The sequence below is a fragment of the Rattus rattus genome, chromosome 2 (assembly GCF_011064425.1).
Source record: "Rattus rattus isolate New Zealand chromosome 2, Rrattus_CSIRO_v1, whole genome shotgun sequence".
In the NCBI taxonomy this organism is placed as follows: Eukaryota; Metazoa; Chordata; class Mammalia; order Rodentia; family Muridae; genus Rattus; species Rattus rattus.
Window position 1 is genome coordinate 165,027,161 of NC_046155.1, and position 138,697 is coordinate 165,165,857.

General features: G+C 50.7%; 8 protein-coding genes across 17 annotated transcripts; 7 read left to right on the plus strand and 1 right to left on the minus strand.

Moving 5' to 3' along the window:
- Positions 1–20,890: 20,890 nt before the first annotated feature.
- On the minus strand, positions 20,891–35,575 carry Fam187b (family with sequence similarity 187 member B). 2 transcript variants are annotated; one of them, XM_032896153.1, is made up of 2 exons: positions 35,280–35,575; positions 20,891–21,667 (listed from the first exon to the last, which is right to left on the minus strand). In XM_032896153.1, exons 1-2 carry the CDS (start codon positions 35,474–35,476, stop codon positions 21,280–21,282), a joined length of 585 nt encoding a protein of 194 aa, XP_032752044.1. In that variant the 5' UTR covers positions 35,477–35,575; the 3' UTR covers positions 20,891–21,279. The 2 variants fall into 2 exon arrangements, with proteins under 2 accessions (XP_032752044.1, XP_032752043.1); XM_032896152.1 differs by lacking the exon at positions 35,280–35,575 and adding an exon at positions 28,471–29,186.
- Positions 35,576–39,162: 3,587 nt separating this feature from the next.
- On the plus strand, positions 39,163–54,924 carry Lsr (lipolysis stimulated lipoprotein receptor). 3 transcript variants are annotated; one of them, XM_032893902.1, is made up of 10 exons: positions 39,163–39,551; positions 40,394–40,738; positions 46,544–46,663; positions 49,629–49,685; positions 50,252–50,398; positions 53,358–53,519; positions 53,640–53,699; positions 53,788–53,919; positions 54,082–54,710; positions 54,798–54,924. In XM_032893902.1, the coding sequence occupies exons 1-10, from the start codon at positions 39,458–39,460 to the stop codon at positions 54,831–54,833; spliced, it is 1,782 nt and encodes a 593-aa protein (XP_032749793.1). In that variant the 5' UTR covers positions 39,163–39,457; the 3' UTR covers positions 54,834–54,924. The 3 variants fall into 3 exon arrangements, with proteins under 3 accessions (XP_032749793.1, XP_032749794.1, XP_032749795.1); XM_032893903.1 differs by lacking the exon at positions 49,629–49,685 and having other exon boundaries at positions 39,242–39,551; XM_032893904.1 differs by lacking the exons at positions 49,629–49,685; positions 50,252–50,398 and having other exon boundaries at positions 39,242–39,551.
- A 470-nt stretch (positions 54,925–55,394) lies between these two features.
- Positions 55,395–66,492, plus strand: Usf2 (upstream transcription factor 2, c-fos interacting). Its single transcript, XM_032893905.1, has 10 exons — positions 55,395–56,014; positions 56,282–56,328; positions 56,443–56,561; positions 56,710–56,910; positions 57,215–57,365; positions 57,462–57,549; positions 57,875–57,933; positions 65,420–65,514; positions 65,599–65,727; positions 65,808–66,492. Exons 1-10 carry the CDS (start codon positions 55,953–55,955, stop codon positions 65,895–65,897), a joined length of 1,041 nt encoding a protein of 346 aa, XP_032749796.1. The 5' UTR covers positions 55,395–55,952; the 3' UTR covers positions 65,898–66,492.
- Positions 66,493–68,244: 1,752 nt separating this feature from the next.
- On the plus strand, positions 68,245–70,127 carry Hamp (hepcidin antimicrobial peptide). Of its 2 annotated transcripts, none has more exons than XM_032893906.1 (3): positions 68,245–68,430; positions 69,759–69,821; positions 69,907–70,127. In XM_032893906.1, exons 1-3 carry the CDS (start codon positions 68,344–68,346, stop codon positions 70,009–70,011), a joined length of 255 nt encoding a protein of 84 aa, XP_032749797.1. In that variant the 5' UTR covers positions 68,245–68,343; the 3' UTR covers positions 70,012–70,127. The 2 variants fall into 2 exon arrangements, with proteins under 2 accessions (XP_032749797.1, XP_032749799.1); XM_032893908.1 differs by having other exon boundaries at positions 69,759–69,818; positions 69,907–70,079.
- Positions 70,128–77,681: 7,554 nt separating this feature from the next.
- Mag (myelin associated glycoprotein) lies at positions 77,682–93,296 on the plus strand. 6 transcript variants are annotated; one of them, XM_032893913.1, is made up of 12 exons: positions 77,682–77,769; positions 79,700–79,762; positions 80,382–80,454; positions 80,594–80,962; positions 82,923–83,219; positions 83,587–83,844; positions 85,071–85,331; positions 90,339–90,626; positions 91,206–91,302; positions 91,605–91,704; positions 91,940–91,984; positions 92,635–93,150. In XM_032893913.1, the coding sequence occupies exons 3-11, from the start codon at positions 80,409–80,411 to the stop codon at positions 91,970–91,972; spliced, it is 1,749 nt and encodes a 582-aa protein (XP_032749804.1). In that variant the 5' UTR covers positions 77,682–77,769; positions 79,700–79,762; positions 80,382–80,408; the 3' UTR covers positions 91,973–91,984; positions 92,635–93,150. The 6 variants fall into 6 exon arrangements, with proteins under 6 accessions (XP_032749804.1, XP_032749800.1, XP_032749801.1 ...); XM_032893914.1 differs by lacking the exon at positions 77,682–77,769 and adding an exon at positions 77,776–78,293 and having other exon boundaries at positions 92,635–93,296; XM_032893909.1 differs by lacking the exon at positions 91,940–91,984 and having other exon boundaries at positions 92,635–93,294.
- Positions 93,297–109,279: 15,983 nt separating this feature from the next.
- On the plus strand, positions 109,280–124,405 carry Cd22 (CD22 molecule). Its single transcript, XM_032895169.1, has 15 exons — positions 109,280–109,339; positions 109,687–109,728; positions 109,925–110,027; positions 112,712–113,104; positions 114,112–114,411; positions 116,813–117,082; positions 117,209–117,472; positions 119,377–119,634; positions 119,855–120,118; positions 120,200–120,463; positions 121,661–121,757; positions 121,862–121,937; positions 122,776–122,894; positions 123,235–123,319; positions 124,115–124,405. Exons 1-15 carry the CDS (start codon positions 109,280–109,282, stop codon positions 124,244–124,246), a joined length of 2,727 nt encoding a protein of 908 aa, XP_032751060.1. The 3' UTR covers positions 124,247–124,405.
- Positions 124,406–129,403: 4,998 nt separating this feature from the next.
- On the plus strand, positions 129,404–130,387 carry Ffar1 (free fatty acid receptor 1). The gene has a single exon (XM_032896154.1). It carries the CDS (start codon positions 129,485–129,487, stop codon positions 130,385–130,387), a length of 903 nt encoding a protein of 300 aa, XP_032752045.1. The 5' UTR covers positions 129,404–129,484.
- Positions 130,388–134,748: 4,361 nt separating this feature from the next.
- Positions 134,749–136,701, plus strand: Ffar3 (free fatty acid receptor 3). The gene is made up of 2 exons (XM_032896155.1): positions 134,749–134,915; positions 135,144–136,701. Exon 2 carries the CDS (start codon positions 135,155–135,157, stop codon positions 136,112–136,114), a length of 960 nt encoding a protein of 319 aa, XP_032752046.1. The 5' UTR covers positions 134,749–134,915; positions 135,144–135,154; the 3' UTR covers positions 136,115–136,701.
- Positions 136,702–138,697: the final 1,996 nt, after the last annotated feature.

The following is a 138,697-nucleotide window of genomic DNA, read 5'->3' on the forward strand; positions in this document are numbered from 1 at the left end:
TCATTGTTATAGTCCACCCAGAATCCTGCAGCAGACTAGTGTCTGCATGAGCTCAGTGAGCCTGCACCACAGCCTGTGTAAGTGAAAGAGACAGACAGAGGGCACGTGCGTGTGCGTGTGCGTGTGCTCGTGCTGACCCCCTTCTGCCTTTTGGGTCTAACGAGGTGTGTATACTTACTATCAAAAACAACTTCTAAAGGCTGTTATAGAAAGGAGGAGGGCTGGCAAGATGGCTCAGTGGGGAAAAGTGCTTGCTGACAAGCCTGTGGACCTGAGTTCAATCCCTGGGTCCCACACCATGGAAAGAGATGGCCTAACTCCCTCATGTCATCCTCTGACCTCCACAGGAGCACAGTGGCACACGTGCGCATGCACACACAGAATAAATATAACGAAACAATAAATACAGTTAGGGGGCAGGAAACCAAGGGACAAAGGGCAAGAAGTCACATGGGAAGCAGCATGGGGTTGGGAGTTTGGTGCTCAATTCTGAGCTTCTGGGTTCCCAGCCCCAGACTCTGCCAGACTCTGGGGTGACGGCTCTGACAACAGCGGGTCCCACACAGTAACTCCCAAGAGAGTAAGAAAAGTAGGAAGGGAGTGCATGGGGAAAGGGCGTGGCTCTGAGGAAGGGCTGGGGGAAGCAGGACAGAGCCAGGCTAAGTTGGAGGGGGTCCTCCCAGACAGAGGGAAGAGCTACCACAGAAGCACAGAGGCCAGAAGGAGCTGGGTGAGTGTGAACCAAAAAGAGGAAGTGGGGATGAGGTGGGCAGGGAGAGGAAGAGAGAGTGGGGGAGGGGAGGGGGGGAGGGGAGAGTGGGGAAGGGAGGAGAGGAGGACTTACAAAGGAGGTTCTCCCAGTAGCTCAGCTACCTCCAGGAGAGATGCACACTTGTGATCCCAGTACATGAGATGCTAAGGGAGGGGCAGTGTGAGTTTGACCCCAGCCTGGGCTGCATGGTGAGACCCTGTAGAAAGGAAAGGACAAAGAGAAGGGAGGAGGAAGGGAGGGAAAGGAGGGTAGAGGATGAAAAACACCCCCTCTCCTCCTTCCTGTCCTCACAGATGGCTGTGTCTGCCCCTCACCACTTCCCCTTTAGCTCCTCTTTACACCCAGTTCCTGAGCCCCTTCTGAGCAGTCAGGGGACTTTGCACAGTCCCAGCCTATGTCATTCACCATTCTAGCCATCTATCATCTACCCATTTATCATCTATCCATCCATCATCTATCTACCTATCCATCAACCATCCATCCACCCACCATCATCCATCCATCATCTATTTATTACCCATCCATCATTTCTCCATTTATCATCCATCCATCTACCTACCCGTTATCCATCCATTCACCCATCCATCATCTATTTATCACCCATCCATCACCCATCTACCATCTATCCATTTATCATCCATCTATCATCTATCCATCCATCCATCTATCCATCCATCCATCTATCCATCATCTATCCATCATCCATCCACCATCCATCCATCACTCATCCATCTATCCATCATCTATTCATTTATCATCCATCCATCATCCATGCATCCACCATCCATCTATCCATCATCAATTTATCATTCATCCATCATACATCCATCTATCATCTATCATCAATCTACCTATCCATCAACCATCCACCCTCTCATCCATCATCCATCATCTACCCTTTATCATCCATCCATCTACCCACCCATCATCCATCTATCATTTATCCATCCACTCATCCAACATCCATCCATCCACCCATCACCTATCCATTTATCATCCATCCATCTACCTACCCATTATCCATCCATCCTTCATCCATCTATCCATCCACTCATCCATCACCCATCCATCCGTGATCCATCCGTGATCCATCCATCATCCATCCATTCATCCATCCATCCATCCATCCGTTATGTGTCTATCCATTTACCCATGCCACCTATCATGTTTTCCCATTGATCACACCCTACTGATTTTCCACAGGTCTTCTGCCCCATCCTTTCTACTTTGCAGATAATTTCTGTGATTGTGTGGCATTTTGGAAATTTAGGAATTTTTCAGAAGGTATAAAAATGCTAGGGCCCCGAGAGGGTTGTTGATTGTTGTTGGTCACTCAGGGGGGGGTGCTTGCAGTTTGTTAGTAGTTGTGCTCAAAGGAGAAACAAGAAGGAAAGGAATTAGATTTGGGAGCCTCTCTCCTTTCCTCTCTAGCCTCTTTTCTCTCCTATCTAGTGTTACGGGGTTAGAAGGATGGGGAAGGATGGTTAGAAAGAGTGGAAGAAAAAAGAACCAACAAAGTGGAAAAGATCAGCTATAAGTAAGGGGTTGAAAGGGTAGAAAAGGGATGAGAAGGGTAGAAGAACCACCCACAAAGTAGCAAAATGCCAGCTACACCCATCCATCCATCTATTCTTCATCTATCCATTCATCATCCATCCATCTATCCACCCACCCATTCATTTATCATCCATCCATCATCCATCCATCATCCAATCATCATCTATCATCATCGTCTGTCATTCATCATTCATCATCCATCTGTCATTCATCCATCCATTCTTCATCTATCCATTCATCCTCCATTCATCTATCTATCCATCCATTCATTCATTTATCATCCATCATCCATCCATTCCATCATCATCTATCATCTATGCATTCATCATCCATCTGTCATTCATCCATCCATCCATCCATCCATCCATCCATCCATCCACCTGTTATGTGTCTATCCATTTATCCATGCCACCCACTATGTTTTCCCATGGATCACTCTGCTACTGATTTTCCACAGGTCTTTTGCCCCATCCTTTCTACTTCCTGTGATGCCTCTCTGAGAAGGCTTTGCCATCCACTTCAGCCACATAGTGCCATGTTCCTGCCAGCTCTTCATGTTCAAACAGGACACAGCCTGTGCGGTCTCTATGAGACATCTGCCTGCCTCATTCATTCATTCTCCCAGCCTCTCCTCAACTTGATCTGTGTAACCTGGACACAACCAACCCCTCTCTCCAGACCTCGAATGAGCATGTTGTTCAAGTGAGGCCAATGGGAGACATAACTGCAGGAAAGATCTTCTCCTGGAAAGTGAACTTCTCCTTTTGATGCTAAAGTAATGTTGGGATTGCTGGAGGCCATGTTTGCCTCTAGGAGAGAATATGCAAGTGCAGAGAATCAATATTAAAGAGAAGAGAGAACTGGGAGGGCAGAGGGGAGGGAAGGAGAGGGTTCAGTGAGTCACATAAGCACTTGGATTCAGCCATTCCTGAAACCTGTGCTCCCTAGAGTTGTCCATAAAAACCAATAAATTCTCTTCTGTGCTGGGGTCTCTTACATCACTTCTGATAGAAATCCTGATTCCTGATAAAGCCTCAGAGATCTGCAGAAACTGTAGCTGAGGTACTCTAGCCTGGAGGGATATGGGCAGAGGTTTCCTTCTCTCAGAAACCACTCTTAGCCCAGGGACCACAGCTCTCCGAGACCTGAGCATTTGACTTTCACTCAGCCTGGGGCTGCAAGTCAGAACTGAAGTGCAAGGTCGCAGGTGAAGCATGCAGAAGCAGCCAGGAGGTATGGAGTAGAGAGCTCAGGGCTTTGCATCTTTCATGAGCAAATCCATTTTCTTTAATTTTTCTTTCCAGGGACAGCCCTAACCTTATTAGCATGCTTATTAATTCTGGCAACTATCCAGGAAAGGTAACCTCCATCCCTCTGTGGTCCACCCCACCCCACACACCCCTGCCTCTTTAGTGGTGATTGATCCTGGAAAAGGTTGGGGTTCATGCAGGCCAAGAAGATGCAAAGAGAATCCTGCTGGAGCTCATGGGTCAGAGGCTTTCGGGGAGAAATGTTTTTGTTTTTAAAAAGTAATGTGGCCTGGGCTAGGGAGTGGGTGGTGCTGGAGAGATGGCTCAGCCCTTAAGAGCACTGGCTGCTCTTCCAGAGGTACAAATTTGGTTCCTAGCACCCACATGGTGGCTCACAACCATCTGTAACTCCAGTTCCAGGGGATATGACACTTTCTGGCCTCTGTGGGCACCAGGCATGCATGTGGTATGCACATACACAGTTAAAATAAATCTTTTTTTAAAAAACTAATACAAGAGATCCAGCTGTAGTGATACACATCTGTGATCCTAGCACTTTCACGTTCAGGACAAGTTCAGGGCCAGCCTGGGCAACTTAGGAATATTCTTTCTCAAAAGAAAACGTAAACACATGGCTGAAAGTGGTAGAGCCCCTGCCTAGAATCCCCCAGTGAGGGGCTGGGGGTGTGGCTCAGTGGTAGAACATCTGCCTAGCACCCACCAGACCCTGGATTCTATCTGCAGTAGGAAAAAAAAATCTCCTCTTTCCCTCCCTTCCTCCTTTCCTTGCTCCCCACCTCCTAGCAACCAAGTGGGAATCAATAGCAGCTATGGAGCTCTCTCCAGCTCCTCCTCTACCTCAGACTGACATCTTTTCTTTGTTCCCATGTGTGGGAGGTGAAAGGATGGTAATAACATTCTTCTGATTTTAGCAGAGGAAAAAAAAAACACTAATATTTACCCCTCTGAGACTACACGCCAATTTCAATATTATTCTCAGGGCAAGAGATTATGAAGGAAGACAACTGTTCCCAAACACAGCTTTGTGAAATGCAGTTTCACTCCACAAGATGAGTTGAGCTCTCTGAAGCTCCCTTGGCCTTCAAAGAACATGGTTGAATGGGAAGTAGGCAGATGCGTTTGTGGAGGCCAGAGGAGGAAACTGAGTATTCTCTATCACTCTCTGCCTTACTCCCTTGAGGCAGGATCTCATTGAACTTGGAGCAAGGATAGAGGTCTGACAGCTCCAGACATCTTGTCTCTGCCCCATCATTTTGCATAGTGATTTTCTCTAAACTGAAACATTTCATATTGGAAGAAAACTGCTTATGACTCGGGAAGGAAACAACTTAAAAGTCTTAGGAAGTTCCTGAATGTGAGCAGGTACAAAAGTGCTCTCCCTACTCCACAGATAATAAGCAATAGGAATGCAGAAGAGAGGAGACTCTCTGACCTGTTAAGTTCCCTGTGAATCACAAAGGGAGCCCCAGGATAGTAGCTTTTGTAGTCATCATCACCCCATGTGGTGAGCTTGGTGATGCGGCTGCTTCTGCAGTTCAACCAACTCCCTACTTCACCAAGTTGGACTTTAGTGTGACAACTACTTTGGTCTGTGTTGGTATAGTGGTTTGAATAGGAATGGCTCCCATAGACTCATGTGTTTGAATGCTTGGCCCACAGGGAGTGGCTCTATTAAGAGATGTGGCCTTGCCTGAGTAGGCGTGGTCTTGTTGGAGGAAATATGTCACTACGGAGGTGGGCTTTGAGGTCTCCTATTCTCAAGTTCCACTCAGAGTGGCAAAAGTTCCACCCAGTGTGGCAACCCACCTTCTACTGTCTGTGCATTCAGACGTAGAACTCTCAGGTACCTCTCCAGCACCCTGTCTGTCTGTGTGCCCACCATGCTTCCCACCATGATGATAATGGACGAATTCTCTGAACTGTAAGTCAGCCCCAGTTAAATGTTTTCCTTTGTAAGAGTTGGCTTGGTCATGGTGTCTCTTCACAGTAATGAACACTAAGCCAGTTGGGTTCCTTATCTGAGATGAGTAGATGTTTGTTGAGGTCTCCCCCTTAATTACCTACCATGGAGAACAAAATCCAATAAACTGAGCACTTAGAAGGAGGGAAGATGGTAATCAATCACTCACTCAATCAATCAATCAATCAGCATGGTTGTAGTATTTTGCATCCGTGCAAAACAATGACTTGGAACCATTGCAAATGTTTTGCCACTATCATGAACAACACAACATGTCAAAGAGACGGAGTCCATGAGGATGCTTCTCAATTAGTGCGCCCACCAGTGGGGAGCTTCCTCGCCTGATGAGACTACCTGTATGGTAAATAAAAAGCTGCTTAGTTCTTTGGAATTTGTTCCTCCCTCACGTACACACAAGAGTTTCTCACATGATACAGGCAGGTGGGTGATGCCCATGAAGTGTGGATAAACTAGTATAATGAAGGAAATTAAATATGTGGCTCCGATCAGTGACCTCTCTGAGGATGCTCCTAGCTGGCCACATTGAGGATCCTTCCTGCCCTCTAAGCCCAGTCATAGTTGTGAATGATAAAGGGGACCCCATATAGAAGGGAACTGTAAATGTTTTGTTTTCCCTAGCACTGTCCCAGTTTGCTTTCTATTACTGTGATAAACACCATGACCAAAGGAACTTGGAGAGGAAATAAATTTCACCTCACAGATTATAGTCCACCACTGAGAGAAATCACGGCTGCAACCTGGAGGCAGGAACTGATGCAGAGGCCATGAAGAAGTACTGCTTACCAGCTCAATTTGCCTTATAAAATCTAGGACCACTTGCCTAAGGGATGATGCTGCCCACAGTGGACTGAGCCCTCCGACATCAACCATTAATCAAGAAAATGCCCATAGACTTGTATACAGGCCAATCTGATGGAGGCATTTTCTCAAGTGAGGTTCCTCTTCCCAGTGACTCTAGCTTGTTCAAGCTGACGAGAAAACAGCCAGGTAAAGCACCAACCACAAAATCTAAGCCTGATTGCTGCTATGGCAGCTTGTAGTCAACCCTGATGATTCTACAGTAAAGTTATAAGAATAACAGGACCTCTGGTGTGCACCAGGGTTGCAGAGTATCTTGGATGAAACATAAGATAGGTTTAGAACAGGTGGAGATGTTATCATTATAGGGTTTAGATTATGTAAATGTTTGCTAAGGCCAGAACTCAGGCCGTTTTTTTATTGTTTTATTTTTGTGGCCCTAGGGATTAAACACAGGGCTTTGCACATATTAGGCAAGGACTTAGTCACTGAGCAACACCCCCAGCCCCTCACTAGGGGATTCTAGGCAGGGGCTCAACCACTGAGCCACACCCCCAGTCCCTCACTGGGGGATCCTTGGCAGGGGCTCTACCACTAAGCCACACCCCCAGCCCCTCACTGGGGGATCCTTGGCAGGGGCTCTACCACTGAGCCACACCCTCTGAGTCCAACTCTGTCCTTGAACATTACAAAGATAATTAATAGGAAAACATAGTATGGTCACCTTTGACAAGCCACTGCCAGCCCACTAGCCTGGTAGAGCACAGCTGCGGACACTTTGGTTTGTGTCAACTCATTTCTCCTCCCATCTAACTTGAGAGGTACGTGCGGGTCTTCCACAGATGCAGACGCTGTGCCCCAGCAGGGTACATGGGAAGGGCTGGGCAGTAAATGGAAACCTGCCTTCGGAAACAGGAAGTTAACAAAGAAAGGCTTTGTGGGTAACAGATGAATCACACACCAAAGGCGTAAACATCTTGCTATAAAAATCACTCACTGCAGAAGCCAGGCCTGTTGCTGGCCTGTGGGGGAAGGAAGGGGTGGTTAGGGAAAAGATGGAGTGGCATGCCCTGTGATAAGGACAGAAGGCCGAGGTCATGAGGCCTGGAACCTGCAGGGCCCCTATTTGTGCTTGGCCTCACTCCTCAAGCACCCATATCTTCCTTATGATGGCTGAAGCCAAGGGCATCAAAATCAGAGGTAAGGCCCGAGGCTTCGCACCAGCCTGGGAGCTCAAAAACACGGCCTCTTAAGACCTATTCAGCCAGGTAGAGCCTGGCCAAGGATTCCCGTAGCCCTCCAGAGCAGGCTGAAAAGCCTCAACTCCCCAGCTCCAGGGACCATCCACGAGGCCTGTGCCCACACATGTCCCTCATTCTCTCCTCACACACAGGACAGAATGAGCACTAACCTTCCTTCACACCCAGAAACACAGATAAAGAGAGACGATGCTACCAAAAGCCTTTTTACACCAGGGACCCCTCCATGTATCCTGTCCCTGAGGACCACCCAGCATCCGACCCTCCATTGTAAGGACTGCTGACTCATTCGTTTCTCATGCCCTCTCTTGACCTCGGGCCACATGGAACCTGGCATGGGTAAGGGAAATGGTGGTACAATCCTAAGGGCACCAGACACCGAGGATGGACTGCACGGTCGCCTGGTCACTGTGTGTGCCTGGCCTCCATCTATCAGAAGGGCTATCAGTGCTGTTTGCTACAAAGTCCACCAAAGCCAGGTGAACTGCCTCATGGGAACCTCACCTGGATTTTTTATCATGGGAGTCCCTTAAGTACCAGCTGCTGTGACAAACAGCGTGCTGGCCGCAGTAACAGAAGTAAAATGGGCAGAGCATTTTGTACTATTCTGGAGGTTCAGGCATGGGGAGCTGAGGGGGAGGGGTGGGATTCTTTTGAGCTGGAACATGGGTGACTACCCTGGGCAACATAATTAAACCCTATTTGAACAACTACAGAACAAGGAACAATCTAGGTGTGGGAAATATACACCAGATATTCCAACACTTCAGAGTCTGAAGTGGGGCATTCTGAGTTCAAGGCTAACCTGGGCTAACATAGTGGGGCCCTGGCTCAAGTGGGGGAGGGGGAAGGAGGAGAGAGGGAGAGGGGAGGGGGAAGGAGGGAGGAGGGAGGGAGGAAGGAGAGAGAGAGAGAGAGGGGAGGAGAGGAGAGAGGGGAGAGAAGAGAAGAGAGAGGGAGAGAGGAGAGAGGGAGGGAGAGGGGGGGGAGGGAGAGAGAGGGAGGGAGGAGGGGGAAGGAGGGAGAAAGAGGGGGGAGGGAGAGAGAGAGAATATGAGAATTAAAAAGAAGCAAAAGAGGAGGGAAAACCATAAAGAGATAGAAGGGCAATACTTTACCAACAAAGAGGAAGAGGTTGAGATGGGAGGAAAGCTGGAGGTAAATGACAGAAAACAAGAAAGCCTGGCATGGGTAGAATTTACCCAGAGAATTCTGGGGGAAAAGACATCAGTCATGGAGTTGATGGCCATTTGACAACCAGAGGCTTTTTGCTGGTCAACGGTCTCTATGATTTCTGTTTCACCAACCCTTGGCAGCATGGCTATGAGGAAGCAACCCCGCCTCTCTGAGACTCAGTTTCCCCACTGGAAAACGGAGACCACAGTCTGCACATCTGCAGGGTGGCTGGAGAATTTGAGACGTGCAGCCAAAGTCGATCTTACCTCTGTGGAGCAGCAGGCGGCTTTCCACAGGGAGATGCCACTGCGTCCACCCTGCTCTCGCTTGGCAGACAAATCAAAAGGCTATAAATAGACATGTCTCGCTTCTCATAAACGCGTTAAATATGACTTGGCATCCTGCCCAGGCTTCCTGTCAGGGCAGTGGGCAAGGACTGTTCTCTGCAGGGGTCTGCTGGGCGTCAAGGTCACTTGCAGTGGAGAGGGCGGGGACTGGCGATGTCCCTCCCAGACACAGGCTGCTACCAACCCTCTGAGCCCTGACCACAGCCTTGCCCAGTGACTCAGGCTGGGCCACTGGCCCGGTTGCCTGGACTCACCTCTCTGGCTCAGCCTACATTAGGTCAGGCTGTCTGCAAATGAGTCCTGGGACTCCGCTCAGGCATTGGGGGAGGGGAAAGAAACAGGAAGCAGCACAGTGGTCTAGGAGAGCCTGGGATGTCCTGGGATCCCCTGCCCATCTGACTCCAGGAAGATCTCAGAAGTGAAGCTCGCCCCTGACACCCTGACATGCAGAAGTGTGTTCGGGACATGGCGCTGTCAGGTCCCCGGTGCCTGGGTTCAAGTCTCAGATGCCTCCGTTTCCCCACCTGTGAAAAGCAGAAAATAACAGTACCTTCCTAACAGGGCAAAGTGATTCCTGGCTCTCAGCATAGAGTCAGAGCAGAGGATCTGCCCTGGATGGGGGAGGGGTATGCCGCTACTATTTGTTTTGTTTGAATTTTGAGACAGTGTCTTACAGTGGAGCTCCTTGCTGGCCTGGAAATCGTTATGTAGCTCAGGCTGGTCTCAAACTCACGAGGTCCACCTGAGTGCTGAGATTAAAGGCATGCACCACCATGTCCTGTGTAATTGTCGTTGTGTTTATAAAAAGACAAAGGGAGAGGGAATATGTTTGGTGGATATGTGGTAAGGTGTGGGGTAAGGAGGTGCCTCAGTGGGCCCACGCTGACGGTATAGTATAGAATAGAGTTTATTCAGGACATGGGGAGGGGAACTGAGAGGGTAGTAGAGATAGACAGAAAGATAGATGATAGATAGATAGATAGATAGATAGATAGATAGATAGATAGATAGATAGATAGATAGAAGACAGAGCAGAGCAGAGAAGTAGGAAAGTAGAAGCCGGCCATGAGCACGTGGAGAGAGAGGGGGAAAGGGAATGGGGAGAGAAGGAAAGGGGGTGAGAGGAGAGAGTGGAAGCAAAAAGGCAAGAGCAAGAGAGAGCGGAGGGGGTGAGCAGCCCCCTTTATAGTGAGTCAGGCACACCTGGCTGCTGCCAGGTACCTGTGGGGTGGAGCTTAGACAAAATGCTAACATTCGTTATTTATTTTTATTTTTCTGTAGGTGTGCATGTACATCTGCTTGTCTGTATGTGCGCCACATGCGAACAATGTCAGAGCACCCCGGGAAAGGATGTTGGATCTCCTGGAACTGGGGTTCTAGAAGGTTCGAGCTGCCCTGTGGGTGCTGGGAACCAAACCCAGGTCTTTGGCAAGAGCATCAAGTGCTCTTAACTGCTGAGCCAACTCTCCAGCCGTTATTTTGAGACAGGGTCAGACTGTAACCTAGGTTGACCTTGGCCTTGCAATCCTGACTCTCTTGGATGCTGGGAATATAGGTATGTGCCAGTCTGCTTGAATTAATATGACTGGGTTTTTTTGTTTGCTTGTTTTTTTGTTTTTGTTTGCTTTTGTTTTTTTTGTTTTGTTTTGTTTTGTTGTTTGTTTGTTTTTAGCTAGAACTGTATGGCACTCAAAAGCAAGGACTATATCAAAGATAAAATGAGGGTGTGTTTGTAATTTCAGTGGTTGTAGGTATAGGCAGGAGGGTCAGGGGCTCAAACTGTCATCCTAGGCTACGTGGCATTCCAGGCTGGGCTATCTATGACTGTCTCTGAAGCAGGAAACAAATGAAGCTAAGATTCTAAAGCCACCAAACTAGGTTCATTACCCAGACCCAATACTTCCAACTAGTGCACCCTTAGATGTGGATTTAGTTTCTCCACGCTTCTATTAATCATCCGTAAAATGAGAATGCTGGTTATTTATGATGTGTTATGAAAATTAATACTCTAGTTAGCCTTCACTGTCAACACAGCCTAGACTTGTCTGAAAGGATCAGATTGACCTGTGGCCATGTCTATAGGGGTCTGTCTTGATTGCTAATTGATGTGGGAGGAGCAGCCCACTATGGGCGGCACCATCCCTAGGCATAAACAAGATCTAGCTGAGCATGATGAGCCTGAGAGCAAGCCAGCAGTGTTCCTCTGTGGTTTTAGCTTCAAGCTCCTGTTTTGAGTTCCTACCTTGACTTCCCTCAATGGTGAACTGTAACCTACATACAAGTGTAGGCCAAATGAGAGTTTCCTCTCCTGAGCTGGTTTTAGTCAGCGTTTTGTTACAGCAACATAAAGGAAACCGAAACACTCTGTACTTAAAACAGTACTCAGCACACAGTACCCAGACATGGTTATGGACGCTGTTGGTCATACTGATCTAAAGGTTCACTCTATTTCTGTTGAGACCATGATTTAGCTGAGCCGAGGAAGAAGTGTCTGATTAACACCTAAGACATGCAGGAAAACGTAGACGCAGATAGCTCTGGAGATCTGAACATCTGGATCTAACTGTGCCTGATTTCTCTGAGCCCGTCTTAGCCTAAGCTGTTTTGCCTGGATTTCTGTTCCATGTAGCACATGCATCCTGGCCCACACAGAAAGCTACCGAGGGGCTCTGCACGTAAGCGAGGACCATACAGAAGGCAGGAGGGGCAGGGAAGGGAGCCAGGTCAAGAACAACAGGCTGGTGTGGGGCAGAGTGACTGTGTTGGGGGGTCCCAGCTGGGTCAACTACTTCCCTATAGAGAGTGCCTGAAGAACGCACACCACTCCCCCAGGGGTAGAGCCTCACCATGTGACACTCACCATTTGCCCATCACAAGCTGGAGTCCATTCCCTAGCCCTTGCATCTGACTTTGTAAGCTGTCTGGCCAGCAGACAGCGGTGAGAGACAGAGCAGGGGACTGAAGCTCAAGCTCTGGGGGACTTTGCAACTTCTGACTATTCTCTTGGCCACTTGCCCCGATCTTGTGAATAGAACCAGGCTAGCCTGTTGGAGAAGTTGGGGGGTGGGGCTGGATGCTTCCGACATGGGTGCCCATGCATCCTCCTGAAGCACAGCCACCCAGAGATGATGATGTAGATAGATGTGAAGGAGCTGGGCCAGGCCCTAAGAAGTGCCCAGCTGTGGGACCCTGTGACATATATACCTAAGGAAAACAACTTAATGGCAGACGGATTTATTACAGTTCAGGTTTGAGAGCTCTAGGTTTGTGGCTGGCTGGCCTGGTGGCTTTCAGACCCATGAAAAGCACAGCATAATGGGGGTTGGGGGGGAGCTGATTAGTTTGTGGCAATCAGGAAAGGGAAAGAAGGGGGTCAGAGTGAAGATTAGGGAGGGGAGGAGAAGGGAGAGAAGAGGAGAGGAGAGGGAGGAGAGGAGAGGGGAGGAGGGAGGGGAGGGAGGGGAGGAGAGGGAGGAGAGGGGAGGGAGAGAAAAGGAGGGAAGGAGAATAGAGTAATTTGAATCTCCCAAGGACACTCTTCTAAGCAAACTACTTCCTCAGACCAGACCCCACTCTCTAGTTTCCTCCATTTTCCAAGAATGTCACCTAGAAATCACAGCTGGGAAGATGAAAGTTCCTGCCAGGCCAGTGTGATGGCCTGAGTTTGAATCCCTGGGACCCATGTTAAAAAGCTGGATTTCGCTGCCCACGCCTGTAGCCCTAGCGTTGGTGGGCAGAGACTAGTGCGTCCCAAAAGCTCACCTGCCAGGCAATGAGACTGAAACAATGAGTTTCTGGTTCCACCATCAATCCTGCCTCAAGGCAATATGGAGGAAGAGTGATGGAGAAAACCCCCAAATCCTGCTCTGGCCTCTGCCTCATGCAGAAGGCTGTGCACGCCCACATGCTCACAATTTATGACATCAGCCACGGATGAATCCACTCATCCGCTCAGGCCCTCATGACCCAGCCGCCTCCCTAGGGTTGCATCTGAAAGCTGGAGACAAGGCCTTCTTGGGGATACTTCAGGTCTAATGCAAACTAGCAGGGGGGCCCAGCCTGCAGCCTGCACCGTGGTGGGGAAGCACTGTGCTGTTATTTGAAGGGGCTGAATCTGGGCCGGTCTCTTATGTGATAGTAGGTAATTATTACATCTGGCTCATTCCAGTTTTGTCAGATGTTAGAAATATCTGATGCCGGGTGGTGGTGGTGCACACCTTTAATCCCAGCACCCTGGGAGAGGCAGAGACAGGGGAATCTCTGTTTGAGTTTGAGGCTAGTCTGGTCTACACAGCAGGTTCCAGAACACAAAGATACCCATCTCAAGATATATATTATACACGTGCACACTCTGATGTGTCTGGAGCCCACTTATAATATATATATTATACACGTGCACTCTCTGATGTGTCTGGAGCCCACTTATAATATATATAATATATATATTATACACGTGCACACTCTGATGTGTCTGGAGCCCACTTATAATATATATAATATATATATTATACCCGTGCACACTCTGATGTGTCTGGAGCCCACTTATAATATATATAATATATATATTATACCCGTGCACACTCTGATGTGTCTGGAGCCCACTTATAATATATATATAATATATATTATATACGTGCACACTCTGATGTGTCTGGAGCCCACTTATAATATATATAATATATATATTATACCCGTGCACACTCTGATGTGTCTGGAGCCCACTTATAATATATATAATATATATATTATACACATGCACACTCTGATGTGTCTGGAGCCCACTTATAATATATATAATATATATATTATACACGTGCACACTCTGATGTGTCTGGAGCCCACTTAGGTGAGCTCCTAACAGTGGAAACATTAGACTGCTGCCAGTGCTGCTAGTCTGACTATCCCCCACCACTCAAACTCCACTAAGTAACACCCAGCTCCCCTTACCCTCCCATACCCTCCCCAACATACAAACTAGAAGTTGAGAATAGAAAAAAAATAACAACAAAAAAAAACAAAAACAAAAACAAAAAAAACAGCCAAAGCCAGGTGGTGGTGGTGCCTGCCTATAATGTCAGCACTTGGGAGGCAGAGGCAGGTGAATCTCTGTAAATTCAAGGCTAACCTGGTCTACAAAGTGAGTTCCAGGACAGCCAGGGCTACACAGAGAAACCCTGTCTTGGAAAAAAAAAAAAAAAAAAAAAAAAAAAGAAGTCTTGCCTACAAGGCCATGCATCTGATAAATGTTAAAATAAACACGGAACTGGAAATTTTCTCAACTAAGAGTTGGCACTGCTCTGGCACAGGTCTTGAGTGTGGTTCCCAGCACCCACATGGAACTGCTTACCGCTGCCTGTAATTCCATTTCCAAGGGATTAGATGCCCTCTTCTGGCCTGTGGAGGTACTGCAAGCACACCATACACAAATTCCTGAAGCTACAAGCACATACACATAGCAGCAGACGAATCTTTAAAATAAAATAGTGGGGTCGGAGAGATGACTCAGTGGTTAAGAACACTGGCTGCTCTTGCAGAGGATCTGGGTTCAACTCTCAGCACCCGCATGGCAGCTCCCAACCAGTCCCAGGAGATCCAGTGCCCTCGGCTAGCCTCTTTGAACACTGTATGCACACGGTACACAGGCATACATTCGTATACACGAATGAAAATGAAATAGAGTGCAGTGTTTGCACACACCCTCAGTCCCAGCCCTGGGGAGGCACAGGCAAGTGGAGCATTGTGAGTTTGGGGCTAGCCTAATCTACATATTGAGTTCTGGGTCACCTAGGGCTGCATAGTAAGATCCTGTTTCAGAAAATAGAATAAGGAATCTCAAAAGAAACTTTAAAAACAAAAATAACCATGAGGCTGGAAAGATGGCTGAGCAATTGCAAGGTCCATATTGCCAAGGACCTGAGTTCGGTTCCTGGAACTCAAGCTGGGCTTCTCACAGCTACCTGTAACTCCTCCACCAGAGGGATCCAATAACTCTGGTGCCTGCGGGCACCTGCACTCACATGCACACGTGTAGGCTTAGATTTTTCTTTCTTTTTTTTTTTTTCCTTTTTCTTTTTTTTGGAGCTGGGGACCGAACACAGGGCCTTGCGCTTGCTAGGCAAGCGCTCTACCACTGAGCTAAATCCCCAACCCCAGCTTAGATTTTTCAAAACCCACTTTAATAAGGGTTCTCAAATGCTTCGATCCCTCCTCCTAGTCCACCGTCCAAAGGTAGGGGAAGAAAAGATGGTAAGCAGAACCAGGGGAAATGGACCAGTGTAGAAGTCGTTCTTTGGGGCGATTCCGATCTCCACTGTCAGGATTCCAGGAGTTCAGTTCAGTAGTGTCAGGATACCGAACTTGAATCAGCAGCGGTGGCACAATCCAGCAGAAACCTCCAGGCCGCTGCCAAATCAGCAGGAGTCAGTGGAAGCCACCAAAACCAGCCAGGATGCCAGGAGAAGTTTCCCGCTGTGCTTCTCTCCATGAAGTGAAGGTCATTGAAGACCAATGAAGAGCTGCACCACTAGCCATGCAAGTGCACCGTCATTGTCTGTCCAGTCCTATTTATGTCCTCTCCAAACATCACATGTCCTCCCTCAGGTCTAGCCTCAGCAAAACACCATGTGAGTCTGCATCACATGACATGACCAAAAAATTCCACTTCATACAGAGAGAGAGAGAGAGAGAGAGAGAGAGAGAGAGAGAGAATAAAAAATAAAAATTTAAAAACACAGTAAACAGGATGTGAAGGGCAGCAATGAAGCCACACATGGATTTTTGTTGAGAAAAAGACAAAGCTACAGAGGGACAGAAAACTCTGGTTGATGCACAGGATCCTCCTAGTTACTCTGAATGGGGAGCAAGGACCCCGTGTTGGGGCTTATCCCCGTTCTCTGTGCTCAGACATGCATGCCATTGTAGGATGATGCCTTACACCTTCCAAGATCCTGAACTTCAATCCCAGGCCCCACCCTGGAGATGCTGTGTTAGGTTGCACTGAGCCCCCCCACCCCCTTCACCCCCTGTGGCCTTGAAACTTTTATTTTCTTGGCTGTATGCCACCACCTTGTGGACAAGTCTGGGTTGCCCTGCTGGAGAGACTACACTGAAAGCTCAGTGAATGGCCTCCTAGATGAGGAAGCCCCGCCAAGCTCAGCAAAAGCCAGACTGTGACGGCTAACTTGATTGGATAAAAACCTCCTAGGAGATCAGCGGGCCCACCTCTGAGTGTGTCTGTGAGGATATTTTCAGGGACAGACTGTGAAAGGTCTGACCTAACCCATGGTTTAACCAATGGAGAGACTCAACGTTTAAGAAGAGGGAGCTCCCCACCAGATTTCTGTCCTAGAACATGTGACCTCAACACCCCACTAGGAGGACCTTAGCAACTGGTCACATAGCAGAGAGCCCATAGTTCTCCATGCTAATGAGGTATGTAGACTGGCCCTGTGGGTTTGGCCAATAAACTTCCCTTCCCAGACATTCCTTTCTGCAAAAGATATTTAATCTCTGGTCCTCCCTGAGTAAGTCATATGCATCCATTTTCCACCGTGAATAGACAGTTTGGACAAGCTGGGGTTGTCGCTCTCATCCAGAGCCACCTCGAAGGGCAAGCAAACCTTTGTTACCCATCCAGGATGGCCTGGCACTCACCCTGAGCTAAGCCGGATTCTCACCCCCACCCCCACCCCCACCCCCACCCCCACTCATCTGAGGCCTGTGGGTCTATTCTCAACTCCTAGTGGTTCCCAGCAGCATCAAGGTGCCCACCTAGGCTGGGCTCCCATCTTTGACTGCATTCTGCCTCCCCTGAACGGTGCTGGTGTGCCATGAGTCAGTGTCCCGATGGCATCGAGGAAGGATGTACCCTCCAGTTTCATTTCCCCTCCCCAAGTGACATCTCAGCTCTGCAGTGGGGGCAGAACGTGGACCCACAGTAGTGTGACTGTGAAGGAGATGAACACTGTGAGTTGAGGATGTGTGTTTGAGGGGTGTGACACACCGTTCTGAGTGTCCACCTCCTCTCTAGTCTGTTATTGTATGTTTACTGAGACCCTTATCTCCCAGCTCTTTTGAAAGTCAGGCATACCACAGGGACATAGCAAATTTCTGACCTAGAATTGTTTAGCTAATTAGGGAAAAATATTAATTTTATGAAAGTATTTAAGAGGAAGGAGCAGGTATCAGTCAGCATGCACCAGGCTAGGCTGTTGTGACAAACATCTCCCATGTCTTAGTGGCTTACAATCACACCAGGTTATTTCCTGGGTGCCACATCTGCTGTGGCTTGGCTGCAATTCCGGTGCATGATTAGCCTTTATCTCCAGCACTGGGGGCCTCTGCACAGAGAGCAAGAGAACCCTGGGCTCTCAGGTTCTCTCCTCTCCTCTTCTCTCTCTCTCTCTCTCTCTCTCTCTCTCTCTCTCTCTCTCTCTCTCTCTCTCTCTCTCTCTCCCCCTATTAATTTTAGTCTGAAAGTGTCTTGTGTTAACCCTTCTGTACCATAATGAGCTCAGAAATCGCCACCTTATCCTATGCTGAGGAAGTAGAGAGCCAGGGAAAACTGGGAGCTCCCCGACTGATTGTTCTAAAAAATAGCTATGTGGTGGGAAGACTCCATGTTGTTGGAAGGACTCATTTCTTGCTGTCTATAACTGAGAGATCAGGCTGATTGCTGGCTGTCGACTAGAAGCCGTGGCAAAATCCCAGAGGCCATTTACAGAAGTTTCTATGGTCCATAGCTCTGCAGTTCCTTGTCACACAGTTGATGAAGGAGTTGGCCTCCTTACTGTGACAAAATGCCGGAGATTATCAAGTTAACGGGAGAGGAAGTTTACTTGTGACTAACAGTTCCTAAGACCTGGGTGCAGGGTTGGTTGGTTCAGCTGCTTCTGGGCCAACCTAGCAGGGCAGCAAGGCAAGGGCACGTGACACAGGAAGTTGCTTACTTCCTAGCAGCTGAGAAGCGAAAGGATGGAAAAGCACCAACAGCCCTTCAAAGTCACAGCCCTTTCCCTCTGAAGGTCCCTCTGTCTCCCAGTGATGCCACGGGCTCCATGCCAGGTTTTACCAGGTGACACTATGGGGGGACATGGATTGAAACCACGGCAGCTGTACATGACATCAGGCCATCAGACGCTCTGCAAAAGTCTGAGACAGACTTGTGTGATGCCACCTCATCGTGACAATGACGGCCCAACAGCTTTGTCAGAAAGTCAGAAGCAAGGGCCCCGGAAAGACAGTTCAGCAGTTATGAGCATTAGCTGCTCTTCCACAGGGTATAGGTTTGATTCCTAGTCCCCACACGTCTGATCATAACCATCTATACTGCAGTCCCACGGAAGCCTGTGGCTGCTTCTGGTGCGCAGACATACATGCAGATAAAACATGTAAAAAGTAATGCCAACTCTAAAGTCAGAAGCAGGGGCCTCATCTCTGTAACTCAATGCCTGACGAAAAGCAACTTCAGGAAAGATTCATGTTGTCTCCCTGTGGAGACAGTCCATGGTGGTGGGAAAGGCACAGGGTGGGCAGCATGGGGCAGCTGGTCACATTGCATCTGCAGTTGGGAAGCAGAGAGATCAGTGCTGTGCCACTCTGCTTGTTTTCCCCTTTTAGGTCATCTGGGAACCCAGCCTCTGGAGGGGCAGCCACCCACCACTAGAGTTAGGTTTCGCCGGAAATCTCTTCACAGGCTCACACAGAGGTGCATCTCTTGAGTGGTTCTAAATCCATTAAGTTGACAGCCGGGTGGGAGGTCACAGAGGTCCCATTGGTGCTAAGATCTTCCACTTTGGTTAGGCACCTTCAGTGCTGTGTAGACAGGCCACTGACTCGACGAAGAGGTTTCAGTTGGTTGTCCCTGTTCCTTCTCATGCTGCCACAGACAGTGGGGTCTACTGCGGATAGAGGACACCTGGGGGTTCCTGCTGGGGAGGATGCTGTGTGTGTGTGTGTGCAGGTGTGTACACTCAGGTGTGTAAATGTGTGAATACAGGTGTGCGCAGATGTGTACATACAGATGTGTGCATGGGTGTGTGTTCAGATGTGTGCAGATGTGTACAGATGTGTATGCAGGTGTGTATATACAGGTGTGTACAGGTGTGTGTGTGCAGGTGTATGTGTATGAGTGTGTGTTCCTGTGTGTGTTATATGTGTACAGTAGGACAGTGTCCTGTTCTCTCTCTCTCTCTCTCTCTCTCTCTCTCTCTCTCTCTCTCTCTCTCTCCCACCTTATTCCCTTGAGACTGAACCCAGAGTTTGGCAGCCAAAACCCCATACCCTCCTGTGTAGCCTGAGCCCAGCTCTGAGGTTACAGGCATGCAATGGCCACACCTACCTTATTTTACATAGAACCAAACCAAGTCCTCATGATCTTACCCACTGAGCCATCTCCCTAGGCCCTGAGATCTCTTTCGAGTGGCCCATCCATTACCCACTTTCCCCCAAGCTCACTGTGTGACCTGGGCCTTAGTGTGCCTTCTGCGCCTTCATGTTCCCAGCTATAAAACAAGAGGCAGCTGACAGTAACAGTCACTAGCGGTGGCTTGAGGGGACTTGATGTTTATGGGAAAGTTTATGTCTTGGCACGGGAAGAGAGCCAAAAATGTTGACTATTTTTATCATTGTTGTTCTCGGCGTCTGCTTCCACAGCCAGTCCCAACTCACTCCAGAGAACCTTCTCTCATTCCGCAGGAACCTTTGAGTCTGTGGTGTGTCACCTGAAGCCTTGTGGTCCATGTGGGGAGCTTTACCCTGTTTTCCTGGGCCTACATTCTGCCCTAGGAGTCCTTCCTATGTTCCCTGTCAAGACTTCACCATGCAAATCTAGGTCAACAAGTCTTAAGAGGCATTAATATTTCATGTCCTGCTCTTGTGTTCTGCTAAACCGTGTGTGTGGTTTCTGGGAACAGTCAGGTCCAGCCGTTCCTGCTGATCAGCTGAGCAGGGCCCAGCGTCTTGTCCCAGAGCAACACTGGAGGCTCTTCCCTCACAAGAATCCTGAACAATAGCATGTGTCTAAGCTAAAGGGATGATGTGTGAGTGTGAGTGTGTGTGTGTGTGTGTGTGTGTGTGTGTGTGTTGTGTATGTGAGAGAGAGAGAGACAGACAGACAGACAGACAGACACACACACACACACACACACACACACACACACACACTGTGGCTATATCTGTGACTTAGTAGAGGAAGATGTCCTAAGGGACAAGCAGGGAAAAGCACCAGGGATCCAGTGCAGACCGAAAGGGGAAAGGGTGGTACTCAGAGATACCCATATGTGTCCTCCATCTTGTTGAATGGAGAGGGTTGAATGACGAGGACACAATATACAATGGAGACACCCGTTGGGATGTTATTAATATCCCTTTCCAGTTGACGTGTTCCTTTTGGGTGGGGGGGAAGGAAGACCCAGACTCAGGAAACTTGGAAAGTTCCATGGTTCACAAGACCCTTCCCATGGCTGCACAAACAGCAACCATTCTCTGGGGAAGAGCAGACTCTTCGGTGGAGCTGTCTACAAGTTGTACAGAAAGTCTAAGAGGGCAGCTTTCATGCGAGACATCACCTATGCGGGATCCTATGACATCACCTATGCCGGGCCCTCATGAGTGACATCATTCATGCTGGACCTTTGGGTGATGCAGTTGCTTTAGAGTCACTCTCGCTCACATAAGCACCCCCCCATTCTCCTGTAAGGAACCCCAATAAACTCACTAGTTCACCAAACCAGTTTTACATAGTCACTTCTTTAGTCTGTCATTAGTGTCTGATCTGGGATGAATAGATGGTTGTTCACACCTCCTCAGAGAAAGTCACACCACAGAGCGCTGCGAAGGTTCCCTCCCTCCCTTTCTCCTTCTGGGGAACCCAAGAATTCCAAATCTCCAATGACTAGACAGACTCCCCTCAGTTTTCCTATCTGTACAATGACGTTATCAATAGATTAGCCGAGTAGGGAATACAACAAGGAGTGAAGTGGCCCCTGGATTTCAACCTGGTCTGTGTTGGCTCACACACCTCCAGGGCCTCGCATGGTGGGTGCTGCTTATGGGTGGCTAGAGCTAAGGACGGGACAGTGGAGAGATACCAGGTCCCCTTGGCTACAGAAGGCTCAGTTTATTTCACCAGGAGGACCTGATTCCTCTTCTCGCCGCAGGCAGGACGGAAGACCACCTTACAGAGAAACCCTCCGACGGCCAGCACAGAAACAATCAGCAGCAGTAACTTCAATCCCCTAAGAACGGAGTCCGCCTTGCCTGGCTGGATCCTGGACCTCCAAGGTCCCAGGGCTTTGGCTTGTCTCTCAGCCTCCAGCTGACATGTAGAGGGTGTGGGGTTGAACTGGGCTATGAGCTCCTGTGCCACAAAACATCTGTAAGTGGCTGGCTGGAAGACCTTGAGGTGCTGGCCACCGCTGTGTAGGTCCATGACAGTGTTGATCTCCTGGCCAGAGAGCTGGTCCTGCCATGTCAGAGGGTTGTCGTTGACTTCCCAGTGGACGGGCCTGCATGGGAGGAACACAGGGTCAAAGTTGTTCCCTCCACGGAACACTATAAAAGTTACCAGCGGGGTGCTCAGGAAGTACGGCCTGGGAAGTGTCTAGACCTCTACCTCTGACTAGCTGGGTGGCCTGAGCCAAGGACACTAGTTTCTCACGGAGAACATCACGATTTACCCACAAGGCCCAGGCTAGCTAGACCTAGGTCTTGAGATGGAAGATTGTCCACCCAAAACTCCATGCATTTCCCAGAACCTCAGGATGGAAGCTCATTTTGAAACTGGGTTACTGTCAACGTGTTGCAATGACATCATATGGGGGGGGAGTGGCCTTGAGGTCCAGTATGTCCGGTGACCTTTTAGAGCCAAGACAGATAAAGATACCCAGGGATGAAAGCCAAGAAAAGATAGAAGGGGGATGAGCAATGAAGCTTCCCAGCCCAGAAATGTCAGAGAGCCTCTGGTTCTCACAAAAGCTAGGAAAAAAAATCAGCGATGGACTCTCCCCAGCCTCTGAGCTTGTGAGGAGTAGCCGCTCCCCCTACCAACCCCCGACAGCTTGCTTCTGACTTCCAGACTCCAATGTGACGAGAAAATACAATTATTCAGTATTCTCGTCTTTGCCGTTGTAACATTACTTGTTTTTGAGACAATGTTTTGTGTTACTATGTAGCCTTGGCTGGCCTGGAACTCACAGGGATCCACCTGCCTCAGGCTCCCAGTGCTGGGATTAAAGGCGTACACCACCATGTTGAGCCACCACCATGCTCAGCCAGTTCTATCGTCTTAAGCTGTAGTACTCTGTGCTGGCACATGAATCCAACTCAGGGTCAGTCTGAGTTCTCATTGCAGGCCAACACACCAGAGAAAACCAATTAAGGAAGCCAGGAAACAGAGAGGAATGGGAAGGAGGTAGAGACAAGTCTGTCTCTCTCTGGCACACCCCACTGACCTACTTCCTTCAGTTTAGTCCTCACTTTTTCTCCCTTCTCTCAGAAGCGCCATTCAACTCTGACTCTATCAAGGAATTAATCTCAGGACCCAATCACTCTCCTAAAACCTGTCAGTCGGTAACCAAGCCCTGAACACATGGGCTCTTGGCAGGGGGGAACCCTTCATATCTAAACAGTAACAATTCACATTCATCCTCTAACAGTCCGTACTCACCTTAAAGCCAAATGCATTCATTTAATCCATACCCGAGAGTCCCCAACAATTATGTGTTCATGTATGTGTGCATGTATGTGCATGTACATGCATACATGCACGCATACATGAATGTGAGGCCAGGGGTCCATGTCTGGTATCTTCCTCAATCACTATTTACCTTTCTTTTCCTTTAAGGCTTTATTCATTAACTCAGCCATTTATTACATTTATTACGTTTATGTGTGGGAGTGTTTTGTCCCCATCTATGTGTATGCACCACACGTGTGCCTGGTTTCCACGGATGCCAGGTCTTTAGATGCTCTGGAACTGGAACTTTGAGTAGCCACATGGGTGCTGGGAACTGAACCTGGGTCTTCTGAGAAAGCAGCAAGTGCTTCCCACCCCCACCCCCCCAGAGCTGGGGACCGAACCCAGGGCCTTCTACCACTGAGCTAAGTCCCCAACCCCGCAGCAAGTGCTCTTAACTGCTGGGCTATCACAGGTGTATGTCTGTGTTTGCACGTGCGGAGTGCAGATGACTGAAGAGCAAGGTCCCTCTGGAGTTGGAGTTATGGGTAGTGGTAAGCCACCAGACATGGCTACTGAGAGTCAAACTCAAGTCTGAGAGAATGGTAAGCGCTCTTTACTACTGAGCCATTCCTCCAGATCCTTAACCTCATTTCTTTTGATAGGGTCTCTCCAAATTCTGCTAGGCTGGCCAGTAAATGAGCCTCAAGGATCCACCTGTCTCTGCCCTAACCCCTTCCAGAGCCATTGTTACAGATGGAGGCTCTCAGCCTGGCGGGTGTTGGGGATCTGATCTCAAACCCCAATACTTGTCCGGCAGGCATGCTTTGGGTAGGCGTGGCCCTAATATGGAGCGTTCAGAATGCAAGGCAGACTCAATCAAGCCCTGAAAGGTGAAGGAGCCAACGGAGGCCAATTGTGGAGGGCTGTTAGTGCTGCAGCAGCAACACTAATGAAAGAAAGAAAAACTTACTCTGCTGAGACTCCCCTCCCCAACATAACTGACAGGAGCCGGCAACCTGACCGTGTCATCACCGGGACACAGACAATTTTCCACACTTGTAGAGACCTGAGCACACCTGACTGGAACTTTTAGCAATTTTTGCTCATTTCTTCCTTCTCCAACCAGATCTGATGAGTCCACCTTCATTGGTCCTAGTTCCACCTGATTTGCATATGCACACTCAGTGGTGCCCTGGGATCTCTCTGAAATTGGCCTCCCTGCAGTTTTAGGAACTGCATGAGTTAACAGAGGAGGGAGGGGGAAAAAATTGTCCCTCCTAGATTCCTCAGAGTGCTGGAGGCAGGGAAGTCTCTCCAAAACTCTAGCAGTGGCTGCAGACAGACAGACTATTGCCTACTTCTGCTTCCAAGACCGCCAGACTCCTTCAGGCTACCGAACTGAATTTGTGCCTTCAGTGGCTTCCCATCCTCCAAGATCCACTACTTCTGAGACCAGCGCACTGTTCTTTGAGACCTGCAAGTTCTCTGAACCTTGTGTGGGCTCCTCTGACCTTTGCTGGATGTTTCGACTGGCCATCTCTGTCTACATTCTGACATTGACGGAGAACACCACAGTTATACTCAATTAATCTTGAACCACAAACCCCATACACCCATGTCTTCCTTCCCGCTCTGGTCTATCCTGGACCGCTGTTTTACTCCCAGCACCTTCCACCAGATCCTTCAGAATCTCAAGGGCCCTGAGAAGTTAGCCACACTTCTTGTGTGAGCAACCCAGCTTTCTATGGCTTTAGGGCTTGAGCTCCACAGAGTGTGTGTGTCGCCAACACTGACGGTCGTGATGCTCTTTCTCAACGTATGCTTTACAGGGCCATCACGCACTCAGAGGTCCTCTGGCACTGACTACCGTGGTTCAGATTGATGGGTTTGTGGAGTTCAGATCACCTTTATCTTCCAACTGCCTCTCTGGAGGCCATCCCAGGGTGGATAGTGGTGTGTGTGTGTGTGTGTGTGTGTGTGTGTGTGTGTGTGTGTGTGTGTCCTGAAATTGCTTGTGCAGACAAACCTTCCTGGAAACCGACTCTCCACAGTTCCTGCTTTGCGGGGTCACACCGTTTGGGCATTGTTAAGGCTGTGCTGAGGGGAGGACCCACAGAGGACATGGGGAAGGACCTTGGGACTTGTGTGTCACCTCACTGTTGGGCTTTTATTCTTTAGGGCTACATAATAGCTGTCCACACTCTACCTCAAAGCAAGGTCACAGAGAATCACGGGAAACCCTTCCTCCTGCTCTATCATGTAATGATACCCTCGCTCGGTCCTCTGATCTACACCTTGAGGGGTCAAAGTTCAATAAAATGGTTGGTGGCCAAAGACTCAAGTTAGGGAGAAGGAACACCTCATGCACATCTTGGCCTTGGGGGAGGATGATGCTTTTAGGCAATATCTAATTATTATGGTTTTGATCAACCTGAAGGGATGGCTCGGTGGGTAAGAACACTGGCTGTTCTTCCAGAGACCCTCGGTTTGGTTCCCAACATCCACACGGCAGCTCACAAGCATCTGTAACTCCACTTCTAAGGGATCCAATGTCCTCTCTGGCCTTTTTAGGCATCACAAACACACACATGGTGCACATACATACATGCAGACAAAATAATCATACATATCAGATAAAAAAATCTTTAAAAAAAAAAAAAGGTATAACAGCCTACTGGGAAATCACTACGGCCTAACAGTTTGCTGCATTTCAGCGATATCTACTCTTGCTCTCTATAGAAGGGGCATCAGGGTTAGAGACGGTTCAGTGGTTAAGAACACTGGGTGCTTTAGTCCCTAGGAGCTCTGGTGGGGATTGGTAGGTTGATATTGTTCTTCCTATGGGGTTGCAAACCCCTTCAGCCCCTTCAGTCTTTTCTCTAACTCCTCCATTGGGTCCTCAAGCTCAGTCCAATGGTCGGCTGCAACCATCCTCATCTGTAACAGTAGGGCTCTGCAGAGCCTCTCAGGAGACACCCATATCTGGCTCCTGTCAGCCAGCACTTCTTGGCACCGCAAACCACCAACCAATGAGTACACATGGAGGGACCCGTGACTCCAGTCACACAGGTAGCAGAGGATGACATTGTCCATCATAGCAGAGGATGACATTGGAGGAAAAGCCTTTGGTCCTGTGAAGACTCGTTTCCCCAGTGCCAGGGCATTGAGGTTGGAGTGGGGAGGATGGAGCAAGAGCATCCTCATAGAAGCAGGGGGAGAGAGAAGAGGGTATGGGAGAGGGGGGAAAGGGGATAACATTTGAAATGTAAATATATAAAATATCTGAGAAACATAAAATAAAATAAAGAACCCTGGGTGCTCTTTCAGAGAACTGAGATTAGAGCCCCAACACCCATGTAGCAGCTCAAAACCATCCATAACTCCAGTTCCAGGAGACCTGACACTCTTCTGGCTCCCAAGGGTGACACACGCACGCACACACGCACACACGCACACATGCACACATGCACACACACACACGCACACACTTTAAATATTGCTACTAATCCTGAATATTTAAGTATCACAAAATACATTAATAAACAACAGAAATGTTCCTCTTTGTCACCTAGGACATATTTTAACATCATTTTATAGAATAGGTGAGATTGCTTTTCTTCGTGTTTACAATGACCTTGTTTGTTCTAATAAAATGATTAATAACTTTAGCATTTCTTTTCCTTTTCATGTGTATGTGCGTCATGTTTGCGTATCCGTGTGTAAGTGTTCACCTGTGTGCAGGTGCATGCACATATGTGTTTGCGTGTGTGCCCAAAATTGATGTCTGAAATCTTTCTCAATTTTTCTCCTGCTTTGTTCATTGAAGCAGGGTAGAGTAAAATCCAGAATTCATCGATACGAGAACTCTCTCTAACTAGGGATAACCAGGCTACTCTTTCTCCAAGGACTCCCTGTCTCTAATTTCCAAGGCTTAAAGAACAGGTGAGCCATGACATTCATGTGGGTTCCAAGGACTCGAACTCTTGTCTTATAGATTGCACAGAGAATGTTTTAACTATTGAGATATCCTCCCACCTCCAGCTTGGGCCGTCTAAAAAAAAATGTAAAACATTAGTCTTAGGAGATATGAACTTGTGAGGCAGAGGTAGATCATCTCTAGGAGTCTGAGGCTAGCCTGGTCTATATTAGTTCCAGGACAGCAACATAGGGAGACCCTGTCTCAAAAAGAAAGCAAACCAACTAAACAGACAAACAAACTATTCACTTTGGGGACCAGAGAGATGATTCAGCGGTTTGGAACACTTCTGCTCTTGCAGAGCACCCAAATTTGGTTCCCAGCATCCATGTGAGGGGGGTTAGTATTACCTAATTCGAGCTCCAGAGGACCTGACCTCTGCCGGTACCTTCAACTAATGTACACATAACCACAAGCATACAGACACATACATGCAGTTAAAAAGAATAGGAAAGAATTAGTAAATTTAAAATGTTCGCACTGCTTTTAAAACATTCACAAAAAGGGTTGGGGATTTGGCTCAGTGGTAGAGCACTTGCCTAGCAACCGCAAGGCCCTGGGTTCAGTCCCCAGCTCCGAAAAAAAAAGGAAAAAAAAAACATTCACAAAATATCAGCCCACAAAACTCCTAGTTCTCCTCGCTCTTAGTGATGCTACACTTCACCACAGACGATTTCATAAGTAATGTTCCGTTTAAAATGCTTTCAGCAGAGAGTGGCCCTACAGATTCCTCTATGTGAATATTACGAGCTGAGTTAAGCAGAAAAGCAGGACTTAACTGGGAGCCCTCAATGAGACAATGGGAGCCTTGGCAGAAGCCGGCCCCATGAGTGATGTCAATCCTGTTCACATTCCAGAGAAAAATCTCACCAATTTATTTGGAAGGCCATGTTGCCAGTGAGCAACATGGTCCCCTGAATCTCTGAAGAATCTTATCATTTCAAACAATCCATAGAGAAATTAGTAAATATGAGTCTTAAGAAAGCAAAACAAGGGCTGGAGAGATGGTTCAGTGGTTAAGAGCACTGGCTGCTCTTCCAGAGGTCCTGAGTTCAGTTCCCAGCAACCACATAGTGGCTCACAACCATCTGTAATGGGATCTGATGCCCTCTTCTGGTGTGTCTGAAGACAGTGCAGTGTACTCACATACAAGAAAAAGAAAGAAAAAAGAAAGAAAGAAAGAAAAGAAAGAAAGAAAGAAAGAAAAAAGAAAGACAGACAGACAGAGAGAAAGGGGGGAGAGAGAAAGGGAGGAGGGAAGGAAGGAAGGAAGGAAGAAGAGAGAGAGAGAGAGAGAGAGAGAGAGAGGGAGAGGGAGAGAGAAAGGGAGGAGGGAAGGAAGAAAGAAAGAAAGAAAGAAAGAAAGAAAGAAAGAAAGAAAGAAAGAAAGAAAGAAAGGAAGGAAGGAAGGAAGAGAAAGAAAGAAAGAAAGAAAACAAAACAAAAACCCTCTTCCCATAGAATCAGTATCCTTTTGGACATACATTCTTGCTGTTATGTTTCAGATTAAAGACATGTATCTGGCATCCCTGGCCTTGTCTTTGCTTTCAATGGGCTGACCTACCAAGATGCCCCTACTAGCCTGGCACAGATTCACCATGAAGAACCCTGGGGACAAGGGACCAGGAGCATGGCTGGTGTAAAGGTCCCATCACCTGTAGATGGTTGCGAAGGGACAGGTGAGCAGTGCCGATTCAGACCCCTCCGTGAACCTGAAGTTATCAAAGATGATGTAGTGTCCACCCATCAGATCGCCTCCGCAGTTCTCATAGCAGGTTTCCACCTGCATCTCAGGCCTTACTCGGGCATAGAACACGTCCACACCTCCAAGGTAGAGCCCGCAGGGGACAGGTTCCTCCAAGGGCTCCTTGATGTAGCAGTAACCCAGGCGTTTTCGCTCTCCCAGACTGTCACATTTGCTGCATCTCTGCCAAGGTCCCCACTGGGTATACACTATCTCTCTGTGGCCCAGATTCAGTGTCTGATTCATTAGGGGCTTCTGCTCCAGGTTTATATGGGTGGCATGCAGCCTGTTGATGTCCTGGAAATCAATCTTGTAACTGGTCACTTGGTTTCCATTCTCGTCCCGGCATTGGTAGAGGCCCGTGTTGGACGGTAACGGGTTTTGGATATGGATCCCACCGTCTGGTCTCTTTCTTATATTGGGAACACTGGACGGGTCGATGGGCTTACCATCTTTACCGGGCCCAGAAATTAACCAGTGTGCACCGGAAACACTGCATTCCAAGACAACGTCATTGCTGGAGAGGAGGGCCAGGACACATTCCTTGGCCTTGGGGCAGCTTACAGGGATGTGGGGCCCCAACACTGGGAGAGCAAAGCTGAGCAGTATCCACAGGATGGTAAACATGGTGGACTGGGAAGATGGCTGTGCCTTGGCCACCAGCCTGCACATTGTGAGGTCACTCATGAACTCAAGCCTCTCAGTCTTTGGCAGTGAGGGGAACCGAGAGGCTATGAGGCCACCAACTCCCTCCCTTTGTGACAAGTTGAGATGTAGTTTGCCTAGTCTGGTCTTTATCACCTGTTTTCCCGAGAGATGAGTTTCAGGCCCAGGCGCTGGTACCACACATGTGAACATTAGGCAACTGTTCCTACATGGGTAGACTGTGTCCCGACAGTCTCACTGTGTACGTAGCCCAGGCTGGCCCGGAACTCAGAGATCTGCCTGGCTCTGCCTCCTGAGGATGGGATTAAAGGTGCGTGCCATCACACTCTACTTTTTAAAAATCATCGTGTGTGTGTGTGTGTGTGTGTGAGAGAGAGAGAGAGAGAGAGAGAGAGAGAGAGAGAGAGAGAGAGAGAGAGAGAGAGAGAGAGAGAGAGAAGAGAGAGGTGTCCTGTGGTCTTGTGTATGTACAGGAACCTGGAGAAAAGGATGTCAGATTCCCTGGAACTGGAGTTACGGTTACAAACCTCTATGTGGTTGCTGGGAACCGACCTTGGGTCTTCTGGAAAAGCATCCAGTGCTCTTCGCCACTGAGCCTTTTTTTTTTGTCTTTTTTTTTTTTGTCTTTTTGATGTTTTTGTTTTTCTTTATATGTGTAGGTGTTTTACCTACACCTATGTCTATACACCACATGTGTGCCTTAGGAAGCCAAAAGAAAACATTGCATTTCCTGGAGTCACAGAACCAAACTCAGGACCTCTGGAAAAGCAGCCAGTGCTCTTAACCACTGAGCCACCTCTCCAGCCTGACATACTCAAACTTCTTAACCCTGGGGATGGATCCGTGACAGAATTCTTGCTGGTCATGGTTCTGACTTCCTCTATCTCTCTGACCACCCACTCATCTTAACTTGTGCCCTGTTTTCCAGAGCATTCCAGCCAAGCAGAGGGGTGCCTGCTTCAGAACCTTCACATGGATCGGTCCCTAACTCTTCCCCATCTGCAAAATTCATCTTAAATAAACACTGTTCACAATTTCCTCCACCCCCAATCCTTTTGTAAACATCTTGTCAGACTGGCCTCAGTGTCACCTATCAACTTTGAGGTGACCCAGACATGATTTCCTTTGGTGTCTCCTGTGCACAGGTGTTTGGTGACTATCGAGGGCCAGCCATCACTCAAATAAACAAGGCACCTGCCCCCTTTGCAACACACAAGGTCACACACTACCAGCTACGTCAGCTGTGAGTGAATTTTTAGAAGGCTGCTAGGCTGATGAATGTGGACTAACTTCTCCTAAGGAAAATGGACCCTGGTCATTCTCAGGACCTCAGCTGGTCCATATAGAACTGTGCTTTTATAGAGATTTTTGTTGAAAGCTACCTGATTTTTTTTCCATTTATTTACTTTGGATTCTGTTGTTTTTATATGTATTCACTTATTTGTGTGTGTGTGTGTGTGTGTGTGTGTGTGTGTGTGTGTGTGTGTGTGTGTGTGTGGTGTGTGTTGTATGACAAAACTTTTCCTGGGGAGTCACCACATACACACATGTCCTCTCATCCCAGATAGGGAACATACAACCCTAGGGCAGATGCCACCAAGTTGCTTACTTAGGATTGGGGTTATTTACAGTAGCTGAAACAGCTCAAAGGCAGCTGCATCACCAAAGCCCACCCCAGGATAAGTGACAGGTCACAAAGGCAGACTTATCAGGTTGGAGGGTGTCCTTTCCAGTGCCTCAGTTGACCTAAACCTCTTCCAGGCTGCTCACCTGGTTTCCAGGTCCAGTCTCAGAATCTTCTTTGCAGCTTTTATTCTTTACTCTGGCAGGGAGGGGCCTAGAGAATCTAGTCAGTTTCAGGGACTTCCTGAAGCTGTTTTGAGTGGCTTAGCTTCCTGCTTAAGGAGTTTCCCTGCAGGATGGAATGTTTCGATCTTGGGGGTGGGGGCTGTTGCACACAGTTTCTTGTTGTGTATGTATGCCTGCACAAGCATGTGTATGATTCCAGGCATACATATGGTGACTGTGTGGGGGGTCAGAGGACAATTTGTCAAAGACATTTCTCTTTCTCCACTATATTCTCTTTGGGGACCAAACTGGGGTCACTGGATTTGGTGGCAAGTGCTTTTTCTCACTGAATCACCTGGAAGGTCTTGCTTTGGTTTTTGAGACAAGAGTCTCACTGTGTAGGCCTAACTGGTCTGGAACTCTCTGTGTAGACCAGGCTGGCCTCAGAGTCAAAGAAATACACTTGCCTCTGCATTCCAAGTGCTGGGATTAATTTAAAACAATTTAAAAGGAGATACTAGTGTTGCTCCTAATGACATAAAACGATGATGAATGGAGCTGGGAATCATGGTGTGTATATCATTTCAATACTTAGGGGGCAGAAGCAGGAAGATCCTGAGTTCAAAGCAAGTCTAGGCTTCACAATGCATGGGGGTAGCTTGGTGGTAGAATGTTCTCCTAGAATGCATAAAGCCTTGAGTTCCATAGCCACAGAAAAGAACGCAAAGACAACAACATACTACAGCTACACACAGGTGTCTTTTCTATTCTAAGTAAAGGTGTCAGTTTCTATGGCTGTGAAGAGACGCCATGGCCACAGCAACTCTTTTTTTTTTTTCCTTCTTTTTTTTTTTCGGAGCTGGGGACCGAACCCAGGGCCTTGCGCTTGCTAGGCAAGCGCTCTACCACTGAGCTAAATCCCCAACCCCAGCCACAGCAACTCTTATGAAGGGAAGTATTAGTTGGGGCTCACAGAGTTTCAGAAGTTTAGTCCGTTGCCGTCATGGCAGGAAGCATGTCGGAATGTAGGCCAACACGGTGCAGGAGAAGCCGCTGATCACAGGCAGCAGGAAGAGAGAGCAATTCTGGGCTTGGCACAGGCTTTTGAGAACCCCAAAGCCCATCCCTGCCAGTGATACCTTCCTCCAACAAGGCTACACCTCTGAATCCTTCCCTGGGGACCAAGCATTCAGATGTATGCGGCTATGGAGGGCCATTCTCATTCAAACCACCACAGTAGGCGAGAGCCAAAATCTTCTTGATACTTTGATGGAATGGATAAATTCACGGGGGGGGGTGTTCAACAACACTATCACAAGAAAGAAAACTTATTTATAACTAAAGAAATTAACTCGGTAATTTAAAATTTACAGAGAGAGAGAGAGGCAGACAGACAGACAGAGACAGCCTGCCATGGGCCTGGAGAAGTAGCTAAGGATTCTATATCCAGATCTACAAAAAGAGACAATATGTCACAACTAGCTGCTCTCTACTTCCTGTTCCAAGATATGAGGTGAGGAGAGTCTGCTGTGAGGAGATCCCACTACCATGGCGCCTACCCCACACCACATCTGCACTTTCATGATGGACTGTATCCCCACACACTATTGCAATGTGACCAGGAAGCCTCCTGCTCCTGCCAACATACCTCATTGCCTGCTATCTTGTCTTCTCACAACCATCAACAGTGTCCTTCTGAAACTCAAAAGCTTGGGAGCCCCAACACCATGTTCTCAGCACCAGAGAGATTTATTTGACCCAGAAGGACAGAGGTCAAGGAATAAGAGACAAAGACCGAGGAGATGGGGAGGAGACAAGGGAGAGTGGGCAGGGGTATTTGTCCTGGAGTGGGACAAAGGACTGCCTCTGGATAAAGAGACAGACGTGGCACATTTTTAATTAATTAACTAATTAATTGGCGGTTTATACTTTTTTTTTTAAAGATTTGTTTATTATATACATAGCATTCTGTGCTGCATATATGCCTGTAGGCCAGAAGAGGGCACCAGATCCCATTACAGATGGTTGTGAGCCACCATATGGTGGTTGGGAATTGAACTCAGAACCTCTGGAAGAGCAATCAGTGTTCTTAACCTCTGAGCCATCTCTCCAGCCCAAATTGGCAGTTTATAAAGATACAAAGGGAAACCGCGTGTTAGGATGAGGTGTTTAATTTTAACTGGGCATGCTAATTAGGGCAGTCAAATGGGGCTTTGGATTGCTAGACTTCAGTACTTTGCTATCTGGACCTTGGTGGTGAGCCTCTGGAGAAGGAAGTGGCCACATAAAAGGGAACAGACCGTGGTGGCCAGCTTTACGAATGTACGCTAACATGTTTTAGCCAGGCAGAGAAGAGAAGGGCAAAGCCTGCCAGCCATGTTTGCCATGCTCAAGCCGGTCAGAATCCCTTCAGAATTGGCCCCTAGAATCACACTGTGTCTGTTACCTTTCTGATGCTGTTATAAGACACTGTGACCGAGGCAATTTACAGAATGAAGAGTTTATTTGGGCTTATGGTCCCAGAGGACTAGCAATCTATCACGGAGAGGAGGCATAACAGCGAGCAGCAGGCAGGGCTGTGAGAACAGGAAGCCGAGAGACGAGGTTTTTCAGCCCCATTCCAAAGCAGATAACAAACTGGGCGTGGCATGAAGCCTTAAACTCTAAGCCTGCCCCCAGTGACGTACTTCCTCCAGCAAGACTGCCTCTCCCTGTAATTTGTCCACACAGCGCCACCAACTGGGACCAAGTGTTCACACACCTAAGCCTGTTGGGGATATTTCTCATCCAACCCCATCAGAATGAAAATAAAGAAACACGCAAGCCACGGAATAAACACCCACTAGGAAGGGGGAGGGGCCTCCCATTAACTTTCACATACCTAAGTCGGTATATACAGTCAACATGTTCATTATAAAGGAGCCATTTAGGGCAGTGGTTCTCCAACTGTTGGTCCTAACCATTGGAAAACACATTATTTCCAATGGTCCTAGGAGCTGAGACACAACTCACTGGCAAAAAAAAAAAAAATGCTAGTTATAAAGTAGCAATGAAAATAACTTTATGGTTGGGGGTCACAACATGAGGAACTAACTGTATTAAAGGGTCACAAGGATGGGCAAGTTGAGAACCACTAATAGAGGTGACTAAGCGATCAAGAGCACTAGCTGCTCTTCCAGAGGACCCAAGTTCGATTCCCAGCACCTGCAGGAGGGGTCACAACCTCTGTAACTCCAGGTCCAGGCAATCCATTGCCCTCTTCTGGCCCCTGTGAGCACTGCACATTGTACACAGACACATGAAGGTAAAACACCCACGCACATGAAAGACAAATACATAAATCTCAAATAAAAAATAAACTGTGTGATTCTTTCGAGAATTAAAAGGAACAATTAAAAAGAACTAAAATATCCACGGTTATAAAAACCAAGGATATTCAGCAGGGAACATCTGATGAGCTATCTTCAAGAAAGTTTTCTCAGCTCCGAAAAAAAGAACCAAAAAAAAAAAAAAAAAAAGTTTTCTAAGTCTAGGTTTTGGGGCTGTTTTTTGTTTTGTTAGTTTGGTTTTGGCTTTATTCTTTCCACAGGGTCTCACTATGTAGCAGACTCGTCTACATTCTTACCAATAGTTTTTGCAATCAATACCTACAACTGTTGCTATTTTTTGTCCTAAAGTTATTATGTCATATCACGACCCTTTGCCATCCACAGGCAGAGAAACCAACAAATACATGCTGGGTGTGGTGGTGCGCAATCTTAATTCCAGCATCCAGGAGGTAGAGGGAGGCAGATCTCTTGTGAGTTCAGCCTGGTGAATAGCAAGTTCCAGGCCAGCCAAGGCTACACAGTAAAGATCCTGTCTCAAAAACTAAAAAGGAGGAGAAAAGTCCCAGACGTCATGACATTGGAGCAAGGACAGAGAACAAACCACACCCATCAGGGTCCAGCAGCAGGACCTCCAATCAGTGTTTACATCAGCTGAGCTCGGGCCTGAGGCTCCGGGCTGCCTGTGTGGGCGGGAACTATGTCTTTCTCAGTCACGCCCTTTCTCTGCATCGTTTGCCCAGATCCCAGCTCAGACGCTATTTCTGGTGTGGAAACATCTAAGCAAATCGATCCCTCTAGACTCTGACCATAAAAGCTTCTGGGTTGGGAGGAAGAGTTTGCTTTACTATCGGAGACCCCTAGCACCAGATAGCCTGGGAGACTGGGCTTGGGTGAGGGCCAAAAGAAAGGCTGTTAGCATCCTGCTCCTGTTTGTTACCTGTAAATGGAAGCCAAGGGACACTTGAGTGGAGCATGGTTGTTGGGCTTGTCCAGCTGATATAGGTCAAAGACGAAGTACGGCTGCTTGGTTTCTGTGGCGGTATCACAGGGCACCTGACAGGCTTGTATCTGGAGTTCAGGCCGCAGGCGGTTATCTGTCACCTTCTCCTCTCTCATGTAGAGCCAGCAAGGCATGGGCTTTTCTAGGGGTTCCTCCACATAGCAGTATCCTAGACGTTTGCGCTCACCGGGCTTTTGGCAACGGTTACAATGTTGCCAAGGATCCCAACGGGTAAAAACCAGTACCTTGCCTCCCAGGTTCATGCTCTCATTTCCCATGGGCTTTTGGCCCAGGTCTTTGTGTGTGATGTGCAACAGCGCTATGTCCTGGAAGTCAATCTCATATTCTACTACACGGGCCTTGTGATCATCCAGGCAGCGGTAGAGCCCTGTCTGGGAAGGCTTAGGGTTAGACAACTGCAGGTCGCTCCCAGACAGTACCTTCACATCAGGCATGGAGTTGACCAGGGACAGTTTGTCCTCTAAAGATGAAGAAAAATACCAAAGTGCTTTGGGGTAGTTACACTGTAGGATCACGTCATTGCCTGAGAGCAGGGCATACTGACACACATTCTTATAGGGACAGCTGATTAGTTTCTGGGCCCACAGCATGGGAAGAGAAAGACCAACCAGCCACAGAGTGACCAGCATGGCTGACTCAACTACACAAGGAACTTCAGAACCTTCTTGGGCACTGTGATGTCACCCACAGAACTTGGGCACCACCAGCCCTGTGAACCGGGGTTCAGCGAGTTTCCAGACATATACATCAAACATAACAACTTGGGCTGGAGAGATGGCTCAGCGGTTGAGCACACTGGCTTCTTTTCCTGGAGACCTGGGACTGACTCCTTGCACCCACATGGCAGCTCACAACTGTAATTCCAATCCCTCTTCTGCTTCTGCGGGCACCAGATACACACGTGATACACAGGCCTTTATGCAGGCAAACCAATGACTATAAAATAGAAACGGAATGAAATGTGCATATGTGTGTGTTACCTATATAACTTACATGTCCCCAGGAAGTAGAATTATTCACCCTCCACATATCCGGTACTCAGACAATGGTGTGCTTTGGTACAGACATCCACTAAAGTTCACACTTTGGGGTCCCAGATGGTGGTGCTAATTTTGCTGGCACTAGAAACCTTAATGTTGATCTCACTGAACAAGAGTAAAGACCGCTACCCAAACTCTTTGATCAAATCATGCAAGTTTTATTTTCTGTCAGATGGGCTCTCTCTCTAAAGTGGAGTTTGAGAAAAATAGCATCAAACACAGGAGGGGGTGGAGTTTCCGTGAGCTCCAAATCTTCAGGGCCAGAGGGTTTTTTAAGGGTTTTTGGTTATGTAGGACCTCAGAGGAACATTTCAAAATCATTTGGCAGAGCCTCTCCTCAGAGTGGAGGTCAGGGTATAAAGTGTAGGACGTGTGCAGGAAATGTGTCGAATGCAAGTTTTATAGAAATAAGGAATGACCTTGGAACAAGATGGCTCTTACTCTTAAGATGGAGTCATGCTGGTTCATCAGTGGGACGTGGGACCCAGTTAGCACTACTACGGCAGTGTCCTTAGGTCTACATTGTCCCTGTCCTCTTCCTGCCTGCCTCTCTGTGCCCTGGCCTCGATGAAGCAAGCAGTGGACTTGGTTCTGTGCCTCTCAAACCATGCAATGCAAGCCCCAAGTGACACAGCCCGCCAGCTGTGCCCAGAAACCTTTGAAACCATGAGCCCCCCAAAAAAGATTTAAACAAACAGCACCCCTGTTTCTCACCAGTATTTGTCACAGAGAAGGAAAATACCTGACATGGGAATGGGACAAGGGCTTCACGTCCATCCAAAGGGGGAAGGAGAGGTGCTGGTCTCCACTGTTTGTGAAGTCCAGTGGGAAGCAGTGACAAAGGCCTTCTCTCCTGGAGTTAGTAAAGACTTTTCAATCATCAACAAATCGGCCCCTCGGTATCGCTGGGACGTACTGACTGGGACAGCCTAGATTTCATCATCTAAGAAGCCCACTCTGGAATCTTAGCTTCAAAACCCCGTTCTTTTCTCACGCTCATGCCCAGCACTGGGTAGTAGAGAGTGCTCCCCCTCAAGTGTCCCACAGATGCCATCTGAAACAAGACTATTTGCAGTGGGGGGAGGAGGGGGGAGGGGTGGTCCTGTTTCGCATGCTGGCTATTAAATGTTCTGGACTGGGAGGGGGAACCCTCTTCACTTGCTTATATGCTACTCACTGTAGTTGATGGGATAGCCCCACCTAACTACAGAAGGGCCAGGAAATGGAGAGGTGGAATGTTTGCTAAGCAATGTTGTCTTTGGGAGGGGACAAGCTAGGTGATGAAAATCTGATTAGTAGAATATCAGATGACAGTAAATGATTTGGAAGGAGGGCAGTGGGCGAGAGAGGTTGGGGATATAGGCTGAGACTACTCTCGGGCTTTATGTGGAAGACTTTATCTTTGGAGACACGGTCAAAATGCTGAGTGAATTGGGGTGATTAGGGTGGGCTCTAATCCAACACATTCTTTCTTTCCTATGTTGGAGATGATGGCCAAGTTTTGGGTCTCGGTAACATATTGATAATAACGACATCTACAGAACACAAAGTAACACATGCCACTCACTGGTACAGGGTTACAAGCAGTAAAAACGACAGCGGTGGCAATTTCCTGGTCTTAAACCGTGATTTTAAGCCACTCGGGAACAGGGTAGAATTTTCTGAGACGCCTTTGCCTTTGAAAGCCGCCCTAAGGGAAATGATAGCAGGAGTCAGAAGCCGGAAGGGAATTCCGGTAGCTAAACCAGCCATATGTGAAAGGACCAGCCAGACCCGTAGGGCTGAATTCAACTAAGCAAAGTTGGTTGGGGAAGGTCAATGAGGCCAATGTTTGTTTGTTTGTTTGTTTGTTTGTTTTGCTTGGGAGGGACTACAGCAAAGTTTTGAGCGGAAGGATGTGACCTGACACCTTTGTACAAAACAGAAGAAAATGGTAGGTTCCCAACTCACCAGGCAGTGGCCAGTTCATAATTTCCCAGCATGAGTTTCCCCTCTGCGCCACCAGGGAGCAGCAGTGCTGCGCTAAGAAGGATGAGAACTATTGGCGGTGCCCGGAGTGCAGGTGACGGCCTGGGAACCTTTGAACCGAAACAGGTCTATTTGTCTGCAGCCTTGGCTCAGAGCCTTTAAGCATCAGAACTTCCGGAAGCCTGACCAAGAGTGAGGGATACCCGAGGGGGAGGTGGAAAAGGAACAAGTTGAGGAAATGAGGGAAGTAAGGAAACTACCGAAGTACGACTGGAACTTTTTAAAAGGCGCTGTCCCCATGAGCGTCCCCTAGGGGGCCAGAGCTTCTCTTCTAGTGCGACCTCATTGATTCCTCGAATCATTCAAATGGGGAGCCCAAAAAGACCGCAGCACCTCCCCCACCAGGACGAGAGTGGGAAGGCAGGCGGCGTCACCAACATTCCCTTGCCAGCGGGACCTGGCTCTGCCTGGCACCTCCCCGCAAGGCGCACCTAGGCGGGTCCATCAGCGCCGGGGACAGGGGTGTGGACCAGCAGCGAACAGGTGCGCACAGGTCCCGGCCCCTCTCGGCAGGTGGAATACGCCCAGAGGGTCTCTGTCCTCAGGGAGTTCGGTCCTTTCAACTTTGGCCAGAGCAGCAGGTGGCTGCACAGGTCGCTTATGGTGAGGGCGCCCTCCTGGCAAAGCGGTCACTTGGTTCAGGCCCTGGAGGCAGGAGCGCACCTGAGTCAGCCCACTTCCGGGGAGGGAGGCTCGCAAGGCCCGCCCCCGCCGCCCACCCCCAAGCCCAGCCCCGGGGCTCCCACCCTTGTGTACCTGGGCGGTTCCATTCCCGGGAGTGCGCAGGGGGGTAGAATGACCCAGAGAGCCACCGCTCACCAGGTCAGTTGTCCCCGGGAAGCCGAAGGCATGAGCTTCGTCCAAGTTCTTTTTATGGGTTAGAACTCCTCCAGAGCGGGGAAAAAGAACTTGGAGTAGGGGCGGGACGGAGCACGCACCCTTCTCCGCCTTGGTTCTCGCCGCGCCCCCTACTCTCGGGATACTTGGGAGGGGACGCGCGGGCACCGTCCCTGCTAGACGGCCGCGATGGCGCCGGCGGCCGGCGCGTGTGCTGGGGCGCCTGACTCCCACCCAGCTACCGTGGTCTTCGTGTGTCTCTTTCTCATCATTTTCTGCCCAGGTAAGGATTGGGGTCCCCGGTGCTGTGGGACGGCGGGAGGGCGATCCTGGAGGTGGATAGAGGGCTGCTGTTCTCACCGACCCTGGAGGACCCGGCACGAAGTCGGGGATGGTTGGTACAGGCGTGCAGATTCGAGATCCCCAGAACCTGCCTGGTTGGGGAGACCCCTGTGTGCCCGAGGAAGGGAGTTTCTTGTGGCGCCCAGCCCGCTCCTCAGCCTTTGTTGGAGATAACAGGAAGTGAAACTCTAGGGATCTTAAGCCTGAGAGCTGTACAGAGAAGGGGACCCTTTGTGGGCAGGAGCAAGGGTCTCCCGATCATGAGATAGGCTAGCCATTGGGACCTTGGACGCACCCCAAGATTTCTAAGTGTTGGGGTAACGGGGAGAAGTCATTCGAGGGCTGAATCAGGCGAAGAGCTCGAGAAACCGTGCCCTGGCTTGGAGTGGGTGTGGAATTGGGGACTTCCCACCCCACCTACCTCCCGGGTATCTGTAGGGTGGACTTTTGAACCTTAAATCATCTTCCGCCGGCCGGTGCTCACCTAGGTTGTTGAGTGCCGGCTTGGGTGGGGGCCGAGGGGTCCCATCTACGTTTGGCTGTGCATTTTGAAGAGTCTCTGGGTAGGAGGCTGCGGGCACTATATTCCAGGGACCTAGCCCGTATGGCTACATATTTACCACTTTTCAGCCCCGTAGGTGTATGAAGTGGACATGATTATCTGCCTCACCAGGCTCGGGGATTAAGGAACAATATGCTGTGCTGTCTAAGTGGTGTGGTTCATCGCTGTCGTGGTGCCTCCCTGGGCTTGGTTATCCCTGCTGACTATATTCTTCTTCTCAGACCCTGCCAGTGCCATCCAGGTGACTGTGTCTGACCCCTACCACGTAGTGATCCTGTTCCAGCCAGTGACCCTGCCCTGCACCTATCAGATGAGCAACACTCTCACAGTCCCCATCGTGATCTGGAAGTACAAGTCATTCTGCCGGGACCGTGTTGCCGATGCCTTCTCTCCTGCCAGTGTGGACAACCAGCTAAATGCCCAGTTGGCAGCTGGCAACCCCGGCTACAACCCCTATGTGGAGTGCCAGGACAGTGTACGCACTGTCAGGGTGGTGGCCACCAAACAGGGCAATGCGGTGACCCTGGGAGACTACTACCAAGGCAGGAGGATCACCATAACAGGAAGTATGTGGGGCAGGGTGGGAGGAGGCTCTGTGGGGGCTGGGGGCGGGAGTGTTTGAGGGTCCTGTCTTAAACGGGCTAAAGAAGGAAAGGATCCTTCCAGTTACCCACCTATCCAACCACCTGTCCACCCACACATCCATCCATCTATCCTTCCATCTCATTATCCCACAATAAAGCCTGGACTATATACCAAGTTTGTTCCAGGCTCTGGGAACATGGACAGAAATAAGGGCATCAGATCACCCTCTTATAGAGTTTAGGGTGCTATAAGGGAGACAGACTAAACACACAGTGTCAAAAGCTTGCAGGTAAAACAACGAATACTAGTAGAGATTAAAGTAGGGGTTTCCTTTGTAATACTAAAGTGCCAGCAGTAAGAAGTAATACTTTAGCCAGCTGTGGTAGCACATCTGTAATCCTGGCACTTGGGAGCCTGAGATAGAAGGATCTTGAGTTTCAAGACCAGCTGCATGAGTGAGACCCAAGGCCTGCTTTGTGTTTGCCTGGAGTGGGTCAGCTCAGGTAGACGGCACAGTAATTGAATACTCCATTCCATTATTGTTGTGTTTTCAGAGGTCCCTAGAGACAAGTGTCTTGCTGGAAGTTACACAGTTGATAGCAGCTGAGTTTGAACTCCACTACTGCCTAGTCTCCAATCATTCATTCACTCATTATTTTTGTTCTCTGATGGCGCTAGAGATGGATGGAACCCAGGGCTTGGCATATGGTAGACAGACCTAGGTGGCTAGCTCTACCACTGAGCCACGCCCCCGGCCCCTCACTGGGGGATTCTAGGCAGGGGCTCTACCACTGAGCCACGCCCCCAGGCCCTCCCTGGGGGATTCTAGGCAGGGGCTCTACCACTGAGCCACGCCCCCAGCCCCTCACTGGGGGATTCTAGGCAGGGGCTCTGCCACTGAGCCACACCCCCAGCTCCTCACTGGAGGATTCTAGGCAGGGGCTCTACCACTGAGCCACGCCCCCAGCCCCTCACTGGTGATTCTAGGCTGGTGCTCTACCACTGAGTTATATCTACAGCCACTGACTTGGTGTTTGCCAAGGATCTATTGTGTCCCAGGTGCTCTTAGAAGCCCTAGGAAAAGGGTGGTGAGCAGTAGCCCAGATCCTGTCTCTGCCCCAGATTGCCTTCTAGAAGTGAGACTGGCGGTGAGAAGGCTCAGGAAGAGTGAGCACACCAAGCATGGTGGTGCACACCTCTGATCCTAGCATAGGGCAGGGGGAGGTAGATAAGGAGTTAAAAGCACCCTCAGCTAGGTAGCAAGTTGGAGGCCAGCCTGGCTACATGTTCCTTGGCTCAGGGTTTTTTCAGTTTTTGTTTTTGAAGGTTGAGAGATTTCAGATAGTTTTATGAGCTATGAAGAAAGTAGCTTGTGGTGATGTGTGGAATGACTGGGGTACACCATCTTTGCCAGCGTGATTTGAAGAATCCCTGGGCGGAGGAGAGACAGAAGACAGCAGTGGGCCAGGGGTGCAGGCTTCCTCTGTAAATGGAGGCGTCCGTTTGCCTTCCAGGGTTGGTTTTAATTGTGTGGGAGCTCAGGAAGCGGGTGACTCCTGACTATAGAATGTCCCCTCTGTCCCTGGCAGGACACAGGTGAAAAACAGGGTCCCAAGGGATCAGACTTGCCTTGAATCCCCATGGAAGCTCAGCCCTAAGCTTCCGCTGCTGTGAAGCTGGGGAGAGGAGGGGCTTCTTGGGAACTCCCACGGGGCCTAATAACCATCAGGACACCATACATACAGAGACATCCTTGAAGGCTGGCTGGAACTGGGTGTGCTCTGAGGGACGCAAAACTCAGTAATGTCTGTCAGGATATATCCTGGGGAGACCTCATAGCCCAGAGCCCTCAAAGATTGGTTGTCTCCAGCTGGCTTACCTCAGTAATGGTAGGTAAGCAGCTATCTTTTCTGAAGTCCCAGTAGCCATGAGAGCCTCCCTCCTCTTCAGCATTGAGGACAAAGTATTTAAGAGGCACTGAAGGCCACCTGGCCTCCTACTTTTTAAGAGCGAAAGTAAATGTAACCTGTCCCCAGCTACTTAGGAGGCTGAGATGGGGTGTGCACATGTCGTGGGTAGCAGAAGTTCAAGGTTGAAGGCCACTCTGGGCCACTTAGTGAGACCTTGTCTCTGGTAGTAAAAAAGGATTGGGATACATCCGGGTGGTACAGCCGTACCTGTCTAGTATAGGATAAGGACGTAGGTTATCCTCAGGAAATGCAAAAGAAAAGAGTGATAGAAAAAACAGATGCCCATCTCCCAGGGCCTCCCTTCCACTTCTCTTGCTTTGGGAGCTGTGGGGTATTATAGTGGAGGGCCTAGTGTTAACTTCCTCGGGTTGCTTGGAGCCATGTTTCCCCCAGTACCCCTCTTCCACGCTGTCTGAACAGATCCTGAGGGCATCTGAAATCATGGGGCATCCCTGTGCTGTGTGTGAATAAGGAGCCCAGGCCCTGTTCCCACTGGAGACCAGTATCATGATCTCTTACCTCACACATGGAATCATTGCCTAGCCCCTGTGACCTCGGGGGCCAGCAGGGACCAGGAACAGGGTGTGCCCCACAGGAAGGAGGTAGGCCCAGGCCTTAGGAGTGATCAAAAGAAGCCGGAAAGCCTTCTTTTCATGGGTTCTGCAAACATCTGATGAGCCAAGTACAATACAGCAAGGCCCAGATTTGGTTCTGGAGGCCCCTGGTTTTAATGTCTGGCCTATGTAATCATTTCCCATGGCAGGGGGTTCCTGTTCACGCCTTCGGCTTTGGAAGAGGTTTACTGTACAGCACATGGGTCAGGAAGGAGTAATCAAAACCATGGCCCATGGGAGATAGAACAGTTGGGTAGGCACCACAGGCAATGAGCCTCCCTACCCGCTAACCCCATGGATCCTGGGTCCTTGTGGTATCTCCGAGAGCATTAACCATGGGAGCTCTAATTCACAACACCTGACACCCACTGTTGGACTGTAGACACCTAAGTGGGAATTCATGAGTTCAGAGAGCAGTGAAGAGAAAAGAGTATTTAGGGCAGTGTTAAGTTTCTGAGTCTTTGAGGGTTCTGTGCGGAACACAGCTGCTATCAATGAGGGCTAGAAGCCTGACCTTGGAGAGGGAGTCAGTCTTCAAGGTTACCCCGGGCAGCCTTCCCAGAGCTGCGCAGCCCCTGCTTGGACGCCTGGCACTTGCTGTCACTCCTAGGGCATGTCCTTTATACTGCTTCTCACCATCTGAGGGGCAGTTTTAACTGGTCTGAGGTGCTGTAAGGACAAACTTTTCCTCCAGAAAGCTTCTAGATTCTTCTCAGGGCTTCTGAACTGTCTGATTACTGAAGAACTCTGGGAGCCTTTGTGTCTCCAGGAGTTCACTCTGCAGCCCGGGCTGGTATCGAACTCACGATCTTGTACTTCAGCCTCCCGAGCCTCCTCTGCCATCAAATCTCGCTCAAGCTTTTGTTTTTATAGTTAGCAAAGGTAACGTTGAGTTCCAGGCCAGCCAGTCTCAAAAGAGGAAGTCGGTCAATAAAGAACTGAACATAGCTTTTATGAAAAGTAGAATGCCAAAACTAAGAAAGAAGTATTTAAATGAAGTGGCAGCTTTTTTATTTATTTATTTTTTTACGTGTCTCTGTGGCCTAGCTCAGAGAAGCAAGATTTTCCAAGCAGCTTTGGTCAGCCGTGAGATTACTTGTCACATGGAAAACTCCTTTGACATTCCTGAGAGATTAAGGGGAAGGCTGGTTGGGTGTGAGTGCTGTAAAATAAGTGTGACCCGGTGTCCCCTGGAAGGACCAGGGAACTCCAGGGGACGCCCCTGGCCACCCTGTGAGAATCTCCACTTTCTGAGGAAGGTTAGTTACACTCCTCCTGGAATGTTCGATGCACTTCTTCTCTGTTCTTTTGTTTGTTACGGCATAGGGGTTGGGGTGGTCTCACTGTGTAGTCCAGGCTGGCTTCAAACTCCGTCCCTCTGCCTTAACCTCCCCAGAGCTGGAGACATATGCCACCATACCCCCAGCCATGTTGAATGCTGCGTGAGTAGATCGGGTGTTTATTTGATAACCCATGGTTAGAATTCTGGGACGAGCAGTACAGGCTAAGGAGAGGGGTAGCCTTCCATAGAGTCAGAGGTAGCTGAGGCTTACTCCATTATTCTGCCATGTTTGTAAGAGGTGAAGACAGAATCAGCACCGGAGCAGGGAGAAAAGCCTCCGTGGATGGGCCGTGTGAGAGGCCGGGAAGTGAACCTACCTGGAGAGACGAAGGGTGGGCTGAAGGCCACTGAAAGCATGGGGACGACATTGACATAGCTAGTGACCAGAGATCATTGAGAGCTTTGCAGGCCTGGGGATTGTGCTTGGCACAGTCTAGATGGATTCTGGAAAGGGCTTTCTCTCTGAGGAAGCTTTAGACCTTAGCAGCTGGTGTCTCTGTAGGTGCCAGGGACCATGGATTTGGGCACCCAAAGTTAACTGCTATCATGAGTGTGGTGGGCAGGTTATCATGCAGGCTCCTGGGCCCATGGGACCAGGTGACAGGCAGGTCCTCAGGAGCCTGTGGCTGAGAAGACCAAGGTCATGATCCCCTGGGATTCTATTGGCTAAGTGTGTAAAACACTAAGAGTCTCCAAGCAGAGGCTTCCCCTACCCGCCTTGCTAGGTTGATGAAAGGATGGAACTAATTAGGGCCTGAGGAGTAGAGAGGACACCGGATGTGCTAAAAGACTTTCATTAGCGGTGTAATTAGCAGGCACCTTGCCTGGGGCTGCTTCAGACCAGAGCATCCCCAAGCCCCAGGACTGACCTGGAATGTAGGGTCAGAACTGAAGGAGATGGGAACTGGGAGTATCTGGGAGTGTTCGCTGGCTCTCCCACACCCACTCCTTGGTGCCCAGGCATCTCCTATCTGGGATCTGGCCTAGTTAGCTAAGCTGCCTGGCTTTGCACACCACCCCCAAGGCCTGATGAGGGAGATCAGACTTGGCTTGGTAAGAAGCAAGTGTCGGGGATGAAAGCACGGGTCCCAGGGTCAGACTGTCCCCTCCTTTGGCTGGATTGGGTCATTCCTCCACACCAGATGTCTCACCCCCAAAACCACAGTGATAATTATGTTCACCTCCTAGACTTGGTTTTTTATGTCAGTCCTGGAGATGTGAGTAAGGCGCCCTGTGTGCTCGGTGAACATTCTACCACAGAGCCACAGGCCCGGCCTGTGCTCCTTTATTTTGAGACAGGATCATACTACGTAGCCCGAACTGTTGTTCAGTTTGAGGCTATGCTGCCTCGGCCTCTTGAGTGCAGTATGAGCAGCCGGTTACGCCATGGCTAGCACCCAGACGCTTTCAAATAACCCATCCTTGGTGTTCAGAGCAATACATAAAAAGGTGTATGCTCTTGGATGAATGGTCTCACTTTAGCTGGTAGGTACTTGTCTGAAATCCCAGCACTTGGGAAGCTGAAGTGGGAGGATTTTCCAGTTCAAGGCCAGCCCGGGATACAGAGTGGCGTACTGTATCAAACACAGCCTGGTGATTTGATACTTCGTTCTGTGTGTAAGTTTTTTGCCTGGGGATGTCAGCGAGGGTACTGGATCCCCTGGGACTGGAGTGGAAGATGGCTGTGAGCTGTCATGTGGGTTCATGAGCTGAACCCTGGGTCCTCAGCAAGAGCCATCTCTCCAGCCCCGACCAATGATGTACTTTTGTTCCCTCCTTAAGCTGTAGCGGGGCTCGGCCCCTACTGATCTTAAGAGTACCCTCCCTGAGGTGTCTTCATACTGTCTCCTCCTGACCCAGATGCTGACCTGACCTTCGAGCAGACAGCCTGGGGAGACAGTGGAGTGTATTACTGCTCCGTGGTCTCGGCCCAAGATCTGGATGGGAACAACGAGGCGTACGCAGAGCTCATCGTCCTTGGTGAGTGGGGCTGCGCTCAGAGGGCGCTGGAAGCGGGGGAGCGGGAGCTGGTATGCCTTGTGTCCACTCTTGTGTGCCCACCCTCTGTCATCCAGCTGGGCCCTGTCGCCTGCTTTGCTCCCTCCCTGCAGCACTGCCAGTCACTTGGGCTTCTCCATGCCCTGCACCCAAGACGGGACCCTTCTTAACCTCTGTGGCGTTTTAAATCGGCCAGAGTCAGAGTCAGTGAACAGAGGAATCTACCTGTAGCTCTTCTCGGGTTCTAAACCACACAGACATGGAGGCAGGTGTGGTGGATGGTGCTTTTCATTCCAGCACTCGGAGGCAGGAGCAGAGGCAGGTGCATCTCTGAGCTTAAGGCCAGCCTGGTCTACAGAGTAAGTTCAAGGACGGACAGAGCTACAGAGTAGACCCTGGACAGAGTTAATTGGTAGTGAGAACTTCCCTGAAGTGGGGGTCTGTCCTTCTGGGTCCCTATAGAAAATAGTGGAATCAGGAACCTTTCCATCACCAGGGTTACTTAGAATCCCTGATAAAGCAGGTATGGCATAGTGCAGGCTGGTACATTGTTGCTGAGGAGATAACAGCAGGAAAACAAGTCTGTACCTGTTTGGTAAAGTCATGTATTTTGAGAGGGTGGTGGCCCATTTGGGAGGCTGAGTCAATACAATCAGGAACCCCAGGCCAGGGGCTGGGGAGATGGCTCAGCCTTCAAGAGCACTGACTGCTCTTCAGAGGTCCTGAGTTCAGTTCTCACTACATGGCAGCTCACAACCATCTGTAATGGGATCCGATGCCCTCTGGTGTGTCTGAAGGCAGCAAGTGCACTCATGTACATAAAATAATTCTTTAAAAAAAGAAAGTCCTAGGCTAATCTTGAGCCACATAGTCCCTTTCAGTTATTTTCATTAGACCTAGGCTACATTGAGTTTCAGGTTATACAGTGACTTTCTAGCTAGCCTGGGCTAGCTGTTTAAAAAGGAAATAGAAGGGGCATTTTCTTTTGAATATTTCCCTATGTATTCTGGGTCTGGAAGGCTAGCTGTATAACTGAGGTTAGACCTACCTTCTGCCACATCTCGAGGGTCACAGTGTACCCTGAGTTCCTTGTCCAACACAAAGTTTGTCTTCTGCCCTTTTGGGGAGGTGGTGATGTGTGTGATTTATGCAGTGTGAACATTTGAGTGTGTCTAAAACATGGCAGGGGAAGGGTAGAGTGTTCCAGGATCTCCAGTCTGGCCAGCTGGCTTCCTTGGCCAGGCCAGTCTGAAGACAGCACGGAGTCTTTCACGACATGTGCTGGATGTGAGAGAAGCTTCAACCATGCAGTGCCATCCTCATGGGTGAGCAAGTGCGTGGTGCGAACGGGTCCAGAGGGCTCAGGCCATAGCACAAAGGGCAAATGGTGGGATCCTCCCTCTGGTGATCTCAGGACCTTTGTTGGCACACATGGTCAACAGTTCTTGGAACCACTGAGGATCTCATGAGTTTTGTGCCATGTTAGTGGCTTGTATCTAGCTGTTTATAGTATTAAAATTGAACTTGGATTTTAAGCAGGGTCTCGCTGTGTAGCCCAAATTGGCTTAAACTGGCAACCCCCATTTCCCCAGTAGCTCATCCCTCTTGGGTGCTTAGATTATAATTATAGTATGTGATCACAACTTGTTGAAACCCTGCTTTTAAAATCCCAAGATAACTCAGCTGGGAGATGTTAGCCACCAAGGTGTTGTGTGAGTGAGTGAGGCTGTGGAAAGCCCAGCTGTGCTCTCCAAGGAAGGAGGAGTGTGCCTAGTATACACAGTTTTGACTCTTTGAACCTTCAGTACATTACGTAGCTAAGGCTGTTTTAAACTCCTGGTGCTCCTGCCTCAGCCACTGAGTGCTGGGATTAGAGATATACACCACCACACCCAGCTGCCAAGCACAACAAGGTGTGTTGGTGTGAAGTGTGTGTGTGTGTGTGCTCTCCTGTGCTTGTTGGGCACAGGGCCTCCACCATACCTTAGAGAAGGGTCTTGAAACTTGTGTGTGTGACCTGATTTGTGAACAGAACTCATTTTCCTGGGTCACAGAACCAGGTCCATATGTTTTAATGTGCCTTCATGGCCTTTTACTCTACTGAAAAAAAAATTACTGTGGGCTGCAGTGTAGTTAGGTGGTAAAGCACATGCTTAGTTAGCTTTCATGAGGTCCTGGGTTCAAGCCCCAGCATTCAAAAATAGATATATTGTATTTTGCAATTGTGTCGCTATAAAGAATTCATTGTGATATACTTGGTATTTTTTCATACTTTACTATTTAAGCTTTAATATATTCTTTGATAATTTCCTACAAGTATATATAATGTTTTGGTTATATGCATGTACATAACCCACTCCCCACTTCCAACTTGCCCCAGATACCCCCAACATGTTCCCCTTCCAAATTCAGTCCTTTTTAAAAGTCCAGTTATTATTGACTATGCTCATGGGTGTGGGGCCATTCACTGGAGTGTGGGCAAACCTACCAGTAGCCACACATACACCCCAAAAATGACTGACTCCCCCTGTAGCCATAAGTTGCCCAGAGTTCTTCATTTTGAGCCCTGAGGGGCGGCTCATGCCTCTAATCTTGGAACTCAGGAGGCTGGGGCAGCAGGATTGCTTCACATTCAAGAGCACCTGAACTGCAGCGTGAGGCTGTCTCAAACCATGGGTTTTTGGTGGGCTTTAGGGTTCACATACTTCGCCTAACAGGACCTGTGTAGATGGGAGGTATGGAGTGCCAGGCTGACGTCAAACCCTTAGGATCCATGGTATATGTGATGGGACTTCTGACCTCCAGGCTGAACTGTCCTAAGTCACTATTGTCCCCTTTTCTGTTAGGGACACGTTTTCCACTGACCAGTTGAAGCTGGGTGTTCTTAAGCGCGATGGCTTGAGCTGGCCATGGCCAACATAATCTTGTTTCTCTTTTGTCCCTCCAGGCAGGACCTCAGAGGCCCCTGAGCTCCTACCTGGTTTTCGGGCGGGGCCCTTGGAAGGTATGGGGTGGAATCCTTGGTGGGGCTTCTCTTGCCCCCATAGACTGCTTCTGTATCTAGTTATCCTCCCTAGCCTCTAACTACTTCTCGCTGGAGACCTCCACTAAACCTGCCCCATTCTGTGACATCTGTGGCCTGGCTGTGGGCGTGGGGTGGTCTGGGCTGGTTGAAGAGGTTCTGGGGCATAGGCAGGGGACTCGAGTGACTGGTGCCTGCTGTGTTCTTGTGGGGCTCGGTGTGGGCTGTGGCTCTTCCCTTCCTGAAGGCTACTGTGTGTTGCTCCAGCCAGGCTCCCTCTTGCTCTCCGCTTTGTCTGTTTGAACTCAGGATAAGGTCTCTGACGTGGGCACTGAAGCAGGCTGTCCTGGGGTTGGTGTCCCTCTGTTGCTGCGCCCCAGTCTTGGGCACAGAGAACCAAGCTGTAGTTGCAGGTTCTCTGAGGAGCTTTGCAGATCGTCCCTTGTCCCAGTGCTGGCTCCATAGCACCGTGTGAAGCCTGGGTGCCCTGCCCGTCCCTGTTATTCCTTGGCCTTCCCAGCTCAGAGACCATTCTCCTTCTTCTGCAGATTGGCTCTTTGTGGTCGTGGTCTGCCTGGCGAGCCTCCTCCTCTTCCTCCTCCTGGGCATCTGCTGGTGCCAGTGCTGTCCTCACACCTGCTGCTGCTATGTCCGATGTCCCTGCTGCCCAGACAAGTGCTGTTGCCCTGAGGCTCGTAAGTGCCCCTTCCCTGCTCCCCGCACTGGAACTCTGCTGGGCACATTGGTTTGCCTTCTAGATCTGGAGACTAAGGCAGTGTGCACAGCAGACCATGTAGAACCTGTTACCTTATTATTCACTTACTTCAGCCTTTTAAGTTCCTCTCTCTTGAGACTTCTCTTACTGTTGTGTTGGGGATTGAAGCAAGGGCCCTGTATGTGCTAGGCAAACACACCCACTGAACTTCAACCCTAACTCGGAAGTTTTTTTCCCTTGAGAGGATAATTTTATGGCTGTGGCTCATAGACCACAAAAATTAATAATGCCCAACATTCCAAGATATTATTGTAGATAATATCACAGGAAGGTAGAGCTCCCTCCCATTAAAAAACAAAATCCAGGTGGGTGTGGCAGTGTTCCTAGGCAATCCCAGCACTGTGGAAAGATGAAGACAGGGAGATCTGAAGTTTGAGGTTAGCCTGGGCTACACAGGATCCTGTCTCAAACAAAGCAGAAACCTCAAGTGGAAAGGTAAGAAATTAAATGGAGTTTGTGGGCACACAACCACTCAAGCTGCACATCCTATGTGCAACCTCTGTATTAGATATATATATCCCTCACTTCCGAGTGGGTACCTGTGGAGGGCTTGGGACAGAAATAAAGAGGCAGATACATAAAGCAGTGGAAGGGAGGATAAGGAAACCGGTAATTCCATCTCCGTGTCCTTTAATTTCCCCTGGGAGGCTGTGTAGATACCTCTGCACCCTGGTACGTTACCACAGAAGAGAACAGGCCAAGTGGGGCTTTGAGGCCAGCTAAGTGCCTGATGGGCTGATACAGGCACAACAGGAGCTGGAGGTTTGCGTGTGGCTAGCACTTGGTGGGGCCCACGTAACGTGCTCCACACCTGCCCCTGTTGGACAGTGCTGTGAGGTCGGGGAGGCCTGCTGTGTACTCTGTGTGACACTAAGAGACGACTGTGAAGTGCCAGGATGAAGCTGCCAAGCTGTGTGCTTAAACCACTGCTCTCAAGAAGCCTCCTCTAGTCTTACTGACCGTGCTAGCATGGCCCGTGGGTCCATTCTACAGATGCGGAGAGAGCCCCAGAAGCTGTGAGCACTCTGCCCAGGGCTGGGTCCATCTAGACTCCATTGTCACATACCTAGGAACCCATTGCTTCCCCATGGGAATTTCCCTGTCCTCTCTGCCCCAGTTCCTTACCGCCTTACAGGAAGTATCAGCCTGATGCTGATTATAACCTAGCCAGTCACTTAATTAATGAAGGGTCTCCTCGTGGACAGAGCTGAGCTCCAAATTAGAGGAAGCCTGTAGCGTCCCAAGGAGAGCCCAGTAACTTTTGTATTGAACAAGCATGCCAAGCAAGCACTCTACCACTGACCTACATTCTCAGGCCTCTTTTTACTGATTTCAAGACTGCGTCTTCCTAACTCAAGCTGGCTGGCCTTAAAACTCTGGAGCCCTTCAAGACTGGAGAGATTAGCTGGGCAAGGTGGAGCACGCCTTTGGCCCTGGTGCTCTGTGAGTTCAAGGCTAGCCTGGTCTACAAAGCAAGTTCCAGGATAACCTGGGCTGTAGCACAGAGAAACCCTATTTTGTTTTTTTTTTTTGTTTGTTTTTTTTTTTTTTTTTTTTTTTTTTTTTTTTTTTTTTTTTTTTCTTTTTTGTGTTTTTTTTTTTTTTTTTTTTTTAAAAAAATTTTAATGTTGTTTGTTTTTTTGTTTTTTGTTTTTTTTTTTTTTTTGGAAGCGTAATTCCTTTGTTTTGGTTTCAGTGGTAAAAAAAAAAAAAAAAAAAAAAAAAAAAAACACTTGCTGTCATGAAGAGGACCAGAATTTGATTCTCAGCCCAGCACCTCCCACTTCAAGGCTATCTTATTCCTCTGGCCTCCACAAGCACCTACACTCAAATGCAACCCTCCCACTCCCCAAACACCCCACACACACACACACACACACACACACACACACACACAAAAGTCCAGGAAGTCCAGGGCTGGTAAGATGGTTGGTTCAGTTAATGCAGCTGTTGCCAAGCCCCACAGCAGGAGGCTGATCCCTAGGCCCCCTGTGGGGGAAAGACAGCAAATTCCTGCAAGCAGGTCTTCCGACTTCCACACATCCAATGAATGGGAGCAATGATGATGGTGAGAACAGACAAAAAGCCTCTAGCTCCCATAGGCCTTGAACAATAATTCCCCTGCCTCAGTTTTCTGGGTAGGTGGTATCTGCCACCCAGCCTCTCGCCTAAGAACAGTTTACCCTTGAACTGTGAATCAGTGGGGTGAGTATGGCCAGAAGTTAGAAACCCGGAAGGTACTCTATTCCTCTAGGGCAGGCAAGGTAACTTCTGGGGCCCTCTCACTCCACTTACTGCATCTGCAAGGTGACACAGGATGTTGTGGACCCTACAGACTTGACTTTTCCAGTGTGGGCTAGGCCTAGGCTAGGCTAGGACAGAAGTTGGCCCAGAACAGGGGCTTTATTTCTGTAAAGAGAGTGACTTTGCCTGCTAATGCCTTTAGATATAGACCTGTCCTTGATTTCTATGTTTGCCAAGGCAAGAGGATCACAAGTTCAAGGTCTACCTTGGCTACAGAGTTTAGGATTCTTCCTTGGCCACAGCTCAGTGGAAAAACACCTAGGAAGTGTGAGGTTCTGGGGTCCTTTCCCAGTATCAAAACACAGGCAGAAAACCTTGGAGTTTCACATGAAATCTTTCCATTATCAGCTGTTGGCAAACCATGTGTAGATTGGGGCCCTGATGTATCAGTGTGCATCACTGTTCTCCACTCCTTGAAAAGTCAGATAGGATGTAGGGACTTGGTGAAGGCTGTGTCCCCTAGCCTAGATAGAGTACTGCAAGGATGGTATGGAGGGGCAGAACCATGTCTCCCAGAATCCCATTCCAGCATGGGGACTGCACAGCTTCTGATTACTGCCAATCTGCCTTCCCAGTTTATGCTGCTGGCAAAGCAGCCACCTCAGGAGTCCCGAGCATCTATGCCCCCAGCATCTATACCCACCTCTCACCTGCCAAGACCCCACCACCTCCGCCTGCCATGATTCCCATGGGCCCTCCCTATGGGTACCCTGGAGACTTTGACAGACATAGCTCAGGTAAGGCCTGGGGGAAACCAGACAAGGGGTGGGATAGGGCTGGAAGGGAGCATGGGAGATTGGGAGTAGCCAACTCTGTTCCAAATGGCAACCAGTCACTGACAACCAATGTCTAACTAGTTGGTGGCCACAGCTCCCAAGTACCCCTGCTGCGTGAAGTGGATGGCAGTGTATCTTCAGGTAAGAACTTGTTATTTTGAAGTGGTTGTGCCTGGAGGGTTGATCAACATGCATCCCCACAAACCAATCACCTTGTTCCTCTCCTCAGAAGTACGAAGTGGCTACAGGATCCAGGCTAACCAGCAAGATGACTCCATGAGGGTCTTATACTATATGGAGAAAGAGCTAGCCAACTTTGACCCTTCCCGGCCTGGCCCTCCCAATGGCAGAGTGGAACGGGGTGAGCTGCAGACCTGAGTCTAAGGGGGATGAAGCATGCTTGCTACCAATCTTGCGCAGACAATCTTGCATGCAGTGCTCCCAGGGGAGAGTGTCAGGGGTGTGAGAGTGGGTAACAAGGTTGGACCCATCTTTGTACCAGTGATATCTCCCTTCTCTACAGCCATGAGTGAAGTAACCTCTCTCCATGAAGATGACTGGCGATCGAGGCCTTCCAGGGCTCCTGCCCTCACCCCCATCAGGGATGAGGAGTGGAATCGCCACTCCCCACAGAGTCCCAGAACATGGGAGCAGGAACCCCTTCAAGAACAACCAAGGGGTGGTTGGGGGTCTGGGCGGCCTCGGGCCCGCTCTGTGGATGCTCTAGATGATATCAACCGGCCTGGCTCCACTGAATCAGGACGGTCTTCTCCCCCAAGTAGTGGACGGAGAGGACGCGCCTATGCACCTCCAAGAAGTCGCAGCCGGGATGACCTCTATGACCCGGACGATCCTAGGGACTTGCCACATTCCCGAGATCCCCACTATTATGACGACATCAGGTCTAGAGATCCACGTGCTGACCCCAGATCCCGTCAGCGATCCCGAGATCCTCGGGATGCTGGCTTCAGGTCAAGGGACCCTCAGTATGATGGGCGAATATTAGAAGAGGCTTTAAAGAAAAAGGGGTCGGGTGAGAGAAGGAGGGTTTACAGGGAGGAAGAAGAGGAAGAGGAGGGCCAATATCCCCCAGCACCTCCGCCTTACTCAGAGACTGACTCGCAGGCCTCACGGGAGAGGAGGCTGAAAAAGGTGAGCTGAGACCCTCTGACTTAAGACCTTCAGGACCCCTCTCCTACAGCCCATACACTTAACAGTTTTTCTTTTCTCCTTTTGCAGAATTTGGCCCTGAGTCGGGAAAGTTTAGTCGTCTGATCCCACGTTTTGTATGTAGCTTTTGTACTTTTTTTTAATTGGAATCAATATTGATGAAACTTCAAGCCTAATAAAATGCCTAATCACAAGATCTATGCATCTGTTTTGCTGCGCGGCTTGGGAGGAAGGGGGACCAGCGAAAGAACGGACCAGACAGGCCCTCAGCCTTCTCCTTGGCCAGCCGCCTGGAGTACGTGCCCCAAGCCGCCTCCGCCCTGCCCCGCCCCGACGTGCGCATGCGCCCCGCGTCCTCGGGAGCGCGGCGCGCGAGTGCGCGGCCCCGTTCCCCATCCTCCCGGCTCCTCTAGACCTACTTTAGTCTTCAAACCCTGTGCCCCGGCGATCTGAGCCCCGCGTCCGTGTTGCCGGGCGTTCCAGCCCGGCCTGCGTTCCAGCCCGCGGTGGTCCCTCGTAGAGTCCCCGGGCCTGTGCGCGTGCGCGCCCGGCCGCCACCAAAGACAGACAGCGCGCGCGTTCCCGGGGCCTCCCCTCCCCCCCCCCCGCGCGCGCGCCCGCCCCGGGATCGCGCCGTCGCCGCCACCGCGCGCGCGCAGCTCCAGTAAAGGAGGAAAAAAAAAGAAAAAAAAGAGAAGGGGGGGGGGTGATAGAAAGCGGCGGCAGCTGCAGCCACGATCCGCCGCCGGACCGGGCCAGGCCGGGCGGCGGACGCGAGAGCCGAGGATCTGGGCAACAGGGCGGCCGCCATCCGGGCAGGGCCGAGTTAAAAAAAAAAAAAAAAAAAAAGCTCAAGTCGCGGCGGCGGCGGCGGCGAGCGCTCAGGGAAGCAGGCCCCAGGCCGCGTGCGGCGGGGCGGCGGGGCGGCGAGCCGGCGGGCGGGCGGGGGGCAGCTGAGCTGTGGCCGGAGCCTCGCGCCGCCCGGAGCCGGCGGCGGGCGGAGGCGGCAGGAGGAGGCGGCAGCTGCAGGAGTAGCGGCGGCGGCGGCGGCGGCGGCGGCGGCGGCGGCATCTCCTCCTCACATGACCCCACTGTTTGTCCCCGTGATCAGCGCGAGCGGCTCCCGTGTCTCCTCCGTCCCCTCCTGCCGCGCGGCGTGAGCGCCGGGCTCGGGCCCCCCCGGCCGCCCGCCCCCTCCCCTCCCTCCCTCCTCCCCCGCCCCCCATGGACATGCTGGACCCGGGTCTGGATCCCGCTTCCTCGGCCACCGCTGCTGCCGCCGCCAGGTAAGCGCGCCGACAGCTCGCGCCCCTCCGCGCGCCCTGGGCCCCGGCCCCTCAAGCCCCGCGCGCGGGGGCCGCCATGATCCCGAGCGGCCTCTGGGCCCGGCTCAAAATGGAGGCCGCGGGGAGGGGATCAGGGCGGCCGGAGCTCGGCAGTAGTGCTGACCCTGGCGGGGGCCGGGCCTGGAGGGCGGGCGGCGGGCCACTGCGTCCCGGCGAGGGGTGCGGGCCTCGCTGACCCCGGGCCCTGCCCCTCGTGTGCCCCCGCAGCCACGACAAGGGACCCGAGGCCGAGGAGGGCGTTGAGCTGCAGGAAGGTGAGTGTTTGCGGGGGCCACGGGGGCTGCGGCCCGCGCCGGGGTTGCAGGCCGGGGACACCGGGAAGCCCCGCGCGCCCACTGAGCGTGCCCTCTGCCCTGCTGCCCCGACAGGCGGGGACGGCCCGGGGGCTGAGGAGCAGACGGCGGTGGCCATCGCCAGCGTCCAGCAGGCGGCGTTCGGCGACCATAATATCCAGTACCAGTTCCGCACAGAGAGTAATGGAGGCCAGGTGAGGCGGCCGTGGGCCGGGAGCCCGGAGGGCCAGCGCCGGGGCGAGCTGAGGGAGGGCAGACGCGTGCAGCGGGACAGGGAGAGGCTCCGACCTGTCCCCCACCCGGGCCCCAGCGTCGGTCTCGTCGCTCTGCCGCCCCCTGCAGGTGACATACCGCGTAGTCCAGGTGACTGATGGTCAGCTGGACGGCCAGGGCGACGCGGCTGGCGCCGTCAGCGTCGTGTCCACCGCTGCCTTCGCGGGGGGGCAGCAGGCTGTGACCCAGGTGGGTGTGGACGGGGCAGCCCAGCGCCCCGGCCCTGCCGCTGCCTCTGTACCCACAGGTCCCGCAGCACCCTTCCCGCTGGTAGGTGGCCCACAACTTACAGGGAGGGGCTGGGGAGGGGGAAGGCCCAGGGGGTGGGGTATATGACACACAAATGATGTTCTCTGGGCCAGCGGGCTGTGTAAAGTCTGGTCAAAGTTTTGCACAGGCGTTGGATAGGTCTTTTGGAATTACTTTGTAAAACAGGAAAAACTTCTTAGAGAAAAGAGTAGAGCTAATATTAGTTGAATTCCACACACACAATATAGTAAACAAGCACTGATACCAATAACTAAGGTGGGAGAGCAGGGGTGGCTAAGGGTGGCCTATGTGTACTCCTCCCTAGGCTGTAATTCAAAATCCATTCAGCAATGGTGGCAGCCCAGCGGCCGAAGCTGTCAGCGGGGAGGCACGGTTTGCTTATTTTCCAGCATCCAGTGTCGGCGATACCACAGCTGTGTCTGTTCAAACTACAGACCAGAGCCTACAGGCCGGAGGTAAGGGGAGGAAGGGTTCTGAGGGTAAAGCTAGGGAAACCACTTAGGCAGTTCCAACTTGACCTGTTACTGATGTCTACTGCACATTTCCTACAGGCCAGTTCTATGTCATGATGACACCCCAGGATGTGCTTCAGACAGGAACACAGAGGACAATTGCACCCCGGACACACCCCTATTCTCCGTATGTGCCAAGCCCATTGTTGGGAGGCAGAGGGTAGGGAGGGTTTGCTGCGCTGGTCAGTGTACAGCAGGCGTGGGGTACGGATTCTGTTAGCTTTTGCTTCTGAAGTATCAGTTTGTTTGTTTTTTTTTTAATCTATTTACTCCCTCTTTTCACGGGGATTTTCTTTGCAAAGAAAATGGAAGGGATGGAGAGCTAACTCAGTGGTGGAGCACTTACCTAGCATTTTGCAAAGCCCTGGGTTTGATCCCCCGTACCCTAAAATCAAAGGTGCTTGTCACGTCTGATAGCTTGGTAAATGCTGTCATTTCCCCTTCTGTTTTAGGAAAATTGATGGAACCAGAACTCCTCGAGATGAGAGAAGAAGAGCTCAGCACAATGAAGGTAAGGATGGAGCGCTCCTGGGTGCTTTGAGCCCATTGCCCGGCGTGTCCAGATGCTGGAGTGGTGCGTGCTGAGTTGGTAGGTCAGTGCTGATGGGTGAAAGGCAGCAAGGTGTTAGGAAAGATGGAAGGTGTGGATTGGGTTTGGCCAGACAGTTCATCTTGCCCAGCCTGTGATTTTAATTTGTCGGCCATCCTCTTGAAGAGGCAGACCCCAAATCTGCACGTGGGTTTTGACCTCATTCGTCCTCCGTCTGTAGCTGGGCATCCTCTGGCTAGCTGAAACAAGAGGGTACTTCCGTTCCTGGAAGCTACATGTTCCCCACTGAGGTCCTGTCTTTTAGTGCCATTCCTTGGTCTCCCAGCCTTGATTAGTCACCACTGCTAAGCACATAGCAGCACTCAGGGTAAGGTAGTTCTGATACCCAAACAACCATCACTCAACAAATATTTACTGACCCTGGGTCCCGGGCCAACACAGCACAGGCCCTGTGCCAAGTCTGCAGCCTGACCTAGAGAGTCAGAGTTGCTACTGAAGGACAGCTTGTGACTTGAGGGATTGCTAAAATGCTGAAGTGAGGTCTCCCCAGGAAGATTTTTCTGGGAGCCTGGCAAGTAGAGGGACACACAGGCCGAAGAGAGTCAAGTTCTTTTAAGGGTACCGTTTGCTTGTTGCTAAACTTCTGTGCACTTTCTTTAAGAATGAGCCAGGGCGAAGGCCTCAGGTGTCCAGGCAAAACCCTAAGACTTGGGGGTGCTTTGATTTAAATGGGGTGGGGGGCACTGCTGTTCTAAGTGGCAAGTTCAGGCTTTCAGCCAATAAGTACATACCCATGCCAGCCTCCGTCTGGACCTCACATTGGAGACCAGCATGAGACAGTCTGCACACAGTCGCCATGTGCCCTCAGCATGCCGGGGCACTGGATGAGAGGAAGCTGAGTGAGTGAAGCAGAGTTGTCAACACACGCTCGCAGGCCTCTCGGGAATCTGATAAGCACAGATAATTGTCTAGGCCCAGTGCAGACACAGACACTTTAAGTTTGAGGAAGAACAGAATGGGGAAGGGAAAGAGGAAGGTCTCAGTGCTGAGGGAAACCTACCAGGCTGGTTCACACAGGGTCTCTAGGAGCTCTTCCCTAATTGGTCTTCCTGGGGTTGTAGTCTGATCACAGGAAACCATCATGGGGTCTGTGTGTGGACGAAGAATGATAAGATGATGAAAAACCAAAACCCAAGAAGTCCTGTGTTAGAGAGAACGTCTGAGAAGGGAGAGCCCTGGTCTGAAGTGTTGGGATTCAGAGGATGGGCACAGGGAGCCGGAATCGGGAGCTGCTAGGTTGAGACCTAATACCTAGGTCAGGTGGCTGTGAAGGAAAGGGGTAAACTGGAGCTGGTGTTGTTTTGGTTGTGATTTGGGGAAATTTGATGGTCTCAGCCTCTTACAGTTCCTCTACCCAACCTCGTCTGGATGTCAGTCTGCACCTGTGTTGTCGAATGTAAAGAGATAGTAACACAACCCACAGTGTTCGAAAGGCCCCAGCCTTAACGCCAGCCTTAGGCTGAGGCAGCCTACAGTGGGGATGAGAGCAGTCACTGTGCCTCACCCTGGATTGTTTTTCATCCCCCCAACAAGTGCTTTTCATAACCTCATCCCTTCATCCAGCCTCTGGTTTTTAACCTGTAGAAGGTTTGAACCACCATCTGTCTGTCCTCTTCGTGGCTTGGCAGTCTAGCCTACCAGACTGTCTCCACTGAAGGTCACCTGTGACAACCTCATTGCCAAATCTGCTGGCTTTCTTTCCTGTCTGAACTCCAAACATCTGCTGTGGTTGTTAACCTCATCTCCTCCTCGTCCTCTTCATCTTCCTCTTCATCCTCCTCTTCCTCTTCTTCTTCCTCCTCCTCTCCCTCCCCCTCCTTCTCCTGTTCTCTCCTACTCTTCTACCCTCTTTGTTTGTCCCTCCCCTCCCACTCCTACAACAACCTGGTATTAACAGGCTCTCCAGGCTGAGCCCTGGGGGTCATAGGAGAGGTCCCTGGGCTGTCTTTACAGAGAACTGGGAAGCAGCATTCATGGGCATTTCTTAAGGCCTAAGCCTGAGTGAGTTCCTTTCCATTTACTAGTAAGCACTGGCAGAGGTGCACCGAAGCTCTAGTTGCCACAGCCCAGCCCCAGAATCTCTTATTTCTTTTATCCAGAAAGGTGGTTGCCTCTTCCCATCCTCCTAGGGCTTGGCCCAGACCGAAAGATGCAGTTTCTACTCCTTGGGCATCTGAAATTGCCACCTAAAGTCTCCCGTGTTTGGCTGCCTGTAAGACTTCTGATACCTATGTTGCCCTTGCAGAACACTGTCTGCCTTCCTGAGAGGCCCTGAGGCTTCGCTGCCAAAAACTGAGTCGGGCGGCTTCCGGAGCTCTGTCTACCCTTGCCTTTCCAGGACTCTGTGCTAAGAAGAGTTTCCACTGACTTCTCTTTCTGTTTGCCCCTCTGGCTTTTCTGCAGGGGGTGGGAGTGGGGATGGGATCCAGAGGGTGACAGCAGAGGCCCGAGGAAGCTGTGCATATTTGTATTAAGGGACTATGGGGAGCCTGTCGTTAATGGTGGTAGAAATGCAGGTCTTTCTGTGACTTCTGACTTTAAATGCTGGGCTAGATAGCTCTTTCTATTTTACTGATGTTCCTGTACTAGAGTCCTACTTGGGCTCTTATTTATGGTGGTGCTTGGGGGTTTGGTTTGGTTTGAGTTCTTTGTTACAAGGCACTGGGACTACAGCCTAGGGCCTGGAGCATGCTAAGAAAGTGCTCTGCCAGCAGCTGCATCCCTAGGGTCTCCCGTTTGTCCAGGCTCATCTTGTACTTGGAAGCCTCCTGCCTCCGGCTCCCTAGTAGCTGGGATACCCAAATATTTCCTGTAAAAGCTGGATATGGTGATATATTCTTGTAATCTCAGCACTGGTGAGGCTGGGGCAGAATCCAGCTGGACTGCATAGTAAGAGCCTGCCTTAAAAAACAAACAAACCTTTTCCTGATGCAAGCCTATAGCTACAGACTTCGCCTGTAGACTTCTGGCCCATTTGGACAAACAGGTTCTTTTGTTCTGTTTTGTTTTTTGCTTTTCGGTTGTTTTTCTAAATCGACTCTCTCTTTTTTTCTTGTAATAATTTATTTTTATTCATTTTACATCTAGGCCACAGTCCCCCTCCCTCTCCTCCCAGATCCCCTTTTGCAGATCCCCACACACACACATTGCCCCCTCCTTGGGTACTACCCACCCTGATGCATCTAGTCCCAGAAGGACTAAGTACATTCTCTCTCACTGAGGCACAACCAAACAGTGCAGGTAGGGAGAAGGGACCGAATGAAAGGGAACAGAGATCAAAACACACACACACACACACACACATACTTGCACACTTGTTAGAGGACCCACATGAAGACCAAATTGCACATTTGCCATAAGTGTGTAGGGGGTCTAGGCCCATGCTCCCTAGTGGATAGCCCAGGCTCTGAACTCCCATGGTCTTGTGTCAGTTGACTCTGGGTCTTGTGGTGTCCTTGACACCTCCGACCTGCTCACTTCTATCCTCCAGTTTCCCACAAGACTCCCCAAGCTCCACCTTACGTTTGCCTGGGTGTCCGCATCTGCCTCCGTCCACTGTTGGATGGAGCCTCTCAGAAGACAGTTTCGCTAGAGCATCATTAATAGTGTTAGCGGGTGGCCCTCTCAGATGAGATGGGTCTCAAGGTGGGGCAGTCATTGGTTGTCCGTCCCCTCAGTCTCTGCCCATCTCTATATCTGCACATCTCGTAAACAAGACAGATTTTGGGTTAAAGGTTTTGTAGGTAGATTGATGTCCCCCTCCCTCCTCTGGAAGACCTGCCTGGCTACAGGAAGTGACCCTTTAGTCTCTGTCCCTCTCAGGAATGTCAACTAGAGTCACCCCCATAGATTCCCTATATTCTCCCGACAATTTCCATTCTCCCTCTCAGCCCTCCCCTGCCCATGCCTCTCCCCACACCTGACCACCTCCTTGCCCCCTCTCCTACCCAGTTCCCTCTCTCCACCCACCTCCACTGACTCTTTGATTTCCCCTTCTGAGTGAGATTCGTGTATCTTCCCACGGGACCTCCTTATTACCCAGTTTGTTCTGGTCTGTGGGTCCTACACTTTATGGCTAATGTCCACTTCTTAGTGAGTACACACCATGCATGTCTTTCTGACTCGGGTACCTCACTCAGGACGATGTTCTCAAGTTCCATCCATTGTTTGCAGAATTCACCATGTCTTTGTTTTCAGTAGCTCCATTGTGTAGAGGTGCTACGTTTACTTTATCCATTCTTCAGTTCAGGGGCATCTAGGTTGTTTCCAGTGTCTGGCTAGCACAAATAAAGCCTCTGTGAGCGTAACTGAGCAAGTGTCCCTGTGGTATAGCGGGGCATCTTCTGGGTATATGCCCAGGAGTGCTATGTCTGGGCTTTGAGGTAGAACTATTCCCAGTTTTCTTAGGAACTACTAAATTGATTTCCGAAGTGGCTGTACATGTTTGCACTCCCACCAGCAGTGGAGGGTGTTCATTCCCCTTGCTCCACATCCTTGCCAGCATGAGCTATCCCTTGAGTATTTGGTTTTAACCATTCTGACCAGTATAAGGTGGAATCTAAGGGTCATTTTGATTTGCATTTCTCTGATGACTAAGGATTTTGAGCATTTCTTTAAGTGCTTCTCAGCCATTCAAGATTCCTCTGTTGAGAACCCTCTGTTTAGCTCTGTACCTCATTTTATAATTGGGTTGTTTGGTTCGTTGGGTCTAATTTCTGAGTTGTTTCTGTCTGTCAGGTATGGAGCTGGTGAAGGTTCTTCCCAGTCTGTACTGCGTTGTCCAGTTCACAGTGCTTTCTTTGCCTTACAGAAGCTTTTCAGTTTCATGAGGTTGGGCAAATGTTTTTATTGTCACTTATGTCAAAATATTTTCCAGTTGTATGATTTTCTCTTTGACCCTAGATTGTTCAGGAAGCATGTTGCCCTATTTGCAGGCCTGTTGTAGGGCTTCGGATCTCATTTTTGGTTTCTCAGTTCTCTGTAGTCAGAGCACCGCAGAGATGATTCCAGTTATTTGAGGGTATGGAACTTACCTGGGCACTGTGGGAGGATTAGCTTGGAGAGAGTGCCACAGGCACCATGGTGGATGTGTGTCTGCTGCTGTGTAAGGACCTCTGTGCTGCAGGGAGGCAGGCTGGCTGAGATAGCTAGGGGGTTGTAGCCTCCTACTTTCTTGCTTTTCTTGGTGGTGGAGAGGTGTGCTAATGTCTCCCAGGGTGTTTGTCCTACTCTTCGTTGGTCCTGGCAGGTCGTGCTATGAGGTATGGGGGTGGGTGGAGGGGTTGGCTGGAGGGGTTGGCTGGTTTGTTCGTTTGTTTTTTGAGACCATGTCTTTTTCTATAGCCTTGGCTATTTTAGAACTCACTCTGTAGACCAGACTGGCCTCAAACTCAGAGAGCTATCTGCCCTGCATCTGTCTCCTGAGTGTTGGGATTAAAGGTGTGTGTCACCATTCACGGCTGGGAGAGTGTTTTAAGTGCTGTGTTCTAACCACAGGGCTTCTGTTGTCTAACTGGCCTTCTGCCAGTCCAGTATGTCCTAATGGTTTTTCCAAGCCAGGGACCTAACCATGTTACCACCTGGACACAGGCTGTGGACAGCTTACGTACACACACACATCACAAGTGATTTATTATCTTTTGTGTGTCTTGATCCTACTTTCCATCTACCTGGGGTCCCTTCTCTCAGAATCCCAAATATCACTTCACAGTAGCATCATGAGCACCAACCAGCACAGAGCCTGGATTGAGTTCACTGGACCCCAGCCCCACACCTCTATATTTTACAAAATTAAATGTACACCTGAGGAGCTCTGCCACGAACATCTGTCCTTCTTAGCCTGGTGGGTTGAGGTGTGCCCGTCAGAGGAAGGTCATGCCTGGGCCCCGGCTCTGGACGAATGGAGTGTAGGAGGGTGGGGGAATACTTAGTGAGCCCTGTGGAACCCTAGAGATAGAGCAGTCCGCCAGGGAACACAGTGGATTTCTTCTAGGCCCTGGCTAGACTCAGCTTTGCTGCCACTGTCCTCCACCAAGTCCCCAGAAGACTGTGCCACACTGACAGTGACGTGCATGAGCGAGCCCTGAGCTTGGTAGAGACGTATCCCAGCACTTGCTGAATTCAGCATGGCTGAGTTCTTGGCAGGGCACTGGAAGGATGCCACAGAAAGAATCATTGCTGTGAAGAGGACTGGGTAGAGTGGGAAAATCGGCTTTGGAAAATGAAGTCACAAGTCACTGAGGCCAAATTGGGAGGCACCTGACAGTAGACCGACCAAGCAGAGGCAGTAGATGCCACCTGTTCCCAGGCCCTGAGGTCCCCTGAGCAAGGTGCAAGGTCAGGTCTGAAGAGAAAGGGGACTGCCCTCACCTAGCCCTCTCGATTAAGGCTTTGCCCATTTTCCATTCTTATTGCCCTTGTTAGGAAACTCCCCCTTGCAGTTTTCCACAGCCGTCAGACTCTAGGCCCAGCTCCCCTCCACAAATGTAGCAGGTCTCTTCAGCCCTCCTGACAAGAAGGCGGAGGGCTATGAGATTTGGGGGTGTGCTGTGCAGGGAGGCAATGAAGGGCGGGAAGGCTTGCTACATAACAAGCTGTGAGACTGGCTCCCAGTCAGGTGGTTCCCGGCAGGCCTCCTGAGCATACAGCAGGCCAGAGGAAGGCACAGCTGTCCACTGCACAGTTGTCACTCAGCTAACGGTGGGAGGTGTGACCTCCGGGGTATGGCGTTCACATTCCCGGGTGAGGTGAGGTCCCCAGGGCCAGGCCTCAGGGGCATAGCTCTTGTCTGGAGAGTGTAGCTTGCTAAGGCTGTGGAGGAGAATTTTCAACCACGGGCAAGCCATGGTCAGATTTTCACAGTGAAGATGAAAAGGAGCCAGGATGGAGCTCTGTTGGTAGAGTGGACGTCCGTCCTAGCCCTGGGGAGAACCAGATATTAGTGGCCACTTAGGGGATGGAGACAAGCAGGTCAGAAGTGCAGAGCCCTCCTCAGCTACATGGTTAGGGGCCCAGCCTGGCCTACATGAGACACTATTCCCAAGGAGAAAAAGAAAAAAAAAATGAGAAAAGCAAATTACAGAGGGCAGAGTCTGTGGACACACAGAGAATGAGACAAAGGGGTTACAGGAGCTGTGGGGGTGCATGAGTGAGCTAGGCAAGCAGTGGAACAAGTGTGCAGCCATCCGTCCGTCTGCCTTTGTGGGTCTGCCCTGACAGCCTGGCACTTAAGGGCTGGCACCTGATTCTGCTCCTTGTGAAGCAGTGTGGTCCGTGAGGAGACAGCAGCTGTAGGTCCTCATTAGCGCCATGACTGGGCATCCTATGCCATACAAGTTTCAATAAGTCTGTCCATAGAGCCATGGTTGTCACTGTTTCTGTCCTGTAGTGGAGCGGAGAAGGAGGGACAAGATCAACAACTGGATCGTCCAGCTTTCAAAAATCATTCCAGATTGTCATGCAGACAACAGCAAGACAGGGGCGGTGAGTGTCCCCAGTCCCTTCCAGAAAGTCAGGCTAAGAGCTGGGCTGCTCCTCCTCCTGACTCTTGTCTGCCCTACACTCCAGAGTAAAGGGGGCATCCTGTCCAAGGCTTGCGATTACATCCGGGAGCTACGCCAGACCAACCAGCGTATGCAGGAGACCTTCAAGGAAGCAGAGCGGCTGCAAATGGACAATGAGCTCCTGAGGCAGCAGGTGGGTACAGGCCTGGAGTCCAAGGGGGCCCAGTGTGCCAAGGCCTAACCCTGCTACCGTGTCCCCTGTGGTGCCTGCAGATCGAGGAGCTGAAGAATGAGAACGCCCTGCTTCGAGCCCAGCTGCAGCAGCACAACCTGGAAATGGTGGGCGAGAGCACCCGGCAGTGATGCCCGCCGGCTCACCCTTCAGCTGCTGCCGGCCTCTGCTGCCCCTCCCCCAGCCCTTAGCACAGAGAGGGAGATGCCCCTCCCCAAGCTGCGTTTTTTTATAGTAGATTTTTAACAAAAACAAGGAGACATAATGCATTTCTGTTGATACATTGCCCACTACCCTCCCCCATGCGGAAATGATGTCCACCTGCCCATCTGTCCGTCAGCCTCCCTTCTCGGCCCTCACCAGCCCATCACTTATAGTGGGCTCATCGGGAGGAGCGAGGGAGGAGGACAGAGGCCCCGCTGCCCGCTGCCTCCTTGGTCTCTAGAGGTATTGAGACAGGGTGCTTATGGGAAGGAGGGAGCTTTGGGGATGGGGGCCTTCCCTGGGGCCTGGACCTATGCAGGGAGGCCAAGCCCCCCACCCCTCTTGTTTCTGGATCCCTGCTCCCCTCTGGGTGTGTGGGTGTGTATGTGTGTGTGTATGCGCGTGTGTGCGTGTGTATGTGTGCGTGTGTGTGTGTGTGTTTTAATTTTCTTTATGGAAAATGGACAAAAAATAGAGAGGTATTTAACTGCAATAAACTGGCCAGTGTGGCCCCGCCTTGTCTGTCTGTGTGTCCATGTTGGGCATGGGGTGGGGAAGGAGTCCTAGGGTCCTCTTCAGGTCTACGCTTCAGTTATACTGTGGCTCTGTGACAATGGCTGAGCCAATTAGCTGAGGCCCTGTGGTGCAGATTAGGGGTATGGGAGCTGGGGTCAAGGACATACCCCCTGGTGACAGAGGGGAGGCTGGAGTCTCCTAGGTCAGTGCTTCTTGAAAACAGGGCTAGTGAGTATCCCTAGGCGCTGGGGCTGAAGCCCTCCCCTCTGCACCAGCCAATGATGGGGCCTGGCCTTGAGCCCCCCACCCCACCCCCAAGAGAGGGCAGATGGCCAGAAAGCCAGGCTTGGCCCGGCAATCTGTCGCCTCAAACTGTAGCTCTGGCGCCTGGGCTGTGACCCCTGCCCTTGGCTGATGATGAAACCTGTCCTGAGCGGCCACAGTGATGCCTGACGGTCAGGGAATACCATCATGTCCCCAAAAGACTGGCTCCCCAGTCGCAGGTCTAGGCCTGCCTGCCTCTCAGTTTCCCCTTGTTGTACTTTGTACCTTGCCACAATCTTGCTGGCCTCTTGTGTCTTGAGAACCCTGTCTTTGGCCTTACCAGTTCCTAAAGCCCCCTTTGAGGGAGCATGTGGAACAAATGAGAAGCCCCAGTGAGTAGCCGCCGAGGGGTAGAAGCATTCCCAGGATTGGGAATTGGACAGGGTTGGTTCCGGATGCGCCCTGTGTGACTCTGGCATGCTATCCAATAGTCTATCTGTGGAGTAAACGCTTTGTACACCACGGAGTCCAGGTAATAGAAACCAAACCACAGCACACAGGCTTTAGCAGTACCCCAAGAACCAGCTACAAAAGCCCTGGCCTGGCCTGTGTACCAGTCTCTGGTGTATGGAGTCCAGCATGGCACGGGGAGGTTCTGGCATAATACCACTGCACTTGGAGCTGTGTGATAGGCAGTCGCCTCCTACTAAGCCAAGTCTCACACTCTACTGTGTCGCCTGTGCTTAGAGGGAGACAGCATTTGAGGACTGGATGATCATGGAGCCAGACCCCTGCGGTCAGTGACTGGAAGGCAGCTTTAAGCGTAAACACTAATAGAGCCCAGGAGGAAGCAGGCAGCCACTTAGAGGCCAAGTAGCACCAGCTGTTGACACAAAAGTGAGTTGGCACTGGTATTAAAGACCCAGAATCAGTACACTCACTGGCATGTGAAGCCAATGCGTTAGTTCATATGCTGGCCTATGAAATGCCTTGGCTCCGGCTATGAATGACTGCTGCCACTATAGGCAGAAGGTGACTCTGATGTGACAGCTACCTCACGGTCTTCATGTTGGACACCACAGCACATGTTGGGGCTGACACAAACTCTTGGGCATCTGTCCAATCCCTTGGCCACGGTGCCTAACTCATGCTGGGATGCACCCTGCATATATGTTCCCCATTGCTGGGTCCTTCTGAGGTGCCCAGCGAGTGACAGCCATACTGAGGACACTGAAGGGGTGAGAGGCACAATACTTCCAGTCACCGATCAATGTTTAGGGTAAAAGAGGGGGATTTTTCTGAGAGCCATGGGGTGACGTCACAGGTGGCTGGCTGGAGGCTTGTTGTCCATGGCTCTGCCCCACCTTCTGAATGCACCTCTGCTGGCTGAGAGTGACATAACCCTGTCCCCTGTCACTCTGTTCCCGCTTATCTCTCCCGCCTGTTTGGCGCCACTATCTTCTTGGAAATGAGTCAGGGCAAAAGGGAGGGGGCTCAGGTGACCCTCCTCCCACTGGTCCCATAAAAAGGACTGGGACTGGCTCCTAGACACCAGCTCAAGTCCTTGGACTACACAGCAGGACAGAAGGCAAGATGGCACTAAGCACTCGGATCCAGGCTGCCTGTCTCCTGCTTCTCCTCCTCGCCAGCCTGAGCAGCGGTGCCTATCTCCGGCAACAGGTGAGCACCCTCACTGCGGTGGGAGAGCCAGGTCCCAGGGAAGCAGGGGTTCCTCAGCACTGAATATTTAGGAGGGCTCAGCCGTGATGGCAGCTGTTGGCAGGACAAGGGTGGTCCTCAGTGGAAGGGCTGAGAGGCTGCACAGGGGTCGCTGAATCACTCTCATCCCACTGTGGAAAATGGACAGGAGGAACATGGTGGGAGCCAGACAAAAGACTTACTGTGGATAGCGTAGACGACAGTGGGCAGAACAACTCATGAGAAAGGACCACAGGTGAGGCTGAGAGGCTGTCAGCCAGGCAAAGTATTCTGTAAGAAAATGATAGAGAAGGGGCTGGAGAGATGGCTAGCCATTAAGAACCCTTCATGCGGGGTTGGGGATTTAGCTCAGTGGTAGAGCGCTTGCCTAGGGAAGCGCCAAGGCCCTGGGTTCGGTCCCCAGCTCAAAAAAAGAACCAAAAAAAAAAAACCAAAAAAAAAAAAAAAAAAAAAAAAAAAAAGAACCCTTCATGCTTGTGCAGAGGATCTAGGCAGTTCCTGGCACCCCTATGGTGGCTCACAACCATCCTCAACTAGTTCCAGAGTAGCTGATGCCATCTGACCTAGATGCTCATTCAGCACTAGGCATGCATATGGTACGCATACATATATGCAGGCAAAACACTCACACATAAAATAAGAAAGAAAACAGAAAATAGTACAGGTCCGAGTTTGGTGTGGGCACTCCAAAGGTGGGGTCGGGAGGATCCGGGGTTCACAGTCACCCCCGGCTCTCCTGGCTATACAGCGAGTTCATTGCCAACCTTGGCTGTGTTAAAAAAAAGGGGGGGGGCAGCAAAAAGATACTAGATTTGTGCCTTGGAGCTGAGACAGCAGAGTGGGTGGTCAAGGCAATCACAAGACCCCTGAGGACCGTAATCTGATAAGTGGAGCCGGTGTTGGAAGTAAAGAAAGAGCCGTAAAGTTTCTGCTGTGCCAAGCTTTGTGGACAGCTGTTCCGATGACGCTCTGTCCTCGGATTGCTCAGAGTCCGGAGGGAAAGCCACACTCCACCTGATGGTGCTCTAAGTCAGTGTGCTATGTGGTGACCTGGTTATAAGAGCTAAGATGCAGGGAAACCTGTTGGGAGTGTTCAGCAGAGTACAAAGAAAGTGGATGCTCTTAGGAAATGGAACATCCAAAGAATGGTGGGAGAAGACAGGGCAGTAGGGTCCCTTCTAGGAGTTCCATCTCAACACGGGTCCCTAAGTCCCTGGGGAAGAAGCAGGCAGAGTCAGAAAGCTATTCTGGGGACTCCGCAATACTCAACACGTCTTCTGCTTTCACAGACGAGACAGACTACAGCTCTGCAGCCTTGGCATGGGGCAGAAAGCAAGACTGACAACAGTGCGGTAAGAGCATCTGGGACCTTCTCTCCCTGATCCAGCCTCTCCTGTGCCCAAGCGAGGCTGCTTACCCCTCTCTCTCTTTCCACAGCTGCTGATGCTGAAGCGAAGGAAGCGAGACACCAACTTCCCCATATGCCTCTTCTGCTGTAAATGCTGTAAGAATTCCGCCTGTGGTATCTGTTGCATAACATAGAGAGCCAAGAGCCGTGTCCTGACCTCTCAACACCCTGCCTCCCCTCCACCCCATTATTTATTCCTGTCCTACCCCAGCAATAACCTTGAAATAAAAATGATGATTTTATTTTCAAACTCTGGTATCTGGGTTTTTTAGCTTCCCCCAACCCCTTGCCAAAGATACGGACTTGTTGCAAGCCCTGTCACCCAGGGACAAGCAGTAGGTGGGATGTACAGGTTTCTGTACATTGAGGCTGCTAGAGAGCTGAGTGAAGCATTTCTTGTCTGTTCCTCATTTTGTTTCCTACTTCAAAAGATCGGGATGTTGCAACCCAGGAAAAGAGTTGAAAAGACTTTCCTCAGACTTTTTCTTTTTTCTTAAAAAAAAAAAAATTGTGGGTTGGGGATTTAGCTCAGTGGTAGAGCGCTTGCCTAGCAAACACAAGGCCCTGGGTTCGGTCCCCAGCTCCGAAAAAAAAAATGTTTAAAGTGTGCGGCGTGTGTGTGTGTATGTGTGTGTGTGTTGATTGTGAGCATATGTAACAACCAAAACATCCCCAACTGGTATGAAACTTGCTTTGTCAAACTCACAGAAATTTCCTGCCTCTGTCTCCTGGGTCTTGGGATTAAAGGTGTGTGTGGTATCTACCATATCCAGTCAGTCGTTCTTTTTCTTTTCTTTTTTTTTTTTTTTTTTTTTCTCTCTCTCTCTCTCTCTCTCTCTCTCTCTCTCTCTCTCTCTCTCTCTCTCTCTCTCTCTCTCCTTTCTCTGTTTCTTTTTTTGTTGTTGTTGTTGTTGTTGTTGTTGTTGTTGGAGACAGGGTCTCTCACTGGATCTGGAGCTCACTGATTTCCTATAAACTGTCCGAGCAGCAGGTCTCTCAGGTCTCTAGGGTCCACCTGTCTCTGTCACACCAGCCTGTAATGCGGGTGACAGCACTCAGCTTGCACAACAAGTACTTTACCCACTGAGCCATCCTTCCAGCCTGATCGTTCTACTTTTAGTAGGGACACAGATACGTGAGTCAAAACTCACTATCATCCCAGCTTGTACGATTTCAACAGCCCCGATGATGATGATGACGGACATTGGTCACTTGGCCTCTCTTGGATCCTGGAAGGGAAACAATAGTCTAAACATATGGTGCCCTGGGAGCTGGCAGCTATGTCCAGAGGCATGCAGAGAAGGACATCTGACTGGAAAGCTTTTTTGTAAGATATACTAATACTTTAAATATTGGCAGCTAAGCCGGGTATGGTAGAGTAGCAATAACAATAACAAGTTCTTTCATCAAGTGCCCTCCTCTTCCCCAGGACTGGGTTATCAAACACAGGCCTCACATAGAACAGCCTGATACTTACCCAACTGATAGATTGATTACCTGAGCCAAGAGACAGACATTTGTTTGTTTGTTTGTTTGTTTATTGGAGACAGGGTTTTATGTAGTCTAACCTGGACTTGCACTCTCTAAGTAGCCAAGAATGACCTTGAACTTCTGATCCTCCTGTCTCCACCTCCTGAATTCTGGGATTATAAGCTCAATTTCATGCAATGTGGTGATGCACACGCAGGGCCTCGTGATTTCTAGCAACAGCTCTACTGTCTTTATTCCTGTATCTTTATTCCCGATTTATGTTTGAGACAGGGTCTCCCTCTATATGTAGCTCAGGTTATACTAGAATTCACTATGTAGCCTAAATTAGCTTTTAAAAACTTGCTGCAGGGTTGGGGATTTAGCTCAGTGGTAGAGCGCTTGCCTAGCAAGTGCAAGGCCCTGGGTTCGGTCCCCAGCTCCAAAAAAAAAAAAAAAAAAAAAAAAAAAAATCTTGCTGCAATCCTCCTGCCTCGGGCCAACTAGAACTTAAAAAGTCCATCTGTAGGACAAACTTAGCCAAACTAGAAGCCAGCAACAACCTCACCCACCACAACCTTTCATCAGAGACTGTAAGAGGCTGGCCATCAGAGGAAGCTAAAAAGGACGGCCACCCCACCCCATCACCCCACCCCCCTCACCCCACCCACGCCTACTATTTTACAACCTTGAAACTTGGATTCAAGGGCACTCTGGTCTCTCTTGTTGGTTTTACTTTGTTTAATGTAACAAGCACAGGCTTGATGGGACACTGCAAAACCAGAGGCGCTGATCACAAGGCTGATAGAGTTGATTCCAGGGACAAGGAGCATACTCAGTATGGCAGAAGCAAACCCTCCCCCACGCTGACAATGACGTCATAGCCCCTGATTTTTACCACACACACACACACACACACACACACACACACACACACACACACACACCATAGCACGTGTTCTGGAAAACATCTGAGCTCAAGAAAAGCTCCGCCCCTGGCTTGCTCCGCCCCCCGGCTTGCTCCGCCCCCTGGCTTGTTCTTTCATACTCTCCTGAAGTCTCTCTCCCCTCACCTACAGTTTTGGAATGTGACTTGAGTATTTCAGAATGAAGGTGGTCGATAGAAGCCAGTCACCCCTGGGTGAATTCGGGTCACCATATTACCTAGATTTGGAGTTTGCTCAACCCACTGAAAGGCCCTTTTTCTTAAGACTCAAACAGCCTGGTTGCTGTAGGAGACAAGGCAGAAGCTAGTTTGGTGGTCCTTGAATGAAGACACAGGGCTTGGCTCCCCACAGTACTGGTGCTTCTTCCTGTTGAACTCAGTCAAGGAGAAGAATGTAGGTTTTGAAAACTGACAAATGCTCCCTAAACATAAACAATCAGTATCGTCAGGGGAGAGGCAAGGTCTCTGTCACAGTTTCACTGTAGCCCCAGCTGTCCTGGAAGGTGCTAGTAGACTTCGGAGCTGGAGAAACGACGGGGCGGTTAAGAGCATGTGCTGTTCTTGCAGAGGTCTGGAGTTTGGCTTCCAGCATCCAGGTCAGGGTGTTCCAGCCACCTCTAACTCCACCTCCGGGGGGTCTGAAGCCATCTTCCTTGAAACTCCTCTGCCAAGACGGGGAAGTGGAGGAACAAGCGAATGTGCAGGCTGAAGTGCAGGAGAAGAAAGATGAGGAGGTGGAGGGACCTTGGCTTGTGCACCCTCGAAGGCTGAGGAGCAGAGGTAAGGGATGCTGAGTCAGGATGCTGCGGGGGCAAGGGCTGGTTCGAGTTGTTGGACCCTGTGCTACTGTTGGTAATAGTCTCAGTAGATCTGGGACATCGCCATCGCGCTTTCTAAGATCACCCGAGAGACTGACCGCCTTCCTCACAACTGAAACAGTCCCGCTGGCCCGCTGGCCTGTGCCTGCAGCATTCTCAACTAGTTCTGTTCTCACTTGTGCCGAGTGTAGCTCGTGCACAATAAACCATCTTCCTCAGTGTCTCAAAAATAAACATAAAATAAAAAGGAAGCAGGTCAGTGGGGGCGTGACTTGAAGGTTGCTGGAAGGTGGTCTGTGATTGATGGTGGCAACCGACCATTCACAGGAACCTTTGAAACCATAAGCTAAAACAGGCATTCTCTGGTTTGCTGTTCTCTGGGGTTTTCTGTTACATGAGCAGAAGTGACCACCGTACAGCACTATTGATCCCACGGAAGAGCTACAATGTTCCTTTCTCACTCTTGGACGCAGTTCTCCAGAAGGTCCTAGAACGCTAGATGTGAAGCAGAGGGATTACAATTTTGGTGTTCGAGCCAGAGTGGTGGTGGCACACACCTTTCGGGAGACAGAGATAGGTGATCTCAGAGTTCCAGGTCAGCATGGTCTACAGAGTGAGTTCCAGGCCCGCCAGGCCAGCGCTGTACAGGGAAACCCTGTCTTGAAACAAAGAAACAAAACCAAGACAACAACTTTGGTGCGAGTCAAGAGTGGATCTTATACAAACGTAATCAAAACTATACTGCTGAGTCCCTCCCTGGAGATTCCCATTCACTAGGCAGGCGAGGCTTAGAAATCGTTGGTTCTGAGAAAAAGTCTCAGGATGTATCCCTGGCTGGCCTGGAACTCGCTATATATACCAGGTTGGTTTCAAATTTTTATTGGCACTTGCCTAGGAAGCGCAAGGCCCTGGGTTCGGTCCCCAGCTCTGAAAAAAAGAACCAAAAAAAAAATTTTTTTTTATTGATCCCCACCGCCTGCACCTATTGACTGTTGGAATTAAAGGCCTGTAACTGCCAGGCTTGGCTTGCTTTTTATAAGGTTTATTTTTCATTTTTTATACCCATGTGCGTTTGTGTGAGTATCTGCCACGTGCATGAAGGAGAAGGCCTCGGATCCTCTGGAGTTAAAAGAGGTTGTGAACTGACTAATGGGCGCTGGGAACTAAACTGGAGTTCTGTGGAAGAATGTTACATGCTCTTAAGCAACTGTCTGTCTGTCTGTCTGTCTGTCTGTCTATCTATCTATCTATCTCTCCACTCTCAATCGCTCCATCCCTTGCCTTTCTTGAGACAAGCCAAGGCTGACCTCTGACTATGTAGGTGAAGAGCATCTTGGACTTCTGACCCTCCCTCCCTCCTGTCTCTACCTTCTGAGTGCTAGCATTATATACATGAGACATTATACCCGGAATATGTGGGGCTGGGGTGAGAACACTGGGTTTTATGCATACTAGGAAAGCCCTCTGCCAAATGAGCTATAATCCCAGGCCTTTGAACTTGCTCCAGGACAACGTGCTACTGCTGCTGCTGCTGCCGCCGCCGCCGCCGCCGCCGCTGCTGCTGACCTGAGGACCACACTCTGGTGACCCTTGACATGAAACAGCCAGTCCCGATTATGAGCAACAAAGGAATTCTGGCCTGACCGAGACCCAGGTCATGGCCCAAGATGGCATTAAGGGATAAAGTAACTGACATGACCATATTGTCCGGAGATGTTTGCTCTAGTCTGCATGCTATGTCAGATAAAATTGGGCTACCAAGCAAAAATCATTACACTCTACAAAATTTCTGTGTCCACCCCCATATTTATATACTGATGTCTTAAAGCCCAGAATGCGACCCTAGTTACAGATGGGATCTTTTTTGAGGGAATAGGGGATAAGACAGGTCCAATGTAGAAGAGGATGACCTTGATCTGATCCTCCTGCCTCCACCTCCCAAGTGCTGGGGGATTACAAGTGTGGCTTTGGTGGTAGGTCTTTACTGAAGGTAACAGCTACGATGAAGTCATTATGGTGGGTCTTAATCTAATATGGCCGATGTCTTGGCAAAAAGGGGGATTTGAACAAAAACAGATCCAGGTAGAACGAAGTGCAAATATTCAAACCTTGAATTGAGGGGGTTAGGGGAAGGGCAGGAGTAGAGGCTCTCCTCAAAGCACAAAAGGAAGTAATACATTCTAGTTTGGACCTTTGTTCCCAGCCCTCAGCCCCCAGCCCTTGCAGACGGATTATCTGCTTTCTTGAAGGCATCAGCTGATTTAGGTAGCAGGTAGCCCCCTTACCTAGCCCTCCTCTCACTCTCAGTCCATCCGATCCACCCTTATGGGTGGGCTCCTAACCCCCTGGCTCAGCCACAGACTCACCTGCCCCTGTGAACTGCCTCATTCCTGGAACTGACATATCACCCACTCTACACAGAAACACCAGCTCAGTGACACCAGTGTGGGCAGACATCTGTGGCATAGGGCCCCTCAGAATCTTCATATTCACCCTCAAAGTCCAGGCACCAGGTCCCTCTCTTCTCCGGAACCCAAGCTTTCAAGCCCCACCCCACTTTCAATGAACCATTGTCTCAGACTGGGAAAGGCACGGGCAGAGTCTGACATCATGAAGCCCGAGGTGGGGGTGTCGCTGCCCCCCAGCCCCAGTCTTCCCGACTCCTGATCCACTCCCTGGTCTAAGGGATTTCCCTGATCTCACTCCTGGAAGAAAGGACTCTCCCACCCCCAACCCCTGCTTTGGCCTCTGCAGTGCAGTGAAACTTCTCTGTGGACCTTGCCACCTCTAACACCCTGTGTGCCTTGCAAAGCCCATGCCTGATTCCGGATGACTGAGGACTCCACACACAGAGGGTCCTCACCCAGCTCAGAAAGCCACTGTGGCCCTGTGTGCACAAATGCCTAGCTTTAAAGACCCCAAGCCAATACACGGGCAGGCTTCTGTGGGAAGCCTGCTCTCTCAGAGCTCCAAGCTGGATGAGTAGGCAGGGACAAGACAGAATGAATCCCCAAGGGCAGGGTGGCCAGCTTCAGTCAGGTCGAGCTCTATAGAAAGGACAGTTTCTAGGGCATAGTTTTTGGGTTTTTTTTTTTTTTTTTTTTTTTTTCTTTTCAGAGCTGGGGACCAACCAGGGCCTTGCGCTTGCTAGGCAAGCGCTCTACCACTGAGCTAAATCCCCCAACCCCGAAAGGACAGTTTCTAAATGGAAGGGCAGGGACCACACATGGCGGCACACATCTATAATATCAGCACTGTGGAGGCTTAATCATGTTGTATCCAAGGCTAGCCTGAGCTGCAGAATAGCCCGAGGTCAGCCTGCACCGAATAAGAGACTCACAGAACGAATTAAATAGGAGGGTGGGTGGGTCAGCAAGATGGGTCAGTGGGTAACAGTACTAATGCCAAGCCTGATGACCCGGGTTAAATCCCTGGGACCTACAAGGTGAAAGGAGAGAACCGAGGTACATGTGCAAAAGCACACATAGAGGAGAGAGGAGGGAGGGAGATAGAGAGAGAGAGAGAGAGAGAGAAAGAGAGAGAGAGAGAGAGAGAGAGAGAAGAAAGGAAGACAGCAAGAGAGAAAGAAAGAAGAAGCTAGAGAGATGGCTTTATAAGTAAAAGCACTGGCTGCTCTCTCTCTCACAGGACCTGGGTTCAAGTCCCAGCACTTACACAGTGGCTCACAACCATCTGTAACTCCAGATCCAGCGGATCTGATGCCCTCATCTGACCTCCATGAACATCAGGTCTGAAAGTCGTGCACAGAGAAACATGCAGGCAAAAAACACCCATATATATAGCATAAATAAATCAAAAATAAGGAAATCAATAAATGTAACTTTTTAAAGAGGGGGACCCGCTGGCTCCAGAGTTAAGTGCCATGCTTCTGGAAGGGCAGGCTGGGGTCCACAGGATGGCACGGGGACAGCTTTCCAGGAATGAGGGTTAAGAATGACATCTCTGAGTCCCAGGGTGCCACGGGGCATTAGAAGAATAGAAAGAAGGACTTATTTTCTGTTTAACAGGTGGAGACAGACTCGGAACAACACAGAGCCCTCCTTCTCACCAAGGGAAGGTCGTGATCTCAAGGAGACAGCGGCTAAGGTCATTTCGGAGGACAAGAAGTGTCAAGGAGAAAACAGACCAGGAGGGGAAGCACGGGGGAGGTGGTGGGGTGACTCTCAGAAAGGTGGAAGTGACTCTGGAACCAAACTAAGAGAGGATGTGTTTCCCCTTCCTGGCAACCAGTCTCTACCTGTCTCTTGGGACCAAGGTTACAATGTTGCCACCAATTCCTCAGGGACAACAGGTTCCACCTTTCAACCTGGAACTTTCGAAAGATAAGGCCACTCCTCCCTCCCCAACCCCCAAATTGGGGTGTATATTAATGGAGGAAGGGGAGGAGCAAGGCAGACCCCCATCTTCTCCAGGAAGGAGTTAGTAGGAGCTGCCCAGCCTCAGCCCTAGCCCTGTGGTGACAAGGGCCCCTTTGTGCCCCCCTCCCCCGGGGGCAGGGAGGAGCTGGGCCCTGGAGGCAGGCGGCCCCTGGCACCCAGGGGGCAGAGGAGGGGCTGGCAAGTGGGGGCCTAGACCCTGGGAGGCCAAGGGACTACAAGCCCGACCAGCGGAGCAGAGGGTGCAGAAGCCAGACCATCCAAGTGAGTACTGAGGCAGACAGGGCTAGGGTGAAACACCCCCAGGGGGTCAGGAGCACTGGTCACCAGGGCATGTGTAAGGCCAGGTATGCCAGGAAGCAGAGGAGTGCCACTGTGAACCGCAGGGCCACTCATTTTGAACGGGGCAGGGTGCTGCTTCAAAATGGGCTTCCAAACCAACCAAAGACCTTAGTGGTGGGGGCAGAGACAGCAATGGAGCCTTAAGAAGAAGAGACAGAAAGAAAGGACAAGGGGAACTCACTCCTGGACATACCTCATGAACGGTGGAAGCTTCTGGAAGGCCAGCTCCCCTGCAGTTCGAAAAATTGGGAGAGATGAGACAGTGATCCGAATTGGGGGAGAAGGGGAGGGTCAGAGCCATCGGCACTGGAATCCACCATGTGGATATGGTGAGGCCAGCAGGCTGTGCACACGGTGAGAGTGACAGTGTGCACGTCCACCTCCCCTGTGTAGCCTTCTGTATCAGTGCTCCTCGTCGCCTCACTGTACTTCACGGAAGAGACTTGGTAGGTGTGTTTTTCCCTATCCCCACCCCTCCCTTGGATTTGGTTTTGTTTGTTGAAGCAGGGCCACTCATAGCCCAGGCTAACCTCCAACTTGTTAATCTAGCCGAAGCTGGTTTTGAACTCCTGATCCTCCTGCCCTTCCTTCCCAAGTTCGGGGAGTGGCAGGTGTCTAGCCGCTGCTCCTGGCTTCTCCAGTGGAAAGTTAACACTATAGAGATGGGGTCTGTTTGTCTTGCAGATATTAGCCCTGTGAGTCTTTAGAGAGCTTCAAATCATTGTCCTAACTGGGGTTGCTTAGATCTACATCCCAAGACCAGAATTTGCCCAGAGGAGAATGCACCCTGTGTATGACTGTATCACCCATCTGCTTGTGCTGAATTGATTGGTCCTCACCTCTGGGTATCTCCCGTTCCTTCCAGTCCCAGGTGCCAGGGCCACAGCTGCCCTGTGCCCATAGATGTGTCTGGGTGGAGTTCTCCGTAGCCCACCTCAGTGTGTTCAGGTTCTCGTGACTTGCACACTTGCGAGCAGGACAGCCGGAGCCATGGCCTCCCAAGTGTGTGTGCCCAAGGCTGAGGGCAGTCAGGTGGTCTCTTCACAGCTTCTCTGTAGACACAGGTGTCTCGGGTAGGGAATGTGTCCTCATGGGTCTCCAAATCTCCATTCTGTAAGTCTGTTCTGACAGACTAGCATTTCCTACTAGCGTTTGCACGCTTCTGAGCATGCATCTGCATCTGTGGGAAGAGGGCAGCCGAGGCTGGGAAAAGCAGCTACTTCAAAATCCTGGCTCTAGTCCCGAGATCGACCCACAGGGCAGCAGGGGCCAAGGGGCCATCACCTCTGCTCCTCTTGGCCCCTTACAGAGCCCAGTCAGGAGCAACCAATCTCACTCACACTCCACCTACCCCCAGGAGGTCCCTAGGATGGGGCACCCACACCCCCAAACGAACAGGGATCTTTTGTATTGGCTACAGGCCTCTGGTGAGGGTGGGGACACCCTAGGCCTGCTGCGGGTGGGAGAGGGCGGCAGGAATTCACACGGCATGCTGGGAATGCTGATGTTGTGAAACCCAGTCATTGATGGGGCTGGGTCCCTGCCTGCCACCCCCAAGCCTCATCTGCTCCTTCACTGCATTCACCACTCACTGTCCTGTCCCCCTCATCTCAGACCTACCGTTCCCTTCCTTCCCCATGGCTCTCCCACACCTCAGCTTGGAGTGGGGTGGGGTGTTGTTGTGGTGGTACATTATCTCTGAAGCTGTGTGGGAGCATCTCGGGTATCCATGGGTACCAGAGACCACAGGGGTGTTCTTACAACATGGACACCGCCCATAGTACACATGGGAGAGCAGGGTGGTGCGTGCTGAGTCTTTCACCCTGTAAGCCCTGTCTGGCTTGTGTTCTAGGTTGACTGGCCACTTGGAGCGGAATCAGGAGACATTCCCAACTCAGGGAGACTGAGGTGAGGGGTAAGACACCAATGTTTTCTTTATCTGAATAACTGCTTCTTACCCCAGGAGGAGTGTTGCTTCTGCCTTTGCCTCGTGCTCTCTGAGAGGCGGAGAAGTAGGAATGCTTACTTAGATCACTACTAACCTGCCACTGCCGTGCAGGGACAGCTCAGCCTGGCTACTAAGTCTGCAGACCAGCTACATGACCTTGAACAAGCTATGCACCCTCTGGTAGTGATTTCACCTACCTCAAAGACATCAGAGTTGTAACGCCATTGTCCACTTGAGCTATGAGAATGACAGACACAAGTCGAGCAGATCCCTGAATGATCTGGCTGCCCACTGCGGGACGGTGGCGTCCTTTACTCTAGAGCTACCTGCAGTTAAAGGCAGGGGAGTACTGGGGCCCCGTGTTTGAGCTGGGCGACTTTGGGAAGCTTGCTTAACGTCCCTGGGTGACTGGTTTCAAGCCTGGGGGCTGTGCCTGGCTCGCAGCAGCCAGCTCCAACTGACAGAATGTGGCAGGGTGAGACACTGAATGAAGCCTGGCATTTATAAATGACAGCAGCTAACCTTGGCCCAGCGCCCCACCCCCACCCTCGTGGTCTTCTGAAAACTTGCTCTTGTCTCTCTCCAGCCCTAGCTCGCCCACTTGCTGGACAAGATGATATTCCTCACCACCCTGCCTCTGTTTTGGATAATGATTTCAGGTAATTCCTGGTGTCCCGGCCCCCACATTCCAGCCCCACGGCCCACCGTGGGAACCTTTGGAGATAACGGGGTGGGCTCCGTCCCTCAGCTTCTGTGCTTCCGCCCCTCTACAGCTTCTCTGCTTCCGCCCCTCTATAGCTTCTCGAGGGGGCCACTGGGGTGCCTGGATGCCCTCGTCCATCTCAGCCTTCGAGGGCACGTGTGTCTCCATCCCCTGCCGTTTCGACTTCCCGGATGAGCTCAGACCGGCTGTGGTACATGGCGTCTGGTATTTCAACAGTCCCTACCCCAAGAACTACCCGCCAGTGGTCTTCAAGTCCCGCACACAAGTGGTCCACGAGAGCTTCCAGGGCCGCAGCCGCCTTTTGGGAGACCTGGGCCTACGAAACTGCACCCTGCTTCTCAGCACGCTGAGCCCCGAGCTGGGAGGGAAATACTATTTCCGAGGTGACCTGGGCGGCTACAACCAGTACACCTTCTCGGAGCACAGCGTCCTGGACATCATCAGTGAGTTGGGTCCCCCAGGGTTGGGTGGGAAGAGAGGGAGGGGCAGGTGGGTGTCCTCAGCACCTGGACCACCAGCTCTGGATGACAGACCAAGAAAAGGTCAGTTTAGCTGGGTGCAAACCCGGTGCCCACGTGGGCCACGTGGATGACAGACACAAAGCAGGCCCTAAGCGGTCTGGCTGCCCTTACTCTTTCTAAAGACAGAGGGCTGGGATCAGAGATGAGGCTTCTAGATGTCTGCTTTAGTGGATTGACTTTGTGTGCTTGGATCGAGTTCTTTGGCCCTTGGTTTCCCACGCACAGCCATCGGGTGAATGGTTCTAAGGGTGGGAGCTATTTGCAGCACCAGCTGGTAGAGGCCGGGCTCCTGCTGGGCAGGCGCATGGTTTGCAGTAGAAACCAACACTACTGGGGCTAACGGCTGACCTCTTACACTTGCCTCGAATGGTTGTATTCCTAATTAAAACAGAGGATGGGGGTGGGGGTATCACGAAATGGCTCAGGGGACAATGGTCCTTGTCCCCAAGTCTGACAACCAGATCTGATAACTGGAACTCATGGGTAGAAATGGTACAAGAAGAGAAAGAACCAACTTCTATAGGTTGTCTGTCCTCTGATTCCACGGGACGTGCACATGCCCACTTGTATCCATATACATACATCCATTTGTGCGCTTACACACACACATACACACGCACACAAATAAATGTAAAAAAACAAAACAAAGACAGGCAGGCAGACAGACAGAGGGAAAGAAGAGAAATAAGAAGACAGGGCTTGGTGGTATAGGCCTTAATCTGGCTACTTGGAAGGCTGAAGCAGAGACTACAAGCCCATCTGGGATACTCAGTTAGTTGAGGCCAGCTTTAAGAACTTAATAAGACCCTCAAAATAAAGAGTAACCAGAGGGATGAGGATGTATCAGGTCCAAGGGTTGATCCTCAAACCAGGAGATTGGGTTGGGGGGAGAGAAGTCGGGGGAAAAGGGCAGGGAGCTGTGACCAGGTTTGGCAGTTAAATAGAGGTCCCTGCCCACCCTCAGGGACTCTCGCTGCCTGATTTCTGAGAGGAGTCCCTAATTAGAGACCTTAGATTAAGTTTCCCAGCAGTATTTGGTCTTTGTGAGTAGGCACACTACAGCCCTGCTGTGGAGGGACCACAGCACTCAGCACACCGGAGTATCCGTGGATCACACCCCTAAAACCAGGCACGTGCACCCACAAAACACACAGCTCCCCACCCTTATAACACACCCGTCTTGGCTTGCGGTCTATTGCTGTGGTAAACACAGTAACCGAAAGCAACACGGTAGGACAGGGGATATTTCAGTTAATGCTCAGGTCGGGGCCCATCACTGAGGGCCGGGGAGACAGGACCTGAAGTAGAGACCACCGAGGAATGCTACTTCCTGGCTTACTCCTCAGTCTCACGCCCAGCGACTTTTCTTACACCTTCCAGGACCACATGGCCCAAAACGGTACTGCCCCACAATAGCTAAATCCTTCTACATCAATGATCAGTCAGGAAAATGCTCCGAAGACTTACCGTGCGGGCCAATCTGATAGAGCCATTTTCTCATTTGAGGCTCAATCTGCCCACATGACTCAAGTTGACACAGAGCCAAACAGGACAATATCATATACCTATACATATACATCACACCCTGACAACTGTCCCTCCTCCCCAATCCATCGGCCCACCCTGGTAGGGGACATATACAGGGACCACAGAGGAGCTTAGTGAAGTAGAATTTCCACATGCCACAGAAGCATCCTGATAGGCTGTGTGAAGTGCTTGGGGTGTGTGTGTGTGTGTGTGTGTGTGTGTGTGTGTGTGTGTTAGGGGTTGGGGGTGACCAACACCTGGAAAGGATGTAACTGATGCGAGACACTGGGCCGGATAGGTGGGCATGACCACAACCTGAGTCTACTTCCAGAACCCTCCTTTTACTCCTCCTCAGACACCCCCAACATCGTGGTGCCCCCAGAAGTGGTGGCAGGAACGGAAGTAGAGGTCAGCTGCATGGTGCCGGACAACTGCCCAGAGCTGCGCCCAGAGCTGAGCTGGCTGGGCCACGAGGGGCTGGGGGAGCCCACTGTGCTGGGTCGGCTGCGCGAGGATGAAGGCACCTGGGTGCAGGTGTCGCTGCTACACTTCGTGCCCACTAGAGAGGCCAACGGCCACCGTCTGGGCTGTCAGGCTGCCTTCCCCAACACCACCTTGCAGTTCGAGGGTTACGCCAGTCTGGACGTCAAGTGTGAGCCTGGGTGCGGGTTGGGGCAGGGGCGGGGACTGGAAGAGACCGGGCACGGAGTGGCAGGATAGGGAGACTGTGGGCGGGGCTTGGATGGGTAGGAATTGGGGGCGGGGCCTTGTTGGTGGACCGCGTACTGGGGCGGGACCGGTCTGGAGGGGGGCACCTGGAGGGAGGGGGCTTGGGGCGGGGCCTACGCTGGTTGAGTTAAGTTAGGTCTGGTGGGGGCTGGGAGACCTGGAGGGGTAGGACCCAGAAAAGGGGCCTGGAAGGTGGGACCTGGGGGCGGGGCCTGGGCTTGTGGAGCAGTTCTAGATTTGACGCACCCATCCATCAGCCCGCTGACCCCTCGCCTTATTCCGGGCCTCAGACCCCCCAGTGATTGTGGAGATGAATTCCTCTGTGGAGGCCATTGAGGGCTCCCACGTCAGCCTGCTCTGTGGGGCTGACAGCAACCCGCCACCGCTGCTGACTTGGATGCGGGATGGGATGGTGTTGAAGGAGGCAGTTGCTGAGAGCCTGTACCTGGATCTGGAGGAGGTGACCCCAGCAGAGGACGGCGTCTATGCTTGCCTGGCAGAGAATGCCTATGGCCAGGACAACCGCACGGTGGAGCTGAGCGTCATGTGTGAGTCCCCAGCCGGGCATCCATACACCCCTGCAGGGAACCGACAAGGAAAGGCTTCACTCAGAGGAACTACTAGTCTTAAACAATAGGAACTTCCTCGCATTTTGCCGCAGTCGTTTAATTGAAGGGCTGAGGATTCCGCAGGCATCAATCAGCCTCATTCCGTGGACCTGGTCGTAATAAGAGACAGATGCTGTTGGAGCAGGTCCCTTAACTGAGAATCAAGCACAGGCCATTCATGCATGTATTCATTCATTCATTCATTCATTCATTCACAAATATGTATTGAGGCACAGTGCCCAGTGCTGGGGATAATAAAGACAGTTACAGCCAGTGTTCACTCAGCTCTCCCTGACTGGCATCCCCTACACCTCCTGTTCAGCTCCCGGAAGCCTCTCCTCACCATCCTACTTTAGAACCATGACCACCCAATTCCTCCTCCCTAAGCTTTCGTTTTTTTCCATAGCACAAATCTCTGGCTGAAAATGCATTCTATTTCCTACACAGCATCTTTTCATAAGCCTTATGCAGCTAGAATAGTTCTTGCCACTCAACAGGGTCTTGTCCTATGTCGGATGACCGACCTTATTCTGTGAGGCTGGAATTATTAATCCCATTTTCAAGATGGGAAAAATGAGTCCCGGCATTAAGACACAGGGTTTGCATAGCTAGGATGGGGTAGGTAGTACCAGCATCCAGAGGCAAGCTCCCAGACCACACACATAATTCCAACATTCAGGAGGTGAAGGCGGGAGGATTGATTGCCATGAGTTCAAGGCCAGTCTGGACTAAATAATGAAATAAAAGGCCAGTTAGGGCTGCATGGCACGAGCGTGTCCCAAAAGTAAATGAACAAATAAACAACATTAGAAAAGAAAACAGACAGAATGACAATTCATAGAAATAAGACAACCAGGACTGGATGGGACTGTCGCAGGTCACATTTGGTGGTGGGGGTTGGGCAGCAGTTTCCATGGGTTCTGATTTTTTTTTTTAAAGGCTGTGACTGCCTCTTTTTCTTTTAAATAATTTATTTTTCATTTTATGCACATTGGTGTTTTACCTGCATGTATATCTGTATGAGGGTGTTGGATCTTGGATTTACAGTCATGAGCTGCCATCCAGGTGCTGAGAATTGAACCCTGGTCCTCTGGAAGAGCAGCCAATACTCTTAACCGCTGAGCCATCTCTCCAGCCACAGGCTCTAATATTTTGTCTTCCCACAGATGCACCTTGGAAGCCCACAGTGAATGGGACGGTGGTGGCGGTAGAGGGAGAGACAGTCTCCATCCTGTGTTCCACACAGAGCAACCCGGACCCTATTCTCACCATCTTCAAGGAGAAGCAGATCCTGGCCACGGTCATCTATGAGAGTCAGCTGCAGCTGGAACTCCCTGCAGTGACGCCCGAGGACGATGGGGAGTACTGGTGTGTAGCTGAGAACCAGTATGGCCAGAGAGCCACCGCCTTCAACCTGTCTGTGGAGTGTGAGTGCCCCCCCCCTCTGCTTCCATCAGTGGCTCCGTGGGGACACCTGGGTGACTGGGAGGCGCCCATGCATCCCAACCAGGGTCAGCTTTGCCTGTCCCTGATAAGGATGGGGAACAGGAGGGGAGCTGAATCCATACAAAGAATCTCCCATTGAGAACGCCATGTTCCCGTGATGTGGGAGTGGGAGGAGCTTTTGACCAATGGGGTTCAGGATCCTGTGGTCACTGTTCTTCTATAGAACTAAGAAGGTAACTGTGTTTGTCCCTTGGAGAGCATTGCTAGGGACCAGGTGTTGTCGGATGTGCTATATGCAGGGACCTATTTCATCTTCACTCCATCAATACCCTCTTTACAGAGAAGGAAACCGAGGCCCAGAGAAATTAGGACACTTGCCCAAGGTCACACGGCTAGAGAGTAGCAGGTTTTTGAGAATCAAACCTAGGCAATCTGGCTCTGCTCTGCGCGGCCTAGAGTCGGTCACCCAGAGCTCATCCATTGAGCTGTTGCTCCTGGGAGGTGGGAGATGGGACCGAGGAGATGCCAAGCTTATTAGCAGACATAGCACAGCCAGAGGAATGCCAAGGATACACTATTAGCTAACGTCCTAGAAGTATAAGCAAGCATACATTGCCAACTAGCACCTGACCGGAGCTCTCTGTGGATGATGCCCTCTACTTCACCCAAACCTACTCCCCAGTTCAGGTGGTAGCAGCCAAGTTCCAGTTCTTACTTCTTCACGCTTTCTAAGAATTTCCAAACAAAGAGTGCTATCTCTGTGTTTCCAGTTCCCTAGGCTTCTTTCTCAGCCTTGCCTGCCTTATAGCACTGACCTCTAAACTGAGCCTCTTACATTGCTGCCAATGGAACCCCGGGCTTTATGTGTGTCAGAGAGGGGCTCTACCAATGAGCCCCGCCCCAGGCAGGTGCTCTACCACTGAGCCACGCCCCCAGCCCCTCCCTAGAGGTTTCTAGGCAGGGGCTCTACCACTGAGCCACGCCCCCAGCCCCTCCCTAGAGGTTTCTAGGCAGGGGCTCTACCACTGAGCCACGCCCCCAGCCCCTCACTGGGGGATTCTAGGCAGGGGCTCTACCACTGAGCCACGCCCCCAGCCCCCTCACTGGAGGATTCTAGGCAGGGGCTCTACCACTGAGCCACGCCCCCAGCTCCTCACTGTGGGATTCTAGGCAGGGGCTCTACCACTGAGCCACGCCCCCAGCCCCTCCCTCACTGGAGGATTCTAGGCAGGGGCTCTACCACTAAGCCACGCCCCAGCCCCTCCCTCACTGGAGGATTCTAGGCAGGGGCTCTACCACTGAGCCACGCCCCCAGCCCCTCCCTCACTGGAGGATTCTAGGCAGGGGCTCTACCACTGAGTCATGCCCCCAGCCCCTCCCTGGGGGATTCTAAGCAGGGGCTCTACCACTGAACCGCATGACCAGTCCCAGCTCCTTTTCTGCAAAAGGAGATGACAAAAACACCTCACAAGTAAGATAACTGTGTATTCTTAGATATCTTTTTGTCTTGTCCCTTGGCCTTTCCTTGGGACTTAAGTGGGTGTTTGTCGCTGGAGCCAAAGATTTGTCTGCTTCCTCCTCTATGCAGAAGTAAATACATGTCTGGGATGCTAAGCATTTCCTACCTGTCTTTGGAGTCCCATAGCCTCTTAAGATTTATTTATTTTTATGTATTAGCCCTCTATCTGCATATACACCTGCATGCCAGAAGAGGGCATTGGATCACGTTAGAGCTGGTCATGAACGACCACGTGGTTGTTGGGAATTAAACTCAGGACCTCTGAAAGAGCAGCCAGTGCCCTTAATCAATGAGCCATCTCTCCAGCCCAGAGTCCCATAGCCCCTTGTGAGCTAACAGCACCTCCCCCTTCTCCAGGGACAAGGAAGGGAGCTCGGTTGGTAGAATGCTTACTGAGCATATATGAAGCCTGGGTTCCATCCGCAGGGTTGCATAAACCCCACGTGGTAGCACACAACCCAGATCTGTCAGTCAGGAGGTGAAGACAGAAGAATCAGAAGTTACCCATGGTTACCTAAGGAGCCTGGGGCCAGCATGGGTGTCGTGTGTGTGTGTGTGTGTGTGTGTGTGTGTGTGTGTGTGTGTGTGTGTGTGTGTTGATGATACATTGTTCATACTCTCATGAAAACAACTTAGGGGAGACATGTTTATCTCATTCATTTTCCAGGGGACGTCCCTCATTTTGGGGATATCATGTTGATAGGAACTTGAAGGAGCTGGTCACATCACATCCACAGCCAGGAATGGAGAGCACTGAGTTAATGCCAAGCTCAGCTTTCTCTGCTTCTCATTCGGTGGGGGGTGGAGTGGGAGGCATGAATGAGTGTTGTTCACAATCAGGGTGGGTCTTCCCTCCTTAACTCAATTAAGAAAAATCCCCCTCTGGCATGCCCACAGACCAGCCTCACTGAGACTCCCTTCCCACAGTATTGAAAATTAACACCATGACAGTGGGGTATCCAGGACTCCGCCTCTAAAATCCCAAAACCCCCAAACCAAAAGTCCCCTTCACCTTTACTTCTCCATCTTGAAGACTCACTGGCCACACTCAGCCAGTAGATGGCAGAGTTGGGATGCCAAAGTCAGGTACCCCCAAATTTACTTCTGAAACTTCTGGGAAGCTGGAAAGATACTGAATCCGCACATAGGCAGGGCACCAGCACTCGAACATCTGGAGTGGACACTTGTCACCAGCATGCTGGTTGTGATGTCCGGGATGGGAGTGGTTCAGAAATGTTCTAGGATCGTCCGTTTTGTTCAGACTCAGTTGTACTCAGTGCCTTGAGCTGAACTGATTGCTCACCGGTACAGCGAGCAGAGTGCGCATGCGTGGTCCCTCTCCGCTTTAGCTTTGCAGAGATGTGCACTGAGGCTCCAGCCGGAGTTACCCAGCCCTGGTGCACATTTATCTGCTCCTGGGACTTGCTGCCCACCATTGTTACTGGCCCATTGCTTTGGGCTTAAAAGTGGGTGGAGTCAACGAGCTGACTTTGGCCTGCGTGAGCAGATTTGGGCCAGAATTCACTCAGTACCAGCTTGGTCTAGAACCGGCAGAGAGGTGTCGGATAGCTTAAAGAACATAGTTTTAAAAGCGTAATTTAGGGGCTGGGGAGGTGGCTCAGTGGGTTATGTGCTTCTGCATAAGCACAAGGACCTGAATTCAAATCCTATGCACAGGGTTAAAAGAAATATGTACCAGTAATCTGGGTACTGGGAACAGAGACAGGAGGATTCCAGGGACTGCTGGCTAGCCGGTTGGTGAGCTCCAGTATTAGGGAGAGACACTGTCTCAAAATGTTAAGTGATAGAGAAATGCACCTAGTGTCATTCTGTGACACTCACACAGGCATTCACCCATGAATCACAACTGCACATAACTGCACATATATCACAATTCTCTTACACACACACACACACACACACACACACACACACACAAATGCATCATTTAGCTGGGCATGGTGGCTCAAGCCTATAAGCCCTAGCTCTTTGGAGACAGAGAACCACAGAGAGTTCCAAGCTATTCAGAGTTATATAACAAGATTCTGTCTCAAAACCAGATGAACAAAAGGCACCACTCACTGTTCTAATGTAACATCTATGCTGGGGAAACGAGGACAGAAACCCATTCAAGACTAGATATAGGGTTGGGGATTTAGCTCAGTGGTAGAGCGCTTGCCCTAGCAAGCGCAAGGCCCTGGGTTCGGGTCCCCAGCTCCGGAAAAAAAAAAAGAAAAAAAAAAAAAAAAAAAGACTAGATGTACTCTCATGTAAAGCTATGAGAGCAGGAGAGGGGTGTTGATGGTAATGAGGAAAGGGACGGAGATTCAAGGGGTCCCCAGGTGAGAAAGCAAGGTGAGGGGCAGGGGAGAAGGAAGGAACTTGCCAAAGGAGGCTGTAGCTTGAATGGGTCAAACAACCAAAGTCCATTGGTCCCCTCAGGAAAACATTACTCCAACCATCATGATCAGAGGCCATGACCAAAGTTAGAGACAGCACAGATGGAAAAACACAGCTGTTCTGTCTCATATCCAGGCTGGAGTCACCCCAAAAGCAGAGGCAGGGGAGTCTCTCACAAGGCACATCCCAAGTCCTGGAGCTCACATGGATTGGGATTCCAAAGAAGAAAGAATCCTTGGGGCCAGGCACAGTGGCGCACTCCTTTAATCCCAACACTCGGGTGGCAGAGGCAGGTGGATCTCTGTGACTTCAAGGCCAGCCTGGTCTACAGAGCGAGTTCTAGGAGAGCCAGGGCTACAGAGAAAGTCCGTCTCAAAACCCAAAAGGGTGGCAGGGCAGGGAGTGGAGAAAGAAAGAAAAAATAGAAAGAATCCTTGGATGGTATGTTGGTACCTGTTGGATGTCACGGTGGCCTGAGTAAGCTATCTATTAGGAGAGCTTGTGTGCAGAGGGGACTGTGATGTCCTCATCAGGTACAGAGTGGGAATGAGTGTCCTTCTGAGGTCCTTCCATTTTCTATCTCTTTAATCTCCTTATGACTGTTTCCAAGCACAGGGGCCCTGATGATGTGGAAGAGTGGAAGGATGTCGGCTTACGCTGATAGATTTGTTTCTTTGAGCCAGGATCTCACTATGCAGTCTTGGCTAGCCTGGAACTCTCTAAGTAGACCAGGCTGGCCTTAAACTCACAGAGATCCACCTGCCTCTGCCTCACCAGTACTGGGATTAGAGGCTTGCATACACTATCACAGCCAGGGCTGGCCAGTGTATTACACTGTTTAGGACATCTAACCACCTCAGCCAGGGCCTGTGAAGGCCCATGTTGCTGCAGGATTGTACTCAGTCTGAATGAACAACACGAAGTGGGCAGGGTTACAAAGTGGTTGGGAGTTCCAGGTTTCTGAGCCAGGACCCATACAGAGCTCTCTCATCCACCTGACTTTGTCCCTACCAAGGAGTCCTGGAGGCCCAGCTTCGCTCTTACTTTAGCCTTGGTTTTAAACTTGCAGTTGCTCCCATAATCCTTCTGGAATCGCACTGTGCAGCGGCCAGAGACACCGTGCAGTGCCTGTGTGTGGTAAAATCCAACCCGGAACCCTCCGTGGCCTTTGAGCTGCCTTCCCGCAACGTGACTGTGAACGAGACAGAGAGGGAGTTTGTGTACTCAGAGCGCAGCGGCCTCCTGCTCACCAGCATCCTCACGCTCCGGGGTCAGGCCCAAGCCCCACCCCGCGTCATTTGTACCTCCAGGAACCTCTACGGCACCCAGAGCCTCGAGCTGCCTTTCCAGGGAGCACGTGAGTGATGCGATCTGGGGGCGGGAGCCAAGGGAAGGTGAGGGGCCCTCTCGGATCCGCCACACCCCTACTCCTGCTACTGATCCAGCCACTGAGCATGGGCCAGCTCTCTAGACTGATAAAAAAGCGAAAGATGTTATCTAGACTTGTCGTCCCAGCTACGTGGGAGGCTGAGTTCTAAGAGTGTTCAGGAAACTTAGTAATACTGGAATTGGCTCAGTGGTAGAGCCCCTGCCTAGAATCCTCCAGTGAGGGGCTGGGGGCGTGGCTCAGTGGTAGAGCCCCTGCCTAGAATCCCCCAGTGAGGGACTGGGGGCGTGGCTCAGTGGTAGAGCCCCTGCCTAGAATCCCCCAGTGAGGATCTGGGACTCAGGGGTCAAGCATTTACTTAGTACTTAGGAGGCCATGGGTTCAAAGCCCAGTACTAAAAAAAGAAAGAGAGAGAAAATCAGTTTGTAACTGACGAGTAAAGGCTTTCTAAAAATTTGGACTCTGCCTCCCTGGGCTGTCCTGAGATCCCAGACATCCTCATGCCTACCAATAGCCCTGAGGGCTCCTGGTCCCGTTCTCTATCCCTAGACCGACTGATGTGGGCCAAAATCGGCCCTGTGGGTGCTGTGGTCGCCTTTGCCATCCTGATTGCCATTGTCTGCTACATCACCCAGACAAGAAGAAAGTGAGTGCCTACCAGGCTGATCTGGGGACATGGAGTCTGGTAGGAGAATGTCGAAGGCTGGGGTGAGCTAGCAGGGGTAGTCTTCTATGTGCAGGGAGGGCAGTTACTGTATGAGAATGTCTCCTTGGGGACACCTAGGTCCATGTTCTATGCTCCTCCTGGCCTGCTTGAAGCTCCCCCACCCGACCTGTCATAAACACGGAAGCGCTGGAAGCAGGGAGAAGAGGAAGCCATTCCGGTGTGTGGAGAGGGTGTCCAGGAGTCCCCAGAAAAACTGACGTTCTGTTCCACGCCTCCTGCAGAAAGAACGTCACAGAGAGCCCCAGCTTCTCAGCGGGAGACAACCCTCATGTCCTGTACAGCCCGGAATTCCGAATCTCTGGAGCACCTGATAAGTATGAGGTGAGGGCCACACCCCTGTGGCTCCCAGTCAGCTAGCGAAGGACAGGCTGGCAAGGTCGCTAAGGGTGGGGGTGGGGCGAAAGGGAGGCCAGACTCCTGGGTGGGTGTTTGGACTGGGTCTGGAGTTTGGGGAGGAGGCCCCTCACTGAAGCTGTGCAGGAGGGCTGAGGGGGTGGGGCCTGGGTAGCCCCGCCCTCCCTGCCTGTGCCTGTGACTGCATTTCCTTCTTCAATAGTCCAGAGAGGTCTCTACCCGGGATTGTCACTGAGAGCCCCAGGAGGTAGGTTCCGGGGGCCTCAGTGTGCCAGCCTCCAGGCCCGAGCTGGGCCTTGGGGGTTGGTGTGCATGTATGTGTGTGTCCCAGTCAAGCGTCTGAGGCACTCCGGTTAATCCCATCCCTGCTCAGCAGCCCTGGCCTTGTCTGTTCCTTCGCTGATCCCTTTTTTTTCTGTCTGTGGCCACTGCGCTATTGTGTGTCCAAACGCTGGTGGGGTGGGAGTCAGGAGTCGAGAACTGGAGAAGTGGGGAATCCCACCACCAGGATCCCCTCAACTGAGAGAAACCCTGCCTTATCCAAGGAAGAAAGGTTTACTGAAGGAGGCTCTCGCAAACTTCCAAAAGGGTGGTCCAGCCAAGGTTTAATCTAGAGAGGTGTTCTGGGGATTCAGTCATGCACCCCTAAAGCTATTTTCTCAAAGACCGCTTCTCAGAATCAGGGATTCTTAGGCAAGCGCCGAGGTTAGCGACAAGGGATAGTGGTTTTACTGGTATCGGCACTCGGAAAGGCCCCGACCCCTGACCCCTAAGTGGGACCGGGTGACTGTGGAGCTCCCTGAGCTGGTGGCCCCTGAGAAAAAGGTGCCAGCAGCCCAGTCTGCATGGGGTGGTCAGAGAGACCCATGCTGATGGGCTATCTTCCTCTCTCCACAGAGTGAGAAGCGCCTGGGGTCCGAGAGGAGGCTGCTGGGCCTTAGGGGGGAACCCCCAGAACTGGACCTCAGTTATTCCCACTCAGACCTGGGGAAACGACCCACCAAGGACAGCTACACCCTGACAGAGGAGCTGGCTGAGTACGCAGAAATCCGTGTCAAGTGAGGAAGCTGGGGGCTGGCCCTGTGGCTCACCCCCCATCAGGACCCTCGCTTGGCCCCCACTGGCTGTGGGCTCCCTTTCTCTTGAGAGTGGTAGGGGTGGGGGCGGGAAGGGGCGGGGCAGGAAACAGTGAGGTATTGGGGGCCCGGCCTCCCCTCCTTCCCGGCTGCTCCTCTCTGCCAACATCCTGCACCTACGTTACAGCTCCCTCTCCCCTCCTTTTAACCTCAGCTGTTGAGAGGGGTGCTCTGTCTGTCCATGTTATTTATTGTTATCCTGGTCTCTTGTCCCCTTACCCGGCCCCAGGACCTGTACAAAAGGGACATGAAATAAATGTCCTAATGACAAGTGCCAGTCTAGACCCATCCTTTGGAGGAAAGGGGCATATTAGTAATACTTTTCTCGTTGCTGTAACAAAATACTGGACAAAAACACTTTTGTAGTTACTTTCTGTTTGCATAACCATAAGCAACTTAGGGAAGAAAGTTTTTTTTTTAATTTGTCTGTCTTTATAGATTTATTTATTTCATCTTATGTGTATGTGTGTTTTGAGTACATGCATAGAAATACGCCCTGTCTGGAGCCTGCAGAGCCAGAAGAGGCCATCAGATCTCCCAGAACTGGAGTTACAGACGGTTGTGAGCTGTGATGTGTGGGTGCTGGGAATAGAACTAGTGTTCTTTGGAAGAGGAGCGAGTGCTCTTAACCACTGGGACATTTCTCTAGCCTCAAGAAAGGGTTTGTTTTGGCTTATGATTTCCAGTATAGACTTCACCCTGATAGGAAAGACTTGGCAACAGACATGAAGGCAAGAGCAGGAATCTGGCTGGCCACATTTTCATCCACGTACAAGAAGGGGAGAGGGAGAGGGAGAGGGAGAGGGAGAGGGGGAGAGGGAGGAGAGAGAGAGAGAGAGAGAGAGAGAGAGAGAGAGAGAGAGAGAGAGAGAGAGAGAGAGAAACACTTGCCAGAGAGAACAGGAAGTGGGGTTCACATCTCCACAATGAGCATCATCAACTGGGGACCCTGTGTCCAAGTCCATGAGCCTATGGGAAAATCCTTTCACTCAAACCACCCTAGCAACTTAAGGAAAAGGGGGTGTATTTTAGCTCATGGTTTGAGGATGTAGTCCATCACTGCAGAGAAGGCATGGCCATAGGACCCTGAGATGGCTGTTCACATGGCAGCCACAGTTGGGAAAGAAGAAGGGAGGACTGCCACTTACCACCCAGCTCGCTTTCCTTTTATCTGGTCCAGAACCACAGCTCACACCATGATACTCACATTCAGAGTAGGTCTGCATAGCTCTACCTAGAAGTGTGTCTCTTAGGTGAGTCTAAACCCAAGCATGTTGACAATGAAGAGTAACCATCACAGGGAGTCCGCCTGCCATCTTGTTTCTAAAATAATCTCAGAGTTTTGCCTTTACCTCAGCTGGGCCCTGTGTTGGGGGCAAGATCCTGAGCTCACACTTGGCAAGCCAAGGGCTTGTCCTGTCTGCCGCCTAGTTGTCATCTAAGGATTGTAGCTGGTCTTTGCGATTTTGTGGATTCTTTATCCCACCCTTTATCCCCCACCCCCATTTCACCCCTTAACACTAGACAGGAGAAAAACAAGGAGAGAGGGGAGAGAGGAATTATGAAAATCCCTGAATCTAATTTCTTTCCCTTTGTTTCTTTTTTGACCACGGCTACTAACAAACTAAAACCAACCTAAATGATCAACAACCATTCCCCCTCCTCACCTCTAAGGGCCCTAGCATTTATATGCCCTCTGAAAAGTTCCCAGAATTCCAAACATCGCCTTTGCTAGAGCACCAGGCAAATCACAGTCAGCTGCGGCAGACAATCCGAAGCAGCCCCACATCCCCAACTTTGGAATTAAAATGAAAGCACATTCCTGAAATATCTCTTTTCTCTTTTTAAAGAAACCAAAATTCCAAACTTCTCGAAATTGTCACTACAAGGATTCTCATTTCGGTTTCATCTATGGTCACGTTGGTCACCTGGCAGCACTTTCTCAGACTCTCACCAGTTAGGAAGAAATCTGCCCATTCTGAAGAATTCAGACCCCCCACCCCCCGTGTGCTTCAGACCCCACCATTCCCTGCTGTGGGCACCTGGATGGCTTTATTTTCTCACTCCCCTTACCCGTGGCTCTTGCGGATAAAGTGGGAACCATAGACCCAGCACCTCACAGATGTCCGTGGGCTGCACTGCTGTCCCCGTACCACCACACTGCACCTCAGACCTTCAGCTTTCCAAACAAATATTAATCCCTAACTGTATACTGAACCCCTGTAGGAAGATGAGGCTGTTGGGGAAAAGGATGAATTCCCCTCCCCGAAAAAGGGCTATAAAAGGGTTCTGTAACTCAAATGGGGAGTTGTGTACAAACATCTATTCACCCTAGACAGGGCACCCAGAACAGACCAAAGAACTGACTGTGGTTAGGCACAGAAGCATGGGTGACCCAGAGACAATTGCATCCTTGATAAGCCCAGCATGAGTGGTAACTCACAAAAGCTGCATGCCTGGATCTTGCAGGCAGCAAACATGGCTGCCCAGAGTCTTCTCTCCCCAACGACTGTCACTGCTTTATTCCCCCCCTTAAAGAATTATTATATATAAGTACTTCAGACACACCAAAAGAGGACATCAGATCCCATTACAGATGGTTGTGAGCCACCATGTGGTTGCTGGGAATTGAACTCAGGACCTTTGGAAGAGCAGTCAGTGCTCTTAACCACTGAGCCATCCTGTGAATCCAGCAGCGTTGGGATTTGGGAACTTATTACACAGGATTTGGGAACTTATTACACAGGCGAATCCCCACCCACCCACACGTCCCCCACCCCCAAAGGACTCAAAAACTGCAGCGGTCTGTAAAAGGTGATGTCCTCAATGTTTGAGAAGCAGCTGTCCGAGCCTGGGGCTTTAAAGTGGCTTCTCTAAATCTCCTTTCTTGCTGGTACCTGCAACGTTCACTTTTGAGCCACAAGCTTTGTCTCTAAGGCCACTCCGTTACCGTGGTGCCTCCCACCATTTCGGTTGGAACCACCAGCAATGAACAGGGTCCCAGGTCTTCCCCCACTGACGGACAGCTTACCGTCTTGCGGGTCAAGGACATGAAAGGCTTATACACAAGGCCAAACTGCAACCTGTCAGACCTGTGCCTACAGAGATGCGTGGGGCTTTCGGAGCAGGGGACAGAAGTGAGGCTTAAGGTTTTTAGGGGTCAGAGGCCCTGCAGGAGAGTTCCAACTGTGTCAAGGCCCTCCCCATACAAGTGATGGCGTGGCTTGTATGGAGATGAACTGGGTGCGGTGGCACACGCCTGTGGTCCCAGATCTCATAAACTGAGGCGAGAGGATCATCACGAGTTCGAGGCCAGCTGGACTATATGGCAAGACCCAACCTCAACCCCACCACCAGGAGCTAGAACGAGAGCAGCAAGGCCAGATGAAGCTGGGGTGAATTTGTCTTTTGAGACAGCTGGGGTGGAAGTCTGGTCCAATTGCCACACGCACACCACTCGTTGGTGGGCACGCCCTGACACACCTTACCAACAGACCCTGGCTCCAGCTGGTCTGGCCTGACAGAACTGCATCCTGAGGACTTTGCCCTTGGGAGAAGAGCAATGTCAATAAATGTCAGTAACCTCCACACGAGCAAAGGACAGTGTAGATCAGTGGTTTTCAACCTCCCTGATGCTGCCGCCCTCTAATACACTTTAATACATGTTGTGGTGACCCCCAACCATAAAATTATTTCATTGCTACTTCATATCTATAAATTTGCTATTATTGTGAGTCACAAATATCCGGTATTCAGGATTTCTGATCTCTGACCCTTTCACTGCCACCCCCGTGAAAGGTTGTTTGCCCTCTGCCAAAGGGGTTGTAACCCATGGGCCATGAGCCATGCTGGTGCAACAGATGGTTTAGAAAGGGTGGGTGTCCTTATAGAGGCCTTATTTAGGGTCTATCAAGGAGAGAGCATCATACTGAACCAGTAATTTCTTGAGCAGTAAAAGCACAGGAAGAGATCAAGTTTAAAAAAAGAAAAATTCAGGAGCTGGAGGGATGGCTCAGTGGTTAAGAGCACTGGCTGCTCTTGCAGAGGACCTGGCTTTGGTTCCCAGCACTCTTGGTGGCTCCACGAACAACAGCCATCTGTTACTCCAATTCCAGGGGATCCAGCACAGTGCACACACACGTACACGTAGACTGAACACTCGTACGCATGGAATAAAATAAAACGAAGAGAAAGGAGAGTTAGAACCAACAAAACCCAGCCAAAAGAGAAAAAAGTCAAGGAAATTGGGGGGGGGGGTTGTACTCCTATGTTGCAAGCATTTAAAAGGCCGAGGCAGGAGGACCTGAGTTCAAGGTCAACCTGACCTACATAGTAATATGATGTTACAATGTAACACAATGCAATACAAGAGTTGAAGTTTGCAAGGTGTGTTTTTATGTGTCTGTGTGTTTTCCCCGGCTTCTCTGTATGTGCATCCACAGAGGCCAGGGGAGGAGGCTAATCCTCCTGGAACTGGAGCTGCAGGAGCTTGTGAACCACCTAAGCTGGGTAGTGGGAAGAACCTCAGATCCCCTGCAGACGCAATATGAGCCCTCGACTGCTGTGCCATCCCTCTGGCCCCTTAAGTGAGGTTGGCTTAAAAGAACAGAAGACGTGGAAATAATTCAGGTCATTTCTGGATGGGACCACAGGGATCGGAGGCTGTGAACAAAACCTTCAGAGTTCATGGTTGGAGAAAGGGGACAGTGTGGGTCAGGACCCGTGGAAAAGGACCCAATGGGACCAGAGAATGCCTGAGAGAAGAGAGGAGTCCAAAATGGCCCCTGCTACTTCCTTGGATGCCAAAACATGAGAGGGATGGGGAATCCTAAGAGTAGTTTCCTCTGGCCATGTCTGGGCCTGGGGACAGGAGGGGCTGATGCTCTCCCCTTAGGAAATACCAAGTGAGCAGAAGTAGGCATGAAGACACAATGACTTAGTACCATAGAGAACCGGGGATGAGGAGGGGCTGGCTGGAAGAGGGCTAGCAGGGTCTCCTGTGTCTGAGACTGGGAGCAGGGGCTGCATAAGTTATAAGGAGGACCGCCATCACCAAGCCACTGCTACGACTCAGGCCTCTCTGCTCCGTGGGGCCCACCAACCTCCTGAACGTTCCTGGGTGCAGGGTTCAAGACGGACATTGAGATGGACTGCTGTGAGTAAGAAGTTTATTAGAAGGGTTATTTTAATGCTGTGAGCAGACAGACAGACAGACAGACAGACAGACAGACACAGCGGTGTCGGGGGCTCTGAGTTCAGGCTCCCGAATCAGAGACAGACAGCATGGTGTAGCCTCTGATAAGAGGAATCGGACCCCCAGGGGAGCTGGGTACCTTATATCTTTCTAAGGAAGGGGTTTTTATAGCACAACCTTCCAGCCAGGATCTCTGATTTCCAAGCAGTGCGTGTTTCCAGGTGAGAGATCCCAACACCTGGAACTCTGTTAGCAGAGCCTGAGCCATCCCTGTGGGTATCTGTGCACGAGGAGGGGCTTCAGGCACTGTGGCCTGAGCAGAAGTCTGGTCTGGATTCGAGCTCCTGAGTCACTTCTGGCAAAGGTGATGTAATTCAACCCTGACCTGCTCCTACCCCTAGAAAGAGGCCCCGGGGAAGGCACATCCATTATCCTTGAAAGGACTTGAAAGGCATAGGACAGACCAAGTTCACATTCTCAGCACAAAGGAAATTCATTTGTCCCAAGGGACAAAGGGCAGGGACTAAGAGACAAAGACAGGAGACAGAGGAGAAGGAGAAGAAGAAGGGACCAGAGAAAGAGAGGAAGGATATTTGCCCTGAGGGACAAAGGCCTGCTCCTGGATATAGGGTCTACAGGCAATGGCGGGTTATAAAGGGGGAGGGGAAACCCTGGGTTAATTTTAATTGCACATGTTAATTAAGGAGGCCAAAGAGGGTTTTTTTGTTTGTTTGTTTGTTTAGTTTTTTTTTTTTTAATAGCTGGACCTTGGTGGTCAGCCCCAGAGGGAGGAAGTGGCCAAATAAGGGAATAGATCTTGGTGGCCAGCTTTAGGACTGTCATCTAACTGGTTTTTAGAAAGGCAGAAGGGAGGGGGAGAAAGGCGAGGCTGGTCAGAGCCATGTTTGCTATGCTCGGGCAGCTTCATTTCTCACTTCCCTTCATTTCTCACTGCTACATCCAGAGCTCTCCTGAGGATGGGCTGGCTAGGCAGGGCTGGGCTCTTGCATCAATGGAGGGAAGTGGGGACTCACAGCCCAGAAGCAGCCACTTCCCTTTTTCCCCCACCAACTCTGCTCTCTCTCAGACTCACCTGCTTACCTCACAGGTAGGACAGCAGGAGCAGGGTGTCAGACAGGGGTTCCCTCGCCACCCCACAGGGCAATCTTTCTGAGCTATCTTCTCTGCAGAGCGAGTGGGAAACCGTATTTTATTCTCCAGGGTCCTCCTGTCCAACTCAGTAGTCAGAAGTGTGGTCTCTCAGCGAGACCAAACACCGGACAGAAACAGCTCCGGGGAGGAAAGAATCACTCTGGCTGATGGTTTCACAGACATTTCTGCCCATTGTGGTGGGAAGTTGTATGGTATTACCAGAGTCTCCTCACATCCTGGAGGACCAGGAAGTAGAGATCGAGACAGGGCTTGGCTGTATAAACCTTCAAGGCCCACCCCTGGGCTCCCTCGAATACCATTTCCTGGGAGCTCCATGCACAACCTTCCAAAATAGCCCCACCAACTGGAGAGTGTGAGACTGGAGACTAGAGCCCATGGGGGACATAACAGCTACCAGGAAGTCACAGGCCCGCAGAGCATCTTCAGTAACATCACCTGCCTTTTGCAGAGCACCCGGACAATTTGTGCTGCAGACAAACGGGAAGCGTTTCAAGCACTTACGATTTGGAAAGGGTGACCATACAACATACCCTCAAAACTGATCACACCAACATCATCACTGTCCTTAGACTGGAGGCAGATGGAGACGTGGACTCTAAAGCCCAGGTTTGTTTACCACGTGCTGTGCTATTCCATGTGAAGGCACTATGATCTTAAAAGCCCTGGGGGGTTGGGGATTTAGCTCAGTGGTAGAGCGCTTGCCTAGGAAGCGCAAGGCTCTGGGTTCGGTCCCCAGCCCCGGGAAAAAAAAAAAAAAAGCCCTGGGGAGGGGCACCAACATCACTCGTGTACCATCGTCCTGTCCAGGAGCCTGGGGTTCACTACCAGGTATGGACTGCCCGCCCCCAACTCCCTCTTCTTCCTGGCTCCATTGCTTCCCTAGTGAGAATGTGACAGTCATTCTTAAACAGAGACTTTATCTCATTGGAGGGAAAAAGAACGATATCAAAGCTACTATTCCCTCTATTCCCTGGACTTCTCCAGAAGCCTTTGGCTACCCTGAGACATCCACGACCTGTCATGCAGTTTCCTCCTGTGACTGTGAACAGGTTCAGCATCGCGGGAGGCAGAAAACCCAGACTTCCCTCCGGGAACTGCGATGGATTCAAGTCCAAGGAAGTCCTCCAGCTAAGTCTGTTGTAACTTGGTTGTCTGGAGCCCCAATCTAAAATCGATGCTTTATTAAAATTTTTATTATCCTCTTCTAACTCTGTCTCTTTCTTAGTTAGGACCTCTTAGGACTCCCTGCATGCTGTAAAATATTCTACCACTGAGCCACGCCCCCAGCCCCTCACTAGGGGATTCTAGGCAGGGGTTCTATCACTGAGCCACGCCCCCAGCCCCTCACTGGGGGATTCTAGGCAAGCATTCTACTGCTGAGCCACGCCCCTAGCCCCTCACTGGAGGATTCTAGGCAGGAGCTCCTGACCACTGAGCCACGCCCCCAGCCCCTCACTGGGAGATTCTAGGCAGGGGCTCTACCACTGAGCAACGCCCCCAGCCCCTCACTGGGGGATTCTAGGCAGGGGCTCTACCTCTGAGCCATGCCCACAGGCCCTCACTGGGGGATTCTAGGCAAGCATTCTACTGCTGAGCCACATCCAAACCTCATTTTAAATTTTGTGACAGTCTCACCAAGTTACTCGGGATAGCTTTGAACGAACTTTGTTGCTCAAGTTGTCCTTGAATTTGGGAATCTCCTGCCTCAGCACCTGCACCAGGCCCAGTTTTAATTTTTTTTCTTAGCTTTCTACTTTCAAATAATTATAGACACAGGAAGTTGCAAAGATAGAACATAAAGATGTGTGTGCTAGTCACCCAATGTATGTAATTACAGTAAGATATCCTCAGCAGGGACCACACAATAGGAAAGTGTGTGTACGGCTCCAGTGTCTTATCTCAAAACTTTAGATGGCTATGACAGTCACACACAGTCAAGATAGAGTCCCTCTGTGACCACTAAGACCCTGCCCTCTTGTGATAAACCCTGATAGTTCAGCCCTCCTTCTCCCTGTCCTGATGCCCTGACAATGGCCCTCTCACCCTGTCCTGACACCCTGACAATGGGTCATCTCATCCTGTCCTGATGCCCTGGCAACGGGTCATCTCACCCTGTCCTGACAGTACTTGAGAGGCTGTGGGGAGAGGACTGTGAGTTTCAGGACAACATGATTGTACATAGCTTGTTTCTCAAAACAAACAAAAAACCACAAAAGAACAACAACAGCAAAACCCAAACAACCAAGCAAATACAATATTCTGTCATGTCACTCCCTAACAGTAACTATTTTCCCAGCATTTACAGCATAGTATAAACAGCCAGAGAGGAGTTAAAGCAGACAGGAGCTCAGTGGTCCAGCACCTGCCAAGCACATGCAAGTCGCTGGGGTTGACTCCTAGCACCACAATAAAATAGAACAAAGTAACGAATGAGAATAAACACAACGGAGACTATGCATAAGTCCCAGGCGGTGTTTATATAATTGGCTTGAGCATCCCTAGACTTTGCTTCCTGAGGAGGACACTGGCTCAGTTATCACAGGCATAGGGCCAGCTGGTCTCCACGCAGCTCACTTTGTTTAACCACCCACCCATTGAAGGGCGTGTTCCTTTCCCCCAGTGTTTGGCTGTCACAAAGAGAGTAGCAGTGAGTAATTTGTTGCACAGGTTTTTGTACACAGGCAAATTGCTTAATTTATTGAGGACAAAAGGCCTAGGATATAATGGTTATGTCAAGGACAGTACAGTTTGCCCAGTCTTTGAAGAAACTGGCAAACCATTATCTGGGTGGCTGTGTCAGTTTACAATCATATCTGCAGGGTATGAATGATCAGGCTCCTGCCCCTCAACAGCAGCTGATACTGCTATCATCGTCACCATCGCCACCATCATCATCTGACATCATCATCATCACAATCACTGTCACCATCATCATCACCATCACCCTCACCGTCATCATCATCATCTTCTGACATCATCATTGCAGTCACTGTCACCATCACCATCACCATCATCACCATCATGTGACATCATCATCATTGCAGTCACTGTCACCATCACCCTCATCATCATCACCACCATTATTGCCTGACATTATCAGCATCACAGTCACTGTCACCATCACCGTCATCACCATCACCATCATCGTAGACAGCAATGGGGGCCTTATGATCATAGTCATCATCATCACCATCCAGAGCTTCATGTCTGTCTGTAACCCCAGCCTTTGGAAGGTAGAGTCAGGAGGACCAAGAGTTCAAGGTCATCTTTCCCTATATAGCAAATTTAAAGCCAACCTTGGATAAAAGAAACTATGTTTCTTCTTCCTCCTCCTCCTCCTCTTCCTCTATGATGATGATGATAATGATGATGATGATGATGATGATGTAGTTGGTTTAGAACTCAAGATCTTTGACCCTCTTGCCACTGTCTGCCAAATGCTAGGATTGCAAATTGTCCCTCCAAGGCCAGTCCAACAGCTCAATGTGTTTTTATTTAAGTTCTTCTGAGACCTTGTTACGGTCCTTGTTAGGATTTGCCCAATGCCTAATGGTGCCGAATGTCCTTCCAGGTGCTTAAATGCCATTGTGCATCCATCCTCCTCAGTGAGAAATTCCACACCATTACCCATTTTCTGACTGGGCTGACTTAATGACTGACTCACCAACCGTACATCAAGCCATTGACAAAGGACACTTCGGTGGTGATTTAGATTTGTTTACGTATCTATTTCCTGTGTGGCTGTCTTGTCTGCATATACATCTGTGTGCCTCATACACATCCGCTGCCCTCGGAAGTCAGAAGAGGGCGTCAGAACTGCGAGGACTAGAGTTGTGAGAGACCACGCAGGTGCTGGGACTAGAACCTTCCTCTGCAAGAGAGGCCAGTGTTCTTAACTGTTACCCTTCTCTCCAGCTCCAGTTCAGTGGTTTAAAGTATATAAATGGAGTTGTGAAACTATCACCACCTCCAGGTTTAGAACACTTGCTCCCCCCGACCAACCCAATCTCATGAGCACTTGCTGCTCATTTCCTGTCAGCACCTCTGTGCCGCTCACCCAGCTAACCACTGAATCTGCATTCTGCTTCAACACCCTTTCTCGGGACTTTTCACACCAGTGCCATTGAATCTGTGTCATCAGGTGGTTGGTGTCCTCCCAATAACACGTTCCAAGTTCCTCCATATTGTTTTTACTCTTGCCGTAATTGTCAAGGAATAGTCCACGGTCTGCATTCATGGCATTTTGTTCCTTCCGGTGCACTCGATGGACACCTGGGTTACTCCTTTCTGTCCTTTATTAATAATGCTTCCCCGAGCATGTGCTGAGGTTTCTGGGTGAGCATAGTTTCACTTCTCAAACAGATCTAGCTGACTTGGGGTAGAGCTGCAGATGGATTTAATGCTTAATCTTTGAGCAACTGTTTGGAAGTAATTTTTTTTTTCACATCTACTCTGGCAGTGTATAAAAATCCCATTTTGGCACAGGCACCCAAGCTTTTCGTTTTGGTGGTTGTAATAGGTGTGCCATGGTGATGTCTCATTTGGATTTCCCTAAAGGCTAAATGATGTCAAAGGCCTTTCTTTCCTCTCTCTCCCCGGTCTCGCCTAGCCCAGGCTGACCTTGAACTGACTGGAGAATGTAAACTCTGTCCCCACCTTCTGCCTGCTGAGATTTCAGCACACCTACTTTACGCAGTGTGGGGAATGAACCTAGCACTTCCTGACCGCTAGGCAGCCGCTCTACCAACTGAACCACATCCCTGCCTTGACATATTTTTATGTGGTTATTTTCTATCTGTAAATCCTCTCTGGTAAAATACCCCTTCATGTTACTGTGTAGCTCTGGGTAGACTGGAACTGGCTATGCAGACCAGGCTAGTCTCAAACTCCCAGAGGTCCTGCCTCTGCTTTTCAGCATTAAAGGTGCGTGCTGTCGTGGCCAGGTGGGAGTTTTAAATTGAGTGCTTCTTTCTGTCTGGTTCTGTTAGCAGAAGTAGGGACGGAATGCAGGACTTGTGGGTGACACACAGATGCCCTACATTAACCAGGCCCTCATTCCTGAATGAAACTTCCTCCTCCTCTCCTTCCTTCTTCTCCTCCTCCTCCTCCTCCTCCTCCTCTTTTTCTCCTCCTCTTCTTCTTCTCTCATTATATCCCTACTTCATTTTCTCCTCACTCCACTCATTTCACTCCCCCACCCAACCCCTGCCCAACTCCCCCACCCCAACCCCAATCCCTTCTAAAAAGAGCAGGACTTTCAGGGATATCAAACAAGTTACAATAAGACTGGGCACAAATTCTCATTTTTCGAGACAGGGTTTCTCTGTGTAGCCCTGGCTGTCCTGGAACTTACTTTGTAGACCATGTTGGCCTTGAACTCAGAGATCTGCCTGCCTCTGCCTCCCAGTGCTGAAACTAAAGGTGTGAACCACCACTATGCCCGGCTCGACTTTCTTTCTCTCATTTTTGAGACAGACCAGTCTTGAACTTGCGATCTTCCTGCTTGAGCCCTGGAGGATTGGGGTTACAGGCCAGCACCACCAGGCGTGATCAATCTGCGAACTTGTGGAAAGCCTGTCACCTTCAGCTTCCCAACTGCTGGTATGGTAGCTTTGAGCACCTATACCAGGCTTTCGCTGAGCTTTTAATGCTTAATGTATGTAAGTGTGTGCAGACAAACACTTTCGTATGTAGCCCTGCTGTCCTAGAACCTTCTATGTAGACCAGGCTGCCTTCAACCTTCCAACAATCGCTCCTTTGCTCACCCAGTGCTAGGATAATGGATGAGCACCCTCCTGCCTGGTTCTTGAGAGTTTAAGGAATCCTATTTATTATTTTTATTTATGTGTATGTGCCCATGTGGGTATATGCCACATTCGGGCAGTGCTCCCCCACCTCCCATCACCCCCCACCTCCCATAACCAACCAACCGCCATCTCCACACCCCAAACCCTGCCCCCTTTCACTGCACCTAAGGTGCTTGATCACATATTGGTGAGAAGTACATGGGCAAGAAATACATCAGGATGTAAGCTTGCCCTTGATTGGATCTGATGGGAAAGATGGCAGCCTTATGAGGTTGCCTCTTTAAGCCTTTGCAAAATGTGACCCATCACCCTTTTCTGGGAACCCAGAAGTGGACCCAGCCGGAGTCCATCATCCTTGCCAGTATTAAATTATAGCTTGCTGCAAATTTGGCTCAAAATTGTAGTAGTCTTATTCTCGCCTGGCGGGATCAACAAAACCCCCTGTAATCGGAGTGACAAATGGTTGTGACCCACCATGTGGGTGCTGGGAACTGGATCCAGGTCCTTTTCAGGAGTGTTCTCTTAACCACTGAGTCGTCGCTGTCCCCTCCCTCTAGCTGCTTCAGTGCTATGTGGTGTGTGGTTTTCCCACCGAAGTGTCATTTGTCTGTTTGCTTTAAGGCTCTTTTTTTCTCCCCCTAGAACTTTCTTAAATTTAGAGCTACTTTTAGGAGCTTGACTATGTGTTTTGGAACGATGTTGGAAAATTTATCTTCCTTCACTCAGCTGCCTGAATCTGCATCTGTAGACTGCAGGGATGCTATCAAATTAATAAACTCTGCTACCAATATTTCTTCAAATGCTTTTAGGCTCAGCTGTTTGATCCCCTGGTCTCCAGTTGGAGGCGCTGTTTAGGGAGGCCATGGAACCTGTAAGAGGTGCAACCTTGCCGGAGGGAGCGGGGGTCAATGGGATTAGGCTTTGAGCATCCAGAACCTCCGGCTTCCAGGTCATTCTCTCTAGTCGAAGATGCCATTCCTCTGCTTCCCGCTCCGGCCTCCTCCACCATTTGACTTCTCCCTCTGGAACCTCAAGCCAAACCAAACTTCCCGAGTTGCTTCTGGTCCTAGGGCTTCGTCAACCGCCACGGAAAGTGATTAAGACGGCCGCCATCTTGCCCCAGCCCCATGAGTTATGATTCTCCTCGAAGCATTTTTTCCATAATGGCACCTTTGAAATCTTTGTCGGATGTCTCTTTCCTCTGTTGGCTTGAGATGTCCTTGTCCATGGTACGATGGGTGGTTTTCAGCACTATGAGCACCTGAAGTCTTGTGACCTGCACTTCAGCTGTCATCTCTGGCTAAAGCCATTTTTATTTAACCAATCGTTTTAAATCAAGGAACAAGGTTTTAAAGGTAAGGATTCACTCGTAGGGCCCATACCTCTAGGGACAGGATTTAGCATTACAATATGCAGCAGCAGAGCAAACCTCTCAACAATTCAGAGTTTCTAACTGGCTTGAGCTTTCAATCTGCTCCTCTGAGCCTTCATGTGCTTCTGAATAAAGCCTGAGAGTTTCACTGTACTTAGCAGAAGAAATAGGGGGAAGGAGAATCGGTCTTTCATATCCTCTACTTTGAAATCTATGGATTCAGCCAAAATATGGATGGAAAATATCATTAGTCCTGGCACTAGGGAGGGAGAGGAAGGCTGATCTCTGTGAGTTAGGGGCAATCCTAGTGTACACAGCAAGTCCCAGGCCAGCTGGGGCTACTTAGTAATTAGAATCTAGCGTAGATGAGGAGGGGCATCTGAGGCTCCACCCCTCCTGAAAGAGTTCCTGGTTGTTACTTAAAGGTGTACACCACCATGCCCAGAGAGTTTCTCCTTTTCAACCACAGTTCTGGTCGGGGATCAAATCCAGCCCTTTGCAGTTCATTTGTGGAGTTTCTCCACCTTGGTTGTGTCCTGCTATATTACTACTTGTGCGGGAGGCAGTCTGGGGTTAAAAGTAGGTCCTTGCACATATCAGACAAGGGCTCTACACCAAGCCACGCCCCCAGCCCCTCACTGGGGGATTCTAGGCAGGGGCTCCACCACTGAGCCAAGCCCCCAGCCCCTCACTGGGGGATTCTAGGCAGGGGCTCCACCACTGAGCCACACCCCCAGCCCCTCACTGGGGGATTCTAGGCAGGGGCTCTATCACTGAGCCACGCCCCCAGCCCCTCACTGGGGGATTCTAGGCAGGGGCTCCACCACTGAGCCACGCCCCCAGCCCCTCACTGGGGGATTCTAGGCAGGGGGTCTACCACTGAGCCACGCCCCCAGCCCCTCACTGGAGGATTGTAGGCAGGGGCTCCACCACTGAGCCACACCCCCAGCCCCTCACTGGAGGATTCTAGGCAGGGGCTCTACCACTGAGCTGTGCCCCCAGCCCCTCACTGGGGGATTCTAGGCAGGGGCTCTACCACTGAGCCACGCCCCCAGCCCCTCACTGGGGGATTCTAGGCAGGGGCTCTACCACTGAGCTATGGCCCCAGTTCTCACTGGGGATTCTAGGCAGGGGCTCCACCACTGAGCCACGCCCCCAGCCCCTCACTGGGGGATTCTAGGCAGGGGCTCTACCACTGAGCTGTGGCCCCAGTTCTCACTGGGGGAGTTGAGGTAGGGAGAAGATGGCTACTCTTCTACCATACTCCCAGGCCCCCATCTTTTACTTCAAGACAGTGTCTCATTAAACTGCTGAAGCTTGTCTTGAAATTACTCTGGGGGTTGGGGATTTAGCTCAGTGGTAGAGCGCTTGCCTAGCAAACCCAAGGCCCTGGGTTCAGTCCCCAGCTCCGAAAAAAAAAAAAAAAAAAAAATTACTCTGTAACCCAGAGCCTATCTTGTACTTTTGATCTTCCTGTTTCAACTTCCTATAAGGAAAGTGGTTCTTTTTCCCCCCAGGACACACCCCATCACTGTCTTCTGCAATTCTTCTTAACTCTTTCTAATTCTTTTTGTGTGCCTAGCTACCCTTGGGCTACTCCCATGTCCAGGATCACACACAGAGCACAGCACCTTAGACAGCTTGAGAAGGGCTACAGTAAAGCCTACTCCTGTGTAGAGGGCACACACCATTCACGTCTTCACAGAGAACACTGGAGAAACCAGGAATGTTATAGGCACAGGGGTGTCTCCTCTGCGAGATATCATATGTACCCTATTATTTTGGTGCTCACTGACCTATCTCAGTTGGAGGCCACACCAGATCCTAGACCCTTACGCTACAGATCCCACCTTCATGGCCTCATGGACTTTGACAAGGAGTTCCCTGCCTTTTTGCGGTTCCGTTTTCCTCTGGGTCAGGAGCAACCCCTGAGCTTCTGCACTCATCTTTTCCTGACCGGCAATGACCTTGAAGACATGTTTGTGTAGCACAGTCCCTGGGCCTGCAGAACTGAGGTCAGCTCTGCCCTCATGTTCCCTGCCATCTGTGGAATTTGCATCTCTCTAGTGGCTGCTGCCTGGTTCCGCCACCAATACACTTACTAATTAGAACACTCGCGGTACAAGTGACCGTTTCAGTCTCAAGACTTTCCCATTTGTAGGGCTGCCAGATGGGACAGTGGGTAAAAGTGGTTGTGGGCAAGCTTGACAACCCAAGTTCGAACCATGGAACCCACGTACATGTGGAAGGAGAGAGTTGGCCCCAGGTTGTCCTCTGATCTCTACACAAGCACTGGTGCAAACATACATACATACACACACACACACACACACACACACACACACAAATACACACACACTCTACACACTCACACAAACACACCATATATACCATACACATACACACACAACACACACACACATACACAATGCAAACACAACTATACCTATAACACATACACAAACACAAACACCAAACACAAAAACATACAATACAAACACACACAATACCCAAACACACACATTGACAAACCACACACATACACACTCATACACCACACACATACCACACACAGCACACATGCACAACACACAAACACACACATATAGCACAAGCACATACAACTATACACATGACACACAAACACACACGCAACACACAAAAGCATATAACACACACATACACACAAACACTTGAACAAACACACACACACACACACACACACACACACACACACATACTCGTGTCTGGGCACCATCACAAATAAATAAAAAGGAAGTAAAAAAGACTTCCAATTCAGCAACTCTTCCTTCCCCAGAGCTCTGGTCCTCCCCTAGCCCATGGAGCTGCTAAGGTATCCATGCCCGTGCAAGATCCCCCTGCTCCCGCCTTCGATGGGTTTGCTAGTAGTGATAAGATGGTCAGCAAGCTAAAGCCACCTTGGAGAAGACCTGTTCCTTTCCTAGCGGGCTGGAGCTCCAGATCTGGGGAAGAAGGATTGTTGGATAGGATCGTATGTGAGTATTGTGTGTTCAAGTGTATATTTGTGTATTGTCCGGCTCTAGGAAGACCTGGACAAGTCAGCTTGGAAATTCATCAGACGTGGAAGACACACAAGCCAAGACCTGACTGCAGAGAGTCAATTTGATTCCAGGCTTTAGTTCTCCACTGTGGCCTCTCTTCCCCACCTTTTTACTAGTCTCGGGGGCAGAAGAGGAAGGGGGCGTGGCCAAGCTCGTGAGAGTTTTCTTACTTTGACTTTTTCAGATCGTGCTGGGGATCCTGAAGCTCGAACACAGGAGGAAACAGGTAAAACCATTTTGATCTTTTCTCTCGCTCTCCACAAACAAATACTCGGTGGCCTCTGTGTGCTGGCCACGGAAGGGGACCTGCTGTATTTTTTCATCTACTTTACAATAGGCACAGACAGACCTCATCTCCAACCCCCCAACCCCTATCCCTCAGCCCCCATCCCCACCCCCTATTCCCCATCCCTGTCTTTCAGCGTTCCCTTTCCGGGCTTTCTGGGTCCTCTGAGGTAGAAGAAGCTGTTGAGTGCCAGGGAGGAAATGATGAAACCAGGACACTAACCTCCAGGCTCTCAGAAGGTGAGCGGATCATGGGTCTGACTGTATGGCCCTGTTCTATGCCTCTGGACTTAATAACTGTTGCTGCTGCATCCCACTCTACCTCCTCATCCATCCACCCCTAGGCTCAGGTCCCCGCTTCTCATGCTGTATTGGGAGGGTAGGTAGGCAGCTTCACTCTGGAACCACCTGCTTCCTGCTCTGCTAAGGATGCGGCTGGAGGCGCTGCCGGACAAGCTTGGTGGTCCGCTGGCACCTGGAGGCTGATTGTTGCCACAACCTTTGCTGTAACAACTCCCACCCCCACCCCTCCACCCCCAGCTTGTCAAAGTGTCAGAAAAGATTAAAATAGATCTCACGGCCAAAGAAGCATGGCCACTGCCTAAGTTCATCAGACAGCTTGAAAAGTCCCTAGGTAAAGCCTCCGGTTGAACTCAGCTTTTCCCAAGTGTCTGTTGACCTTGAAGATGTCTCCATGCGCTGCATTCCCTGTTCCTGGAAACTAAGATCAGCTCTACCTTAGAGGATCTGCCCCAGCCTCAGCCCAGGCCAACCCCCTCAATAGAGGCAGAACCCAGCCCAGCTCTCTCAGCAGCTGAACTAGCTTTCCCCACATGGCCCTGGTCACCCAACAGTGCTTACTACCTGTGCCCTGTGGCCGTGGAGATAGATATCTGGAGAGGGGGAGGTGCTAATACTGTGCAAGCTATGGGAAACCTTGGTAGGGTGGGTGTAAGGGAAGGGACACAGCTTTGCTCTGACACCGGAGACACACTCTGTTGGCACATCCTGCAAGATCCCTGGGGACTGACACAGAGATCACAGCTACGTGAACAGAGTTAAATTTAACTCTACATAAAGTGTGGGATGGTGGAGGCCAAGCTCAGTGGGGAGAGAGATACTGGGTATCCGTTGTAAATTCCCTTAAATGCACAGTTAAGTTCTGTCAGGCTAGTGTTATAAAGTACTACTTACTCAGTACCTACTTACAATGGCTTGGGAAGCCAGAGTAGCTTCAAGCTTGTAGTCACAGGTCCAGGCTCCCAAATTCTGGGACTTTTAGGTGTACACCACCATGACTGGTCCTATGTATTGCTTCTAAAGCAAGACATTCCCCATGACAATCTGGCTTCTTCCTTTTGGTCATACCGTGGGTGATCAGACAATGGGAGGTTCTCCCCCTCTCCCCACAATCCTCTGGTAGCAACTGGCTGATGTTAGAAAAGGGATCCCTTGTTCCCTATCAGCACCTGGGGCTCAGGAGGGGTTTGTGCAGACCACTCTCTGTTTCTAAGGCTTTCTAACTTCCTCCAGGTGTTCTGCTTATGTCATACTTCAATATGAGTTTAGTTTTACTTTTTGGTATAGTATTATGAATGGAATCTAGGTCCTTTGCTTGCTAGGCAGGGGCTCTACCACTGAGCCACGCCCCCAGCTCCTCATTCTAGGTAGGGGTTCTAGTGCTGAACCCAGCCCCCATTGCCTCCATGGGTGATTCCTGTATCACAGAGATATACCCCCAACCCTCTTTTTATTTTTGTTTTGAGACAAGCATTTTGTTACTTTGACTTGGGCCTGAACTTGCTTTGCAGCCAAGCTGACCTTGGACTTGCAATTGTGTTGCATCAGCCTCTGGAGCACCTGGAATTCCAAGCCTGAACTGCCAGGCCTAGATCAGGTTTGTTTCAATGTGATTCCCCTCACTGCCACCCTACCACGCCCCAAGCCTTTCCAATCACTTGGTCTGACTCTATGTATAACTTTGCAATGGTACCGTTCTACCTGAGTCTGGCATTCGAGGCATATAACTGGCAGCACAGAGCCTGAGAGAACAGTTTTAAGAGTTATGAAAGCCATCAAGGTGGCTCAGGGGTTGAATATGCTTGCTGCACAAGCCTGGTCATTCCAGTTGGATTCCTGGGACCCACTTAAAGGTGGAAGGAAAGAGTCAGCTCCACAGAGCTCTCCACAGAGTTGTCCTCTGGCGTCTACACACGCACTGCGGCGTGCACGTGCCTCATACATCAGCCCTGCACTCACCCACATACCAATAATATAAAATAAAAATTTTAAAACATATAAATGGACGGGAGAGAGAGATAGAGGAGAGAAAGCCTGCTTGAAGAAGTACAGTGTACCCAGAAGAGGCTCTATGAGCACCCCAAACCCACATCTCTATCCCATAACCAGGTAGCTACCCCCCAAACTGGAATAAGGAGCCAGAGTTGAGTGGACAAAGAACAAGCAACAAGATGGTTCAAAGGCAAATTCCTTCTGTTGTTGTGGCTGTTGCTGAAATAGGGTGTCAGAATGCAGCCCACGCTGGCCTCAGACTCCCAGCAATCCTCCTGCCTCAACTTCCCAAATTCCGGAGCTTACAGTCACACACCAACACAACCAGTTTTGCAGACTAACTCTTCTCTTCTTAGGTCTCACCCAGACAAGCCATCATGTGTGTCTCCTGCCCGTGGCTCCTCCTGATCCTTGGTAAGTGCTGAGGCCCAGGCTGGGTTTGCAGAGAACAGCGGGTGCAGAGAGGGGATGGGCCTAGGGCATCGGAGGGGAACCACAGGGAGGCAGTGTGCAGAGAGAAGGACACTCTGTGCTCCTGCCCCACCCGCCGTCTCCCCAGTGTCTCCCTCTCCTACTCCTAGTGGAAGTCCCCATCCCCCAGTAACAGCTTCTGATCAGAGTTGTGCCTTTAGGACATGTGGCTTCCTTCCGCCCAGCAACTAGATGGTCTGTTGAACATCCCCAAACCCTCTTCGCCTGGGAGGGAGCCTGCATCCAGATTCCTTGCGAGTACAAAGTACCACAGCCTAGTTCGCGTTTGGACAGCATCCTCCTTTTTCAGAACTATACGTTTGACAGCACCATCAGGGATTTCACAGGAAAGGTCCTCTATAACAACACGAAGGGGAGCATAGAGACTGAGCTGTACTTTTCTCAGCAAGACAGAGTAACATTTCTGGGAAACAGATCGAAAAATTGTACCCTGAAAATCGACCCGATACATGCCAATGACAGTGGGAAGCTGGGCTTGAGGTTGATCTCAGGGACTGACAAATGGATGGAGCACATTCACCTCAACGTCTCTGGTAAGGCATGGGAAGGCAGCTGACTGTTCTAGCAGTGGCAAAGAGGGATGGGGAAGTGCGGTGTTACCTGATCAGAGTTAGGGTCTCAAACCCTGGAAGAAACAGCTGAGGTGCCTAGTTAAAATATCAAAGAGGGCCCTGCCCCAGGTTCTCCCAGCATTCCTCAGTCCCTACCTGGTACAGAGAGAGTGGTTGACACCTGTCTCCCCCTCCCCCCCCATCTCTAACCCAACTCTCCAGCCCAAGGGCTGGGCTGCCCCCCATGTCTGCCTCTCCTCCCCCTCCCCCACTTCCCTATATAATCCAGCCATCTGGGTAGCCTGCCCCCCTCTCTTACCTTTTGCCTTCTTTCCTGGCTGCTACACCTGGTTCCCTTCTCTCCCCTCTTCCTGCCCCTCCTAACCTGGTTCAGGATCATATCCACTCTGGACTCGACTCTCTTCTTTTAAGCTAGGAGAATTAAAGGAATTCTTTTAGGCTAGACGAGGATTGCACGGGGCTCAGAGGTGACCCACAACAGCAGCCAGGGGCCTCTGCCCTAGATAGTATCACCGGTCCGCACTGAGCTGTCTGTGTTGGGCCTCTTAACATCTTGGTCTAGTGTGGTAGAGATTTGAGCACTGGGCCTCAGGATCACCCCACTAAAGCAATGTTGTGCTTGGCTGACCCTTAAGTCTGAGGCTGTCAGACACCAGCACGTCACCAATGATTAGCAGTACATGGAGAATTAAACCAATCAATCAAATCAGATCACCCTGGGTGATTCTGAGGTCATTTAGAAATGTAATAGAAGAAGGAAGTGAGAAACCAAGTCAGTGTTAGATACACTCTCCCAGCAGGCTTTGTGTTCCCAAGGCCTTTCAGAGTAGTCAAACTGAACAGAGATAACGATAGTCTTGCAAGGGCTTCCTCTGGGGTGCCACGGGGCAGGATGCCTGAAGCCAGGAGTGAAAGGCCTGTCTGTGTCCCATCCCCAGCAAGCAGGCCGCTCTCTTCTTTCCCCCTAGAGAGACCGTTCCAACCTTACATCCAGCTGCCATCGGAAATCCGGGAATCCCAAAGGGTTTCTCTGACCTGTGGACTGAATTTCACCTGCTTTGGGTATGACCTCAGCCTGCGGTGGTCTCTGAACGGGTCCGAGGTCAGCCCTGTCACCTCTTCCATCACCTCCTCTGTTGAGAACGTCTATACAGAGAGCAAGTTCACCTTCCAGCCAAAGTGGACAGACCACGGAAAGAGCATGATGTGCCAAGTCCGGCACTTCTCCCAAGTGCTCTCTGAGAGGACAGTGCGTCTGGATGTTAAGTGTGAGTCTCTGGGTGGGAAGGACGCCACCTGTCACCTTCTTCCTAAATCCTGTCGAGTTGCACCAAGGGTGGGAAGAGCCTGCCTGTGTCAGCTGTCGGTCACCTGTTTCTGGGGGTGGCGCAGGCTCTCCACACAGTCTTTTCTGTCAGTCCTAGTCTCAAGACACATTCGTTTTAGCCTTTGCCTTGACCTGAACCTCATTCGGCAACCTAGTGAAGTGGCCTGGAATTGGGCACTCAGGAGGGCAAGGCTACAGAGTAAAACACACTGTCTCAAAAACAAAAGGGCTGGAGATGTACCTCAACGGTATGGTGCTTACTCAGCACTTCTGAGACCCTGGGCTAACCTCCAGCACCAACCACCCAACCAGTCAATCTGAAGCCACAGCACACTTTGAAGATCACCTCCTTAGGGTTCATTGTTCTCCAAACATGTAAGTTTTTACCTCATTATTTTATGCTTCATTCATTCATCCATTCATCCATTCATTCACCATCCATCCAGTGAATGAATATTTACTGTGGGGCCTGGCATGGTGGAACATACTTTTAAACCCAGCATTCACCAGGCACAAGTAGGTGGAGCTCTGTGAATTTGAGGCTAGCCTGGTCTACATAGTGAGATCTAAGCCAATCAGACACTACCTTAAAACAAACAAACAAACAGCCAAGCCTGTGCATTGATTCGGTGCCGGTCTTGTCTTGAATGCCCGTGTAGGCTGAGAACACAGCACTGAGTTAGGTTCTGCCTGTGCGGAGTAACAGTTGCAATGGAGGAGATGGGTAAGAAACATGAATCGAGAAACACAAAGCAGAATTGCTGGGAGGAGATATGTGCATTAAGGAAAAAAAGAGGGCCGGGTAGCTAACTCTTGAGCTTGCCTAGCCAGCCCGATAAAACTCCTTTGAATTTCTTTTACGCTTAGCACTCCGTGATACTACGCCGTTTATTAACTTTTAAAAGATTTTTAAGTTTTTATATGTATGCGTACGAGTGTTTTGCCTGAATGTATGTCTGTGCACTGACCACAAGAATGGTATTTGTGGAGGCCAGAAGAGGGTGTTGGATGCCCTGGAACTGGAGTTACAGACAGTTGTGAGCCTCTCTGTGGGTGCTGGCAACCTGAGTCCTCTGGAAGAGCAACCAGCGCTCTTAACTGCTGAGCCATCTCTCCGGTCCCATAATATTTTTTTTTTTTAAGTACTTAGGAGAGATGGTTCCATGGTTTAGAGCACCTACTGCTCTTGCAGAGGACCTGAGTTCAAATCCTAGCACCCACACCAGGCAGCAGACAAGAACTCTGTCTCTGCAGGATCTGAGTCCCTCTGACACAGATACACACGATGAAAGGAAAACAAACTTTTTTTTTAAAGTACTCGCCTTCTAAGAATAGGGACTTGATTTTGAACCCCAGAGCTCACATTTTAAAAGCTGAATGTAAGCAGGGTATGGTGGTGCAGGACTTTAATCCCAGGACTCAGGAGGCAGAGGCAGGTGGATCTCTGAGTATGAGGCCAACCTGGTCTACAGAGCGAGTTCTGGGACAGCCTGGGCTACACTAAGAAACACTGTCTGGAAGAACAAAAGGCCAACAAAAGAGTTGAGTGTGGTGGCCTTTGCTTGTCTCAGCTGTGAGGAGGATCCTTGGGACTTGCTGGCCAACGAACGAGTCTGGTATAATTGAGCTCTAGGTCAGTGAGAGACCCAGTTTCAAAAAATGAAAAAACAAGGGGTTGGGGATTTAGCTCAGCGATAGAGCGCTTGCCTAGCAAGCGCAAGGCCCTGGGTTCGGTCCCCAGCTCCGAAAAAAAGAAAAAAAATGAAAAAACAAGATGGATGGTTTCTGAAACACAACACCCATGGTTTCCCTCCAACCATATCCACTTGTGCATGCGCATGAACACACAAATACCTCAAAAAAAAAAAAAGGTAAAAAGAAAGGGGGTTAGGAGGCTGGTGATGGTTAGAGGCTTGTGTGAGGAAGGTGCAGACCTCAGCTGCCGTGAGGGACTAGCACAGGCAGATCCTAAGATCTTAAGGAGAAGGACCAAGGCAAAGGTCCTGAGGTGAAGCAGTGTACCCACGGCAGGGGCCGAGGACCCGAGAGGAGTGTGGGTCAAGCCTGAGCCTTTCGAGGTAAGAGCGGAAGAAGTATAGAAGGGAGGCCACTGGTGTCCTGGGCTGTACAAGCCCAATGGATAGCTTCAGTGCCAATCTCTGCCGGCAGAGACAATGTGGTCGGGGGAACGGACGACTGGGAGCAGGCAGACGGGTGAGGAGCTGGGACAGTCACCTGGGAGGACCAAGGAATCACAGATGTGTGCACTGCTGTTGTCAGGAAAAAAGTGCAGCCACCAAGCATTCCCTGTCCTCTCTGCAACTGCTTCTCTGTCCCTGCAGACACCCCAAAACTGCAGATCACGGTCAATCCCACAGAGGTCGAGGAGGGCAGCTCTGTGACCATGACGTGTCAGGTTAGCAGCAGCAACCCGAGTCTCAGTACCAAGAAGGTATCCTGGTTCAAGGATGGGAGCTTCCTGAAGGAACAAGAGGAACAGGAGGAGCTAACTCTGCATTCAGTGACCAAGGACATGAGAGGGAAATACCAGTGCGGGGCTTCCAACAACATAGGCCAAGGAAAGTCCAAAGAAGTGGCACTCACGGTGCTCTGTGAGTTCCCGTGAAGCTGGTGAGGGAGGTATGGAGTTAGCAGGGCCCTCAAGAGATAGCAGAGGCTCAGGCGCCCACGGGACAGGCTCCCCTCACCTGTCCCGCGGCTGCCACACGTTCTTTCAGATCCTCCGGAACCCTCCAAGGTTCACATCTATCCCTCACCGGCTGAAGAGGGACAGTCAGTAGAGCTGATCTGCGACTCACTGGCCAGTCCGAGTGCAACAAACTACACCTGGTATCACAACGGGGAAATGGTACCCGGAGCCAGCCATGAGAAGCTCCAGATCTCTAATGTCTCCCTGTGGCATGCTGGGAAATACTCTTGCTTGGCAGAGAACCGTCTGGGTCGTGGAAAGAGAAAACAGGAAGCTGAGCTGGATGTCCACTGTGAGCAGCCGACTGACTTCTTTTTTTTTTTTTTTTTGGTTCTTTTTTTCGGAGCTGGGGACCGAACCCAGGGCCTTGTGCTTCCTAGGCAAGCGCTCTACCACTGAGCTAAATCCCCAACCCCCGACTGACTTCTTGATTTTTGGAGGAAAGGGGAAATGGAGAAGGAAGGCAAATAGGGTGTAGGGGTGAGGGGTTGTGGGAGTAAGGAGGTGTAGTGGGTGTTGGGGGTAGGGTGAGGGGGTATTCAGTGTAGAGGGTGTTGGGTTTGGGGGTACAGGGGGTATTGGATGAGGGGTTGTAGGAGTAAGGGGTGTAGTGGGTGCTGGGTGTAGGGGTGGGATGTAGGGGTTTGGGGTGTTGGGTGTGGAAGGGTAGGGGTGTTGGGTATAGGGGTGGGGGTGTGTGGAGAGTGTTGGGTGTGGGGGTACAGGGGGTATTGGGTGTGTGGGTGAGGGGTGTAGGGTATAGAGGTGTTGGGTGTGGGGTGTAGGGGTGTTGGGGGTGGGGATGGAGGGGGTGTCTGTTGTGGAGGTGTGAAGGCGTTGGAAAGACAAGCAAACAGGCTCCTGGTGCTTCACCGCTGCCTTCTAGACACTGACCGAGAGCCTCAGCTTACGGTAGTTACTTAGTAGATGTTTGTTGAATGGCTTTCACCAGCCTGCTGGCCCAGATCTGTCATCCCAGCTACTGGGGAAGCTGAGACTAAAGGATCACAAATGTGAGGCCTGCCTGGGCTGCAGAGAAACTTCAAGGCCAGCTTAGGCAACTTAGTAAACCTGGCTCAAAAGTAGAAAGTGGACCAGAGATGTAGCTCAATGACAGAATACTATCCTACAATGTTCCAATAAGAGACTGGGAGCGTAGGTCAGCAACCAAACATTAGTCTAGAATCCCCAGTGAGGGGCTGGGGGCGTGGCTCAGTGGTAGAGCCCCAGCCTAGAATCCCCAGTGAGGGGCTGGGGGCGTGGCTCAGTGGTGGAGCCCCTGCCTAGAATCCCCCAGTGAGGGGCATGGCTCAGTATAGGGTACTTAGCATACATGAAGCTCTGGATTCAATCCCCAACTGCATAAAAGAAACAAATATAGCAGCACTTACACAAACGCTCTCAGCGCTGAAGGTACAAAGGCAGGAGGATCATAAATTCAAGGTCATCTTGGCTCTGTAACAAGTTCGAGGCCTACTTGGGCTATGTGAGACCCTGCCTACTACTAGGATTACCCAGTCAGGGGCATGGAGACATAGCATTAGTAGGCAACGGGCAAGGCCCTGAAGAAGTCCTGAGAGATCTGAGAGCCAGAGGGACTGTGTCATCCTTCTGCCCCACTGTTTGGCATTCCTTAGCACTTCACAGCTTGCTTTGGAGCTGCTTCCAAGACACAGACTTGTTTGTCGGGCACCTAATGGCTTGAATACAGACAGGGTCCCCCCTGCCCCACATATTCTGAATGTCTGGACATCTGGACAGCAGTAGCTAAGTCTCATGCCACTCGAAGGGTATCCTTTGGGAGGATTCTGGAAGGCTAGGCGCCCAACTTGATGGGGGCCTACAAGTCACAGTCACACAGCTTTAACCGGCATGGGCTCTGGCAGTGTGCCTCACAGCTGCAAGAGGGAGTAGGAGAGGACTGATTCAGGGACAGTGTGAAACAGTCTTGCGACTGGCCCAGGGTGGTGCAAGTCAGCCATTTCAGCTATTCAGGGGCTCAGGGCGGGATAGTCACAAGTTCAAGGCCGACCTGTGCAAGTTTACAAAACCCTGACTCAAAAATAAAAGGTTAAAAAGAAAAACAGGTTAGGGGTAGTGTAGTGGTACGGGGCGAGAGCACGGGTGTGACCTCTGGTGCTTACAGAGGGAAAGAAAAGTAACCATTCTTCAATCACCTCTCCGTTTTACCCTAAGATGTTCCCAAGGCGGTAACCACAGTGATTCAAAGCGTCACACCAATTCGGGAAGGAGACAGCGTGACCCTAGACTGTAGATACAACTCCAGCAATCCAGAGGTCACCAAGTATGAATGGAGTCCTCAAGGTTCTGGGAGCGAGGTCACACCTGGAGTGCTAAGGATTCAGAAAGCGAAATGGGATTCCCCGCCCATCAAATGTGCTGCCTGTAACTACAAGTGCTCGTGGTCCTTCCCTGTCAGCCTGAATGTCCACTGTGAGTGACAGGGATGTCCAGTAGGTGGTCACATTGAGATATGTGGATGGGAGAGTGAGGGGATGGGGACCTGGACCACAGGCCACAAGAGAGGATTGAGGGAGGACACATAGGGCTCCGGGCCAAGGAGATGGGAAGTCCTAATGAGGGAAACAGGAAGCTTTGGGGACATCAAGGTAGGAAGAGAGCCAAAACATCACCTGAGGCTGTGGCCCTGCAGACGCCCCCAGAGCCGTGAAGATACTGAAGGTGAGCCCCGCATCAGAGATCCACGCTGGGCAGCATGTCCTCCTCCAATGTGACTTCTCAGGGAGCCTCCCCACAGAGGTCCGCTTCTTCTGGAAGAAGAATGGGAATCTCGTGCAGGAAGGGAGAGACCTGAACTTCAGCTCCATCTCTCCAGAAGATTCTGGAGATTATAACTGCATGGTCAGAAACTCCATCGGAGAGACCTCGTCACAGGCCTGGAGCCTGCAAGTGCTGTGTGAGTGGCGGACTTGGGGACTAGACGTGAAGATGGTGAGGTGACCCGCTGCCCTGGCCTGACTTGGGTTCTCCTTTACAGATGCTCCTCGGAGGCTGCGTGTGTCCATCAGCCCTGGGGACAGCGTGATGGAGGGGAAGAAGGCCACCTTGTCCTGTGAGAGTGATGCCCACCCGCCCGTCTTCAAGTATATCTGGTTTGACGCCAATGACCAAGACCTCCACTTCTCGGGCCAGAAACTGAGGCTGGAACCCCTGAGAGTTCAACACACGGGTTCCTACCGCTGCCAAGGGATCAACGAGCTAGGCACGGGAAAGTCACCACCCAGCACCCTCACAGTTTACTGTAAGTGCCCCCTGCCATCTTTCCTTGGGTTCCTCTCCTGTCCCGGGAGCTGCAGTCCCTTCCCTCTTCCTTCTGTGTCCAGCCCAGGCACACCCTGTGACCAGTAGCTCCTGAGTGGAAAGTCCCCGATCACCCAGTCCTGCTGTACGGACCTGTCTTCCTCCACACGACAATCTTGCCCTTGGTGGATAAGACCCTTAGTTCTTTTCTTTTTGATTTTTTTGTTTTTGTTTGTTTTTCAAGGCAAGGTTTCTCTGTGCAGTCCTGGCTATCCCAGAACTTGCTCTGTAGACCAGGCTGCCCTGGAACTCACAGAGATCTGCCTGCCTCTGCCTCCCAAGTTCTGGGTCTAAAGAGATTTGCCACCACCACCCAGCTAAGATCCTTATTTCTTATCTCTTGATATTTTAGTGTTTTAAACAAGATAATACAAGTATGTGTTTGGTTTTTTTGTTGTTGTTGTTATTGTTTTTTTGGTTGTTGTTTTTTTTTTTTTTTTTAATGTTCTCAAGCACAAAAAGGAAGCTGAACAGGGCATTGAGAGGTCGGAGTGGCAGTATCATGGGAAGGCCAGGGCCAGCCTGAGCTATGTAGAAAACAAAAAAAAAAAATCCTGTCTCTTTTTTCCTACAAAACCCACCTACACTCTTCTTATTTGTTTGAGATAAGGGTCTTGCTATGTAGCCCAGGTTGGCCTTGAACCCCAGGCTCAGCCTCCCCCAGGGATGTTGGGATGAGAGATAGGCGTCACCATGGCCAGTTTATGCCTTCCCTCTTTCAAATGACGGTAGCCCATCCCATCTCCTTAGCACCCTCTTCAAGGTAGAGGGGTGCCAAAACCCTTGCTGTGGGCACACCTGGAAGGACAAGATAAGGAGCTGGGTCTGCCTAGGCGCTCTTTAAGTTTTGACCGTCTGATCAAATGGCTCTCGGGGCTGCATGGTAGCGACAAAGGGGAGGGTGATGGGCCTTGTGTGAGAGCTGTGCATGGTGGTGTCTTGCTAGAGGCGAAGATTTGTCTCTTCTCTCCTATCAGGGGTGGGGAGACAGGGACCACTTCTCCATCCCCTGCTATATCACTCTCCATATGTGGAGATCTGTAGGCAAGAAGGACCAGGCTTCACGAAGGGAGAAGGGCAGGATGTTCTCTGTCCGTCTTCACAAGGCAGAGTGGGCCTGTTTACCTTTCTTCACCAGACAGCCCAGAGACCATCGGCAAGCGGGTCGCCTTGGGACTAGGGTTCTGCCTGGCTATCTGCATCCTGGCCATCTGGGGGATGAAAATCCAGAAAAAGTGAGCCCTGTCTACTGCCCCCTCCTTCTTCCTGCACCCTCCCCACAGCCCAAAGCCTGCCAGGATCATCCCCACCCCGCCCTCACAACCCCCTCAATCCTTAGATGGAAGCACAACCGGAGCCAGCAGGGGCTTCAGGAAAATTCCAGTGGCCAGAGCTTTTTTGTGAGGAACAAAAAGGTAAGACTGAAAGAACCAGAATTGGGGTCCATCTAAGGCCAGTGGGAGAGTTCCACTGCAAACCTCCAAGCACAAAGACCCTTCCCTTCCAGGGAGTAGTTAGTTCCCGGAGCAACTGCAAGCCAAACTGTCAAACAAAACCACCTGTAACTCCCAGCTGACCTCCCCTTGACTCCCAACCATTCCCCCTGGAAAGTCTAGGACAGTCCACTGATCTCGAGTCAGATTGGAGGTCACTTTACCCCATCAATAATACCCTGCCTAGTTACCAACTGTTTGAATTCTGCCCCAATTGTTTGCAACTCCCTGTCAGAGTCTGCTCGGGGTCGTCTCCCCTTGAAGTGGGAGGACCCCAACATGTCAGAATTAAACTCCTCTTGCTTTTGCATCCATCACTTTCTCCGTGAGTCTCATTCAAGAGGTCCCGGAAGAGGTTCAATTCGGACCTCACAAGACAAGAGGAAGATGAGACCCAGGGTAGCCCTAAAGACAACAGATGAGAAACATGCACGAGGACACAGAGGCATCTGCAGCCTCAGTGTTGGAGAAGATGAGGCAGGGCCAATTTGAGGCCAGCCTGGCTTGTATAGCGCACAGTTAAGATTCTTTTGGGGAGGGTTGGGGATTTAGCTCAGTGGTAGAGCGCTTGCCTAGCAAGCACAAGGCCCTGGGTTCAGTCCCCAGCTCCAAAAAAAAAAAAAAAAAAAAAAAAAAAAAAAAAAAAAAAAAAGATTCTTTTGGGGAAAAAAAAGCCTCCAGAGAATTGTTGGGATCAAAGGCCAGGGGCAAGGCATGGGGTCAGGGAAGAAAGACACAGCTTCAACTTTGCATCTTCCAGGCTAGAAGGACCCGTCTCACAGAAGGCCCCCAGTCCCAGGGATGCTACAATCTGGCGATGGATGACACCGTTAGTTATGCTGTCTTGCGCTTTCCAGAGAGAGACACGAACGGCGCTGGGTACAGTTTGGTAGCTGTAACTCCCGAGGGGCGTGGGAGGGAAACCTTGTGTCCCAGTCTGCCCTCTTTGTGCCAGGCCTGTGCCAGGCCCCACTGTCCACTCATTCCCTCATTCTTGCTGCATGGTGAGGTAACAGGCCTCAGAAGGGACCCGTGTCTTTAGCTCAGAAGCTGGTGTTCCGAGCCAGGCTGCATCAAGAGTTGACTGTGTTGTGGTACATTCGCACAGCCATTTTCACTAGCTGCTACTATGGTGCTGTGCACATAAGAGAAGAGGTGTTTTCCCCTAAGGGGCTGGGGTTGCGGGAAAACTCACGGGTAGCCATCTCCTTTCTCTCAGAGGTGCAAGGAGCCCAGCAACACAGGGTCCTCCTCCAAACGACGATGACACAGTCACTTACTCGGTGCTACAGAAGCGGAATATGGTAAGAGGGCAGAGCTACGGAAAGTGGGGGGGCCCTGGGGTCTCAATTGAGAGCCAGTCATGGGACACACATGACAGACAATGAAGTTGGGAAAACAGCAGCAGTCCTAAGTCTGTTTTCCATTGCTATACTTGACTGTCCAAGACCCCGTGGTTTATAATGGAAAGAGATTTATTTTGGCTCATGGCTGGTTCTGGGAATCTAAGGCCAGGGAGCTGTATGTGGTGATAGCAGACCCCTGAGGCGACACAAAGTATTCACAACTGGGGCATATGTCACAGAGAACTCAAGTTCCTAAAACAGTCTCTGCCTTGATTATCTATTAATCTATCTATATAGTTACCTCCTATAGAGCCCACAGTTTATACATTTCCAACACATGAAACCCAGGGAACGGGCTGGAGAGATGGCTCAGTGGTTAAGAGCACTGACTGCTCTTCAGAGGACCTTAGTTCAATTCCCAGAAACCACCCGGTGATTCACAACCATCTGTAATGGGATCCGATGCCCCTTCTGGTGTGTCTGAGGACAGTGATGGTATATTCACATAAAATAAAAAAAATTAAAAAAAAAAAAAAAAAGAAACCCAGGGGACACACTCACACCCCGTAGTTGCTCAGGCAGAGGGCAAAAGTAGGAGCCTGGACAGGTACCTGAGTATCTAAGGGGCACAGCATAACCATTTGTAGACCAGATGACCCCATTTGGACAATGGAGACCCAGTGGGAGGGCTTGAAAGAGAATGGAGGGAGGGTGGTCACCACAAGGCCTGGCTTACCTTCACGTGTTTTGCAGGGTGACTATGAGAATGTGAGTCCAAGCTGCCCGGAGGATGAGAGCATCCATTACTCAGAGCTGGTTCAGTTTGGGGCTGGGAAGCGGCCCCCGGCAAAGGAAGACGTAGACTATGTGACCCTCAAGCACTGAGGCGGGTAGTAGCTGCAGTGGCAGGTTCTGGAGCCTAAAGAAGACTACAACGTCTTCAGCTGCTGCGGCTCAGCTGCTAAGAGACAGGCAGCTCCCCACATGGTCGTCTAAAAACCTGCGCATGCCCACACGGTCATCTAAAAACCTGCGCATGCCCACACGGTCATCTAAAAATCTGCGCATGCCCACACGGTCATCTGAAAACCTGCGCCCGGCCAGACCTAGCGGCTTTCTCTGTACTTGTGATCCTCCCCCAACACTGTGTAGCACCGGTTTCTCCAACCCCAGGCACCACCGCCATCTTCTTCATTCCAAGCCTCCTCATCTGGACGACGTGTTCCTGCTGTGATCCGCTGGGACCCTCATTAACATTTCTTCTTCTCTGACCCCTTGATTCTCCACCCCACTCATTAATCTTACTACCCACTTCCTGGCCCTGGGGAGAAATCCCCCAGGAAGGGCAGAAATATGGCAGCAAGAGGCACTGTCCCCAGCTGGTTTTTCTCCTACAAAGATGTCTCTGAGTAAGTCGAACCTTCTGTGGAGATCGTGCCTTCCCTCAGGGGTCCTGGACGCTGAGCAGACAGAACGGCATAGAAATATATATATGTATATATATTCACTAAATGCTTCGTATTAAAAATGGCACGGCTGCCACACGAACTCTTTTGTGTTGGTGATTGGTGTGATTATACCGGAAACCTGGAGGTGGGAATGGCTTCTTGGAGCCTAGAGGGAGGGGAAGGGACTCTGGGTAATCTCATGATCTAATCAGCTCATAGGGGCACCATTGTCTTGCGGTGTTGGTATTCAACAAATGCCAGGTGTGACGGTTTGAACATGCTTGGCCTAGAGAGTGGCACTACTAGGAGGTGTGGCCCTATTGGAGTAGGGTTGCCATTGTGGGCGTGGGCTTTAGCCAGTCTTTTCCTAGCAGCCTTCAGATGAAGAGGTAGAACTCTCAGTTCCTCCTGCCTGGATGCTGCCATGCTCCCGCCTTGATAATGGACTGAACCTCTGAACCTGTAAGCCAGCCCCAATTAAATGTCCTTATAAGAGTTGTCTTGGTCATGGCGTCTGTTCACAGCAGTAAAACCCTAACTAAGACACCGAGTAAGTACTCTGGAGCCACATCTTCCTCACTTGAGGTAGGCAGATGCTCTACCCCTCGCTGGGGGATTCTAGTTCTACTACTGAGCCTGGGGCGAGTATTAGTGCACGTCCTGATTCTCCTGTTTACCCAGCTGAGTGATCTTGGGCAGAGCTTTCCGGACATGACTGAGCCTCAGTTTCTGCAAGATGGAGATGTTGTTATTCTCTCCCACATATGTGGCTCAAGGAAGTAAAGTTTAGTCTTCTATTCCATGGGGGTAACACTGAGAAGCCAAGTGCAGGAGGCAAAACTCCCAAAACCCTCAACCCCGGATTCCTATCGTTAGTTCGAAGCCAGCCTGGACTACACAGGAGAGACACAGTCTCAAAAACAACAAAGAAATAAGGGGAAGGGATTCGTTCTCCCAGCTGTCCTCAGCAGGGGACCTGCCAGGGTTCTTTTACCACCCAAGACCACCTGGATCTCCCCAGTTTGCTATTGACTCCAGTGATTCAAGATCCCATTCACGGGTTCAGCCTAGGGAGCGGGGTATGCCTGACCAACCACAAAGGCAAGGACCGTGGGACCCCTGGCACCTAGGAGGGTCTCCTTCCTTCCCTTCCTCCCTTCTCATCTTTCCCCAGAGCCAGAGGGAGGTACTGATTTCCTCTTTGTCCCCAAATTGACCTCAGGTGAGCACCGCTAACTTCTCTGGAGGCCAGTGGGACCTTAAATGCTGTTTAAATGAAGGGCTGATGAGAAGGCTCTGTGGTCAAAGGCGCCTGCCTCCAAATCCAACAACCTGAGTTCAATCCCCAGGCCCCACATAGTAGAAGGACAGAACTGACTCCCCCAAATGGTGTCTGCACACTTTGGCATGTATACACACACCCACACACACACACACACAAATGTAAAATAAATATTTTGGAGGCTGGAGAGGTGTCTCAGTAGTTAAGAATGCCCGATGCTTTCAGAGTGATTTCTCCAGGTATCCCCATTTTTTTTTTAACATCTATTTTTTTTTTTTTTACACTGAAAAAAACCAGGGCCTTGGGCTGGAGATGGCTCAGTGGTTAAATCCCCAACCTCTTAACATCTATTTTCAATTTAAAAAACCACCACACGGTGACTGGACAACCATCTGTTAATGGGATCTGGCACCCTCTTCTGGTGTGTCTGAGGACAGCTACAGTGTACTCATAAATAAAATAAATTTAAAAAAAAAAAAAATCTGTAATGGGATTGGGATTTCTTCAGTGGTGTGTCTGAGGACACAAGGCCAGAGTTGGGTCCATAAATAAAATAAATCCAAAAAAAAAAAAAAAAAATCCCACTGTTTAAAGGAGAAAAGGAAGGTTTTAGGGGCTTCTATACTCACGATGAAGTTAAGCAATATTCGACTACTAACTACTCATTCAGATTTATGACAAGCATTTGGTGAATATCTACTCACACATCTGGGGGCTGGAAATTTGGCTCAATATGTAGAGCCACAGGCACAAATGCATGTGTCCTACGTCCAGCACTATATAAAGCGGGCATAGCATTGCTGCCAGTAATCTTAGCATGGGGAAGGTAGAGGGTATAGGACCAGAAGTTCAAGGTCATCTTCCACTACACAGCAAGCTTGAGACAAGCCTGGGCTGCTTGAGACTTCCTCTCAAGACACAAACACAACAACAACAATAAAACAGAGCCCGTTGTCGAGGTGCAAGAATAATAAAGCCCAGAGCCAGGGTCATGAAGCTTTCAAAGACATTTTGAGAGCAAGGTCTTCTCCGAGGAGCAGAAGGCAGCCTTGAGGTTGGCAAAATCAGGATTAGGCTTCCTGGCAACCACCAGGTACCTTCTTATCCTGTCCTCAAAGCCAGCTGCTGATATAAAGCTACTTCATGACCCATTGACCACGAGATGTGGCTGTCAACAGCTTTGCTGAGGCGTGAAGGGCAGGTGGCCAGGAAGTCCAGAGGCCCGGACTCCAGGACACAAGCAGTCTTTCACCCCAGATTAAGCCATTATCCCAGGACCAGAGCACCTATGGGGCACCCTGGGCACATCAGACTTGGCACTCATGAGGTCAAGTCTTTTAGCAGGGATAACAGACAACGGGGGTCATATGGTCAGAGGGACAGGGAAGGGCCACAAAGCTATTTGCATAGGAAGATTGTGGACCCTCAGTGAAAATGTCACTGTGTAGAATTAGACCGGAACTGCCAGTGTGTGTGCATAGGCAAAACAGAAATTAAAAAAAAAACAACCAAAAAACAAAAAACAAAACAAAAAAAAACCCCTATGGTCTGGGGATGGAAACCAGGGCCTTGTGTAAGCTAGGCAAACACCCTACCCCTGAGTTGTGCATACCCCTAGCCCCTCACTCATAGAGTCCAGGCAGGTGGTGGATCACTAAGCCATGCCCACAGCCCCTTCACTGGTATTTATTTTGAGACAGTGTCATTAAGCTCTCTAGGCTGAATTTGAACTCACCCTGTCACTCAGGTTGGCCTTGAACTTGTGATCCTCCTGCATCAACTTTCTGGAATAGCTGGAATTACATACAGGTTGTACTGCCAGGCTTAAGCCACTAAAAGATTCTTTGGCTGTTCACATATGAATGACAACAGTACCTACTTTGGGTGACTGAGTCTTCAAAATGCTTTTCGTTGTTGTTGTTGTTGTTGTTGTTGTTGTTGTTGTTGTTGTGTGACCTAGAAATGAGTCAATAAAGCAGGGTATCTGCCTATGAACTCACCCAGCAGTGGGGCAGATTCAGCTACCAATGGGTTCGGATGGGCAGTGGGTGCATCAGGAGGGCACAATGCCATACCCCATGAACCCTGCTTCCTTAATGTCCTCACCCAAGTCAGCCATACCCCCATCCTTGCTCTCGCTCCTATGTCTGCCCTCACCTCCCGCAGACCAGCATAGGATGCCCCATCAGCTGCTCATCCAGGCTGCGAGCGCCTCCGCCTAATGGCCACCCCGCCCTTCTCTCCCTTCCAGCTCACTGACCACCCCCAGCATCATCTGGCAGCCCTGCGAGGGGACTCCTGAGTCTCAGAGGCATCCGGCAGCACTAAGAGGTGAGTCCCATTTTCAACAGCTCCTCTCTCTTCTGGGTTTCTGTGCCCAAAATGTCCCCTGAGGCATAACACACTGATGGGGACTGGCCTGGCCTGCCTTCGGGGCTATCTGTTCCCTTAGCACCTCCTTTGCCTGCCTCCCCTGCCTAATGTGGCCAGTATCCAACAGTGATCTCAGTGATCTCTCTCTCTCTCTCTCTCTCTCTCTCTCTCTCTCTCTCTCGCTCTCTCGCTCTCTCGCTCTCTCTCTCTCTCGCTCTCTCGCTCTCTCGCTCTCTCGCTCTCTCTCTAGCTCTCGCTCTTAAACAATGCCTCACTATGTATGTAGCCCTGGATCCTGCTCTGTTGACCAGGTTGCCTCAAACTCACAGAGATCTTCTTGTTTCTGTATTCTGAGCACTGAAATGAAAGGTGTGGGCCATCACTCCGGGATTTCTCTCTTAAAAAAAGAAAAAAAAGTATATGTGTGTGCAGAGGCCAGAAACGTTGCACTGGAGTTAGAGATGACTCTGAGCGTCTGATGTGGGTGCTAGGATCCATACTCCAGTCTCCTCGAAGAGCAGCAAGCACTTAACTGTTCAGCCATCCCTCGAGGCAGCCCCTGGTTTCTCTCTGTTGCAGGTTCTTTCCTACTGAGTGGGTATAGAAACTCTGGTCACAGAGTAAGGGACAAGGAGTGAACTCCGGGTCTCTGATACCCATAAAGCCTGCTTCTGACTTCCCTCTGCTTCTCTTTCCCCAGAGTCTCAGGGATCAGACACTGTCGGCTTGGCTCCGGAACCTTCTTTCTCTTCCTGTTACACCCAGTCGTTATCTTCATCCAAGAGGCGATACTGTGGAAGAGCAGCTGGGAACTGAATGCTTGGACTCCTTGATTCTGATCCGAGGACTGTTGCTAACCAGAGGCCATTTCCTTCTGTGGGCCTTGGCATCCTCGGTGGCTCTAGGACTGACTTCTGATGCTCTGGGCAGGAGGGACGCCAGTGTGAAATTCTTTTCTCTGTAGATGAACTGAATACAGTGGGCAAGAGGAACAGTGACGAGAGGCACCCACTCGGCCCCATGGACCTGCCCCCACAGCTCTCCTTCGCTCTCTATGTATCAGCCTTTGCGCTAGGCTTTCCATTGAACTTGTTAGCCATCCGAGGTGCAGTGTCCCACGCGAAACTGCGACTCACCCCCAGCTTGGTCTACACTCTCCATTTGGCCTGCTCTGACCTCCTACTGGCCATCACCCTGCCCCTGAAGGCTGTGGAGGCCCTGGCTTCTGGGGTCTGGCCCCTGCCACTCCCCTTCTGCCCAGTCTTTGCCTTGGCCCACTTTGCGCCCCTCTATGCAGGTGGAGGCTTCCTGGCTGCTCTCAGTGCTGGCCGCTACCTGGGAGCTGCCTTCCCCTTTGGATACCAAGCCATCCGGAGGCCCCGCTATTCCTGGGGTGTGTGTGTGGCTATATGGGCCCTTGTCCTTTGCCACCTGGGACTGGCTCTTGGCTTGGAGGCTCCCAGAGGCTGGCTGGATAACACCACCAGTTCCCTGGGCATCAACATACCCGTGAATGGCTCCCCGGTCTGCCTGGAAGCCTGGGATCCTGACTCTGCCCGCCCTGCCCGACTCAGTTTCTCGATTCTGCTCTTCTTTCTGCCCTTGGTTATCACTGCTTTCTGCTATGTGGGCTGCCTCCGGGCCCTGGTGCACTCGGGCCTGAGCCACAAACGGAAGCTCAGGGCAGCTTGGGTGGCTGGAGGAGCACTCCTCACACTCCTGCTCTGCCTGGGGCCCTATAATGCTTCCAATGTGGCTAGTTTCATAAACCCGGACTTAGGAGGCTCCTGGAGGAAGTTGGGGCTCATCACAGGAGCCTGGAGTGTGGTGCTCAACCCACTGGTCACTGGCTACTTGGGAACAGGTCCTGGACAGGGGACAATATGTGTGACCAGGACTCCAAGAGGAACAATTCAGAAGTAGCAGCCACCTTTGGAGGAAAGGGGCACTGAGTGGAATTGGATGACTCTGACTCTGCCAGGCCCTCAAGAGGACCACAACTCAGGAGGCCTGGCACAAAGCCATTGCAGAAGTCACACGTTGGAAGGGATACACCTGGAGAGGACAGTGTCCTTATACAAAGAAGAGAGCGGAGGACAAGAGCTGGGCGACAAGAGACAGTACACCTGCCTGGCACACCTCAGCTTGCTCCCACCTGCTTCTGGACTTTTTTTTGTCCTAAGTGCTGCCGTAGGCTGTGCGCAGCCCTCTCCAGAGGGTGAGGAGAAGCTCGTTCCAGATCAGGAGGAATACCACCATCATGACCCAGTTTTGGAGTGTTCACCTGGTATATTTTCTGACGGAGGAGCATTCTCTTGTCTGAAGAAAAGAGGCAGCATCATGGCCCTGCCATACTGTGCTCAACCACTAGAGGGCAGCACTGGAGCGGAGCGCAGAAAGCTGGCTGGAAAGCTTGCCCAGGGGTTTTGTGGGCCTGAGCTCTGTCAGAGGCAGCTGCCAACTGTGGAGTAGGTGGTTGGTTGCAGGTACCACTTGGAGTGTCTCATCCTTTGGGTTGTCTCATTTCATCATCATGCAACCCTTCTGCTTAGCACTCCTCCTCCTCTCGTGTGTGTGTGTGTGTGTGTGTGTGTGTGTGTGTGTGTGTGTGTGTGTGTGTGTGTGTGTGCCTTTACTGGAGGAATACAGAGGCTTCAACCTGCTAGGCAAGCACTCATTGGCTGATCTTTATTCACACACACACACACACACACACACACACACACACACACACACACTTTGTTTTAGCAGACAGAGTTTAGGTGTGGTCTTGAACTCCTGGGCTCAAGCGATTCCCCTGCCTCAGCATCTAGAGAAGCCGAGAGTGTTGGCACAGGGCACAGTTCCCGAACTCACACAACCTGTTGGTTTCAGCCAGGTGCCTGGGGTTCTGATGGGCAGGTTGTAAACCAGACTCAGTGCCCAGCAGAGGGAGCCATCACCAAGGCCACTCTGTCTCCTGTTTGCTTGCCCAGGGAGCTTCTTTTCTGATTTGAGCAGACAGCGCACACCCCTTCAGCTAACTCTTCTGGGGTGCAAGGCAGTACTCCCAGACAAGGGATGCCTTCCCCAAATTACAGCGAGAAGTAGCTCCAGTCATGACCACCTTCATTTTGGGGATGGCCTATAGCAAGCTTTCTTGATGCCCTATAGCAAAGGTGAGGTGGGATATGATCCTTCCAAACAGGACCCCTACGGCTTAGTGGACATTTAGAAAAACTAGTGGTGTCAGCTCTATTGGCCATCATTTGGAGAAGGAGGAGAGGCACACCCCAGCCCATGAGAGGAAGGGCAGGGGGGTAATGGCCATGAAGGAGACAGACACTTGGGCATCTCTGAGGAGGCCAGGTGTCAGAATCAAGCTTGTTCTTCTCATGAGAGTGAAGCCTCTAATGAAGATCAACAGCAGAGGGGGCAGAGCACCCGAACTGCTTCATGGGAATTAGCCCTGTGGGCAAGTAGATCACTGTGAGTTCAAGGCCAGCCTGGTCTAATTAGTGAGTTCCAGGACAGCTGGAAGTGCATAGTGAGAGCCTGTCTCAAAAAAAAAAAAAAAAAAAGAGAGAGAATAGAAAGAAAGAAAGAAAAACGATCTCTTTGAGGCTCTAAATTCGCTTGAATGTAGGGTTTTTGAACAGTAGATCCATATCACTGAGAGGAAAAAAAAAGAAAACAAAAAACCAACCATAGTAGGCGTTCAGCAATCAGCATGGAGTAGGAGCTCAGCAAACATTTGCTGAAGGCATAAATACTTTGATCTCCTGCCAGAGGCGTTCCGTGTTGATTATTTAGTAAACATGTAGAGAGGAAGCAGTGGCTGAAGAACCTGTTTCATACACCAAGCATCCCTCAGCTCCTGTGGGTCCTCCTCCCAGCACTTCTCAGCCTGCCCCCAACCCTAAACCTCCCAAGGCCCGGGCTCTCCCAAGGCCCGGGCTCTCCCAAGGCCCGGGCTCTCCCAAGGCCCGGGCTTCCCTAGCCTGATCCCTGTGTAACTTAGCCATTTGGCTACACCAGTCTCTTGGCTTCTCGACAGGGACGTCTTTGTCAGGGGCTCCTCTCTTGCTCCCCCTCCCGCTGTCTCCTCTCATGGTCCAGTTTAGACTGCCAGCCATCGTCCGCCTAGACTTTCTCCTTCCTCTGCCTGCTTTTTCCCTTATATCTACAATTTAAAAAAAAAATCTTCTTTATACTTTAGAGTAGCCAAGTCCGTCTTTCATTTCATTTTTCATTCACCGTGAAAGCCATAAATCATAGTCCTGGCTTCTGGGCAGTGGGGACACCACAGCATCTCAGCAAAAGTCTGTGCAGCACCACTGCCAGTCACAGAGTGGCTAGAAACCTCTGTCCCATGCCCCAGGGCACCTGCTGGGGCACAGTTACAGGGGCTTCCTCCCACTTAGGGAATAATCCACTTCCTTCCCGGGCCCATGAGAGCAGAGTGATTCACTCCAGCTCCCTCCACTGGGATGAGCCACCCTACCTCCAACTAGATCTCTTGATACCCAACTCCCCCAGGAGACGGAGCCTCCTTTTAGCATCTCTGTCTTTATTATTTAGTCTCTCACTAAATGTGAGCCTCGAAGCAATAAAAACTGCCTGGCTTACAGCAGCACCTTTAACAACACTGGGAAAATTCACCCACGCTAAGTATACGAGCTAGTCTTTTTTTTTTTCCGGAGCTGGGGACTGAACCCAGGGCCTTGCGCTTGCTAGGCAAGCGCTCTACCACAGAGTTAAATCCCCACCCCCGAGTCAGTCTTTAAAGAAGAGTTTGCAGGTGTGTACTCCATTTTCACAGCCCCAGAAAGATCCCTTCCGTTCCTTACACCGGGTCTCTCCATCTTCCCCCTCCCAGCCTTGGCTCCCAATCACTAATCTACTCTCTGTCTTAAAATATTTGCCTATTCTGCACATCTCATGCAAATGAAAACGCGTGAGGCGGAGCCAGTTGTGCCCAGCTCGCTTCACTTACCATAAGTTTTAGGGCTCATCCATGTGGTATGCTTGGGCAGTTCCCCCTGACCATGCTGTTATCCCCATGCGGCTGCTTGTAGAAGGTTCATCTCCACTTGTGAGCCAAGGTCACTAAGGCTGGGACGAAGTTGATGCATGAGCCAGCCAGAATGTGCACGTGTTCAAGTCTCTTTAATAAATATTCATGGTGGAATTATCGGTGTTGTGTAAATGTATGTCTGACTTTTTTAGAGACACCACCAAACTGACTTTCAAAGGGTCTACCCCATGGGGCGTTCCCCTCAGCCGTCCACAAACACTGTGGTGTCTCCCCATCTTTGCCAGAACTTGGTTCTGTCTGTTGTTGTGCTGATAGCCATTCTCGTGTACACGACCTGGTTTTGTGCTCTGTTCCATAAGTCTGTGCTCCAAGGGGTGGGGGGGTGGGCTATCCTTGATGATAAGCAGAGCCAGATGTGAAACATGTACCCCACCCCCACCCCAACCTCGTGATGCCTAAGAAGGAAGGGGACCTGAAGAGTCACTTCCCTGTCATGAGCAAAAAGGACAGTGGACACAAAACAGTGGTACCCTGAGGGCCTGTTGTAGACAGACTATGACCCCAGGAAAGATAACTACAGTCGCCATGGTCTACACCACCACCATCACCGTCAGCACTGTCATCCCAGATCCTTGCCTGCACCACAAGGACCCCCATGGGAAGAGGGGTTGCACTGCTTTATACTATGTACATAGCACGCGTTCTTGTATTTGAGACAGGGCTTCGTTTAGCCCAGGATAGCCTGAAACTGTGTGTAGCCAGGAGCTGATGGTGACCCTGAACTCCTGATCTTCCTCCTAACTTCTGCATTCCAGGTACGTACCACCATGCCTGGTCTACGTGCTGGAGCTGGAACTCAGGGCTTCAGGCACAATAGGCAAGTATTCTACCGACTGCTGTCAGCCCAGTCCGAGCGCTCTTTCCACTGAACTACCTGCCAGGCCAACGGGCAATGCTTCAGTCGATGAAATTGTCTTGGCACCTCTGTTCTATAGAGCAGGAGACACAGGGTTGAACTCATTCGTTCCCAGATCGCAGAGTTCAGGGAACAGAGCTGGCTGCAGCGCCCAGCCCTCCACTTTCCACTCTGACGAGTGCTGGCCACACGTCAGATGCCGCTGAGGGAGATAAAGACACACGGAGAGCCCGCTGAGGGAGATAAAGGCGAAGCAGGATGAAGGAGGGTCCACCCCGAGACTGTCTTCACTGTCTTCGCAGACAGGCGCACATCCTTGGAATTTTGCCCTTTCTTTTTGCATATGGACACAGCCCTGATAACTAGCTCAAAGCGGCTTTTGTGCAGTTCTGCAGCGAGTGATGTCATAGGCACAGTCAAGTCTTCATCGTTTCTGCTGGACAGCCTAGCTCACTGCCCTGGTGCTGTAGGAGCCAGCTGGGTGCTGGGCGGCAGCGTGCCAGCTCTCCAGCACTCTGGTGAGTGTGGGGCTGAGGGTTACACAAGGAGGTGGCGCCCCAGTGATGTCTGCACTGGGTGAGGGACAGGAAACCAGGCAGGTAGGCAGGACCACCTGCAGGGGAGAGTATGTGGGGATATGGTGGTGGGATGTAGGCAGTGTTGACAATAATCTTGTCTCCCTGTGAGGGAACCTAAAGACTCCCCAACTCCCAACACGATCCTCATGTTCCTCTCTGTCTCACCAGCATCTGTGACCATGGACACAAGCTTCTTTCCCGGCAACCACTGGCTTTTCTTTTCAGTGGATCTGTTGGTGTTCCTCGTGGGACTACCCCTCAACGTGATGGCCCTGGTGGTCTTCGTGAACAAGCTGCGTCGCCGCCCGGTGGCCGTGGACTTACTTTTGCTAAACCTGACCATTTCGGACCTGCTTCTGCTCCTCTTCCTGCCATTCCGTATAGTGGAGGCGGCCTGTGGCATGAGATGGACTCTGCCCTTCATCCTCTGCCCCCTTTCTGGCTTCCTTTTCTTCACCACCATCTACCTCACCTCCCTCTTCCTGATGACCGTGAGCATAGAACGTTTTCTGAGCGTAGCCTACCCACTGTGGTACAAAACCCGGCCCCGGCTGGCCCAGGCTGGTCTGGTCAGTGGCGTCTGTTGGTTCTTGGCATCAGCTCACTGTAGTGTGGTTTATGTCACTGAATACTGGGGAAATGCAACCTACAGCCAGGGGACCAACGGAACCTGCTACCTGGAATTCCGGGAGGACCAGCTGGCCATCCTCCTCCCCGTGCGACTGGAAATGGCCGTGGTCCTTTTCATGGTGCCCCTGTGTATTACCTGTTACTGCTACAGTCGCCTGGTGTGGATTCTGAGCCAGGGAGCCAGCCGGCGCAGGCGTAAGAGGGTGATGGGGCTTCTTGTAGCCACGTTGCTCATCTTCTTTGTCTGCTTCGGCCCCTACAATATGTCCCACGTGGTGGGCTACGTGCGCGGTGAGAGTCCGACCTGGCGGAGCTACGTGCTTCTCCTCAGCACCCTCAACTCTTGTATTGACCCTCTGGTTTTCTACTTTTCATCCTCCAAGTTCCAAGCCGACTTTCATCAGCTCCTGGCTAGGCTGATCAGAGCTTGTGTGCCTTGGACTCAGGAAGTCAGCTTGGAACTGAAGGTAAAGAACGGAGAAGAGCCATCCAAGGAATGTCCGAGCTAGAGAAAAGAGTGGACCGGAGGAGGGGTGTGGAAAACACTGGCTCAGCGCTTTGGCCAGCAGAGAGCTCTCCGGGGTCAGGAAGGAGTGGGCACGCCTTCGTCTGCAGGTTGTTCCCTACCTCAGACAGACTAGAGTGCACTGTAGACACTGCAGTCACTCAGCTTGCCCTGGGCGGGTGTGCTCGCATTCGAGACTCTCCATGTCGAACCCCTTCCCACCCTTTCATAAGCCCTGAATTCCACTCTGAAAAGTTGTGGAGGTGAGAGACTTCGCTAGAAGACAGGGCCAAGCCTCTGCCTTGGCTGGCCAGCTTCAGAGCCTCCCTGGGTGGAAAAGGGAGGGAGGGGATTGCCCAGGGCTGGAGCTGAGCTGAGGACTTGGGGCGGGGGAGGGGTGCGAGCCACTGACTCCTCCTAGCTCCCTAGAATCCGGGAGGTGGGATTCCAGGAGTGGGGGAACAACCTGCCATTGTGAGGGTTTTCCAGACAGTCCCTACTCTTCTGAAAGCTCACATCTTCTGGGATACTTAATGAACAATGGCGAGCAATGAGAAAAATTATCCCAATAAATTCAGTACCTAGGCAAAAGAAAATAATGTTTCCTTATCTCCTTGGTTTTTCTGGGTAGGGTATGTGGTGGGTGGAAGGACCACTCAGACTCTGAAGGAACCAAATGGAAGGAACCCAGGTGGCCGCAGAGGATGGGGCTGGAGGGGTAAAACAAACGAGAGCTTTATCTTTAATTTTTTTTTAAATTTAGGGTTTGGGGGTGTAGCTTATTTGGTGACCGATGTGGGGTTCAGTGTAGAAACCAAAACAGCTGCTCCGTGGGTGAAGAAAGGAGAAAGTTTATTCCAAACTGCCAAGGCTGTCTCCTGGAAAGCAAGGAGGTGGGAGGGAAGATCCTCAGGGTTAAATGGGACCTGGAGAAAGGGCCCGTGGGGAACTCATGCCTCAGCCCAGCTTCTCAGCCAAGAGGGATTCTCACCAGGGCATGAGGCCCGCGTGTACTCTCCAACGCCTAATGGATGATTTCCAAGGCCAGGAGAGCAGGGCTTTGAGGCTTCCACTCCCAGACACTTCCAGCCTTTCCGGTGTCTGGAGTCCCCACAGTCTTCTTTACAACTCTTGGCTGCGATGCCGCGACCCTTTAACACACTTCCTCCTGCCGGGATGACCCCCAACCATAACATTATTGTGTTGCGACTCCATAACTATTAAGTTGCTGCTGTTATGAATCAAAATGTAAGTATCTGTGTTTGCCCGTGGTTAGGCGGCTCCCATGGTTAGGCGACTCCTGTGAAAACAAGGGGTCTTCACCCACAGGTTGAGAACTTCTGCCTGAGAGGTCTCCCTGAGAGTCATTACCAAAATAAACCCAGGCAGAGAATGGAGGTAGACACCTGTCAGGATCCTGAGTTCAAGGATAGCGTGGGCTACAGAGTAAGACCCAGTGTCCCAATGAAATAAGGGCTAGGAATAGAGCCCCGCCCTGGATCCCTGGCCTAGCAAGTACGAGACCCTCTATTTGATTCTCAGTGTGGCAAAATAAGTAAGTCTTGCTTGTGTTAGCATTTCTTCTAGGCTCCACCCAGCAGTTGCCTAACGATGGCCAGGTCCAAGGCTGGCTTGACATAAAAGGACTGTCTGGCCTCCCTCTGTCTTTCTCTAGCCTTTCTCTCTCCCCGTCCCTCCCGGTCCCCCTCCTTTCTCTTTCCCAGTGGCTTCTTCTTTCTCCCCTCTCTCTGTCCTCTGTCACCTCTCTTTCTCTGCCTCTACTCCCTTCTCAACCCTCCCCCGCTTCTCACTCCCCAAATAAACTCCATTTTATAGTAGACCAGTTATATGTCTGGTACTGGGGGGGGGATGCCTTAGCATCCGATAAGACACCGCCTCCTGCTGCATCATACCGTGTTTCACAAAACACATTAATGGTCCCAAGACCGGGATTTGTAAACTTGAAGGTTCACGGTCTCACTGTCCCATGGAGTTTCTGGTCATTGGATTGCTAAATCTCCCCATCCAAACATCAGCGCTTTGGTAATCTACCCCGCTGGTCAGTGTAAATAGTCCCTAGAGAGGGTTGTTGAGCTCCCAGTCACCCTCTGGTGTCCCCAGGGACAAAGGTATTCACAGTCTTCACGGCTGACCCTTCTCCGTAATCCCCTGCCTGAGGACCTCTTACCTTGGGTAAGAGTTCTCTCTCCTTGGGTCAGGGTTCTTCCCCTTTTGCTCAAAAATCCCAGGACTGAGTGATCTGGTCTCTCTTGGACCCCAGCCCTCAGCCCCTAGTGATAGAAATAATAATTTTATTCTGACTGCGTGGGTCTCTCCTCTTCCCATTACCTTCAGACTGCCTATGGGATGCTTTCTAGACTTAAGGCTTCCAAATTCACACACTAAATTTGGCCCCAATACCCACTAGATGGTAGCTGTGAATGGCCAGTTAACAGCCTTTTTGAAGACGCTTTTATAACTCTTGCCAGTGCTCCAGAAAATGGAAGGTTTTCTATGCACAGGCTTTTCCCTACGTTCACGCCAAACCTCTTTATTCCTCCTGACCCCCGACTCAGGTCCTCTCCTT

Coding starts and splice junctions, on each gene's coding strand:
- Fam187b (XM_032896152.1), bottom strand. CDS start 29,186: ATGTTTACCATCCTGTGGATACTGCTCAGCTTTGCTCTCCCAGTGTTG. Junction 21,668..28,470: donor CCCTTCGCAACCATCTACAG/GTGATGGGACCT, acceptor CCTCCCATGCAG/GCCCGTCCACTGGGAAGTCA.
- Lsr (XM_032893902.1), top strand. CDS start 39,458: ATGGCGCCGGCGGCCGGCGCGTGTGCTGGGGCGCCTGACTCCCACCCA. Junction 53,700..53,787: donor GGATGGCAGTGTATCTTCAG/GTAAGAACTTGT, acceptor TCCTCTCCTCAG/AAGTACGAAGTGGCTACAGG. Junction 54,711..54,797: donor GGGAGAGGAGGCTGAAAAAG/GTGAGCTGAGAC, acceptor CTCCTTTTGCAG/AATTTGGCCCTGAGTCGGGA.
- Usf2 (XM_032893905.1), top strand. CDS start 55,953: ATGGACATGCTGGACCCGGGTCTGGATCCCGCTTCCTCGGCCACCGCT. Junction 57,934..65,419: donor AAGAGCTCAGCACAATGAAG/GTAAGGATGGAG, acceptor TCTGTCCTGTAG/TGGAGCGGAGAAGGAGGGAC. Junction 65,728..65,807: donor ATGAGCTCCTGAGGCAGCAG/GTGGGTACAGGC, acceptor TGGTGCCTGCAG/ATCGAGGAGCTGAAGAATGA.
- Hamp (XM_032893906.1), top strand. CDS start 68,344: ATGGCACTAAGCACTCGGATCCAGGCTGCCTGTCTCCTGCTTCTCCTC. Junction 68,431..69,758: donor GTGCCTATCTCCGGCAACAG/GTGAGCACCCTC, acceptor CTGCTTTCACAG/ACGAGACAGACTACAGCTCT. Junction 69,822..69,906: donor GCAAGACTGACAACAGTGCG/GTAAGAGCATCT, acceptor CTCTTTCCACAG/CTGCTGATGCTGAAGCGAAG.
- Mag (XM_032893909.1), top strand. CDS start 80,409: ATGATATTCCTCACCACCCTGCCTCTGTTTTGGATAATGATTTCAG. Junction 90,627..91,205: donor GCTGCCTTTCCAGGGAGCAC/GTGAGTGATGCG, acceptor CTCTATCCCTAG/ACCGACTGATGTGGGCCAAA. Junction 91,705..92,634: donor GAGCACCTGATAAGTATGAG/GTGAGGGCCACA, acceptor CTCTCTCCACAG/AGTGAGAAGCGCCTGGGGTC.
- Cd22 (XM_032895169.1), top strand. CDS start 109,280: ATGCCCGTGCAAGATCCCCCTGCTCCCGCCTTCGATGGGTTTGCTAGT. Junction 109,340..109,686: donor TTGCTAGTAGTGATAAGATG/GTCAGCAAGCTA, acceptor TGACTTTTTCAG/ATCGTGCTGGGGATCCTGAA. Junction 119,635..119,854: donor TGTCAGCCTGAATGTCCACT/GTGAGTGACAGG, acceptor GTGGCCCTGCAG/ACGCCCCCAGAGCCGTGAAG.
- Ffar1 (XM_032896154.1), top strand. CDS start 129,485: ATGGACCTGCCCCCACAGCTCTCCTTCGCTCTCTATGTATCAGCCTTT.
- Ffar3 (XM_032896155.1), top strand. CDS start 135,155: ATGGACACAAGCTTCTTTCCCGGCAACCACTGGCTTTTCTTTTCAGTG.